Source organism: Schistocerca serialis, chromosome 3, assembly GCF_023864345.2.
Source record: "Schistocerca serialis cubense isolate TAMUIC-IGC-003099 chromosome 3, iqSchSeri2.2, whole genome shotgun sequence".
NCBI lineage: Eukaryota > Metazoa > Arthropoda > Insecta > Orthoptera > Acrididae > Schistocerca > Schistocerca serialis.
The window spans coordinates 54,751,976-54,896,154 of NC_064640.1; positions in this window are offsets into that span (position 1 = coordinate 54,751,976).

The window sequence follows — 144,179 nt, forward strand, 5'->3', positions numbered from 1 at the left end:
TATTATTGAAATGGTGGTCCATTTTCTGTAATTTGAAGTAAGTTTTGAATTTTTGGTGGGTAATGTGAGAACCGACTGACGTGATCAGATAGTCACTCGGGCATCCTGGATCGAGGAGAAGATCATTCGGCCATCGGCGGGAATTTAGAAGCAGCATTTGAGCAGAGCAGTCTTCAGCTACGCCTCGGTGAGCTGATAGTACGGTCAAGTTACGTTTTTTGGGCGGCAAGCAGCCGCATGAAAATGCTAACATTTGCTCATACAAGAGACAGTAAAGTGTAAACGAGACACCTAAAACATACTTAAATTGATTATTATTACAAAAATAATCACCGTAACTGTTAATGAACGTATCAAACTATGAGACAGGACGGTCAGTGCCTTCGTGGCAAAATGTTTGCTGTCGCCTGCGGAATCGTGATTGTACTGAGGCGTGCCACTTCTTCGTTCCAAGCCGCTCGGGATTAGTCGAGCGGTCTAAGGCACTGCAGTCATTGACTGTGCGGCTGGTTCCGGCGGAGGTTCGAGTCCTCCCTCGGGCGTGGGTGTGTCTGTGTTTGTCCTTAGGATAATTTAGGTTAACACATTGTTCGTTCCAAGCAAATCGACGGCTATGAATGGCTTTCTTCAGGACTCCAAAAATATACAAATCGCTTGGGGAGATATCGGGATGTGTAACGTCTTCGCAGCGAAATTTCAGCAGCGTAGTCGAACCAACTTCGTCAACATGTCAACCCAGCCACATTTTTGGACTACGCTGCAGCAGATTCGCTGGGAGCCCTTACAAATGCTCCATAGACATGCTATTTCCGTATTTTCAGAGCTCTGAAAACCGACATTATTGGCCGTCGATTTACTTCGGTAGAAGAGCTGCACGCCTGAGTACAATCATGATTCCATAGGCAACTGCAAACATTTTTACATGAAAGCCTTAACCGTCTTGCCTCAAAGTGGCATATATTTATAAACAGTTACCTTTGCAATAATTAACAGTTTCCTTACTACTTTTCCATGTGCCTCGTTTTAGTTTGATTGCCCCTTATATTTAGATGAACTCTGAGTCAAGTAGAACTTTGATTCTGGGAGTTAGCGGGAATTTTTAACGTTTCACGAAGTAGATGTTCGTTTTAGAAATTTAACTTTAGTTCTTTGTTGCTTTGATTCCACGTATAGGGCTGTATACATTCACGAAGAGAGGATTATTTGAGCGAAGTTCAAAAGTATGGGAATCTGTTCTTTTCGTAGGCCAGTGATGACCAATGATATCTGCGGAACCTGCTACCATTGTAATTTACTTTACTGCCGTAGAATATTTTATTGTTTTATTTATTTTTACATTGAATTATTGTAGGACCACAATTTCCACGTTACTCTTAAATGAATAACTGAATAAATTATCAGTTTTTTCAGCATAAATCTTGTGGTGTCGTCTACATTAGTTTATCAGTACATAATAATCATTTTTGTATGGTATTAATATCACATTTCATTGCAAATTGTTAATATTTAAAATTCGCGTACTTTGCCAGTTCTTAGACTTCTTTACTGTAAGAACACAGCCGGCCTGGATGGCCGAGCGGTTCTAGGCGCTACAGTCTGGAACCGCGCGACCGATACGGTCGCAGGTTCGAATCCTGCCTCGGGCATGGATGTGTGTAATGTCCTTAGGTTAGTTAGGTTTAAGTAGTTGTAAGTCTAGGGGACTGATGACCTCGGAAGTTAAGTCCTATAGTGCTCAGAGCCGTCTTAACCATTTGTAAGAACAGAGACTATAGTTATTTCTTCAGCTAAATAATGCAGTGGGCACGAAAGCACACAAGGCATGTACGGTTCAATCCTCTGACTATATCGAACCACAGTTTCGAACAGAGCCGTGCATAGCCCAACCACGTCTAGCTGCCGAATCTCATCTCAGAGATTTTGTTTAATACAAAGCATTAGTCCCGGTAAGCACGAAATGGGATTCTTATCGTCTAAGATATGAATACAATTCCTTCTGAATTCTTAAACGGGATTTAATTACCACTGGTAATATTTCGTAATACAAGTCCTCAATCTAAAGCAGTGATTCCCAACTTCTTTTGACCAGCGACCAGTTTGATATCGTTGTTGATAGCAGAGATCACGAGGTTCAACAACAATAATATATGTCAAAAAAATGGTTCAAATGGCTCTGAGCACTATGGGACTTAACTGTTGTCGTCATCAGTCCCCTAGAGCTTAGAACTACTTAAACCTAACTAATCTAAGGACATCACACACATCCATGCCCGAGACAGGATTCGAACCTGCGATCGTAGCAGTCGCGCGGTTCCGGACTACAGCACCTAGAAGCGCATGGCCACCGCGGCCGGCTTCTGGGAAATAATGACTGAATTTATGACGCAAAATTTGCAGATGACCCTCGATGTTTTATTGTATGTTTCCCCATGTCCTGTCATACTTTCTATAGTTTATCTTTAAAGATAAATATAATTGTAACATTTCTTAAATGTATGTTTCTTTGCAACCTCAAGTTAAACTTATTCAAGTGTGTGATAATAACCACAACATCTTCAGGATTGAAGCCGAGGAACCTGTGTGGCGGCGTCAGCCGCAATGTAACAAGACTAAATGTTACTTCTTTTAACCTTCAGAATATACACTATGTGATCAAAAGTATCCAGACACCTCGCTGAAAATGGCTTAAAAGTTCGTGGTTCTTTCAATCTGTAATACTGGAATTAAATATGGTGTTGTCCCACCCTCAGCCTTCATGACAGCTACCACTCTCGCAGGCATACGTTCAGTCAGCTGCTGGAAGTTTTCTTGGGGAATGGCAGTCCATTCTTCACGGAGTGTTGCACTGAGGTGTCGATGTCGGTCGGTGAGGCCTGGCACGAAGTCGGCGTTCCAAAACATCCCAAAGGTGTTCTATAAGATTCAGGTCAGGACTCGGTGCAGGCCAGTCCATTACAGGGATGTTATTGTCTTGTAACCACTCCGCCCCAGGCCGTGCATTTTGAACAGGTGCTCGATCGTACTGAAACATGCAGTAGCCATCCCTGAATTGCTCTTCAACAGTGGGAAGCAAGAAGATGCTTAAAACATCAATGGAGACCTGTGCTGTGTTAGTGCCATGCAAAACAACAAGGCGTGCAAGCCCCCTCCATGAAAAACACGGACACACCATAACACCACCGCCTCCGAATTTTACTGTTGACACTACACACGCTGGTAGATGACTTACACCGGGCATTCGCCATACCCACACCCTGCCATCGGATCACCACATTGTGTACTGTGATTCGTCCCTCCACACAACGTTTTTACACTGTTTAATCGTCTAATGTTTACGCTCCTTACGTCAAGCGAGGAGCCGTTTAGCATTTACTGGCATGATGTGTGGCTTATGAGCAGCCACTCCACTATGAAATCCAAGTTTTCTCACGTCTCGCCTGTCATAGTAATTGCAGTGGATCCTGATGCAGTTTGGAATTCCTGTATGATGGTCTGGATAGATGTGTGCCTATTACACATTACGAACCTCTTCAACTGTCGGCGGTCTCTGTCAGTCAACAAACGAGGTCGGCCTGTACGCTTTTGTTTTGTACGTGTCCCTTCACGTTTCCACTTCACTATCACATCGGCAACAGTGGACGTAGGGATGTTCTGGAGTATGGAAATCTCGCGTACAGACGTATGACACACGTGACACCCAATCACCTGACCACGTTCGAAGTCCGTGAGTTCCGCAGAGCGCCCCATTCTGCTCTCTCACGGTGTCTGATGACTACTGAGGTCGCTCATATGGAGTAGCCTACCTGGCAGTAGGTTGCAGCACAATACACCTAATATGAAAGACATATGTTTTTGAGGGTGTCCGGATACTTTTGATCACATAGTGTATCTTGCTCCGTTTCTACGGCGGCGGGTAGTGGCTTCGTAATCCGGAGTGAAATCTGATAAATCCAGAGGCAGACTCAGTGCTGCCAAAGGTTGCTGCCTCAGGACCGAGCGCCAGGTCGATGTCTCGGAGTGCTCAACCGTTGGTTCGAAAGGCTCTTCCCATTGACGCGTAACAGCATTGTCTTTTTAAAAAAAATAAATAGTATCGAAGGCGGTGCTTTTGATAACATTTACCACATTTATAGCCAGTTTCGTTGTGTTTTTAAGGCATTCAGGTCGAGTCTTGGAAACCAACCGATAGTGACGTATGATGCGAGGTTTTCTTACTGTTGATAAATTCTTTTGATATCCTGTCGCTACGAAACCCAAGCGTGGTCATTAACAAAGTTGGAGCTCCATCCGTACAGAAACAGACGACCGATTCCCACATAATTTTACATTTCTGAAAATATCCGGTTACTATTTTCATGTTCTCCACGCCTTTTGACGTCGTTTCTAGTTCCCAAGAAACCAATCATTCTTCTTTGATTATGTTGTCGTTGTCTCAGAAGCGGACAAACACGAGTGACTGAAAGCAGTTACAAATATCAGTCGATTCATCACACTTCAGAGCGAAGCATTTCGAATTTTTTACTCTTGAAACAAGTTGCCCCTTGATATCATTTAGCTGGCCGGTCGCAGGTTCGAATTCTGCCTCGGGCATGGATGTGTGTGATGTCCTTAGGTTAGTTCGGTTTAGGTAGTTCTAAGTTCTAGGGGACTGCTGACCTCAGAAGTTAAGTCCTATAGTGCTAAGAGCCATTTTTTTATATCATTTAACATTAGTTCAACTCCACCTTGTACTGTGTTGTTCGATTCAGGTATTTCTTGCAATTATTTATTTATTTATTGGCAAATAATCCTAAAGCTTTTTCTGCACCGTAGCTAAAACAAGGGCTCACTAGTATTCCTCATATTATATGAGGCTTTTTTGATTGCACTACCAATTTCGATATCTCAAGCAACACTACTTACGTTTTCTCCGATGACGTAAATCTTTTACCACTAGGCCAGGTTTTCATTTTTCTTTCAGATTCTATAATTTTTTTACAAGGAAATCTGGTGGTAAATTCTTTCGCTGGCTTCAAGGAATCCTTCGCTGGAACGTTGCGCACATAATACGCTTGCTCTATCACTTTCTATCGAAGTAAATCCGAATTTCATATACCTACTGTCGTATTTTCTTTTAGGCGTCATGTTCTGAAAATATAACAGAAATGCAATCGAATGTAAGCTTAAAAGACAATATCGTAAAAATAATGTATTTCTTCATAACGAAATAAATAAATAATATGATAATAATAAACAAATGAATATAGTTTTACTGTCTTTATGTATAGTTGCATATAGCTACGTAATGTGATACTGTGAACTTTTTGTAATACACAGAATCATAAGCACACTCTCGCTTATTTTCCTTTTTGTAATGCTAGTTTTGACTAAAAAATAATAGACTTAATAATTAGTGAATAATGACTGTTACAAAAGTCATAATTAGAGATGAATATCGAGGATTAACAGTCATTTAAACTACTTCGAACTACCAAACAACCAAACAGAATCGACGACACCGCCCAGCAAGGCAACAGAAACGGTACAGGCCGATCGACTGACTCGTTTGTGCCATGCTGTGACGTCGATCACTTTTCCTCCCCTCCCCTCCCCTATCGCCCCTTCTCCCCACCCCTTCCCCCTCCTCGCCAACCGTCGGCGCACGCCGGACAACGGGCGCTCGACGCAGCATCGGCCGCGTAACGAGGGATTAATAATGTAAAACGAATAAAAGTTTCAAATTTTAAATCTTTCGCAGACCTTATTTTGGCTCTTGTGCGCCACAGGTCAGCAGCAGACCACAGGTTGGGAACCAATTATCTAAAAGCAAAGAAGCCAGTTTTGCGTGGGGACTCTGAGCTAAAGATATCGCAGCAGTTGTGTGCGTAAGAATGCGTGCCGGAAATAAGTCGTGATGAGAGTTGGACGTGGAGCGGTATTTCAAGAAAGAAGAATACGGTCATGCAAAGGTCTGCTGAGTATGAGACTTGGACAACCAGCAGTGGACTGCAGTATATATACGCATATAAAAGTAGAGGTTTTGAGGCTGTGTTTATGTAAACTTTGCAAATGTAGGTTGTGAAGAATATTTTTGCAGAATTTGTATGTTTATAAGTATTTATAGGGGCATTAGCTGTAGGTGCTGAAGACGAGATCTCAGGCTAGAGTCCTGGTCCGGTACACAGCATTAATCTGTCATGAAGTTTCATATCAGCATACACTTCGCTTCAGAGTGAAAAATTCATTCAGCAGTAAGACTGACTGTGATTTAAAAAAAGAAAAATTTAATAAAGAACTCTAGCTTGTGTGATGCTATTGGGATGAGTTGTAGCACTTTACGGGAATGATTATAGAGGAGGATAAAGCACATCAGAGGCTGGAACACACAGAAGTAGAGATGTTTTTCCGTGATTATATATGACATCTGTGCACGAGGTCTGTTGAACAAATTCGTAATATCGCGCGAATGGTGAGTTGGAATGAAATGCGGTTGATAGCTCTGCTTCTGAGGCATCACGGGATCACCAATTTAGTACTGGAGGGCAACGTGGAGGGTAAAAATCGTAGAGGAACACCAAGAGATGAACACACTAAGCAGATTCAGAAGGATGTAGGCTGCAGTAGGTACTGGGAGATGAAGAAGCTTGCACAGGATAGAGTAGCATGGAGAGCTGCATCAAACCAGTCTCAGGACTGAAGAGCACAACAACAACAGCTCTGCACACGCTTGTGTTTAATGTGTAACTGCTGGAAGTTTCATTGTTGTATGTCTGCTAGTTACTGTTCAGTTCTTTATTGAGTAGACCGTAGTGTCATACAGTTTGAGAATTTAGAGATGACAGAGTTAGAGGAGCAACGCGTCTCCATTAAATTTTGCGTGAAACTCAAGAAAACCTCTATTTAGAGACACACCAAATGATGCACAAAGCATACGGTGATGAGTGCTTAAGTCGTACTCGGTATTACGAATGGTTCACGCGGTTTAAAGATGACAGCAGAGAAGTTAAAAATGACCCTCGTTCAGGACTCCCTTCGACGTCTACCGACGACGCTCATGTCAGGAATGTCAACGAAATTGTAGGTGGCAATCGAAGGCTGACTGTCCGAGAGATTGCAGAAGAATGTAATATCCATATATAAGTATATATACTTGAATATTTCTGGTATCTCGACTGCAAATTTTTCAGCGCTCTTTTAGCTTTAGGACTCTGTATCTCACAATGAACAAAAAATGGACTTGTACCACTATTGAAATAAGTTCTTCATATATGAAAGAATGTTATGTAAGGCTTTAATTACCATGTAAGTTTTCTGTATAATTAGGAATAGAAAGGTTAAAGGAGGACAAGAAAAAGAATGGGCGCTGGAAGGCAGTGGGATGTACACCATCTCGCTAGGACAGGTTCCATTGGATCCGCACTGACTGAGACAGTACCACAAATGGGTCAGACTCAAGAACCTGACAGTACCAGTAACCGGATGTTCACAGAGGCAGCGGGATTTTCCACTGACCTGCAGATCGATGCATAAATGTGCCCACTGGAAGCACCTTTCTGCAGATCAACAAGAACACATGCACAATTCGGGAGTGTGATGCGTAGCCTGTCCATAAGGAGCTAATTTGTATGAACGTTACTTATGCCGAGTGGTTTCAAATTTATGTACCGTCAAGAGCGATGTACACCAATTATGGATTAAAGTTAAGTATTCCAGCAACAACGTACCTTATTGGCTATATTAATTACATTTAACTGTTCCAGACCTCACGCCGGTCTGCGTGTAATTAAACGCGTGCATTTCGGCCTCCTCTAGCAACACGGTGTTGGCTCTTCTGCCAACACAGCACTACACATAGGGCAGTGGCAGCCTTCAGCATGTAGGCCGCATCATGCGAATACGACACAAGAACTTTTTCTGCTTGGTTTCCTTCAGGCCACAACACTTTAAGACAGTCATTCACAAAATGAGCTATTGTTGAATGATTTGTTCGGTCTAACATTCTGCAAGAAATCGATGATATCTTTGGGAATTCTTCTCCGTCGCGTTTGTAATCAAAAATATTGCCAATGAAAGGTCCACGTACGCCCGTTGTTCCGTGGACGGCTATCCATATACGGTGGTTACTAAAGTATCCGAGCTGTTTTCAGATCCTCTTGGTAACAAACAGCAAAACAGTTTTTCTTACTGACGACACATCAAGAATCTATTGGCATCCATTCTTTTGTAGAAACGCGCAATATATAGGCCCTTGAAGTTTGTACCGTGGAATGCTCACACCAACCATAGCGCAGCACATATCATGAAAGAATTAAGTTGTCGAGTTTGGAGACTTTTGTATCTGCGTCAAAAACGTTTGCTTCTAACACATTTAGACTGGTTTGTCCTTTGTGTGCGTGTCACTACGTGTATGTAGCTTAATTTGGCACCCCTAGAGTCCCCCATCCGCTTAATACACGTTCGACATACAACAGCCTCTAGGTCAATTTAGACGATAATTTTAACGTAACAGGAGACTTTCGTCTCTAACCAGGCCTATAATACAAGTTTAATATGTTTTATTATTCCGTTTTGAAATGATAACATTCACTGTTTGTGTGCTACAGTCTTTTTCTGAAATTACGAAAATTACTGTCAAAAAGTAATTGTTTTCAAATCTCAACAACGTTTCCAAAATACAACGAAATTCGGAACATACTGAGGAAGAAAAGGCTGTTGAACTATTCGCTTAAAACAGAACGTGCAAACGACAACAGGTAAATATTAATAGAGTTTCGTGGGTCTGTGAAAATATTTATACTGCGAACCATACAACCATCTTCATACCTTACCAAAATATTTGGCCAAGAAACCGAGAAAGTGTTGGTCCTATATAAAATCGCTTAGCGGGTCTAAGACCTCACTCCAGTTAATCGATGACCAGTCTGGTGTGGCAGTTGAAGTAAAACGAAAGCCGAAGTTCTTAATTTCACATTTAAAAAGTAATTTACGGAGGAAAATCAAAATAACATACCATCGTTTGATCATCGAACAGACGGCCATGTGAACGACGTATTAATAAGCATCCCTCACTTAGAGAAACAACATAAAGAGTTGAAAACAAACAAGTCGCCAGGTCCGAATGGAATCCCAGTTCGGTTTTATAAAGAGTACTCCTCGGCATTCGCCCCTTACTTGGCATGCATTTTGTAAGTAGGCTGTTTAGGTTTTTATGTTGGTAACGCCACGTAGTGCTCTGTAAGAAAATCGCTGACTGCGCTTTGTGCAGTCTGTGGCTGGTTGGACTCATTGTTGGAATATTCGCTAGTGTAGTGTTGGGCATTTGGCCGTGAACAGAGCGTAGCGTTGGGCAGTTAGAGGTGAGCCGCCAGCAGTGGTGGGTGTGGGGAGAGAGATGCCAGGGTTTTGAGAGGTTACTATGAGCGGACGATATGGACGTGTGTCCGTCAGAAAAAGGAAATTTGTAAAACTGGATGTCACGAACTGATATAGTGACTTTTGAACACTATTAAGCTGACACTATTGGCGCTCGCTGTATTGCAGTAGTTCGAGTAACAAAGATTTTTGTGAGGTAAGTGATTCATGAAAGGTAAAAGTTATTGTCAGTCAGGGCTATTCTTTTGTAGGGATTATTGAAAGTCATATTGCGTTGCGCTAAAATATTGTGTGTCAGTTTAGTGAAGATCAGCATAAGTAAAAAGAGAACTGTCTAAGTACGTTGAGTTTTACTGAGCTGTTTCTGTATCAAATAACTTAGGAGTTTTTCCTGCACTGTCATTCCTAATTTTCAAGGAGGAAGTTTCAATTTATCACGAATCACACGCCCAGTGTGAAGTCCGAAGCTACTGCAAAAAAGAGCAGATAACTCCTGTACCTAAGAAGGTTAAAAGGACGGGCCTGCAAAAATACAGGCCAATATCACTAATATCGGTTTGATGCAGAGCCCTCGAACTTATTCTGAGTTCGAATATAATTAAGTTCTCTTGGGACGTCCACGAATCAACATGGTTTTAGAAAGCATAGCTTGTGCGAAACTCAACTTGCCCTCTTTTCAAATGACATACTGCAACTATGGATGAAGGGAATCAGACATATTCCATATTTCTAAATTTCCGGAAAGCATTTAACACGTTTGCCCACTGCAGACTGCCAAGGAAGGTACGAGCATATGTAATAGGTTCCCAGAAATTTTTTGGAAAGTATGGTTCATCTATAAAGGAGACCATATACAGGACGTTAGAAGGACCTATTCTTGAGTACTGCTCATGTGTTCGGGATACATTCAAGGTCGGTTTAGGGAAGACATTCAGAGATGGGCTGCTAGATTTGTTATCGATAGGTTCTAACATCACTCAATTGTTACGGGGATGCTTCGGGAACTCAAATATGAATCCTTGGTTGGGAGGCACGTTCTCTTCGGGGAACACTATCGAGAAAATTTAGAGAACCGGCGTTTGAAGCTGCCTGCAGAACAATTCTAATGCCGCCAACATAAGTTTCGCTTAGCGACCACGAAGTCAAGATACGAAAAATGGGACTCATACGAAGGCATGTAGACAGCCGGTCTATTTGCGAGTGGTACAAGAAAGAAAATGGCTAGTAGTTGTATGATGTATCCGCCGCCACGCACCGTACTGTGGTTTGTGGGGCATATATCTACATGTAAATGTACAACATGGTCTTGTACCTAGGAACAAATATGATATTCAAATTTAAAACTTATGCAATCGAGTAAATCTTGTCAATGGTTTATTGAACAGTGTATGTGTACAATATTACTCTTCTGTGTGGAATTAAATTAAGAAGAAGTATTATCAAAAACCAGTTGCATGCTTAAAACATTTAGAAATAGAAGTAACACAAATTTCAATTTTCAAGACAAGGGTAATAGTTAAGAATTAAAGAATCTCAGTTCATGTGCAAATACAACGCGTTCCATGGCAGATGACCTTCTGTTCCAAGGTACATTATGGGACACGCTGACAAATTATGGCTTAAAAGTCCACATGTTACGTAATTAGTTTTTAAAATATACAAAATTTTACTCATCTGGAAATCCTGTAACTGTAGAATTAACAGTATCTTTCAAATAGCTTTAAAATATTATACAGCACAGAAAAATGTAGAGCTCTTAATATTTATGAAATCTACACAAAACACAACCTCATGTCTTGCAATAACAAAAACAGTACAAAATGTAGGAATGCGCTTTTGCCGGTCATCATTGTGCGTTTCTTAAAGCGTTTCTAAAATCGGTCACTGGATTGGAACATCGACCAGGTAATATCGCTTGTTGCTGGGTTCACTATCCTCCAGGTATAACACTCTCCCCTAACATCTGGCACACTTCCCTTGACGCAGTTCTGAATCAGTTGCAGTGGGTAGTAGTCAGGAAATCTCGGGCCCATAGTCTTTTGTTAGCCCACTGGCAATCACTACAGAACGTATTTATAGCTACTACATTAATAAACACAGTTTTGGTACCCTATCTGCTTTGTTTTTGAAAACTGAAATTCAGAGTGTCAGGAAATTGCGTAGAAGAACGTCGTTTGTAATCCAATTTAAAGTACTGTTAACCACGATTAGTTGCACTAGATAGTGACTTTTAGAGCTAATGTACTCTCTTTCTTCAGTTTTTATGATAGGTCTGATTCGGATACTTTCTTAAGGGAGCAGCCCACTGAAAGTGTGGAGAAATATGAAGAGGGGTAAAGAAAGCAATAATTTGTAATTTTTTTTGTAACATTACATTAAATATGTAAAAACCTGTAGCTATAGTAAAATATGTTTAAGTATATAAATATTTCAACGCTGGGTAACTAATTCATGAAGATTTACGCTTTTCACTTGAGAAGGAGTGAAGGAAAAGAGAGCATGTAATAACGTACTATTCCGAACTCTACATTTTATTTGCAGGGAGTGGTGACGATGCACTATACACTACGTGATCAAAAGTATCCGGACACCTGGCTGAAAATGACTTACATATTCGTGGTGCCCTCCATCGGTTATGCTGGAATTCAATATGGTGCTGGCCCACCCTTAGTCTTGATGACAGCTTCCACTCTCGCAGGCGTACGTTCAATCAGGTTCTGGAAGGCTTCTTGGGGAATGGCAGCCCATTCTTCACGGAGTGCTGCACTGAAGAGAGGTAGTCGATGTTGATCGGCGAGGCCTGGCACGAATTCGGCGTTCCAAAACATCCCAAAGGTGTTCTATAGGATTCAGGTCAGGACTCGGTGAAGGCGAGTCCATTACAGGGATGTTATTGTCGTGTAACCACTCCACCACAGGCCGTGCATAATGAACAGGTGCTCAATCGTGTTGAAAGATACAGTCGCCATCCCCGAATTGCTCTTCAACAGTGGGAAGCAAAACTATGCTTTAAACATCAGTGTAGGCCTGTGCTGTCATAGTGCCACGCGAAACAACAAAGGGTGCAAGCCCCCTCCATGAAAAACACGACCGCACGTTAACACCACCACCTCCGAATTTTAGTTTCGGCACTACACACGCTGACAGATGACGTTCACCGGGCATTCACCATACCTACACCCTGCCATCGGATTGCCACATTGTGTTGCGTGATTCGTCATTCCACACGACGTTTTCTCACTGTTCAATCGTCTAATGTGTACGCTCCTTACACCAAGCGAGGCATCGTTCGGCATTCACCGACGTGATGTGTGGGTTATGAGTAGCCACTCGAGCATGAAATCCAAGTTTTCTCACCTCCCGCCTAACTTTCGTAGTACTTGCAGTGGATCCTGATGCAGTTCGGAATTCCTGTGTGATAGTCTGGATAGATGTCTGTGTATTACACATTAAGACCCTCTTCAAGTGTCGACGGTCTCTGTCAGTCAACAAACGAGGTCGGGCCTGTGCTATATGTGTCCCTTCACGTTTCCACTTCATTATCACATCGGAAACAGTGGACCTAGGGATGTTCTGGAGTGTGTAAATCTCGCGTACAGACGTATGACACAAGTGACACCCAGTCACCTGACCACGTTCGAAGTCCGTGAGTTCCGCGGAGCGAATCAGTCTGGTCCCACACGATGTCTAATAACTACTGAGGTCGCTTATATGGAGTACCTGGCAGTAGGTAGCAGCACACTGCACCTAATATGAAAAACGTATGTTTTGGGGGGTGTCCGGATACTTTTGGTCACAAAGTGTAAGTATGTTTGTTTTTATGTTGGTGGTACTGCTCTGCCACTTCCATCACTACAAACACGTATCAACACACAAATTTTGTACAGAATTTTCTAATCATGCTCCATGTAAGTGAAATATATAACATATTTCAGGGCATTGCAGATGTTTTGTAATATATGGCAGTGAAATGCGATGGCAAAATATAATATGTATTTATGGAGTTCCACACTTACGCAAATCGTTAGTGCTGTGTTACGAGCAACTAATGATCGGGGGATCAACAACGTTAGAATTATTAATCAACTCTCCGCAGGAGCTTAAATTAACTTGTAATGTGTATTAATAAGTATGATTATGAATAAGTATGAGTATAAATAAGTTCTGACATATTGTTACGTATGAAACTGCTAGAATGTCATCAAGCAAAATTATTTATGTAGTATGATTTTCTATTCGTTTTTTTCAATACGGATTGCCATGCAAAATTTTCGGACTAATTTGATAGATAGTGTCGTTTGCGAGCGGAGAGAGTTTGTCACCAAACTGCACCAAACGCTTTATGAACCGAATAACACCATCATCTTAAAACAAGGTTCCAACAAACTTTCTACTCGTAATCTTCAGGCCAGGTCTGGGTAGAAACTGAACATGAGCTCTTCAAAAATGCTATGATATTTCAGTTTCTTGCCGAGGTGGAAACTTTGCTTGTGCTCCACGCTGCAGCGTAAAAAGCAATAAACATAAGGCGTTTGTAATCCACCTGTACGATGGCACGGCATTCACTGTAGTGCAATTTCAACCCAAACGAAGCAAGCCCATGGAGGCAGAGACGCCAGCGCCGAACGCCAGGAAGAAGTACCACTCATTCGACCGCCCTTAAACGAGGTAGATATCACCATCCCTGCTTCTTTCCCCATGAAAGCAAAGTCGCCAGCAACCCAGCAGCGTCGGACGCGGCACTGGCCGGCCCATTTCAGGCTCTACGCGCCAATGAAAGGCAGAAGGGATACGGTATCGGCAGTGACGAAGACACAAATGTCTGATCTACCGCCACGTGGGGATATGATTATGATCAGCATAGTGTGCGCCGTTGGGAGGCAGAGCCTGACAGTGGGCGCACGCAACGCTGGAGGCCGCTGCAGCCGGGGATGTAATGAGTGAACCCTCTGGTGTCCAGCCGGGACGAAGACCATCGCAATGCAGATCCGCTTGCACTTCACTATATGAAGCTCTTTGGAACGTGCCGTATTAGAACACATTTGACGATCTCGCTATGTCGTCCTGTTTTCTCTTCTCCTCTACTGTTGATGGTTTGGCGGGCCTCTCGTTCGGCAAGTGGATACTTGGGTCAAGCTACAAATTGTGATTTAGGCTTAACCCCAAGACACGACACAACGTCAGTAACAGATATAAAAATAAGTAAGGTAGTAACACCCAAGCCATTACAAGATACCTGAGCGAAAATGTGTATTGGTTGATGAAAAACCTATTACTGCATAGGGAATTATGTACAATGGCATTTGCTTAAATAAACTGTTGACTGAACGTTAGAAACCACACCAGTTATTCTATATGTTATTGACAGATAGTAAATGAGAGAAATTTAAGATCAGAAGGTATTTATTGAAGGTGCATGAGGAGGTAAAGTACAAAAAATGGGATGTAGTGGGATTATTAGCAAGCCACTGAAAATGAATGCAGGTTGTAGTAGATACGCAGATATGTAGAGATTTCCACAGGGTAGCGTAGTGAGAAGAGCTACATCAAATTGGCCTTCGTACTAAAGACTAAAATAACTGAAAGGTTACAATGAGTACAGCAAAAAAAAAAGCTACATATAGTTTAAATCGGGTCGACTGTTTAATTACACCGGAAGAGAGTAAAAAGAAATTTCAAGACTTGATTGTAGCCGGACGAAGTGGCCGAGCGGTTCTAGGCGCTTTAGTCTAGAACCGCGTGACCGCTACGGTCGCAGGTTCGAATCCTGCATCGGGCATGGATGTGTGTGATGTCCTTAGGTTAGTTAGGTTTAAGTTGTTCAAAGTTCTAGGGGACTGATGACCTCAGAAGTTAAGTCCCATAGTGCTCAGAGCCATTTTGAACTTGATTCTAAACAGGAATATTAAAGACAATGTTAGGGACATAGAAGCAATCTTATACATTACAGCACTGTTCTAAGACCAAAAGAACATCATCCTTCTTTCGGAAAAACGTAGTGGATATTTTTATCTCAGTTTTTAATTGGACGATTGTGACTACTCGTGTAGGAGAAAAGAAATTATCAATATATTTAAAGAGTCCTAAGATATTTAAGGTGATTACGCTTGGTGCCCAATCCCGTGCATGAAACTTTGTTCTTGTTACATAACACACCCTAGACTTTATATGGAAATAAAATGACATCTATGTTGGGATACGAGAAAAAAATCTAGGCTTGTTTTCTACTAGCTCTTCCTGCGTTCCGTATAGTTCGGTAACCTACAACATGGCTCACACCATGGCCTCAATATGCATTCCTCAGATGGATTAATTTGATGCCGCATAACGTTGCGTGCCAGCGCCTCGTAGCTCAGGGAAGTACCTGATGGGAGTCGTAAGTCGGCGGCCTCACTGCTCTCCGTAGTTGTACCACGTGAGAAACGCGTCATACTCGCCTTCACCTTATAATCCTAACTCTTCGTTCCTTCTGCGTAGTTGTGAGTCGTTGTCATTATCCAGAAGGAAGAGGACATTTTTCAACGTTAACAGGAACTGATCTAAAAATGACATCACTTTGTAAAGAATAAACTAATTTATATACTGTATATATCCTCTGTGTAAGCATATTCCTAGTGCTGCGACCCTTCGTTAAACAAATAAATTAAAATTTTTCAAGTGACTTGACACACAATGACGTTGGCTCAAAAGTATGTACCTAGACGAACCGATGCAAAACAGTTGCTATCTTTAAACTTAATTCCATAAAGTTTCTTTACAGAGCTTATTAACTGCAGAATAAAACGAGTGTAAACTGATAGAGTCAATACCCTATCAAACCAAAAGGTTTCGAAACTGGATTGATTAAAAATATAAAAAAGTTAAGACGGTGGTAGTAATCCTTCAGGTGTTCTATACAGTGTCTCCCCACTTAAGAACAGCGTACAGAACGTTTATAAAACCGTGTGAATCAGTCCTAAAAGTCCTTCCTTGGGATATTGCTCAACCAGTGATTCACATCGGATTGAATGTAGGTTATATTGTCAAAGCATTGAACCTTCTTGTGAATTTATGCACTTTGTCGTTATGCAGTAGTTTCGTATTGATACCATCAAGTCTCGCCAGTTTTTTCCAGATAAAAACTGTGCGTTTCGCATATCAGTCAAGTCCAGGCAGGCGTCCACTCGTCGTTGTTCGGTAGTCAAGGTGAGCAGGACATACTATGCACGCACTTCTCTCTCCTTTATAACATTCGGTGGCATGTCTTGAACACTTGATTTAGAGATGTTGATTCATTGCTATTTGTGACACAACAACGCTGATACGCTGCGGCGGCACACTGGTTGCCCACAACGGACTTGTCGAATGCACGTCTGTTGTTTACAGTTGTTAGTTCATACCACCGTATTTTCTGTGCTGACACCGCTTAAACGCCAAGAATAAAACCAGCCCCGAGGCTTTTTGGTCAGAAGGTCTATGATTAATTAAACTATACGACCCTATAGTTAATAGCATCATATCAAAATGTTTATTTAGAAAAAAGCACAAGACATTTGCGGTTAAGAGCTTTTGAAACAGCAATACAAGTACTTCACTAATATCCCACTAAAAGAACGAAGAAGTTAATTTCCTGTGTCTCCTCACTCTTTCGTCGCGGTACGGGACGAAAACATTAGAATGCACAACACAAAATGCTTCGTAAAATCATCTGATTCCTACATTGAGTCCTCTCACAAAAATTTGTAACTTTCGGCTATGTGACTGCACACAACACAGAAGCTAAGCAGACAAGAAGACCCTACCAAGCCATCACTCAACCGTCTCCCTGCACGAAGTACCCTTTCCCGCCACAGAAAAAGAAAGAAAAAGACTCTCATCAAACTCTACGGTCTTGTGTGCTCAACCGCTCCCACAGTTACATAGCTCCTCATTGGGTGTCGCTCTTACCAGCTGCTTTCCAGTCACACCGAAGTTATTGATGTTTCTTAATACAATTTTAAATTTACAATTTTCGACACGCCGAAGTTATTGTTGTTTCGTAATACGGTATTAAATTGACAATTTTCGGGCTATTTGGACAGTTTATATAAATGACGTCTCATACGTATGTTAATTTTAATCTTATACAACGTACAAATATTTAGTTATTTCTTATATAATGTTAAATCAATAGGTTTCAACATTTGTGATTTAGTCTTTTCATAACTAGTAAAGTAAACCACAAGAAATTTTGGATTTAGCTCATTACTAAGGTGCAATGAACGGTATCACTGATCATTTATTTTGACTTTTACGTAATAGATGTCAGATAACGGTAATGAGGTTCCTATTTTTGCAAGCCAGGGTGTGTTTTTATGTGTTATTTAGTGTTTCTGAATGTAATTCCTATCTCACAGCTTGTAACTTGGAATGTTTGGTTGTAGTCCCTAATCCGTGCTTATGTAGGTTTTTCTTCTCACTTTGGCCATTCCAGACCATATGAGCTCAGAAAGCTAGAAGCTAGGAAATGATTTCCGCTAAGCAGATATTGAGAGGGCCTGCAGACAGTAACAAGACTAGCGTGAGAGAGGGACCGGGTTCCAAATGCAAAAATATGAAAAATACGAAATATGTTCGTTTCGTTGAGCACATCTTTCTGAAGACTTTGATATATAAAACATACATGTTCGAGGAAATTTAAGACACGTTATTTGCTCTTAAGTGTGTCAAAGTGCAGTGCCACTCCTCTTCACAAAGCATTCTTCTATCATACGTCACTTTATTTCGTTCTGTGGAATTCAAATGCGTATATTTTGTTATGGATATTAAAATGTTCTGTGGCGCCTCTCCTGCTCCCAGTCAGTCGGTCTGACATCCTACTCCCCTTATAAAAGCTCCCAATTAATACTGGGTGGGATTATTTGTGCTCGGAAGAACAAGAACTCTTCAAAAAATATGCACTCTTTATTGCCTATTAGCTAATAAGTTTATCTTTTGTGTGACATAGAATTAAATACAGTAAAAACAAGACACAAGGAAGACAGTGCACATTTCTTCAATCGTTAGGCACCAGCATATTGTTCTCTCTGATCTTACTACAGCTATACACGCGAATGAATCTGTTACCTCATCAAAGTTTCTCAAACGTTTTGCTACATGAAAAAGGAAAATGTTGCTGCCTAAAACTGAAAAAGCTGTTAAATTCCAATAATACCCAAGACTGGTGTGGTTTATTGATTTGATTACTTCTATTTTTGTCACTGTATGCTAGATAAAACGAAATAGGCCTTTCTAATATTGTCGCAATTGTAACACACGCCAAATAAGTGAGCCTAATGTGGCACAAATGGTCATTTTTATCCACCTCGTTTACATAAATAACACAACAGAATATAATTCGTGAAGTACCAATATCAAATGCCTATTAGGTCTGCTAAAAGCAAAAATTTTTATGTTAGAGAATAGTTTCACATTTCATTCTTGAGCTCCAGTTTCTCAAGCCTGAGATCGAAAAGTAGTAGTGATATGAAATCTTTATACAAATTAGGAATCGTCATATTCGTCCATATAATTTGTGTGATGTCCTCGTTTCTTCTCCTAACAAACAATATTATCATCACTATTTCTGTAACTATTCCTGCCACTGTCGAAAGTTATCCTCCGGTTAACTTTCCTAATACTGCCAGAATCACCGGTTCAGTTACCTCGCGCTCATTCTCCGGGTAGGTGTTATTACGTGTTCGTACAACGCGTTTTCCGCTTCGAGAATAGAACGTAAGTGGCTGCTAATCAGGGTCTATACAACTGGCCCTTAATAGTGTCAGAATTTCATTTTCTTGGATACACCGAGACGATAATACGTAACCTTTCTTACCTATTATTCCTGTTAGTCGTTTATTTCCGCTCTGGTAGTCTGAATCTATGGATTTCACTAATAATTATAACAACGCTTATGATTCGCACACCTAATCAACCACATAAACAAGCAGCGATTGGCATTCACTCGGTCGGGTTTATTCGGCTCAACTCGTATAGCCCCGTCCCCTTTTGTCTGCGTGAAAGCTTTTTATTCTTAGACTCGACGGGGATTCCCCTGGCAGAGACATGTGCACAATGTACACATTCAAAAGTCAACTTATGGTTCGTTCAGATATCAACTTACAATGTGTTCAAAAATGTTCAAAAGCCAACAGGGTTGTGTTTCAAAACCATATGAACAATCGATAGACCAACGTGCGTTAGATGCTAGACGCTTTGTGAAACAAGATTTTTTCCTTCAAGAATGTGAATCTGGCACCCCCTGAAATTGCCTCCCGGGGCAGATACCCCCGAGTCCATTACCCCCCCCCCCCCACCCCCCCCTCTATCCGGGCCTGGTCAAATGCAGGGTGATTACAGGCAGCCGCAGGACAGCCACGATGGACCGCAGGTAGTTGGACTCTAAAGTATACAGCTGGCTGATGGCTAACATGGTACACATTTTAACAACAATAAATGAGGCTAAGAAGGCTGGTATAGTAAAGTCAATCCCCAGAGTGCAATACATTGTATAAAAACTGCCAACTTCAATCATACACATATTTACAATGAAACTATTCATTCCACTAGAAACGTTTATACTTACTGAGTGATAAGCAATTTTTTGATTCACAGTAAACAATATGTTTGTTAATGGCATTTCACAGCAGCTATCATCGCGACAAACAACGAATATTACGTTGTTGTTAAATACCCTATAATATTAAGTTTATATGTCCAAGGGCATCGAATCAGATCGTTCTGCACAATTACACTGATGAAATGAAGCAGTATGTAGTTATTAGGGAATCGATTTATTAATGTATGATCAGTTCTGAATACAATGCGAATGATGGTGCGCTAGAGGCACAAATAAGTCAATGTTAATAAGATACGTAATTAAAAATGATAAGATTTGTTGTCAACAGACAAGTCATGACATTACCTGTCGATTAGAATGCTACAGCGTACAGGCAAGCGCCGGCTCGCCAGTCGGGAACGAGAGACCAGAGCCATGACGTTGGTGGGGGAAGAGGTGCTCTTGGGAGCAGGACAGACGAAGAGCAGAGACAGCGATCGAGGAGAGGCTCTAGTTTACAGTCATCGGAGAGTATGGCAGACTGATGCTACTGCATTTATGTAGAGACACTTTGGATCGCTTGTCGGGTCTAAGTTACGGGTGTCTAAGAAAGCAGGCGAAGAAGCTTATGTATTGAGTACACGTTGTGGATTGGTCTGAGTGGGGCGTCTGGTATCTTTCGTCTCACACTAGTTAAATCAAGGGCTGAGGTATATTTCAATAATTAACATTATTTGCGTGTATAACTGCTTGTAGGCCCACCATTCAGTAGGAGTTTGGACCTTCCGAATAAACCATCTTTTCTTAAAAGTTAAATCTCTTGTTTTGCCTATGTTCATTACAAATGTTTCCCTGCTTCTGTATTTTCATTAACTTATAATTCGCATAACTTGTCTATCCTTAGTTATTCGACCGATGGATCACCTTTTAATAAAATAGATTGCTTATACAGCAATAGGTAGTAAAGCAGACGGTGTACGGCTCGTCCGTAGGACATTTGCGAGCCAAGCTTTATTCAAAGCCATACATTTCCTCCTCTGTCACAGTAACATCTACATCTACATCCATACTCCGCAAGCCACCTGACGGTGTGTGGCGGAGGGTACCTTGAGTACCCCTATCGGTTCTCCTTTCTATTCCAGTCTCGTATTGTTCGTGGAAAGAAGGAATGTCGGTATGCCTCTGTGTGGGCTCTAATCTCTCTGATTTTATCCTCATGGTCTCTTCGCGAGATATACGTAGGAGGGAGCAATATACTGCTTGACTCCTCGGTGAAGGTATGTTCTCGAAACTTCAACAAAAGCCCGTACCGAGCTACTGAGCGTCTCTCCTGCAGAGTCTTCCACTGGAGTTTATCTATCATCTCCGTAACGCTTTCGCGATTACTAAATAATCCTGTAACGAAGCGCGCTGCTCTCCGTTGGATATTCTCTATCTCTTCTATCAACCCTATCTGGTGCGGGTCCCACACTGCTGAGCAGTATTCAAGCAGTGGGCGAAGAACCGTACTGTAACCTACTTCCTTTGTTTTCGGATTGCATTTACTTAGGATTCTTCCAATGAATCTCAGTCTGGCATCTGCTTTACCGACGATCAACTTTATATGATCATTCCATTTTAAATCACTCCTAATGCGTACTCCCAGATAATTTATGTCATTAACTGCTTCCAGTTGCTGACCTGCTATATTGTAGCTAAATGATAAGGGATCTTTCTTTCTATGCATGCGCAGCACATTACACTTGTCTACATTGAGATTCAATTGCCATTCCCTGTACCATGCGTCAATTCGCTGCAGATCATCCTGCATTGCAGTACAATTTTCCATTGTTACAACCTCTCGATATACCACAGCATCATCCGCAAAAAGCCTCAGTGAACTTCGGATGTCATTCACAAGGTCATTTATATATGATGTGAATAGCAACGGTCCTACGTCACTCCCCAGCGGCACACCTGAAATCACTCTTATTTCGGAAGACTTCTCTCAATTGAGAATGACATGCTGCGTTCTGTTATCTAGGAACTCTTCAGTCCAATCACACAGTAGATCTGATAGTCCATAAGCTCTTACTTTGTTCATTAAACGACTGTGGGAAACTGTATCGAACGCCTTGCGGATGTCAAGAAACACGGCATCTACCTGGGAACCCGTGTCTATGCCCCTCTGAGTCTCGTGGACGAATAGCGCGAGCTGGGTTTCACACGATCGTCTTTTTCGAAACCCATGCTGATTCCTACAGAGTAGATTTCTAGTCTCCAGAAAACTCATTATATTCGAACATAATACGTGTTCCAAAATTCTACAACTGATCGACGTTAGAGATATAGGTCTATAGTTCTGCACATCTGTTCGACGTCCCTTTTTGAAAACGGAAATGACCTGTGCCGTCTTCCAATCCTTTGGAACGCTACGCTCTTCTAAAGACCTACGGTACACCGCTGCAAGAAGGGGGACAAGTTTCTTCGCGTATTCTGTGTAATATCGAACTGGTATCCCATCAGGTCCAGCGGCCTTTCCTCTTTTGCGTGATTTTAATTGTTTCTCTATCCCTCTGTCGTCTATTTCGATATCTACCATTTTGTCATCTGTGCGACAATCTAGAGAAGGAACTACAGTGAAGTCTTCCTCTGTGAAACAGCTTGGGAAAAAGACATTTAGTATTTCGACCTTTAGTCTGTCTCCCTCTGTTTCAGTACCATTTTGGTCAAAGAGTGTCTGGACATTTTGTTTTGAACCACCTACCGCTTTGACATAAGACCAAAATTTCTTAGGATTTTCTGGCAAGTCAGTACATAGAACTTTACTTTCGAATTCATTGAAAGCCACTCGCATAGCCCTCCTCACACTACATTTCGCTTCGCGTAATTTTTGTTTGTCTGCATGGCTTTGGCTATGTTTATGTTTGCTATGAAGTTCTCTTTGCCTCCGCAGCAGTTTTCTAACTCGGTTGTTGTACCACGGTGGCTCTTTTCCGTCTCTTACGATCTTGCTTGGCACATACTCATCTAACACATATTGTACGATGGTTTTGAACTTTGTCCACTGATCCTCAACACTATCTGTACTTGAGACAAAACTTTTGTATTGAGCCATCATGTACTCTGAAATCTGGTTTTTGTCACTTTTTCTAAACAGAAAAATCTTCCTACCTTTTTTTAATATTTCATTTACGGCTGAAATCATCGATGTAGTAACCGCTTTATGATCGCTGATTCCCTGTTCTGCGTTAACTGTTTCAAATAGTTCGGTTCTGTTTGTCACCAGAAGGTCTAATATGTTATCGCCACGAGTCGGTTCTCTGTTTAACTGCTCAAGGTAGTTTTCAGATAAAGGCCTTAAAAAAATTTCACTGGATTCTTTGTCCCCGCCACCCGTTATGAACGTTTGAGTCTCCCAGTCTATATCCGGCAAATTAAAATCTCCACCCAGAACTATAACATGGTGGGGAAATCTACTCGAAATATTTTCCAAAATATCCTTCAGGTGTTCAGCCACAACAGCTACTGAACCAGAGGGCCTATAGAGACATACAATTACCATGTCTGAGCCTGCTTTAACCGTGACCTTCTCTCAAATTATTTCATATTTCGGATCTCCGTCAATTTCCTTCGATACTATTGCACTTCTTATCGTTATAAACACGCCTCCCCCTTCACTGTCCAGCCAGTCTCTGCTGTATACATTCCAATCTGAGTTTAGGATTTCATTCCTGTTTACATCTGGTTTCAGCCAACTTTCTGTCCCTAGTACTATGTGGGCATTTTGACCGTTTATTAATGAGAGCAGTTCTGGGACCTTCCTATAGACGCTCCTGCAGTTTACTATTAGCAGATTAATATTGTTATTCCCTGTTGCATTTTGCCTACTCCTACCTTGCCGCGTCTCAGGATGCGTCTTGTCGGGCCTAGGGAGGGAATTCTCTAACCTAAAATACCCACATGTGCACTCCACTACCCTTGTAGCCGCTTCTTGGGTGTAGTGCACGCCTGTCGACCGCGATCGGTTCTGAGAACGATACTAAAAATAGTTAGCTCAGATTCCACCCCGCGAGCGAGGCTTTCCGCCTTCACCAACTCCGCCAACCGCCTGTACGAACTGAGGAAGACCTCTGAACCCAGACGGCAGGAGTCATGGGTGCCGACATGAGCAACAATTTGCAGTCGGGTGCACCCAGTGCTCTCTATCGCGGCCGGCAGGGCCTCCTCCACATCTCGGTTGAGACCCCCCGGAAAGCAGACAGAGTGAACACTGGCCGTCTTCCCCGACCTTTCCGCTATTTCCCTAAGGGGCTCCATCACCCGCCTAACGTTGGAGCTCCCAATCACTAATAAACCCCTGCCCCCGTGTGCCTGCTCGGACCTTGCTGAAGGAGCGGCCACATGTCGACTCACAGGCAGAGCGGGCGATGCCACACGGCCAGCCTCCACATTTACCCTCCGCCTCGTGCGCCGCGAACGCCGCTGAACCCGGCACTCCCCTTGGGGAGAGGGGGGCCCAACCACGCCCGGTACCCGCGAAGATGTCTCGACAGCAGGGACAGTGGGTGAAGCATATAACACCTGGGGTGTACCACGCGACGCACCAGACTCCGCACTGCCGCTACACTCCGAGGCAGCAGCCTGAAGACGGCTGACCGAGGCCATCAACACGTTCAGCTGTTCGCGAACAGTCGCCAGCTCCTCCTGCGTCCGTACACAGCAGTCACACATCCTATCCATCCTAAGAAATCAATTTACTGTAGAGAGTTAATCAATTTTTAACTAGACTGCTAATTCACTAAAGGCGGCTGATAGTTGACTAAACTGTGGTTACTAGACACTTCTTGTAGAAAACAAAGAAAATACCACTACCTGTCTCTGGACTGTATTGAAAACAAACACTAGCACTACTGGCACTGTGGCTGGCTAAAGGGACTCTCTCTGACTGTATTCAAAACAAACACGAAACCTATGGAACACTATTACTAGCGCTCGACAATTAAAGGTTCCTAAAAGCAAAACGACACGGAAGAAGAAGTGACAAGTAAGAAAAATACAGCTAATACTTAAATTAACGTAGCTCGCTGCACAGCAGACGTGACACAGACAGCAGTTACGACGACACTGACACTACTGGCACAGCAGAAACGTTTACAGCTTCTTATCTGTTTTACTAGAATATGCACAAACACAGAATTTTTAGTTCGTGAATTGCGTTGTTCTACGTCAATCAATTCTTCGTTGGTGAGCAGCTTTCTTGGCTCCACCGTGTGGGAGGATGCAGGTATCATGGTGTCTTATTAGTACTACCACCTTATTTACTGTTATCTACTCCTTTCTGTATCATCCTGTAGAAGATCACTTTAATAATTTAGTACTTGTCTCTAACGATCATCAAGCAGATTAAACGCGCTGTGAACTAGGACATGTTTTAACCTATGGGGAACAAATCTGAACTACAGGAACTACATTGTCCAAGCAATTCCCTGTTGTTTGTCGATGCTGGACTGCGTGAAATTGGCAGTCTGCGCACTATCCTATTGTAACGTATTTTATATCTTAGCAGTTGCGAGAAATTTATTCACAACAGTAAGAAATCCATCATAACCTTGCATTAGTCCCCTTCTTAAGACAGCGTGACTGGTGAGTCTATCAGAACTCCCATAACATTGTTTGTTGTTGTTGTGGTCTTCAGTCCTGAGACTGGTTTGATGCAGCTCTCCATGCTACTCTATCCTGTGCAAGCTTTTTCATCTCCCAGTACCTACTGCAACCTACATCCTTCTGAATCTGCTTAGTGTATTCATCTCTTGGTCTCCCTCTACGATTTTTACCCTCCACGCTGCCCTCCAATACTAAATTGGTGATCCCTTGATGCCTCAGAACATGTCCTACCAACCGATCCCTTCTTCTGGTCAAGTTGTGCCACAAACTTCTCTTCTCCCCAATCCTATTCAATACTTCCTCATTAGTTATGTGATCTACCCATCTAATCTTCAGCATTCTTCTGTAGCACCACATTTCGAAAGCTTCTATTCTCTTCTTGTCCAAACTATTTATCGTCCATGTTTCACTTCCATACATGGCTACACTCCATACGAATACTTTCAGAAATGACTTCCTGACACTTAAATCAATACTGGATGTTAACAAATTTCTCTTCTTCAGAAACGCTTTCCTTGCCATAGCCAGCCTACATTTTATATCCTCTCTACTTCGACCATCATCAGTTATTTTGCTCCCCAAATAGCAAAACTCCTTTACTACTTTAAGTGTCTCATTTCCTAATCTAATTCCCTCAGCATCACCCGACTTAATTAGACTACATTCCATTATCCTTGTTTTGCTTTTGTTGATGTTCATCTTATATCCTCCTTTCAAGACACTGTCCATTCCATTCAACTGCTCTTCCAAGTCCTTTGCTGTCTCTGACAGAATTACAATGTCATCGGCGAACCTCAAAGTTTTTATTTCTTCTCCATGAATTTTAATAACATATTACTATTATTACCCTCATAATTCCTCTCGCTCAGAGTGATTTATCCAGTGTATCGTGCTTCAAGGGCTCACTGATACCACTGGCCCAGCTACTGGCGTTATACCAGCTCCACTTGTGATATCCTACGATCCTACGTTCCTTCCTAAATTTTTCCCCAGCTTCAGGCGGTATGAACTGTACCTGTGCTGCACAAAAATCCCTTTAATTCTGTTACATCCACATACCTTTTCTCACATCTGATGGACTATTCTGCTACCTCACATTTTGGTTGGTCGGCTATTGTTGGTGGATCTATTGCTATTATAAATACACTGACGTGACAAAAAAACATGAGACACCTCATAACATCACATCGGACCTCCTTTAGCCCGGTGTAGCGCAGTAAGTCGACATGGCATGGACTCAACAAGTCGCTGCAAGTCCCCTGCAGAAATATTGAGCCATGCTGCCTCTACAGAAGGCGTTCCCGGTGAAGGATTTTGTGCACGAACTGACCTCTCCATTATGTCTCATTAATGTTCGATAGGATTCATGTCGAGCAATCTGGGTGGCCAAATCATTCGCTCAAATTGTCCAGAATGCTCTTCACACCAATCACGAACAATTGTGGCCCAGTGATGCATCGACATCCATAACAATTCCACCGTTGTTTGTAAACATGAAGTCCATGAATGGCTGCAAATGGTCTCCAAATAGCCGAATATAACCAGGACTCAGTCCGGTCCATATTAACACAGCCCACAACATTATGCAGCCACGACCAGCTTGCACAGTACCGTGTTGACAACTTGGGTCCATAGCTTCGTGGGGTCTGTACCACACTCGAACGGTACAGTCAGTTCTTACTGTTGTGACTTGGCAAGACAGCCAAGCCACTGTGAGGTAGCCGAAAGGCACGCGTTTAAACTCACGCAGGCTGGCGTGAGGTCTGGAAAATGACAAGGAATTGAGACTAGCAAAAAAGGTACGTAGCTTCTGGAATACTTAACTTTAATCCATAATTGGTGAACATCGGTCTGACGGTACATGCATCACAAGGTAAATAGCAAATGATAATGGCGTCTTGCTAGGTCGTCGCAAATGACGTAGCTGACGGCTATGCTAACTCTCGTCTCGGCAAATGAGAGCGTAATTTGTCAGTGAACCATCGCTAGCAAAGTCGGCTGTACAACTGGGGCGAGTGCTAGGAAGTCTCTCTAGACCTGCCGTGTGGCGGCGCTCGGTCTGCAATCACTGATAGTGGCGACACGCGGGTCCGACGTATACTAACGGACCGCGGCCGATTTAAAGGCTACCACCTAGCAAGTGTGGTGTCTGGCTGTGACACCACACTTACCAACTGAAATCGAGACGTTGACCACGCCACGGTTTTCCGGTCGTGTAGGGTGCAACCGATATGGCGACGGACCCAGGAGAGGCGCTGCAGGCGATATCGTGCTCTTAGCAAAGGCATTCGCGTTGTTCGTCGGCTGCCATAGTCCATTAACGCCAAACTTTCGGCGACGGCCTAACGGATAAGATCGTAGTACGTCTCACATTGATTTCTGCGGTTATTTCAAGCATTGTTGCTTGCCTGTTAGCACTGGCGACTCTACGCAAACGCCGCTGCTCTCGGTCGCTAAGTGAAGGCCGTCGGTCATTACATTGTCCGTAGGGAGAGGTAATGCCTGAAATTTGGTATTCTCTGTACACTCTTGACACTGTAGATCTCGGAACATTGAATTCCCTAACGATTTCTGAAATAGAATGCCCCATGCGTCTAGCTCCAACTACCACGCCGCGTTCAGAGTCTGTTAATTGCTGTCGCGCGACCACCATCACCTCGGAAACTTTTCCACATGAATCACCTGAGTACAAATGACAGCTCAGCCAGTGCACTGCCTTTCTATACCTCGTGTACGAGATACTACCGCCATCTGCATATGTGCATATCACTTTCTCATTACCTCAGTGTTTTGCTTCTCGAGCGATCTGAAACAGTGTAGTTGACAACGTTACAGCCGATAACTCACCTTGCGGGCGTGTGATATCTCCGCAATGACCTGTTATAAGGCAATGCCGCATGGCTTGAAGACAGTAAAACCGTCAAACAATACCACTGCGAATTCTAATGGAACCCTACTGTACCACGGTTAGAACGTATCTTAACGAACCAAGTGGCAACTGTTAACTACTTCCCTTGGTCCACAAATCCCTACATTACATGTCTTAGTACCGCTGACGTAGCCTCAGTAGCCATGACTCTCAATTCTTTTTGACACCTATCTGTCATTACTGATTGACACAGTACTCATGTTGTCCTAAAACATTCACTCCATTGCACAAAATTCCTATATATTTTTTTTAATCTATGGCTACTCTGGACTATCCTTAATAATTATACAAGTTTTCTGGGAAGTCAAGATTTCTCTGGCAGGAGAGAAACGCATTCACAATACTAGCTCTTTATCACTCCAGTCAGTTTGAACAACTATATTTGCACGCGTTGTTCTCGGTTCTGGTGAGGCGTAGCCCTATGGTAAATAAAAAGGAGCGTTTGGCGTCATTGGCCGGGAGGCCCCTTGCGCGCCGGATGGGGACGAAAAGATGGTGGAGACAACACAACACCCAGTCCCCGAGCAGGGAAAATCTCCGACCCAGCCGGTAATCGAAACCGGGCCCCTAGGACGGCAATCCGTCACACTGACCACTCAGCTATCGGGGCGGACAGCCCGATGGTGTCCCTGCATAGTTATAGCAGGTGCGGCGAATGGCCCTAAGGTGCACGAGCGCTGCTGCGATGCAGCGCGCTTACGCGGCGATGCTGATGCACTGTACGCTGAAACACTGGCTATGATCATAGCACTCGTGTCGGTTGCGGTCGTAGGCAGTCAGGCCAAAACGTCAAGTCTCGTAGCCCGGTGTTCCAATGACACGACAGACGGTGGTGTCGCACAGGGACACGAACTCAGAACCATTGGCTGAGCGCTGCGTCTGGAGGCGGCAGAACTCATCGGCGTGGAGCCAGGATGACCTTCGTTCAAGCCGCAGACCTTGTGTAAGCAGCTGGGTCCCAGACAGTAGCGTCATGGAGCTGGGAGGACCATCGTTCAAGCCCTGGAACATAAATAAACAGCAAGTAGACTCACGGCGGCAGCAAAGGTCAGGGACGCAAAGATCCTGGTCGACTAAGCAACAGTTGAGGTTTCGAGGTCCAGTGACGCTGGTGGCAGCTGCATCAGTGGCAGCCCGTTGGTTTCACGCCAGTGTCCGATACAGGGTGTGAATCACAACATAGACTACCTGTCGTACGATGACTGACTGGCGCTGGTTGCAGTGGGGAGGGGGGGGGGGGGGGTTATAAATAATCCTCTAAAGGGCTGATCATGTGGAAAAAGTAGAACTGCCGTACTCTTTCATCACGCGGAAGCTTCTCGAAGACTGCTCAATGTCTGTGGATTCAGTCATCACCTTGCGGAAGTAGGCTGGAATGCAGAAGCGACTCGTGGCGGAGGGTGCTGGTCGGCATGCGTTGTTGACTGCGGTGGTCAGCGTCCAGAGCACAATGTTACTGCTACAGCCGCCGTTTGGTTCATTACTATTAATATATCTGCAAGTAAATTTTCCTAGGCCATTACTTCCTACATGAAATCACTTTAATCAGCGTTCTTATCTCCTTACACCTGGGAGGGACTATGTGGCCCCATGTGTCAGTGTCGTTGTGTACCGTATCAACCGGCAGACACAGTAAATCTCAAGAAACTCGCCTTGTGTGTGCATAATGTTCATAAGGTCAATCTGTTGTAGTACGGAAGCAACCTTTTAGTTACAGTATCAAGGATCACTTACACTGAGGTGACAAAGGTCATGGGATACCTCGTACGATCGTGTCGGACCACCTTTTGTCCGGCGTAGTGCAGCAGCTCGACGTGGAATTGACTCAACAAGTTGAGTTGTTGGAAGTCCTCTGTAGAAATATTGAGCCATGTTGCCACTGCAGCGGTCCATAATTGCGAATGTGTTGCCTATGCAGGATTTTTTGCACGAACCGACCTCTCGATTTCTTAAATCGATGTTCAATGGGATTCACGTCCGGTGATCTGCTTGGCCAGATCAGTCGCGCGAATTGTCCAGCCCACACCATTATGGAGCCACCACCAGTTTGCACTGTGCCTTGTTGACAACTTGAGTCCATGACTTTGTGGGGTGTGTGTCACACTCAAACGCTACCATCTGTTCTTATCAACTGAAACTGGGGCTCATCCTACCATGTCACGTTTTTCCAGTAGTGCAGAGTCCAACCAATATGATGACGAGGGCAGGAGAGGTGCTGCAGGTGATTTCGTGCTGTTAGGAAAAGCATTCGAGTTGGGCGTCTGCTGACGTAGCCTAACAGATACATTTGTCGTACGTCCCACACATATTTCAGTGGTTCTTTCACGTAATGTTTCTTGTCTATTAGCACTGACAACTCTACGCATACGGCGCTGCTCTCCGTCATTATGTGGAGGCCGCCGGGCACTGCACTGTCCATGGTGAGAGGTAATGCTTGAAATTTCGTGTTCTCGGCACGCTCTTGACACTGTGGATCTCGGAATATTGAATTCCCCTTTGACTTTCGGAATGTGGTATTCCGTGCTCCTTCTACTGTTCCGTGTTCAGTCTGTTACTTCCCGTCATGCGGCCATAATCACCTCGGAAACCTTTTCACATTAGTCACCTGAGTACACTTCCCTTTTGTACTTTGTGTACGTAACATTACCGTCATCTGTATACAGGGTGGTCGGAAATTCGCGTTACAGACTTCTAGGACTTGTAGAGGGGAGTGAGTACATCATACAGGGCTATTACAAATGATTGAAGCGATTTCATAAATTCACTGTAGCTCCATTCATTGGCATATGGTCACGACACACTACAGATACGTAGAAAAACTCATAAAGTTTTGTTTGGCTGAAGCCGCACTTCAGGTTTCTGCCGCCAGAGCGCTCGAGAGCGCAGTGAGACAAAATGGCGACAGGAGCCGAGAAAGCGTATGTCGTGCTTGAAATGCACTCACATCAGTCAGTCATAACAGTGCAACGACACTTCAGGACGAAGTTCAACAAAGATCCACCAACTGCTAACTCCATTCGGCGATGGTATGCGCAGTTTAAAGTTTCTGGATGCCTCTGTAAGGGGAAATCAACGGGTCGGCCTGCAGTGAGCGAAGAAACTGTTGAACGCGTGCGGGCAAGTTTCACGCATAGTGATGTGAAAGATTCAGTGTTTAAACCTCCTCTACCAAGAAACGTGCCAGAACTGCGAGCTCGCATCAACAATGCTTTCGAACTCATTGATGGGGACATGCTGCGCCGAGTGTGAGAGGAACTTGATTATCGGCTTGATGTCTGCCGAATCACTAAAGGGGCACATATCGAACGTTTGTGAATGCCTAAAAAAACTTTTTGAGTTTTTGTATGTGTGTGCAAAGCATTGTGAAAATATCTCAAATAATAAAGTTATTGTAGAGCTGTGAAATTGCTTCAATCATTTGTAATAACCCTGTACTTCGAATAGGAACCCATGTCCGGAAACGTCATCCAACGAGACTACAGAGCATCAAAGCGCGGGTGTCTGTAAATGTACGTATACACGGGGTGATTCCGTGATGATGTTACAGCCTTTCAAGGATGATGGAAAACGATAAATGTATTACTTTGATGTAAGGATCCCTGTACCAGAAACGAACGAGTCGAAAGTTATAAACGAAAACCGTTCTGATACCTCTGACAGTTGAACACATGTACCGGTTCTTGTGTTGCGAAGAGTGTAGGGCTGGTAACTTTCAGTGGCCGTAGTGTGGACAAAAACGAGAAAAACTGTCCAATAAACGAGGGCTCTAAATTCCATACTTGAGGAGCTATGACCATTCATTCATCATTGCTAATGTGAAACACATCTCCTCTACTGAGCGAGTCTTCATAGCCGCTCTGATTACAAAAAGTGGAGCTTTCACATCGTACATACGTCTCGTCATGTACCACAAATTCCTGTATCACCTGACGAAGAATTACAGTCTCTAAGAACAGAACTTTAGATTACTGTCGTCTGCACTGTCCGCCATGTTGTAGTTAGAAAAAACGTTACACCGGCATGTGCGTGAACAAGGATGATTTCGTATTTCCGGTTTTTCAGGTTTTAGAGCGAGGGAAAAACGATTATCTGTACACCTCCGTATGAGCCCTAATTTCTCGTATCTTATCTTCGTGGTCTTTACGCGCAGTGTATGTTGGCAGCAGTAAAATCGTTCGGCAATCAGCTTCAAATTCTGGTTCTCTAAATTTTCTCAGTAGTGTTTCTCAAAAAGAACGTCGCCTTCCCTCCAGGGACTCCCATTTGTGTTCCAGGAGCATCTCCATATCACTTATGTGTTGTTCTAACCTATCGGTAACAAATATAGCAGCCCGCCTCTGAATTGCTTCAATGTGTTACTTCAATACGACGTGATACGAATCCTAAATACTCGAGCAGTACCGAAGAATAGGTCGCATCCGAGGCCTCTATGTGGCTCCTTAAAGGTGAAGCACTCTTTCCTAAAATTCTCCCAGTATACCGAAGTCGACCATTTTCTTTCCCTACCACAGTTTTTACATGCTCGTTCCATCTCATATCGCTTTGCAAAGTTACGCCCAGATATTTAAACGACTTGAATGTGGCAAGCAGGACACTATTAATGCTGTATCCTAACATAACAAGTTTTTTTCTTCTTACTAATCCGCAGTAACTTACATTTTTCCACATTTAGGGCTAGCTGCCATTCATCACACCAACTGGAAATTTTGTCTAAGTCGTCTTGTATCTTCCTACAGTCACTCAATTTCGACACCTTACCGTACACCACGGCATCATCAGCTAACAACCGCTGATTGCTGCCTTCCCTGTCCGCCAGATCATTTATGTATATAGAGAACAACAGCGGTCGTACCACACTTCCCTGGGGCACTCCTGACGACACCCTTGTCTCTGATGAACCCTGCCGCCGAGGACAACATACTGGGTTCTATTATTTAAAAAGTCTTCGAGCCACTCACATACCTGTGAACTTACTCCATACGCTCGTACCGTCGTTAACAGCCTGCAATGGGGCACCGTGTCAAATGCTTTCCGGAAATCTATAAATATGGAATGTGCCTATTGCCCTTCATCCGTATTTTTCAGTATATCATGTGAGAAAAGGGCAAGCTGAGTTTCGCACGTGCGACGCTTACTAAAATCATGCTGATTCGTGGACATAAGTTTCTTACTCTCAAGAAAGTTCATTATATTCTAACTGAGAATATGTTCAAGGATTCTGCAGAAAACTTCCTGAAAATTCCGTATTTAATACTCTTTTCAGAGAAATACATTGTCACATTTGTAGTACGTACATCTACGTCGCTAAGTAGTAACAGGGTTACTTGTAGACAATGCTTCACATGAGTTATTAGCTGTATAAAATTAGTTCGTTTTCGGTTTTTACTGAATAATTACTTGCTTAGTTCATTCGTAATTTTGATCATCATTAGTGGTATTTCTGAGCAAACGGTGTCAACTTTATTCAAATTACGAAATTTGATTTTACGAAAATATTTCCCTATATAATAACAAATTTATCTACATCTCATGGAGGTGTTTAACACAACAACAAAATGAGTAAAACGTAAATGAAATAAAGCAGAATCATTGTTTCATCAGCGTGACAATATCCGGGTCACACTACAGTTCTGAAGTGATACAGCAAAACTGTCACTGTTTTTACATCAGATTTTAATCAGTTCGTTTCACTCTCCGAGAATTTGGAACATCCAGTGTAATACACTCATGAAGGAGTATAAGCAGAACGTATTTGCTTCTGTGTTACAGTGATTCTTGGTGGGAGGCATACTGTACTTAGGCAAGAAGGAAAGTGCGTGAGTCCTGGGCCAGCAGCAGTTACACATAACGGTTCTCTACCATGCACGTAATCTGTACTTCTTAGTCACATGTATTTTTCTTGGAGTTACAGTTTTCTTAAGCAGTAGTGTACCTTCATGAAATCTTCCAGCAACGTGTACCACACTAAGTACAGAGTCTGACATTTTCAGCATAGGACCTTCAGCTTTCTCCTGGTAATAAATATGTCGTGACTTCATAATCTGATATGTGCTATGACGATTGTCATATAATTATCTCACGTCAAACTGCAGCCTTCCTTCCTTTAGAATAATAAACTGCATTGAAGTTAGACCAGTCAGTTGCTGCTATATTCGACAAATAGCCTCTGTTTGTAAGGATATATAGAAAATACATTGTCGGTTACGGAGATCCAGGAATTATGAGCTGTCACGGGACGCGGCGGTGGTCTGCTAGGTTCGAATTAGTGGACGAAGCTTCTATAAACACCCGAACACGAAGCAATACTTGTTTCATTGTGTCCCAGCTCCGTAATATACTGTAGAGTGAGTAACGAAAGACACTATAAAGTGCGACCGTTTCGGCTTGTTGACCTGGTTGCTGGAAGTACACGGCAGCTGGCCTTGCTCTTCCTTTTGCACGTCTCGCGCCTCGCCGACTAGCGGGATGAACAAGGCGCAGATATATGGGCCGCCCTAAAGTTATCTATATCGGATATTGATCTGGGGGCGATCTTCGAACACTTGCAGCTGCTGTGAGAGCATGAGGCGCAACCCAACCTCGTCGACAGCTCTCTGTGATGTCCGCAACGTTATACAGCTCCGCACTGCACGAAGGCATCGTGTTTAACTCTGAATTTTCCGGGGTGCGAATGAAGATCCCTTGTGACTGTAAGACAAAGAAATGTTTGTAGATTCCGAGGCTCTAATAAACCCATCCTCCTTACCACACCACCTTTCTCCTAAAACAACATCAAAAAGAAAATTAAATAACATGAATTAATATGGTCTTTGAATACGTAGGAAACTTACAGTCATTTTTTGACTAGGCAGCAGCGTGGACGGAACAAGACTTACAAGTGAGAAATCTAAATGTTCGCAGCAGGCAGAAGTAAATAACGCAGTTTGTACCTCATTAGGAAGAATTCTTTCTATCCATTTTGTGCTTAAACCTCATCACCGTACAGCCATTTTATTCTTTTACTCAGATCAATACAACCTTATAATGAAGTAAAAGGTACAAATTTCAATAATTTTTATGATATAAATTTAAAACGTAAAGAACACAGTTCACAATCGAACTACATGCAACCGTAACGTAATTTTTTCTTCATTGTTTCATTGTCGATCACTCCAAAACCCTAAGAAATAAATCAACAAACGTACAATATACTCTTTACACGTTCGTTGAACACGTTCACTAGGTGTAAATAAGATGGCTCCATCATGTAGCCAAAACGCAAGACAGAAGCAGCTCTGTACCAGCGAGAGGTAGGTCTCACGGAACTGTCTCTCAACACAGATTAGATTCAGTTTTCGTTCCATAGACCCAAAAATGAGATAATTCTCGTGGGTGTGGAATATGTCAGAAAGTATAATATAAAAAACATAAAACATTTGAATATAATACTCACTACCCTGATCATTTGTCAGGAGATTGTCAAAATAGGTGAATATAATACAGTAAACTAGAACAGCTAATAATTACAGAATTAATATGCTAACCAATATTTAAATAATTAATATGCTGGCAGAATGAAACATTGTTGTGCACTATTAATATATTTATCATACACAAAATACCTAATCTTGACTGTTGTGAGCAAGTGCTTTCGAAAGTGAAATCTAACAGACATTTTTACTTAAGCTGGGGTAACAATCTCTGTTAAGACATTCATCTATAGAGTAGAAGAAGTTCGCTATCAAAAAGTCTTTCAAACTTTGTTTAAACCGTGCTTTATCTGAAATCGAGTTCCTAATAGTCGCTGCCAATTTATCGAAAATGTGTGTTCCCGAAAATTGGAGCCCTTTTTGGACCAAGGTAAGTGATTTTAGGTCTTAACTTAGGTTTTTCGTATTCCTGGTATTGATACTATGTATTGAGCTATTGGTTGGAAACAGAGATGTATTACTTGCAACAAATTCATTAAGGAATAAATATACTGAGAAGCAGTGGTTAGCATACAAAGTTCCTTGAACAGGTTTCTACTAGATGTTCTTGAATTTACACCACAAATTATTCTTATTACACGCTTTTGCATGCTAAAATCTTTTGATCGTTTTGATGAGTTACCCCAGAATAGGATCCTGCATGACATAATAGAATGAAAGTAAGCAAGTTTTTTAATATTTATATCTCCTATATCTAACGTCATTCTCACTGCAAATATAGACTTGTTTAGGCGCTTAAGCAATTCTGTGGTATGCCCTTCCCAACTGAATTTGTTATGAAGTTGTAATCCCAGAAATTTAACACTGTTAACTTCTTCGATCTGCATGTCTTCATATGATATGCACATGCTGGAAGGAAATCTCTTACAGGTTCTGAACGGCATATAGTGGGTTGTTTCAAAGTTTAATGACAGTGAATTAGCTTTAAACCATTTATTAATGTCAGTGAAAATTTGATTAGCAGCTATTTCTAAATCTACACTTAACTTGCTACTTATTGCAATGTTTCTATCATCTGAAAACAAAACAAACTTAGCATCTGGCACTGTAACAGACAAGAGGTTATTAACGTACACAACAAAAAAGCACACCATATACAATTAATTCCCAGTCAGATGAAGACTGACTGCTTACGGCACAGGTATTTCGCAAGGACACCCTTTGTTTCCTGCAAGTTAGATAAGACTCAAACCATTTCGCAGCACTGCCGGTGATACCATAATATCCTAATTTACTAAAGAAAATAGTGTGGTTCATACAGTCAAAGGCTTTTGACAGGTCACAGAAAATGCCAGTAGACTCTAATTTATTATTTAATGAATTAAGTACATTCTCACATTACTTTAAGTCTAAATAGTTTTCTCTATACCAGAACCCTTAAGAAATCCAAACTGTGACTAGGACAATATATTATGTGCAGTCGTATGCTTAAGGAGACACTTGAACACAACCTTTTCAATTTTTTTTGAGAAAGCCAGCAAAAGTGAAATTGATCGATAGTTTAATGGTTTCTATTTATCCCCCATCTTGTACAGAGGCTTAACTTCAGAATATTTTCGCCAGTCTGGAAATGTTTCGCTGATAAGAGTTTGATTATAGAGATAACTTAAGATAGAACTCAACTCTCATGAGCACTCTGATTAACTTCGTTGATACGTTATCATACCCACTAGAATACTTAGATTTTATGGAGTTTATGATCGATGGTACTTCTTTGGGAGACTTGAGTGTAATTTCCATTTTCCTGAAGTTATTTTTAAAGACTGGCCTCAGATACTCCACTGCACTGTTCACAAAACCTGATAACCCCAAGTTGTCATTAACAGAAATGAAGTACTTGCTTAAGAGGTTTGCAGCATTACATGCACTTGTTACCAAAGTCTCATTTATTTTTAGAGCTATGTGTTCCTCTTCCTTTTTGGCCCCACCTGTCTCTGTCTTCACGATATCCCGTACAGTTTTTATTTTGTTTCCTGATGTAATTATCTTTTTCTCATAAAAAAACTGCTTCGATTTCCGGATTACTTGATTCACTATTTTGGAGTGTTCTTTGCAACGAATTACAATGCTAACATCAAAGCTGGCCCTAGATAGTAAATACAGTCTCCTTTTTGTCCCACATGATATCTTTATTCCTTGTGTAATCCATGGTTTATTTTTTGACTTTTGTGTGATTTGAGTTACCTTTAGGGGAAAACAATTTTCAAAAGTGGAGGTAACTTTATTAATGAATGTTTGTATTTTCCATTGGAGTCAGTAGTATTGTAAACATCTATCCAGATCATGTCTTTGAGCAATTTCCTAAATTTCTAGATTTTTGACTTATTTATTACCCTCCTGTACTCAGATTTAATAGAATTTTTATCCTGACAAATTTCAACATTTAACACAAGATGCTGCATGTCGCGATCAGATACCCCTTTTACTATTGGTTTTGTGATATTACTTCTTTCCCTAGATTTGATTACAAAGATAGTATCAACAGCAGTGTCTGAGCATTTACATATCGTAGTTGCGAAGTTCACGGTAGGAACTAAATTGAATGTCAGGGTTACTGATTGCAATAGTTGTTCACTGACAGAACTTTTCAATAAATCCACATTAAAATCACCGGCAACCACTCCATATTTTCTCTAAAGAAGTAAGAAGCTAACTCGAATCCCGTGAAATTTAACATATCTATGGCAGTGCTCACATGATGTTCAGAGGGGCAGATTATAGCAACTGGTTTGCTCAACTCTAATTCTTCAACACAAATAAACAACTCATTAAGCTTACCTCTCAGTCCTCGGACATTTTCATGCAAAAAGGATAGCTGTGTTTGTGCACTGGCGAATTATAACTGGATGAACCTAATGTTCCTGTCTATTTTTGAGTATTTCTAGTTTCAATTAGAGGCTCTCTTCATGAATTGTATGCATTAAAATTTGCTTCCTGGCAGCCAGTTTCATCAATGTGAATGTCATTTTCAGCCTGTCTCTAAACGTCTTTTGTTTCTACCCTCCCTACCCTAAAAAACTGCAGTTCTATCGCAGGTAACCACTGGTACTTTACCACTTGTGACAGTGCCCACCTTAAGTTATTTGCTATTATCCCAGACAGTTTTCCCTTCCCTTTGCTGTTGAGGTGATGGCCATGCCTAGTATAGTCCCACCTGCTGATAGAGTCAACAGGAACCACACTGATATGAGACCACATACCTGATCCAAGCAGTCGTTCCACCTCTAAATAACCTCTGCTAACAGAAGAGTTTAAATGATTCCGGAGAGACACAAGCCCAACGCCAGTTGTATCGTTGCTGAAGCTATCTTTACCAGGTCACTCCCAACTGAATAATTAGGGTTCCTATCTATGCTGTTGCATGTCCCACCCACTATTACCACGGTGTCTTCCTTTGCCAAGTCTTTGCAAAGTAAACCTACATCCTCCATCACCTGACCCAGACTTGCACTAGGTTTAAAAAAACTTGGGACCTAGTAACCTGATCCTATTTCATCCTGCCACAGCTGGCCAACACCTCTGCCATATGAACTACCTAACAACAAATTTTTTTTCTTTTTCACAACTTTCTCTGACTTCTTACTTTTCAAACACTTCTTGAAAGTTTGTTGTGTCTTGTTTACTCCTAAATCCACTTTTGGCTCATCAGTTTCCAACTGTGACAACAGATCAAACCTTTATTTCCACATTGACAACAAAACTGTCTGAGAAAGTCCTATTCTTGTTTCTTCTATAACCTGTTGTCTCCTTTCCCTTCCGCCCCTTAACCTTTCCAGATCTTGCTTCGCTTTATCTAGTTCCGCCTGAAGGGCAACAATCTTCTCCTCCTGTTCCACTGTCTCCCTGTCCCTACAGAAAATCCTACACAATCAGTGAGCCTTGTTTATTTCCCCTATTCCCACGCCGCTAAAGTCACCTTTATGAAAGATACAACAACCCTCACACCACACTCCGGAACCAATAATCCTACGGCAAGTCATACACTTCTCACTCATGGCAAACAAATTTTAGCTTTTGTCTACGTTAAAACAAGAATAACTTCCTCGACTACTTAGTTAATATATTAAATTTCTTAAAAAATTTAGGCCTGAAGTTCGGACACTAATTTAAAACTTCCGGAGAAATAAAAACTGTTTAACCTGTATTGTTTAGAAACAAAAAGTAAACAAAGAACTGAGGCTACACTACATAAACTTTTCACTTATTTCAGAGCTTTTCACTTCGACTACTTACTAGAAACTCAAATGGATAGCGTGTAAGAATACACTAACAACACAAGCCTTACTTTATTGACATAATCAAGTAACTTACAGTATACGACAACGTGAACATACCCTACTCTAAAGTTCGCGGCTGTGAAATGTTTTCTTTTTCGGCTAAATACGCAAAAAATGAGAAACCTTCAATTGATAGCTTACAATAGGTATTAATTTGCTGATTTATGATGTAATATTGCCTTAATTAATTGTTATTACTCAATTAAGCACTTATCTTTACGAGAGCTGTGAATGTACACCACTCGTCAACCAAAGATGCTACTCTCATCCGACTCTGATAAGTTTACCAAATAAACTGTTCACTTCACCTGTACTTAAATGCTGTGAGCGAAAATACTGATTGTTCCACGCAATCATTCAAAAACGTTCTGAGTCTTAAACCCACATTGAGGCTCAGAGCTAGAGACAATAAAATGTAATTGATGAAATTTTAAGTCGCTTACCTGTAGCAGTGAAATTTCGATCACTTTTAGTAGCAACTGACGTGTCGTTCATCCACATAGATGTAATCCCTGCAAGCTCATACTAGAAACATCATCATCAATATGACCGCTGTACTGCAACATTTTTTTAGAGGCACTTAGTTATGATTTATTTACATATCAATATGATGTATCCGTAAAAATTTGCATTCGTCACCAATAAATATTTTAACCTAAGGATAATTATACATGTACAGGTGACAGTTGTTATTTCCTACCCCGTTACGCCGCTCTACGTATTGTTTTTGAAATTATTTTATGCTTAAATGGGTTTTTTAATCTTTGGAATCAAGAGTCTGGCTCATTATTTGTATTCTTATTTATTAAAAAGTCTGATACTAACGTGAAGGTCAAGTGCTGTCGGTGAACCCTATATGACAGTTTAAGAAATTATTTTTTATAAATAAGTTGTACCTCCACATCCTTCATGTCTCTAGCTAATGCACTTTCCCACCTATAGAGGGGGTCTTTACACTTGTGTTTTCGTCTGCTTTTTGTATGTCATATGGTGCCATTGCCGATGATGTAGTTTTATTACGGTTGCTTTTACTCGCGTGGAAGCTGTAGAAACAACCTTTGAGTTTCCGCCCTGACAGCCGCGATTAACTTCGAGGCCGACGCATCCCACCAGCTAATGGATTTTTTGCAGGTGCAGTTATGGAAGATCATACAGCAGAAATTATTTCAGTTAGGGAATGCTGTCATGTTTATTAATATTTCAGTTCTTTAACTCTATTCTTTGTCCTACCGTAACTTTGCTGTGGTAGAGTGCTTTGACAAGTCTATTTCACATTTCAGTTATTATGAATCTCTTATGTGTGAATGAGTTGTGTTTTTTCCGTATGTTCTTGTAACAGTTCTCTTTCCGTGCTTCAATTCAGTTTCATTTCACGAATTTTGGGTTTCTTGTGCTGTTTGAAATGGTAATGACAACCACGTGCTTCTTATGTGGAATACTGAGCCTTCATCTCTATTATTTAATCATCTCTTATTCTTTTAATCCCCCCCATGAACCATGGACCTTGCCGTTGGTGGGGAGGCTTGCGTGCCTCAGCGATACAGATAGCCGTACCGTAGGTGCAACCACAACGGAGGGGTATCTGTTGAGAGGCCAGACAAACGTGTGGTTCCTGAAGAGGGGCAGCAGCCTTTTCAGTAGTTGCAAGGGCAACAGTCTGGATGATTGACTGATCTGGCCTTGTAACAATAACCAAAACGGCCTTGCTGTGCTGGTACTGCGAACGGCTGAAAGCAAGGGGAAACTACAGCCGTAATTTTTCCCGAGGGCATGCAGCTTTACTGTATGATTACATGATGATGGCGTCCTCTTGGGTAAAATATTCCGGAGGTAAAATAGTCCCCCATTCGGATCTCCGGGCGGGGACTACTCAGGAGGATGTCGTTATCAGGAGAAAGAAAACTGGCGTTCTACGGATCGGAGCGTGGAATGTCAGATCCCTTAATCGGGCAGGTAGGTTAGAAAATTTAAAAAGGGAAATGGATAGGTTGAAGTTAGATATAGTGGGAATTAGTGAAGTTCGGTGGCAGGAGGAACAAGACTTCTGGTCAGGTGACTACAGGGTTATAAACACAAAATCAAATAGGGGTAATGCAGGAGTAGGTTTAATAATGAATAGGAAAATAGGAATGCGGGTAAGCTACTACAAACAGCATAGTGAACGCATTATTGTGGCCAAGATAGATACGAAGCCCACACCTACTACAGTAGTACAAGTTTATATGCCAACTAGCTCTGCAGATGACGGAGAAATTGAAGAAATGTATGATGAAATAAAAGAAATTATTCAGATTGTGAAGGGAGACGAAAATTTAATAGTCATGGGTGACTGGAATTCGAGTGTAGGAAAAGGGAGAGAAGGAAACATAGTAGGTGAATATGGATTGGGGGACAGAAATGAAAGAGGAAGCCGCCTGGTAGAATTTTGCACAGAGCACAACATAATCATAGCTAACACTTGGTTTAAGAATCATGAAAGAAGGCTGTATACATGGAAGAACCCTGGAGATACTAAAAGGTATCAGATAGATTATATAATGGTAAGACAGAGATTTAGGAACCAGGTTTTAAATTGTAAGACATTTCCAGGGGCAGATGTGGACTCTGACCACAATCTAGTGGTTATGACCTGTAGATTAAAACTGAAGAAACTGCAAAAAGGTGGGAATTTAAGGAGATGGGACCTGGATAAACTAAAAGAACCAGAGGTTGTACAGAGATTCAGGGAGAGCATAAGGGAGCAATTGACAGGAATGGGGGAAATAAATACAGTAGAAGAAGAATGGGTAGCTTTGAGGGATGAAGTAGTGAAGGCAGCAGAGGATCAAGTAGGTAAAAAGACGAGGGCTAGTAGAAATCCTTGGGTAACAGAAGAAATATTGAATTTAATTGATGAAAGGAGAAAATATAAAAATGCAGTAAGTGAAACGGGCAAAAAGGAATACAAACGTCTCAAAAATGAGATCGACAGGAAGTGCAAAATGGCTAAGCAGGGATGGCTAGAGGACAAATGTAAGGATGTAGAGGCCTATCTCACTAGGGGTAAGATAGATACCGCCTACAGGAAAATTAGAGAGACCTTTGGAGATAAGAGAACGACTTGTATGAATATCAAGAGCTCAGATGGAAACCCAGTTCTAAGCAAAGAAGGGAAAGCAGAAAGGTGGAAGGAGTATATAGAGGGTCTATACAAGGGCAATGTACTTGAGGACAATATTATGGAAATGGAAGAGGATGTAGATGAAGATGAAATGGGAGATATGATACTGCGTGAAGAGTTTGACAGAGCACTGAAAGACCTGAGTCGAAACAAGGCCCCCGGAGTAGACAATATTCCATTGGAACTACTGACGGCCGTGGGGGTGCCAGTCCTGACAAAACTCTACCATCTGGTGAGCAAGATGTATGAAACAGGCGATATACCCTCAGACTTCAAGAAGAATATAATAATTCCAATCCCAAAGAAAGCAGGTGTTGACAGATGTGGAAATTACCGAACTATCAGCTTAATAAGTCACAGCTGCAAAATACTAACACAAATTCTTTACAGACGAATGGAAAAACTAGTAGAAGCCAACCTCGGGGAAGATCAGTTTGGATTCCGTAGAAACACTGGCACACGTGAGGCAATACTGACCTTACGACTTATCTTAGAAGAAAGATTAAGGAAAGGCAAACCTACGTTTCTAGCATTTGTAGACTTAGAGAAAGCTTTTGACAATGTTGACTGGAATACTCTTTTTCAAATTCTAAAGGTGGCAGGGGTAAAATACAGGGAGCGAAAGGCTATTTACAATTTGTACAGAAACCAGATGGCAGTTATAAGGGTCGAGGGACATGAAAGGGAAGCAGTGGTTGGGAAGGGAGTAAGACAGGGTTGTAGCCTCTCCCCGATGTTGTTCAATCTGTATATTGAGCAAGCAGTAAAGGAAACAAAAGAAAAATTCGGAGTAGGTATTAAAATTCATGGAGAAGAAATAAAAACTTTGAGGTTCGCCGATGACATTGTAATTCTGTCAGAGACAGCAAAGGACTTGGAAGAGCATTTGAATGGAATGGACAGTGTCTTGAAAGGAGGATATAAGATGAATATCAACAAAAGCAAAACAAGGATAATGGAATGTAGTCTAATTAAGTCGGGTGATGCTGAGGGAATTAGATTAGGAAATGAGGCACTTAAAGTAGTAAAGGAGTTTTGCTATTTGGGGAGCAAAATAACTGATGATGGTCGAAGTAGAGAGGATATAAAATGTAGGCTGGCAATGGCAAGGAAAGCGTTTCTGAAGAAGAGAAATTTGTTAACATCCAGTATTGATTTAAGTGTCAGGAAGTTATTTCTGAAAGTATTTGTATGGAGTGTAGCCATGTATGGAAGTGAAACATGGACAATAAATAGTTTGGACAAGAAGAGAATAGAAGCTTTCGAAATGTGGTGCTACAGAAGAATGCTGAAGATTAGATGGGTAGATCACATAACTAATGAGGAAGTATTGAATAGGATTGGGGAGAAGAGAAGTTTGTGGCACAACTTGACCAGAAGAAGGGATCGGTTGGTAGGACATGTTCTGAGGCATCAAGGGATCACCAGTTTAGTATTGGAGGGCAGCGTGGAGGGTAAAAATCGTAGAGGGAGACCAAGAGATGAATACACTAAGCAGATTCAGAAGGATGTAGGTTGCAGTAGGTACTGGGAGATGAAAAAGCTTGCACAGGATAGAGTAGCATGGAGAGCTGCATCAAACCAGTCTCAGGACTGAAGACCACAACAACAACAACAACACATTCTTTTAATAACTTCTCGTGTGACTGTAATTTTATCCTACATTGTGTATATTATCTGAATTATACCACATGCATTCAAGCCACGTGGTGAGCCGTCAGCTCAACATAATCATTTATTCAAACTCGTTCAACATGAATTGAAATCGTGTGCCAGTTTGCTTTTATTCCAAATATTTCCGTATTTTTCGTACTACCGAAGTGAAGAATTTCCATGCGAGTTTCTGACCACCGTTTGACGGGTAAAGCTGGTTACTCTCTGGCCTATATTGTGTAAGTTTGGTGTACGGAATTACGCTTACGGTTTCTTCTTGCCGTGTGTGCACTGTTGGTTCGAATGTGCGTGTCCGTGTAATTTGACGAATCCTTCTCTTGCAGTTATTCTACATTCTTCCCACATGTTGAGCTACGATTTATGAAGTGGTGCAGTATTATACATGGTGTCCCAGAAATATAGTGAAAAACTTCTAGGGGTTGCAGAGGGTGTCTTGGGAACAAAGCGAGGACAGGAACCCATATCGAGAAACATCATCCAGTGACACTAGAGAGCGTCGAAGTTATAGAAGCCGCTGCCTACCGCTAAGGCACACCTTCAGCAGGACAACGTGACGTTTTACGCTGATGGACACTAGGCGGAACATCTCGCAACGTTGTTTGTTATTCAGTGAGCGCAACTGAATGCCAAGAGCGCCCGCGGAGAAGATGGAGCTTACCGATGCGTACAAAGCCCTTCTCTCCTATGAATGCGATTCTCTGTTGCATCGGTAGACGTCGGTTTCAGACACATCTTTCCATTCACAGTTAATTTTTCTCCTGGAACCTCCTAAAATCTTCAAAGTTTTGCGGTATAGAGGAGAAAAATAAATTGCAAATGGAAACCTGTGCCTAAATCGTCATCTACCAAGGCAACAGAGCATCGCATTCATAGGAGACAAGGCGTTTCTACGCAGCAGCTGAATCCATATTTTCCACTGGCGATCGTGGCAATCAGTGCGACAACATCGTGAGACGTTTTGCCTACAGTCCGTCAGCGTACCAAGTTATGTTTCCTGCCGAAGGTATGGTACAGTGTTAGGTGCCAGCATATATAACATCGACGCTCTGTAGGGTCGTTGGATGATGTTTCCGGGGACGGGTTCCTATCCTTGGTTTGTCCCTCACGACATCCTCTTCAACCCCTCGAATTTCGTCGAAACGTTTCTGGGATATCTTGTATACTACCCCCTACGTATCATTCCAGCAGGGACCGTGAAGACAATCTGAGACTGATTACAGTGCGTAGAGAGTCATTTAGGCAATAATTCTTTCCGCATTCCTTACATGAATCGAATTAGGAGAACCCCTAATAACTGGTACACTGAGTGTAACCCCTGTCACGCACTTCAGAGTCGTTTGCAGAGTACAGATGTATATGTAGATATAGACAGGAAAACAATGATTGCACGGGGACACAAGAATGTAGACACTACAAAGGTATTCAATTAATGGAAGTAGCATCTAGCAGTAAAATGCTAAATGAACGAAAAGTAACAAATTAGACGTTTTAACAACAGTATTAATCAGATGGCATTAGAAAAAATGTGGAAAGTATTGCGATTTATCCAAAGTTAGACGTAGCGTTCCATTCAGCGAAGAGCTGCTGACGACGTCACAGCAAGAAGGTAGTATACACATCGAAAGACAGTAAAAACTACGACTGAACTGCAACATAATAACGTAACAGCTATTCGTTGTAAGATGTCATGAACTGATGTATTTATTTTGTACACGTTCTCATGAAGTACTTTTCTTTTCTGTCTTTGTGTATGGTGTACCTTGAAATTGATTTTAAGCTAACTTCCTGATGGGTCGGAGACTCGAAATTTTGTACATAGCACAGAACTTGCTGACAATATAATAGTGTGGTGGTAAGAACCACCCAGCTGCAATAGAGGATGGAGTGTGTGTGAAAACACGGTGAGAAACAAGCGTAACACAGATCACCGCATTTCTTCGAACTGGGGTTCTTGCACGGTGGCTGTCCTAAGCAGATTACGTCGAAGCCCCTACAGGGGCAGTGTGCGTAAACTTCCTGCTGCAGAACAAATCTGCGGCAATTCATTGTATTTATAGGGGCACCTATGTAACGCTTGAAACAATTTCTAGCAAACTGGGCTCACGCAGCACATGCTACCTGGAAAAAACTTACCGTGAAACTGAGACCCTTCCAGCACCCCTATGTCTGTGGGTAGGGGTGGAAATGGATGATACAAAATCGTAAATCAGGGACACTTGGAGCAATTTTACCAAATCTGGTATATACAGGACTTATTCTCGTTTTTATTATCTTGTTCTATTTTTTGTCTATATGTCTGCTCGTTACGAATTTTGCAATGATTTAAAACTAACTTCCCGACGAGCTAGAGGCTTGAAAGTTTCAGCATAGCTCAGAACTGGATAACTATGCAATATTAACTCGCTTTCTTGACTGGTGTGTGACGGAGGGAACTTCGTGTAGCACAGCCATTTCGCCTTTTTCCTGTTTCGGTCGCAAATGTTTCACTGGTAGAACGGATGCTGATAAGGCCCTAGGTGAGCTGAAATATCTGTATAATTTTTACCTTCAACGTTTCTTTACGAAATGTACATAGGAGGAAGCAATATATTGATTGATTCAGGCGGAGAGAAGCTGAAATAAACCTGAATTTACTACATATATTTCTTGTAACCGCATCTAGAGATTTGAAATCAACAGAAAAATTTCACACACACAAGCAGACAAAAAGCAGACAATAATTACTTAAACAAAAATAAATTTTTATGTAACGCATTTTTAATCGGACTAAGAAATGTAAAATAATTTGTCCAGGCCACATACAGATCCTTAACCCCATACAGATAATTCTTAAAGTATGTAATTGTTAATTTTTAATAGCTATGAAAATACTTGTAAAATATACAACGAAAAATGATTGTTACAAGCAATATATAATTGATGTGTGAATAGTTCACCTCGCAAGTATTATCTATTACAAGCACCTCACGTTTTCCATTATAAATCTTGCATGTATTTCAATTAGGGATTTTCAGAGTTATCTGCATGGAGTTAGAAATCTGTATGGGGATGGGAAAAATTATTTTAAACTACTTTAAATAATTTTCTTCACGTTACAGTGCTCATTCTCACGACATGGTTGACACACTGAACAGCACAAATAAGAGAAAAATTGCACTTAATACTTTTGAAAGTATTCCAAGTCAACTAAATATAGGAAATAAGTACAGCATGTGGTTTTAGAATATTTTCATATCACCCCCATCCTTAGAGGTAGTGGGAAAATCTTACTCCCACAGAATTTTAATATGAATAATATGTACCAAAGATATTTGACTGAAATTGTTCCAGGTGCCCCCTTTTCATTCCCACCCCTGTACAATATAGGTGGTTCTTAACCACACAGTGCATCTTTCCAGATAGTAGGTAACCAACAAACCCTAGATTCTTTAAAAAATCGATCTGCTCTGTATAAAAGAGCTTCAAAGCTCTGATTTCTGTACAAACTAGTTAATGTGTTAAATATTTATCAATAAGCATGTAAGCGAGAAAAACTTTAGGGAATATTTGAAATTATGTTTAAAGTTCGTTGTAGGTCACTAAATCCTATCATTTCCAAATACTAGATGACTATAGTGAGGGTAATTAGTGCTCGCATATCTCAGTGTTTATGACATCATGTCCCGTTAACTATGTGTCGTACAATGATATAATTTTAAGGTACATTCAGCAGTTTTACGGCATGAATAACCAAAATTTAGTCAGCGATAAACTTATTTTTCGTCATTTTGTGGGGTTTGTCGACGAGAAGAAGTTTCGTAAAAGTTTAAATTATGTTTAAAGGTTGTTGCAAGTTACTAGGTGCTCTCATTATCGAATTCTGAATGAATATAGTCTGGGTATTTTGCGTGATACGTTCGGAATCTACATCTACATTATTACTCTCCAATTCAAAATTAAGAGCCTGTAGAGGTTTCGTCAAACTACCTTCAAGCTAGTTCAAATGTTCAAATGTTGTGTGAAATCTTATGGGACTTAACTGCTAAGGTCATCAGTCCCTAAGCTTACACACTACTTAACCTAAAGTATCCTAAGGACAAACACACACACCCATGCCCGAGGGAGGACTCGAACCTCCGCCGGGACCAGCCGCCCAGTCCATGACTGCAGCGCCCAGACCGCTCGGCGAATCCCGCGCTTCTTCAAGCTAGTTACGACGAAGGAATTTCCAAGCTCGTCCATCGCTACGATAAGTGCCTTAATTTAAATGGCAACTATGTAGAAAAGTAGTATTTAAGTGTCGCTTTCATCTGTATATAACAAAAAAAATCCAATACTTTATTTATTTTTAATTCCAAAACGTAATGTACTTTGTGCATAGCCCTCGTAATAATCAGTAGGTAAGGCCTGATGATTGAAGAGAAGATGATGATGATAATACAAGGGGCGATCTAAAAGTTTCTGTTTGTGGGCGTTGCTGCAGCGCGTAAGCAACGTTGAGCGACTCCGAAGCGGATGTATAAGCACCAACATGTAGGCAAGGGATGAGTGTGGCATGTGTCTTCCCTACGTGCATGCAGTAAATGAACTATGTATACAAACAGAACCAACGCGGTGGTATTCTTTTCTTGGCTGCCGAAGGACAAACCTCGGTAGACATGCAACAGATATTGAAAAATATGCACGGAGAAGAATGTCCATTAAGAACCACCGTTGTGGAACGGGGTGCAGAGTTGCGTGCTGGTCGCGGTTCGACACAAGCCGCTGGTCGATCTGGGAGGTCAGGATCATCCATTACGGAGACACTCGAGAATCTGCCCTATAGTCCTGATCTCTCCCCCTCTCCCCATGCGATTGTCCGAGTTCGTTCCCTTAAAAAAGACAATGAAGGGTCAGCGATTCCTGTCGGCTGATGACGCGTATTAGGCAGTTATGGACTTCTTCATGCAGCAGGACACGGTGTTTTACCACACGGGTATCTTCAACCAGGTGCGTCGGTAGGATGATTGCCTCAGTGCTCACGGCGATTTTGCCCGATTGGCATACCGATTCTGGACTGCACGACCAGTGAACGGAAACTTTTTGATCGCCCATTATAACAGTAGTGATAGTGATAGATGAGGTGCAAAATGTATTTATGGGTGAATAAAAGTGATATTTTCTGATGTAGCAAGTTCTGAAAGAAGGAAATTTAGGTTGAGTGCACCAGCTAAGAGCAATGGAAAATGGGGAAGATAAGGCTGGAAAAAAAATGTAATGCGGATCGAGTTCGTACAGGGTAAATGCAGGCATTATAGTTGCTGCTTTAGATACGTCGTTAACTGTCTTTTGAAGCTGCAAAAGGTATTCAGGCTTCTGATATAATGAGAGAGGTGATTCGAGTGTCTGGTTACTGCTACTGTAATGGAACTAGAGAAAGCGGCTGCATGGTGGAATTGGTCAGAAAGGATTTTGCTATGATGGAGACAAGTATTTCTGCTATGTTATTCAAACAAAAGTGTTAAGGGTGAGGAGAGATATGAGGAATAGTGTATGTCGATAAGACAGTAAAGGAGACAGAACGCCTGCAAATCTCTGCACTTGTCTGCACACAGCCAGGATAGCCGTTTATAACATGGTGAAATATGATCAAAGAGTAGAAGGTTAGAGATGCTTCCAACACAGACGTTCGTCGCCAAGTTCAGGCGCTAAGAGTTTTCCTGAGAAAGATCTTGCAGGAAAACATATCTGCAGTCAACGATTGGAAGTATAGGCGTTTGCAGAACAGAGATTGCTGATATTTCGAGCTAATGAGCCTTATGTGACCTGAAATGACCGCCCGGGGTTTGGTCACAGACCAGTAATGAAATTCCCGATAGCTGTCTCCAAATTGATTGGTTTTTGCACTTAGATATCACAGGTAGTCTTCAATATACATGTGGTATTTACAATAGAACAAAACTGGTGACACATTATTGGCATACAATGAACCGAGTGTAGGACCTAATACCGAACCCTGGGGGTACTATCTGTCTCCATTGTGAATTTATTATGCCGGAAATGACGAATTGCTGGTTAGACGTCATGTGTGACCGAAACCAATGCAATGGGCTTGGTGGGATATTTAGGCTGCTAGGCTTGGCAGGTAAGATTTCAAAGACGACAGAGTCATAGGGTTTTTGCTAAAGTATAAGACGCACATGATAGTCACTTCTTGCCTATCCATGGCAAGCTTCAGGTCGTCTGTTACTTTTATTAAACCCAATGTTCTGCTGCAGTGTTTGCAGGAACCTGTTTGTGGTCAAGTAGTTGGTTGCCTGGTCGTGGATAGTATAGTCGAAGGCCTTTGACAGCGCCGGAAGAATGCGAGTAAAACTATAAACAGAGGTTGCTGTGGCATCGTTATTTTTAGGTAGTAGTTTAACAAGCCCCTGTTTGCAGACTACAGGGAAAACACGTGTGTTTAAAGAGTGGTTTAAGGTATCTTTTATAGTGGGCAGTAGTGGGTCAATAATAAGCTTCATTATTTCGACTGTGGTGCCATCGTGTTTAGTAATTGCTGATCTAATACATATGATGGATTTTTTGACGGTATTACCAGTAGCATGCTGAAGGCTGAACTTTTATGTGGCTACCGTCGTTTATGTACGTGCTTGCTAAGACTGAAGGATGGCCAACTGCGATTAACTTGTATGACGGCCCATGTAATCAAGGAAGTTGTGGGTCTAGCGCTTCTAGGCAGCTGAGGTGCGCTTCTCGGGTGCCAAGTTACATACTGTGTGCTAGTTCGCGCCTGCTAGGCCCGCGCGGTGACCTGTGTTCACGTACCACATGCTACAGCCATTTTCGTCCTTGACTTATATGTTTTTCCATATCATTTGAGGAAGGTACATCTAAATGACGAGTTTCCAATTAGTTGTTTTTCAGGTAACTACTACTTTCCAAAAAGTCTGTGGTTACTGAAAGCTGTACTTACCAACTTGAAACACACCGCATATGTCTTTTAGTGTCCAAAGCAGACCATAAATTACATTTTCGAATGTCCTAAACAGACTACGTGTTGAACGTTTTGTAAGTTTGAAATTATCAACGATAAAGTACAAGGAGTGATGGGTTATCTACAGTTTGTACGAAAACCATTCGACAGCGGAAAGATAGATTGTGATAAAAAAAGGTAGTCAAACACGGTTGCATCCTATTTGTCACGTTACTGAATTCGCACGTTGAGGAACCAGCAAACGAACCTAAGAAGTAATTTTGGAAAGGAACGTGGAAGAAGTAAAAGCACTGAGATTTGATGACGAAATCGTGCAGGGTGTCCCAAAACCAGACATAAATTTTTCGAAACTGAATCTCTCTATAATTGAAGAAGATATAAACCATATTTTTGTGGATAACAATGCAGACAGCAGTGAAAACTTAGCCACGCTTCCATTTATTGCCGAATTTGAAGTGCACGTGGCGTTATCGTTTTACGAACAGAAGTGAATGTTTAAGTGTTACTACAAAACAGAGACAGTGAATGAGGTTCGATGACATTGCCGAGTTGAATTTGAAACACCACCATCTCTACTATTAACAACTACAAGAATCAGAGACAAGATTGAATTCGATTTAATGGTGCATGCTGTGAAGAAGGGACGTACTGGAAGAAAGCGATGTTCAAGAGACAACGCAACTGTTGATCCATTGATTCAGGAGTACGCATAATCCCCTAAAATGTCTCTGAGACAATAATCTTGTGTTCATAGAATTTTTCGGACTCAGAGATGTGTGTGTTGCATTCCAACTCTCCCCCATCATCTGAACGAGGATTGGCCAGAGAGACGAATTGAATCTGGTGAGTGGTTCATCAACACGTATGAAGAAGATGAACATTTCGAAGCTGTAGTTCTTGAGTTGGATGAAGCGATCTTTAAACTAAACGGTACAGTTAACCGTCATTATGGTGTGTACTGGGATAACGAAAATCCATACGTACCCGAAGAAAGACATGTTCATCTACCAGCAATATCAGTCTGGTGTCGTCTGTCGTCTAGAGAATTAACTGGGCCGTACTTCTTCGAAGAAACTATCACTGGTGACTCTTATCTACAAATGTTACATATGAACATTCTAGATCTGAATGACATTTCTGACAATGAAGATTACTGCATTCAACAGAATGGGGCCCCAACTCAATTTCAAATTGATGTGATGGAATTCCTCGATCGCACACTCCCTCTAGGTGGATAGGACGAAGAGGATGTGCTGTGGAGTATACAGCTCAATAACCGGAATAATCCCTTTAGACTGTTGTCTTTTGGAAACTGCCAAGACCATAGAGTATTTTGCAAAATCACGCGCAGTGGATGGTCTAAGAGAACAAATTGAACGAAACTATGGTGCTATTTCAATAGAAACGATACAGCTGGTCTCATTACAGTATCGCTGTGTCCCAAGAGAGCGATGTCGACGATGCATTGCGGTGGAAGGTGGTCATATTGAACATATATAATTAAAGAGGTATTCAGATTTAACGTGTGTATGTACTAATTTGGGACGCCCTATACTTTTATGAGAGACAGCAAAAAACTTACTTGAGCGGAAGAAATAATATTTTGAAAAAAGGTTCTAGGTAAACTTCAAGAAAAGGAAAACAAGTGTAATGGAGTTTAATCGAAATATATGAGACGATGCTGAGGGAATTAGTTTAGGAAATGACGCACGAAAATAGTGGTTGAACTTTTGTGTTTGCGCAGCAAAATAACGGCTGATTTCAGAAGTAAAGATGATCTAAAATGCGTACTTGCAATATAAAGAAAACCTTTTCTGAAAAAGAGGATTATGTAAGTATCTGTTATAAATTTAAATGCTAGGAAGCGTTTTGTAAAATTATTTACCTGGAATGTAGCCTTTTGCGGAAGTCAAACGTTTACAATTATCAGCACGGACAAGAAGAGAACACAAGCTTGTGAAATGTGGTGCTACAGAAGAATGCTGCAGGTTAGATGGGTAGATCTAATAATTACTTGGGCAGAAATTGCTAGCACAGTTTGATTAAAGTTAATAAACAGAAAAAATATTGTTATCACCTGTTTCTCTTCTTTAACAGAAAATGCTGTACCTGAATACAGCAACGTAAAGTAAATGATTAGCGTTTCGAGACATTCCATGTTATACTTTGAGAAGTGAAAAAACTAAGGCGTGACACAGCTTTTATTTCATTTAGAACAGATTTTGAACAACAGAGTGATGTACTTTTACCAAATTCACAGGGAAATTGATCTTTAGGAGAAAAATTACTACCTCACTGTAGACACAGAATTAATACGGGTCGGTATAAATGTATGTGAAATTTACAGTCGCACGCGCACTCACTGGCTGTGATAAGGCAGTGAACGAGAACTCGTTCACTCGGAGATCTGCCATGTATTCGTCAATTTTGTCTCGCTCTTCTGGTTGTGACGAGAAATCTATGTCTGTCTGAGGTCTGCCTCGAGTGCCGATACTGGAAACAGCATACTACAGGCGACATTTGGTACTACGAAGCGTCGTGATAATTGCAGTCATGGACTCTGATTGGCAGTAACGAGTGATTGCTTTTATTTCGATCATATCGTACTGGGTGTGATAGAATATGGTCCGGGAGTGAAGCCATTTTTGGACTGTGTCAGTCCGTTAAACTGGTTTGCCTCGGATTACAAGTTCTCATGTTTTTATTGCGTGTTGGCTATCTTATATTGTGCTTTAGGAACTTATTTAGATTTTCTATTCTGAAAGAGTAGCTGATCAGTTTAGGTTTCGATAAAGAACTAGCAAAGAGTGTTTGTGAAGGGTTGGTCTCGGTTTTGTGTCAGTTATTATTGAGAATATAGATCAGCCTCCGAAGAAAGGGTCGATAACGCTAGCATTTCCCTCGCTGCTATTCGAGAGGATTGGCTGTATGCCTGCACTGGGTTTTTCCTTTCACTCATCATCATTCACCACCAACATGACAACACACTATAAACATAGCCACTATTGTTACCTAAACTCAGCAGATACATGTTATACATTATTCTGATACACAGCGTAGAAAGGGGCCAATGTGCGCTGAGGAAGGGAATTCTCCCAGATTAAGCGGCGAGCATAAGGGAGAGCATAAGGGAACAATTGACAGGAATGGGGGAAAGAAATACAGTAGAAGAAGAATGGGTAGCTCTGAGGGATGAAGTAGTGAAGGCAGCAGAGGATCAAGTAGGTAAAAAGACGAGGGCTAATAGAAACCCTTGGGTAACAGAAGAAATATTGAATTTAATTGATGAAAGGAGAAAATATAAAAATGCAGTAAATACAGCAGGCAAAAAGCGTCTCAAAAATGAGATCGACAGGAAGTGCAAAATGGCTAAGCAGGGATGGCTAGAGGACAAATGTAAGGATGTAGAGGCTTGTCTCACTAGGGGTAAGATAGATACTGCCTACAGGAAAATTAGAGAGACCATTGGAGAGAAGAGAACCACTTGTATGAATATCAAGAGCTCAGATGGCAACCCAGTTCTAAGCAAAGAAGGGAAGGCAGAAAGGTGGAAGGAGTATATAGAGGGTTTATACAAGGGCGATGTACTTGAGGACAATGTTATGGAAATGGAAGAGGATGTAGATGAAGATGAAATGGGAAATACGATACTGCGTGAAGAGTTTGACAGAGCACTGAAAGACCTGAGTCGAAACAAGGCCCCGGGAGTAGAAAACATTCCATTAGAACTACTGATGGCCTTGGGAGAGCCAGTCATGACAAAACTCTACCATCTGGTGAGCAAGATGTATGAGACAGGCGAAATACCCACAGACTTCAAGAAGAATATAATAATTCCAATCCCAAAGAAAGCAGGTGTTGACAGATGTGAAAATTACCGAACTATCAGTTTAATAAGTCACAGCTGCAAAATACTAACACAAATTCTTTACAGACGAATGGAAAAACTGGTAGAAGCGGACCTCGGGGAAGATCAGTTTGGATTCCGTAGAAATGTTGGAACACGTGAGGCAATACTAACCTTACGACTTATCTTAGAAGAAAGATTAAGAAAAGGCAAACCTACGTTTCTAGCATTTGTAGACTTAGAGAAAGCTTTTGACAACGTTAACTGGAATACTCTCTTTCAAATTCTGAAGGTGGCAGGGGTAAAATACAGGGAGCGAAAGGCTATTTACAATTTGTACAGAAACCAGATGGCAGTTATAAGAGTCGAGGGGCATGAAAGGGGAGCAGTGGTTGGGAAAGGAGTGAGACTGGGTTGTAGCCTCTCCCCGATGTTATTCAATCTGTATATTGAGTAAGCAGTAAAGGAAACAAAAGAAAAATTCGGAGTAGGTATTAAAATTCATGGAGAAGAAGTAAAAACTTTGAGGTTCGCCGATGACATTGTAATTCTGTCAGAGACAGCAAAGGACTTGGAAGAGCAGTTGAACGGAATGGACAGTGTCTTGAAAGGAGGATATAAGATGAACATTAACAAAAGCAAAACGAGGATAATGGAATGTAGTCAAATTAAATCGGGTGATGCTGAGGGGATTGGATTAGGAAATGAGACACTTAAAGTAGTAAAGGAGCTTTGCTATTTAGGGAGTAAAATAACTGATGATGGTCGAAGTAGAGAGGATATAAAATGTAGACTGGCAATGGCAAGGAAATCGTTTCTGAAGAAGAGAAATTTGTTAACATCGAGTATAGATTTAAGTGTCAGGAAGTCGTTTCTGAAAGTATTTGTATGGAGTGTAGCCATGTATGGAAGTGAAACATGGACGATAACCAGATTGGACAAGAAGAGAATAGAAGCTTTCGAAATGTGGTGCTACAGAAGAATGCTGAAGATAAAGGTGGGTAGATCACGTAACTAATGAGGAGGTATTGAATAGGATTGGGGAGAAGAGAAGTTTGTGGCACAACTTGACTAGAAGAAGGGATCGGTTGGTAGGACATGTTTTGAGGCATCAAGGGATCACAAATTTAGCATTGGAGGGCAGCGTGGAGGGTAAAAATCGTAGGGGGAGACCAAGAGATCAATACACTAAGCAGATTCAGAAGGATGTAGGTTGCATTAGGTACTGGGAGATGAAGAAGCTTGCACAGGATAGAGTAGCATGGAGAGCTGCATCAAACCAGTCTCAGGACTGAAGACCGCCCGCATCTCGTGGTCGTGCGGTAGCGTTCTCGCTTCCCACGCCCGGGTTCCCGGGTTCGATTCCCGGCGGGGTCAGGGATTTTCTCTGCCTCGTGATGGCTGGGTGTTGTGTGCTGTCCTTAGGTTAGTTAGGTATAAGTAGTTCTAAGTTCTAGGGGACTTATGACCACAGCAGTTGAGTCACATAGTTCTCAGAGCCATTTGAACCATTTTTTTGACTGAAGACCACAACAACAACAACAAGCGGCTGAAATCCATCCCGCAAACGACGCCACACGATTCTTTCTTTCTTTTTCTTTTAGAATATAATTTCCAAACGGAATATCCATCTTTCTGTGTGGCAATCAGTATATCTCCGGTCACTCGATTAGCTCTTCCTCAATATACCAGCAAGCTCAACCGCCTTTTCACCACAACAGCTGTTGCTGTCAACACGCAAACAGTATAGCGCTGGTAATTTGTTTCCTACGGTTTCCTGGTTACCATCAAGCGTGCTTATAGCGTCTGTTGAGTGGTGAACACTGGGGCTTGTCAATGGATATGGGCAACCGAAGAGTAAATTGGAGTTTCCGAGTTGTTCGCTTCATCTGGTTGCATCCAGGACTATCGTAGAACGCGAAAAGCCGACAGGAGGAGGCAGAGGGACCTAAGTAACCGACAGCACGTCAATGGATGCGATTAACTGGCGAGAAAATCAGAGTTTCCGGAGCATAACTACCTAAAGTCTGGATATATTTTATCCAGTAAAGCAGCCGTATGAATGGTGCTCATAAAGTAATAATAATCATCTTAAAAATCAAAGTTACACAATTACATTTTTGTTTGTTTCCAGGTATACAATACTGGTACGCACTGATTTAGCCTTAGCACGACGCTGCATAAGGCATATTTAAATGGCAGATCCCACTGAGGGAGTGGAGTATTGTGTGGTGCTTCGCTTTTTTCATTTGAAAACAAACAACGCTGCAGCAACCTATTCTGGTTCGGTGGGAGTGGAAGGCAATAATGCACATGACAGAGGTCAGTGACCGCTGACTTCTGCGACAGCTCATACCCATTCAAAATGCCCACCGAACCGAGGCAGCAAGAGAAATGTTGCACCTGTGTCAGACCAATCCATATGATTTCTTCAGCCGCCTAATCACCATGAACGAGTACGCAGGAAATCACTCTGACCCGAAGGCAAAGAAACTAAGCAAACAGTCGGAACATGCGAATTCATCAAGACCGAAAATGGCGAAAACCATCGTTAGATATTATGACGCAAAGTGATTTTTGGCTGCCATGGGGTGACGCTAACACATAATGCTCGCAAGGGGCAAACCAGCTGTGGAGTATATTATGGAAGTCTCCTGACTAGGTTACGGGAGGTTGTCAAAACGAAGCGTCGCGCGAAGCTGTCCAGGGGATGTTTTTCCTCCACGAAACGCTCCAGATTATTCTACACGGGACACGACGAGATACACGGACCAGTCACAGTAATGTTATCACAGCCTATGTTCGACGTCAACGTGCAAAAACCACTCACAGACGGCAGCTTGCAGCGCTAGCAGTGGAGGGAATGTAAAGCTTGTCGGGAGACACGGGAAACAGTGCAATCGTTGTAATGCCGTACAGAGCGATTTGTCTGACGTCCAGAAGAGCATCATCACTGGCTTTCGGGCCAAGGATGGAAGCATATCCGAAACGGAGAAGTTTGTAAACAGTTCGACTATCGCCGTCCTTAAAGCATACCGTGCATGGCAAAGTGGCGCGCTCCAAATCCGGCGCCGAGGTAACTATGGTACCACACGGGCCGTAGATGACAGTGTGGTGTCACCGCCAGACACCACACTTGCTTGGTGGTAGCCTTTAAATCGGCCGCAGTCCGTTAGTATACGTCGGACCCGCGTGTCGCCACTATCAGTGATTGCAGACCGAGCGCCGCCACACGGCAGGTCTAGTCTAGACAGACACTCTACCACTCGCCCCACTTGTACAGCCGACTTTGCTAGCTATGGTTCACTGACTACATACGCTCTCATTTGCAGAGACGACCGTTTAGCATAGCCTTCAGCTACGTCATTTGCTACGACCTAGTAAGGCGCCATATTCAGTTACTATAATCTGAACAGATAATATTGTGAATCATGTACTGTCAAGAGCGACGTTCATCATAAATGGATTAAAGTTAAGTAACGTCCGCTTTCTGAATTCTAATTCCTTGTCATGTTCCAGACCTCACGTCAGTATAGTCCTTCCCTCCTCACGCCAGTCTGCGTGAGCTAAGCCCGTGCATTTCGGCCTCCAATAGTAACACGGTGTTGGCTCTTCAGCCAACCCAACAGACAGGGGTTAACGACTGATGCCGAGGTGTGTAAGGGTGAAAAGACTTGCAACTGTTGAGCAACTGTCCACCCAGATGAAGCAAGGGGCTACCAACACTGTCTCCTCAACGATCGATCAACGAGGCTTGCAACAGACGCCTCGTTCATGCATCCATGATTACTACTGTTCATCGGCGACGAAGGCTGGACTTTGCACGCCAGTACCGCAACTGGATGTCCAGTGAGACCGAGGATATTTTCATATTAATCACATTCTACTCTCCATCGGACAGATGACCGTTGAGGCGTACGGTGTGCGCTATGGTCTGGGGAATGTTTGCGTGGCATTACCTAGTTGATTTCGTCATTCCGGAATGACTATGGATCAACATCAATATGCATCTATTGCTGGGGACCATGTCCATCCCTACATGCAGTATTTTTTTCCTTGGCACGATGAGTTTACCGTACTCTGGACACCATTCTGCCCGGGTTTAAAGCCAATCGAGAATATGTGGGAGCACCCCGGTCGGACTGTTTGCGCCATGGATACTCAACCGAGAAACCTAGCACAGGCGGCGACGTCACTGGAGACAAAATGAATCCTCAAGCCTGTCGGTACCTTCTACAACCTCACTGACTCTCTTCCTGCACATCTCGCAGCGGTCCGCGCTGAAAAAGGTGATTATTCTGGCTTCTGACACGTGAGCATATTGTAAAGAGGCTGTTTAGGTTCTTATATTGGTAACGCCATCGCCACGTAGCGCTCTGTATGAAAATCATTGGCTGTGCTGCGTGCAGTCTGTGGCTGGTTTGCATTGTTATTTGCTAGTGTTGTGTTTGGCAGCTGGATGTTAACAGCGCGTAGTGTTGGGCAGTTGGAGGTGAGCCGCCAGCAGCAGTGGATGTGGGGAGAGAGATGGTGGAATTTTGAGAGCGGACGATCTGGACGTGTGTCCATCAGAAAGAGTAAATTTGTAATATTGGATATCATGGACTGATATATATATATATATATATATATATATATATATATATATATATATATATATGTATGTATGTATAATGACTTTTGAACACTATTAAGCTAAATAAATTATTTGTTCTCTATCAAAATCTTTCATTTGCTAACTATGCCTATCAGTAGTTAGTGCCTTCAGTAGTTTGAATCTTTTATCTAGCTGGCAGTAGTGGCGCTCGCTGTATTGTAGTAGTTCGAGTAACGAAGATTTTTGTGAGGTAAGTGATTTGTAAAACGTATAGGTTAATGTTAGTCAGGGCCATTCTCTTGTAGGGATTATTGAAAGTCAGATTGCGTTGCGCTAAAAATATTGTGTGTCAGTTTAAAAGAATAATTTTTCTAAGGGGACATTTCATATGGATCCTGGCAGGGGCGCCATATATATATATATATTTTATCTAGCTGGCAGTAGTGGCGCTCGCTGTATTGTAGTAGTTCGAGTAACGAAGATTTTTGTGAGGTAAGTGATTTGTGAAACGTATAGGTTAATGTTAGTCAGGGCCATTCTCTTGTAGGGATTATTGAAAGTCAGATTGCGTTGCGCTAAAAATATTGTGTGTCAGTTTAAAAGTATATATATATATATATATATATATATATATATATATATATATATATATATATATATATCAGTCCATGATATCCAATGTTACAAATTTACTCTTTCTGATGGACACACGTCCAGATTGTCCGCTCTCAAAATTCCACCACCTCTCTCCCCACATCCACCACTGCTGGCGGCTCACCTCCAACTGCCCAACACTACGCGCTGTTAACATTCAGCTGCCCAACACAACAATAGAAAACAACAATGCAAACCAGCCACAGACTGCACGCAGCACAGCCAGTGATTTTCATACAGAGCGCTACGTGGCGGTGGCGTTACCAATATAGGAACCTAAACAGCCTCTTTACAATATTAATGTGGCTGGACAGTGTATGTTGCTTTCTCAGCCTATTAAATTTTGCCTCACCTCCCGAATTTCCTTGAAGCTACATCCGGTGACTTCTTCATCTACATCTATATCTACATCGATACTGAGCAAATCACATTTAAGTGCCTGGCAGAGGGTTCATCGAGCTACTTTCACAATTCTCTATTAGTCCAATCTCGTATAGCTCACGGAAAGAACGAACACCTGTATCTTTCTGTACGAGCTCTAATTTCCCTTATTTTATCGTGGTGATCGTTTCTTCCTATGTAGGTCGGTGTCAACAAAATATTTTCGCATTCGGAGGAGAAAGTTGGTAATAGGAATTTCGTGAGAAGATGCCGTCGCAACAAAAAACGCCTTTACTTTAATGATTTCCAGCCCAAATCCTGTATCATTTCTGTGACACTCTCTCCCATATTTCGCGATAATACAAAACGTGCTGCACTTTGAGCTTTTTCGATGTACTCCGTCAGTCCTATCTGGTAAGGATCCCACACCGCGCAGCATTATTCTAAAAGAGGACGGACAAGCGTAGTGTAGGCAGTCACATTAATAGATCTGTTACATTTTCTAAGTGTCTTGCCAATATAACACACTCTTTGGTTAGCCTTCCCCACAACATTTTCTATGTGTTCCTTCCAATTTTAGTTGTTCGAAATTGTAATTCCTAGGTATTTAGTTGAATTTACGGCCTTTAGATTCGACTGCATTATCGTGTAACCGAAGTTTAGCGAATTCCTTTTAGCACTCATGTGGATGACCCCACACTTTTAATTATTTAGGGTGAACTGTCAATTTTCGCGCCATTCAGATATTTTTTCTAAATCGTTTTGCAACTTGTTTTGGTCTTCTGATGACTTTATTAGTGGGTAAACGACAGCGTATCTGCAAACAACCGATTACGGATGCTAAGCTTGTCTCCCAAATCGTTTCTATAGATAAGAAACAGCTAAGGGCCTATAACACTACCTTGCGGAAGGCAAGAAATAACTTCTGTTTTACTCGATGATTTCCGTCAATTACTAAGAACTGTGACCTCTTCGACAGGAAGTCACAAATCAAGTCACATAACTGAGACGATATTCCATAAGCAGGCAAATGTTACTGTAAGCGCTTGTGTGGTACAGTCTCAAAAGCCTTTCGGAAATCCGGAAATCCAGAAATACGGAATCAATCTGAAATCCCTTGTTAATAACACTCAACACTTAATGCGAATAAAGAGCTAGTTGTGTTTCACAAGAACGATGTTTCCCAAACCCATGTTGACTGTGTATCAGTAGACCGTTTTCTTCGAGGTAATTCATAATGTTCGAACACGCTGCTGTATATCGACGTTAATGATATTGGCCTGTAATTAAATGGATTACTCCCACTACCTTTCTTGAATATTGGTGTGACCTGTGAAACTTTGCAGTCTTTGGGTGGATCTTTCGTTGGACGAATATCGCATGACAAGCGTTTACAAAATGACGATGAGATGATTTTCGAGGTGTATCGTATCCCGAACAGCCGAACTGCAGCCTTCTACAACGAAGGTTCCCGAAATGGCGCCTGTTCTTGGGGAAAATGTGTCGTATTGAAGCGCGAATAACCACTACAGACCAAAAAGTTACGAGTCTGGGTTAATAAAAATATAGAAAAGTTAAGACGGCGATTTTAATGCTTCAGGCATCCTACATACTCGTTGAATTTCATTTGATGCAAGTCCGTGGAGGTTTGCCCACCCCACGAGTCAACGATGTACAGGAATTGATTATTTTCCACTTATGGCTGAATTACTTCATCCATAAACTCTTCGTGTGTTTGTTTATGAAGTTTTCCGGACTTTGTCGATGTGATGTGAACATTCTGATATTTCTCCGTATATTCGTCTACGTCTTTTCGGACTCGGGGGCCGAACGTTCCAGTCACCTCTTGCAGGGAAACAAATACTTTTGGCAGCAGTTTTCAGGACAATGTGATTGCGTATTGCGCAGTATACGAGGGCGTCAATTTAGTTATTTGTCCCACAGCAATGTCGGTGACTTTTTCACTTTTGTGGGACAAAGTGCGCCTGCTGCTTATTTTATATTCACATCCTGTTTGATCTGTATTTGTGATATAATCAGGGTTGAATCTCGTGATTATATTGCTTGTTTGCTGCTGATATTTCGTAGCGATTTCCAGAAGCTCGTCCAAAGTTCTCTTGTCTTTCTCGCTGACATATTTTGTTACATGCCGTCCAGATATCCGATGCATCGATTTGAAGCGACGAACCCAAGATTCTGACGCTTTGAAGTCAAAATTTACACCCAGAAATTGAAAAGCAGCAGCCATTGCCCACTTTTGGAGCACCCGTGTTGTTACGAGGCCTGCTCTCTAGTCTCTCGCCTCGATAAACCGGTCGTAAACATACGAATTGATTACTTCCAGTGTGCCATTTCGCGTCCCTCCTACTGGATTTGGAATCTCCACTTTGACAACTGGGTTTTGCTTTTCAATAATCTCGTTCAATGTTTTTGTAACGTTTTCAGTGACCACGTTGGATGAAGTTCTTCCACCTCCACAGCCTTGACTTTCACTGCATAAGGGATTCTGGTCCGCTCATCTCCATCTTCTTCATTAGAATCCGAAGAAATAGGTGTTATTTCTATCTTTCGTTTTTTCCGTGCGTCACTTTCGTCGTGGCTTGCTTCGGAAGGACTCGCAAACTCTTCATTGTCGAAAAATAACACTTCTTGATCCGTGAATGTCATAGTCCCGTACATGCCCAGAAATCGTTTGACCATTTCTCTGCCGATTAACGAAGATCGTTCGCTGATGTTGGAGCTCACTGATTCCAGTATAAAGTTGTTTTTGATAAGTAACTGCCTTAGACAATGCATTGCGTCTGTTAACTCCTGCCGTTCTTCATTGTTAGGTGGAGCCCACAAAAGACCTCCTTGGTCTTCCACCAAATGTTCGATATTGTCAAAATTGCACTCACTGACAACTCGTGAACAACTTGCACTTTGCTCTATTTTAAAGGATAAACGTCTGCACACTTCAAAGCCAAGCTTTCAACTGACGAGAAACGTTTATTCGGCAGTTATAACCGTCGCTACTCATGCACACAGACAGTAGAGTCCCTTTATTCGTGGAACGGCAGGTACAAATAGGGGAACGCCAACGGTCACAGACCACAAACAGGATTAGGCGCGATGACGCGTCAACGATGACAGGTATAAAATTTTCTAGGACCCAGTCCCAACATCGAAGAAATATTTTGACAACTTCACTCAATTTGCAGGTTAATAGGAAAATTTATGTATGCCAACGTTTCAGTTACGGTTAATTTCCTGTTAAAATAAAAAACGCAAAAGATTGAAACAAAATGTGACATTCAATTTGTAATTTTGATTTATAGAGGCTTGTAATTCCTTTTCGTCAATTCCTTGCAAAAGTTTCATGAGTTACTATAAATTGAAACAAGCATCTGGAAAACACTGAAACAAAAGTAGCATAGACGGGTCTAGAATCAGTCTCGCCTGGACGGGAGTCTCGCTCGCTCGCCACTTTTTTTTTTTTTTTACAATTTTTGTTCGTTGTTGATCGTTGGGTTTGGTCGTTGCGGAGGTCACATGACATCCGTTAAAGTTCGGTTGTTGATCCTTCCGCTCAGTTATTTATTACAGAGGCCAAGCAGCTCTCTGACCGAACACGCCGTGCTACCGTGCCGGCGCCACTCGGCTACTCGCTCATAGTGAAACTTTTCTGTATATAAAGAGCTGCCCAAACTTTAACAAGCAATATTTCGAAAACGAGGCCGCATTGGCACCTACAATTTTAGGGTATGATAGGTGCCTACCCACACCATAAGCAGGCGAAGTGGGAGCTAATATCTCAGTGCACCTTCCAGAAGGTCCCCTCGTTAGACCAGCAGTCATTTAGTGGTTTCAGTATTTCCCTAGGACTTCATTACCATAGTCCACTTAACTTCGATGACGTTATTATACTCCACTCTGTTACACACATTTTGAAAATCCGAGAAACGTAGGTCTACATCGATTTCAGTTAACCCAGTCATACGAACAATGTCCCTGTGAATCACTAGCACTTAAAGCGTGGAACTTTCAGTTATAATTTGTCCTGTTATTTCTCCCAACCGATTGATTAACAATCTTGAAAAATTGTGGAATCTGGATTCAGAACTGTGACTGGCCGGTAATTATTTCATTCCTTAGACATTTTGCCGTTTAAGGATGAAAATCCTGATTCCCGCACTAAAATTTCCACAAAATGGCATCCTTCTAGCATTTCCTATTAATGAATGTATGTTTAGCTCCGATAGCATGTCAACAGATTTTGCAAAATTTTGTAGGGAGACCATCGGCTGCTAGGATCTTTTTCGTGGGTGGTGCTTTGTCTATTCTTTTTATTTCGTCTGTAGTAAAAGGATACAATAACTCGCTGTTTTTTTTGTGTTACGTTTATCGTTGCCCCGTTGGTGTACAAATCTTCAGTGTCAATTTCTGTAATACCAACAAACAAAAAACAAGATTAACGAAATTTGGTGACCGTTATGAATAACGGTAGTTAATTTAGCTGAATGAAGTGCAGGAGCGTAGGCAGTTAGGTCTGATAATACATTTACAGCACCCACTGTTAATGGCTAACTGAACAGAGAGAGCGAGATAAGTACACCGATATGGCACGTATCTTTACACGTCGAGATCTGTTACAGTCCTGCGACTGAGTTAAGGAACATTGGCATTCATTCGACCATCAGTGAATGTTATCTCATTGAATAAAGTGCTCGATCTGGATTTGAGGATTCACCACAGTTACAGGAACGACATCTGAGCATGGTTAACTGTCAACCTCGTACCCTGTATTACAGCCGTTCAAAGCCCGACACTAGAAGACTGGTGCTATTATGTCACGTCACATCATTGGTTCATAGTTAACAACCAAAATTCGAAACAGATCCATCACAAGAGAATTCTGGGATTTTACAGTTTGGAATACTCCTAGTTTTTATTATTATTATTAGGACGGTAACAGACAATGACTGACAAGAGCTCCACCAAGCATACTTTCAGTCACAAGTAAATTTCATTTTCAAGTGATATTACTTGGTTTTCAGAGTCTTTTATTTCCAAAGAAGGAATTTACCTAACAAGAAATGTGAAGAAATCAACTCGCTGTTTTTTTTGTGTTACGATTATCGTTGCCCCGTTGGTGTACAATTCTTCAGTGTCAATTTCTGGAAGACCAACAAACAAAAAACAAGATTAACGAAATTTGGTGACCGTTTCTGTAATTACTCTTTATTAAGAGTTTTTATTTCAAGGTAACTATAAATTTAATAGGTTCACCATCTTTTTAAGTTTCAAGATGAGAACCTTTTGTGGCGAAAAAATTGCTATTCGGTTAATATCGCTTCTGTTTTCATTAAGGGGGGATGTAAAGGAAAATGTAAACATTTATTTAAGAAATCATTAGAGCCATATTTATTACTGTACGAATCTAAAATATTGCGTGGGTAAAGAAAAAGAGCTATGTTGTAACGGAAAATTATAATTAAATTTCAGGATTAATATTTTGGCAGAAATTTGAGTTCTTAATTTTTTTATTTTCTTTTTCATAAAAAGCCATAACTCAAATTCTAATAATGCAATTAATGTGAAAATTTTACTGTAGTGTCCTGAGAAGGTTATAAGACCAGTGAACAACAGTTCTTAATTTATGGTACAAACTGTATCGTTAACAGAGTTTTTAATTTTGGACATACAAAATTAACTTCTTTTTCTACATACAATCCTCAAAAAATCAGAATGTAATTGCAGGGTCTCGTATTTTTTATTCCAGGGAGACAGCAACACGTTGCCAATAGTTCCTGAAAATTTCATAGCATTAGCGCATACACTTTTTGAGATAATGCATCTAATAAAGTAAAAAATGTAAAGCAGAGGAAATGAGGTGCAAAGATTTTCTTCTCATACTTCTACAAGTAGTAAGCTAACCTCAATTTTAAAATCCTCCATACTGACACTCCTCATCCTTCAGGTTTCTCTTCTCTCGTCTTCGAATCTGCCAGGCCTACATTTGCAGGTAAGACACTGATCTGTTAGCCTTTTTGACCCTGCTCTCGGCTTTTGTTGGAAACCCACCAGGATCTATACGAACTCTCTTCAGCACTTCAATTCTGCCATTATTTCCGTTATTGTAACATAAAACTGCATCATAGCCACCTATTTTGAGTACTTCAAGTTCACAGCATGTCCTTTTTGAGTATCTAATCCAAATTAAATTATTGAAGCTTTAATTTGCATTTAGTGTCTTTCCATGAAGACACTTCCTCAATAAATCAGGGTTTACAAGAAACCTGAATGTGACCTCAATTGCATTCATAACAGGTTCTGGTAACGAGTGCTATGTGAATACGTTTCATTTCTGTTCTTGAACTTACACCAGTCGTCTTTCGGACACAGATTGTCCATTGGTGTTTGTTCAGTGGATAGTTTGTGGAATAAAATTGCCCACACAGAATGCCTCATTGCCTCTAAATTATGTCCGTTTTTCCTGATAGATCTCCCATAAAATGACTGAAGAGAATCAGTATCTTTCAGAGTAAGTCTGCCTTCCCGTCCTAGTGGTTTTCCATCCTCAAGTACTTCGCCTTTCTTCTCTTTCAGCAAGTGACGAAAACTACCACCAAACGCCTTTTGGATGGGGCCAACACATTCCAACTTTTCTATTGTTGTATTGTACGAATTTTTATCTGCTACAGCTTTGAACGAAGTTGAGTATTCAGTACATCTAACACCATACTGGTCCTCAGGTCTGGAGAACATCCTCACAACTGAAGCAGCCTCCATGCCCCCCACCTGAGCCACTATAATTTTAGAAGATGTTACTGCATGCTTTACTTGCCACACTTTCTCACTGTCTTCGTTGTTGGACATTTTCGTTGTTGCACATTGGTGGCAGTATTTAGACATAGTTTATACATCTAAAACTTTACCCGAGTCAATACCAATAACAGATGCAACTCCATACAGAGATGTGCGACCCCTTTTCATCCAGGTCCCATCTACAGACACACACAGGTCAGTAACATTTGTAGAAGATTCACTGTCATGAATATGTACCACAGGATCTATTTCTTTTTAGTTTATTTTCACCAATTCCTCCATTGCTTTCTTCAGAGAAACTTTGACAGTATCGCATACAGCATCAGACATTTCTTTATTTATTTTTTCAAACTTTGCACGATCCGAAAACCACACAATAAATTACCTCCTTCCCTGCCCTGTCCAAGGCATCTCAGAGCATATGGTAATCTAAAGTTGCTTTCATGGGTACCAGAGTCAGTTATTTTGGAGAAGGAAAATGAAAATTCATAGCCACACGAATTCCAAATTAATATTAAATCACAAGCTTTTTCCACTCTTCTTTCTTCGACAAGAATCATGCGTTCCGTATTTTTACAGCTAACACATGAACATGAAAACTTAATAGCCTGGCAGAGACGCTCTAAATTAATAAGTATAAATCCATTGGAATCAACATCTTTCACGCGCCTGTACAATTCTCCTGTACCAAGTTTCGATGCTGAAGATGAGAGCTTATGTTCTTCATTTCGAACCGCTTCCTCATTTTTGTTGGTAAACCGATATCCATGAAACCTCCGTTCCCTAAACAGTTTTTCCACCACCCGTTGTGCATAAATTTTTACTTCCACGTAAAGGTTTGCGAATTCAACCTTCCACCTACTAATATGTGTTAGCAGCCGGCCGCGGTGGTCTAGCGGTTCTAGGCGCTCAGTCCGGAACCGCGCGACTGCTACGGTCGCAGGTTCGAATCCTGCCTCGGGCATGGACGTGTGTGATGTCCTTAGGTTAGTTAGGTTTAAGTAGTTCTGAGTTCTAGGGGACTGATGACCACAGATGTTAAGTCCCATAGTGCTCAGAGCCATGTGTTAGTATTGTCAAAACGTAAATAAACCACATGCAAACAAGTTTTCAGGCAAAGATATAGATGTCAGCCAGACATACAGATGTCAGCCAAAGATATCGAAAGAAAATGGCCTTCACACTGACAAAAATTTCGCTGAAGCAAGCATTTTCCCAAATGTCAGAAAAGGTGGGAGTGGCCGCCAGTGCAGAGTTAAGCAGTTTAACAATTTAAAGGCATTTCTAAAACTACTATGATAAAATCCACACACAACATAGATAAAACTGTGTAGGTCAAGAAAATAATATATTTGAAAAATCGATTTTTTGGACCAAAATCCGTTACAACATCCCCCTTAAAGAATAGCTGGACTTTATTCCATATTCAGATTGTTTTTCCACTGGGGTACCGTTAACCAGTAGGTTATTCTTCATACAGAAGTCCCTTCATTTAGTTTCGAAGCACTGCGTTAATGATTAAGGTGGCTCCGTGCGATAAGCAGGAAATAGGGGTACGGGCTCCGGTCTGATCTGAATTTAAAGTTCTTGGCTGGCTCTGAGCACTATGGGACTTAACTTCTATGGTCATCAGACCCCTAGAACTTAGAACTACTTAAACCTAACTAAGTTCTAGGGGACTGATGACCATAGAAGTTAAGTCCCATAGTACTCAGAGCCATTTTTAAACCTAACTAACCTAAGGACATCACACAACACCCAGTCATCACTAGGCAGAGAAAATCCCTGACCCCGCCGGGAATCGAACCCGGGAACCCGGGCGTGGGAAGCGAGAACGTTACCGCACGACCACGAGCTGCGGACTTAAAGTTCTTACTGCATACTTATTACACAGCAGGTTCAGAATATATGATTTCGTCTCATGCCACTGCATCTTCATTGATTTCTTGCCCATTGATCCCTTCACTTCCTCCGAACGCACTTAATTCATTTCACTATGTACATACTCTTCGTAAAAGAACGTTCCGTTCTCAGTCTCCCATCCGCGCTACAAGTCACACACTAGCTTAGACTCACACGTTTAGACATTGAGAGATTTTAAAGATGAAATATGCACCCAAGTCAACGTTTACCAATGTTATGCGTGAAACATTAAGCCCAGTACATCTCAGGTACAGGAAACAGTGACCAGCCATCAGTATTTTTACGCAGCTCTAAAGAAAAGTCTTCTGTCGGCTACCAGTACCCGAAATATTCGCAGAATGTATGTTTACTGAAATTCTCTGAAGATTGAGAGTGAAGTTTCAATTATTTACAGCATAAAATATGACGATAACCTGTCAAAGGACAACTATCAGATTTTATAGCTACGTGCACTATGTTTATTCCATTTTGGGCTTTGGGGCGTAGGTAAAGTGATTAAATATTTTCCTTTAGCGTTTGCCAGCGGGATATGGACGGGTTTTATAGTGCTGTGTAAGTAGGTTAGGGGACGTGGTGGGGTAACTGCGCTTGGTGCAGATTTTATGAGCTGAGTTACTGCAGACGGTAGTGTGGCCGCGACCTGAGCAGCCATGGGGAGCCACGTCGAAATACCGCCTGCAGTTCCTGCTGTCCCGTTGAAGAGCGGTACGTTTTCCATGAACTCACCTTCTTCTTCTTCCCCTTTGACTTCATTGTGAGCGCTAAGTACCGTACTCCTGTGCGTATTTCCACTGGACAAGCCCCACGTTAAACCAGAGAGAAATGCTCGTTCTTGCTGCTTAAAAGACCTTCCACTCTAACAATTATTTTGCAAGCAACATGCCAGATTTAAAAGTCCTTTGGAGTAGTCTCCTCTGGTGCCATCACAAAAATATCGGTAACTCAAAACATTACGTGTCGACTGTATTGAATGTTATCTTATGTGTAGAACACGTGAATTGGCATAACTAAATCATGAGTATACAGTTATGCACAAGGAATTTGGTTCCGAATTAACCATATATTTGAAAACTGCAAAATAGCTGTCTCTGTTTTACACAGCACAGATGACGCGAAGATTTGAAAACTGCAAAATAGCTGTCTCTGTTTTACACAGCACAGATGACGCGAAGATCGATTGCGACTACTCGCAAATAGAGTGATGTATGCTATTAATAACGTGAATTATGAGCTCGAAAAGAATAGTGCTTTCGTCAATGTAGTTTGCAGTTAGGACAGGGGATAAAGATGAACACTCCACTTACTATATTGTTTTGAGGCGAAAATATTAGTCTACAAAACGAGCTATGCGAAGATGATCGTTGTCGTCTTCCGATCTCATCACTTGTCGCATCACAATAAGGATGGAAAAAGTCCTAGAGTTAATCGTCGCCATAACTGGAGACGTGGGCTGCTGCATAGACGGAACACAGAGCGTGCTCTGCGTAGTCTGCTGTCTTTCCTCGTCTTCGAGTATAAAAGTATGTACATCGTGTATCCAAGGAAATACTTCCATCAACAATTCACCGTCTCTACGCTTGAGGCATTATTTAAGAAATCCAAGAAAGGGGTGTAATTCATGGGTAAGCAAACAAAATCTCAAACTGACTGCTAAAAGAACGCAAGGAAAGTTATCGCCGTGGACCTCCCCGGGTGCCGCGCGTGCAAAACGGGGAGTAGGATCGCACAAGGAGTGATGGTAAAGAGGGAGCGGCGGCCAGTGGAAGTGTCGATATCATGCGTCTCGTAACTCCATGGTTTCGTGCTCACATCCTCCCCAACACTCACGCTCACAATGATACCTAAACATAGAAAAAAGAACGGCTGTTTCCGCTTATGGCTCAGGTAAGACACTAATTATTATCTTTAGATTAATTCTGTAGTTGTAACAACAGTTGCTGTAGAATATATTAAATGCAAAATGTAGTTCTAACTTCATAATGAGCAGAATTTTCCTTGGTTAAAACTAACAACAGCTCTTGAAGAAAGGCAAAAGCTCCAAAAGCTCGGAGCCTGAGCCACACCTCCTGCCGGACTGCTTAGAAGTTGTGTGGTAATACACTGTCCAGTCACATTAATGTGGCCACCTTCCAAAAGCCTAAATATGATCCCAAAGGATAGATGCCTCGTGTTGATACATTATGCGTTCTAGAATGACGAGATCACCCAGAGAGTGCCACGAAAACACTCCATAAAGCATAACGCTCCCTCCTCCCGTCTGGACCCTTTCACCAACTGTTGCAGGGTTACCGCCAATGGCCATCTGTTTAAAACAGAATGAGAACGGTTAAAAGGAATGCACACAGACATCTCAGTCGGTTATTTGAAACCTCCCTTCTTCGCCTATTCATCAAATCGTCAAAGAATAGGGTGCAACTGACGAGTTGTTGTTGCAAGCTCCAAGAGGAACGATATGCAGAGAAGTCGTCAACAAACAAAGAATACTGGACTAGACATTTAACTACCAACGTCATACTATTAATAGCTATGGCAAAGACAGTTACACCTAAAACACTACCTTGAGGGACACCATTCTCCTGCAGAAATCTATCAGAGAGGACGTCACCGACTCGATATCTGAAATAGCCTGATGAGAGGAAGGACCGTGTACAAATGTTAAGACATCCTCGGAAACCCCATTCATGGAGATACCTGAGGATAAGTGTCTAAAAAAATGGTTCAAATGGCTCTGAGCACTATGGGACTTAACATATGTGGTCATCAGTCCCCTAGAACGTAGAACTACTTAAACCTAACTAACCTAAGGACATCACACACATCCACGACCGAGGCAGAATTCGAACCTGCGACCGTAGCAGTAGCGCGATAAGTGTCTCCAAGTAGTATAGTAGGCCTCCTCGATGTCGTTAAGGATATCCAGGAGTCGATTCCAGAGCAGAAAAGCTGTACACTGAAAGTGACTATGGAGCTGCATGGATCCTAAGTTGCAGACAAAGCAACGGTTGACCATTCGCTCCGAGGTCTTTTACCTCTCGCTGCGAGTAGGGGAAGTTACCTGATGCCAAAACGAGGTTAAGTAGGTCGAGGAGGATTTCTTTGCTCCATTCTATGAGGTGCGGTAACATAACGTAATGGACCCTGTAGTGACCAGCTGACGCGTCAAAAAGTACACATACCGCAGAATCCAGCTCCAATATGCAGAAGAGACAGCAGTATTCTGTATCAGTTGTGGAACTGAAGTCCCAACTGCCTCTCTCAGTTGCCACTCTGTAACATCGGTAAGCTGAATCCTGATTGGCTGTGGCGGTAGCTACAGCAAAATATGCCGCCTTAGGCTGTATAATGTCTCGAGGGTTAGTCTGGAGACTACCGTTCCCCATTACGACAGCCAACAGGCACCTCCTCCTTCTGCCAGAAATCATCCTGGTTGTCTCCGATATGATTGAACTTTTAATGGACCCATTTAAGGTGGTCAGGAACTGTTGACACGATCTCTTCTTACTCTCTAATAGTTCGGTGAAGATTTGCCCTCCCTGTCCGAAAGGCTGCGAAGTTCTCTGCAGTTTTCCGCCACATGAAACAACACACAACCGCCCGCATGGTCCTTATTACATAGCGGCATTTGATGCTCTATCAAGGGATGGGCTGCCTCCTCTTTTGTCCTGCGCTGCGCAGGACTCAAGCAATCTTAGACGCTATCACGGTGTTCAAACACAGGAAGTTGACTGTAAAGTGTCCAGTCAGCCCCACTGAGCGCCCATCGCGGTGGCTTTCTTTCGGGCACCACTCTGTCTGGCAGGGGACTCCGAACTCGGAAGTGATCACCTGTGTGCAAGTCATCTACCACTTCCCGTTGAGCGGTATATGAGAGGGCTGGAGAGCGTACCGAGAGATCGACAGCAGTGAACGAGACTGTTCCAGTGCTGAAGTGCGTGGTCGACCCCATGTTCAACAAACTCGCACATGAGGACATGAGAAGGCTCTCAAATGCTCTACCCCTGGGACAGGTGTGGGGCCTTAAAGCACAGGATGTTCGTTCAACTCACCACAGAGTGTAATAGAGTGAGAAGCTGAGTAAAGAGGTCAGGAGAGCCTCTTCGTCTAACACCTCATTTGGGGACAGGGAGAGTGAACATATTGTCAGCTATCGACGCACATGTACTGATACAGCAACTGCTTATAGGCTGGTTGTGAGGAAAAGACGTGAAGGATGACAGGTTTTGTGTACGAAAATAGCCACTATCCTTCAGTTCTCTCCTCTAACGTTGTCTTTGTCGTGGAAAATGTAGCCATTAGCTATCTTTAAGATAGATACAGATTGGTTCACCCTGAGCCAACATACGTAGTTCTTCCAAATGTCTCCTGAAACCATTCAAGTTTCACGGAAGTATAGAAACCGTCTTAACGATGAGGTTTTCCTCTCGTGGTGGGGAGATCGCAGCGGAGTGAAGTTATTTGTGGAACTCGCCAGTTCACTCAGGCAAACACTAACATCAATACCAACGACGGTATCCTCATCGCCCGATCCATCAGACAGAACCAAGATCGCACGATCTGATGGCTTCGGACGTGGTCGTTTTAGTGTTTTGGTTTTTGTCCCCATCTTAAGTTTTAGCTTTGCTTTTTTAACAGAAACACTTTCCTTTGTCTCATCTGCTGTGTGCCGCGAGCGTCTGTTATCCTTTCCATCTTTAGTTACGGTAACCACCAGAATTTCAGTGGCAGGAAGGAGTGGTTGTGACATCAGTAGTGCAGGCCTACTGCTGCATGTTGGTGGGCCATACTCAGCTGTCAAGGTTTGGAAACCACCACTAGTATTATGTACAGGCTACTGCAATTCTGGCGCTGAAGATTCCACAAAAATGAGTGGCCGTGTTACCTTAAACGACTTTTTCGCATAAGAGTAGTAGTACGTTGGGTGACTGATCTCTTGTATTTTCATCTCTTCTGCGAAGACAGAGAACTTCTTGCTCGAAACTGGATGGGATTGGTAGCAACTGAACGAAATAGGTTGGGCGGTACATTGAATACCTGGTTCTGGGCACTGGAGACACACCGTCCACGCATTGCCTGATCGTTACAGCCTATAAGGTGTGACATAAGCGTTTGACACTTAAAGCAGCGCATTAGATTAGATACACAGGGCCTAACTTTAAGTCATAGAAACCTTTCTGTGACATTTTCTGACAATTTTACTAGACTGAATGAAGTACGTGCAGAAGTTACGGTTACAGAGGGTTGGTGGTGCTCTCCAGTACCCAGCTGAAGCAACCTGGGTTCGCCAAGCCCATGTAAATTAAACAAATACTGAGCTCCTAGAGACGCTCGCCATTTACCATGACTCGGGGAGGCACGTGTGACCAATCGAATGCCACGGACGCGGCGAACGTCATTCCCCTCTTCCTATTTCATGTTCCTTCCTTTTTATTAAATTTTAGTTGGATATTTTTCAATTTTCCAAGTAATGTGCGATGCTTAGGACTCAATTTCACAAGTGATCTGCGGCGGACAATTGCCCTCTACTTTCCCAACTATGAGCTGGGTTGTTGGATCACCGTTTACGAGCACTCGATCTTCTGCAACAGACACAAAACGTAAATACATATTTGGCGTCACGTATCTCCCACGTGGCACAGACACTTCCTATTCCACCATCCATGACCCGCCGCATGCTAGCGACATTGGGTTAGTTTGTTTGCCGCTGCTTGCTGCTCAAGATAAGGTACGAGACCCTTACCCTCCCGGGGTGTAGGGGCGATATAGGTCTGTATCACGTACCTGATAGAGCGTTAGCCCTTTTCATTAGCTCTCACATGACGTTGTGACGCCATAGGCCTATGTTTCCTAACAGCCTATTGCTGGAGGCCCTTGCACCACACTCTCTCTGAGCACCTATCCAGCTTTCGGAAGTCCCTCGGCCCTTCTTTTACTTCCGCCACTTTTTCCTTGTACTGAGCTACGTCCGTACTGTGACACTACCGTCGCAGTTGGCATCCACGAAGGCAATCTATGGTTTCCTTCACCGGCACAGGTTCCGAATGTGGTTGAGGGAAAGCTTCCCCACGTCGACTGGCATGCCGTTTGGCGATCGACGTGCGCTCCTTATCTTGCCAGTGACGGCCAGTCTGCAGGGTACCTTATTGTCAATGGGAAGCAGGTATGCCGGTCACGCCTTCACAGGATTTACCTCGCAGACACCACGTTGTGTGTCAGCTGTGATGTCTGGACACAGACGAGCACCACCTGATGTGCAGATCGGAGAGAGGTCTCGTTCTTAGTGCGACAGATGTTGTCCCTAATTACCCATACTACTCCTCATCAGATACCTACTCAACTGCTCCTCTTTCCGGATGCGGGATACTTCCCGCAAGCGAAGACGAACTCTGTGAAGTGGATTTGTGAACACGCAGCGCACTACTTGTTTGCTGATGGTGATAAAAGTATCCTTAACTTTTGGCGGTTGCTTAATGAACACCATTGTGCAGTTGTACGCAATCCAAAATACAGACAATTTTTCTCCAGTTTCCTTTGCTGTGTCTTCCTTAACCCACCTGTTATGAAGATTTGACCCCCTCCTCTTCCACACTTAGAACCGATATATTCAGTGTTCATCGGAATGTTCTTCTCGGAAAAACTATACGGTGATAGTCTCAATTAGTCTGACGTCTTGCTGCGCCCTCCTCCTCGCGTGACGCCCGTGTCATGATATCGATAGTTTTAATGACAAAAATAAATTAATCAATTAATAAAAACAACGAAAAGGAAAATAAATAAATAAACGATGTTCATTGTACCTCTACTCCACTTTCCCTAGGCTTTCCTTTGTTGCTGGAGGGTGGCATTGGATATACAGGCCAGGCCTCAGTTACCGACCCCTGCCCACTTTGCCCCACCCCTCCCTTTGGGCGACAGGAAGGTTCCTTTCAAAAACAAGTGGGAGAGCCATGTTCAAACCTCCCTCTCCCCAACGTTGTTTTTTTTTCGCCTTTCGCTTTATTTGTCGCATAAGCTGTAACAAATGAACGCAACAGTTTCATAATCACACTGTTTCTCTGTGCTTTGTCAAAACATATGCTTTTAACGTTTTTGAAGTTGCGTTCCATGTTGGAAGTTTCGGCTCTTGAATTCCTTTGTTGTTACATAGCTCAGACCAGTTTATCTGTTGTTTTCATTTCTGTGAGACGTCTATTTGGTACCTCACCTGCTTTCACTATTCATCACGTTTTCTTGCGACGGTAACGTATTCTTACCATATGACTCATATAGTATAATAAATGTGTAGTATGATAACTGTCAAGACTACAGAAAGAGGACAAACATTTCAAGGACCAGACAGCCAGCTCATAATGCTGTGGAAAAAAAATGGAATTAAATGAAAGTAATTGGCATGAGAGAGTTTCGAACATGGCTTTTTTGTCGAGGGCCACTAGTCTACCGGCTTTTTATACATATACATATAAAGGTATATATTAGGGGCAGAGTGGGCTGTGAGTCGGCCACGGTGCCCCAGACTTCTAACATTATAACGGAGAGGCAGTGTGAAGGAAATAGTGTACATTTATTTAATTCTTTTTTGTTATTTTTTTATTCAAATTAAATGTCCCAGGAAAAAAATAATCACGTATGAAAAAGAAATATAGGACCGAAGTGACATCCTCGTCACTTCACTGGGAGTAATATCCTAGCCCGCGAAACTACGTAAACCTGGGACTCCCCACCGCTTCGGGAGGTCATGAAACATGCTGCCTAGAAAGTGCGTTTTGAATTTAGAGTGACGTCGGATGATTTCGTGTTGTTCTAGTAGATAATGCCAATAGTACATGCCCGATATCACGCTCCGCGAGAGCACGTAGTGCGCTGCGTGTCCTCCAATCCAGCGTATTGACAACTTTTTCTGTGAGCAGAGAAGACAGCGTCCGGGAAAAATAAAGCGTCCCTCGTGATCGTGGAGTCGTCGGTGCGTCGGAGAAGTGCCATGATGCGGTGCGTCAGCCGCCGAACATCCTTTGCTTCACCCCATGCAGAGAATGTTCGTCGGCGTCCTGCATGCCACTTTACTCACCTATTCAAGAAAAATTCACAAAAATTTACGAAACAAAACAAACCTCTCCCCACTTTCTCATACAAAACTTAGGAAGCGAACCACCAGAAGCTTCAAACAAACGTTCAAAATTAACCCTTACACTCCTCTTTAGGGACTAATAACACATACATAAAACACGAAACACAAGCTTACACACAGAGGACACGCACACAAACCCAGTCCCTCAACTTCACGTAAGCCCCTAGCGTGTTCTGAACACAGACGGGCACAGCCCTGTGGTACTTCATACACAACCAAAACAACCGCGGCCTCGCCACGTGCCACATATAAGGCAGAGTGGGAAATCTACCACTTGAAAGTCGTACAACCGTTGGCGGTTGATTAATGTATACCAAGACGATCTCGCAGCCGTGGCGAGGAGAGGCGTATGGAAAGCTCACCAGATCTACCACCAATCCCTTGTTGGGTATTTATGTTCGACAACATTATTGCCATGATGACGCTGAAAGGGTACTGTATCCACCTTTCATTAGTCTGGTAGCCCATTTTCACTAGCATTTCTCTTTCTTTTCCTTGTTTATCTTTTCTCATAACTCTCATAGTGGTGTGATTGAATGAATGTGGTTGTGTGTCACACTGCTAGATGGTGGCGTAGTCCGCTGCAGAAAGTCTGCGATAGTCATACAGATTCAGCAGCAATTGTACAGAATAGCCACCTCTCGTAGTGGTCAAGTAGGCAAAGAGGTTTGCGCTACTTGTGAGAAATCCACCTGCGTTAGGTTGGTCGCGGAAATGGCATCTTTGGGTTTTCCGGGCCGCGCGGAGCGTGGAGGAGGCTGGAGATGAGAAAGGGAGGCAGTCTGCCGCCGGTACGGGAAGCGTCCACAGCTGTGCTCCAGTCGAAGAAGGGTGAGTTAGACTGACCGCGTGGCGCGTTGTTACTTGGCGAGAGGAAAGCTGTTTGCTTTTGGTCTCGCTTTTCAACTCTGAAAGATTGGTTTGCCTTGTCGCAGCATGGAATGCAAAACTTTGGCAGATTTTTCTTTTAGTAAATTTCTGTAGCAGACTTGGATCCGCCGGAAGAGCGCCACACAAAGGTGTCGGTAAGAAGTCAGCACTCGCTTCTGTATGAATGTCTGTTTGCCTTCAGCTGTGCCTGTATAAGCTTTCATTTTTCTGAATATTAATAGCTTTGCCTTCTCGTAAATTTTCCTTTCTTTATGAATCTTTCGTCCGTGGGAAGCCGACCACGTGGTTGAACATCAAAGTTTTGTTGGGCTACCGTCATCACTAACTGTCCGGTCTCATGTTTGTTTTAAAGAATGTTAACTGTTCATGATTGTGTGATGTGATATTGTTGCAACTTGGCCACGATACCTAGAAATTGCTTCTCCACAAACCACGTGGGCACGTGGGTGTACTGCGAAACGTGTACCGTTTCACGAGTTATTGCGATCAGTTATCAGGCAACAGCAGTTGTATGAATGATTCAAACCAATGATTTTAGGAGTAGATTATAACGGTGTATGTATCGATGCTTTTCTTTACTGTTTCAGGTATTAATGTTATCAGAAATTGTGTACATGCCTCACATCCACATCTTAGGAATAAATGATTTTATACACAATCTTCTCTTACATTCCGAGGCTACGTTTTTGCACCTAAGCCACTCACCTCGTAGCTTTCCTGTTAGCACATCCAACGCGTTTCCTTACGCACAGGTCCAGTGATTAGTTTTCCCTTTTATTTTAAAACAAATGCTTTAGATTAAGTCTTATTTTCAGGTGTGTAGCTGGGAGCTGATCTTCTGCACAGTGTTCATGCATGTACTATTTTACTTTAAATGGTTGATTCTCGTGGACAGTGCACGGGAAATACTATTAATTACATCGCATCTCCTATGAGCGATATCACGACGTACGAATTTTTATGAGTTTTTGGTCTGTGATAAAATTACTTTATTTTCCGACTCGGCCAAACCTTTGATTAGTTGTATGGTTAGAGTCGGTGGCGACCCTAATCTTCTCACGTTAGTTCCACAATCAATAAGCATTTCCATTCCCACTCTTAGCGTAATAACTCGCAGATACGGGTTAGTTACAACGCCTCAAGTATCGATATATGTCACGGGTACCGTGGATCCTTGTAGAAGGTCTCAGTAACTAAACATAACTAAAATCAACAAAGAATCGGGAGACGTGAGATAAAGAAGGCGATATTGTGCCTACCACCACCGACGGTTCAAAGGACGGGGGAAGAAGCACGTCCAGGATCGCCGACGTGATGGCGTGTTGCTGCTGGTTCCATGTCCGTAGCGTCGCTCGCAGGTATGGAGCTACAGCCTTGTCCCACACATTCGTGAGATTAAGTCCTCCAGATTGGTGTGGAGAATTAAAGTCTCGTATTTGACTTTAAAAAAATCCCTTGGTTGACATAGTATCCAAAGGCCGCCATTAACCTATCATAAATACCAAGTGGCACTGGCAGTACCTGTGCCAGGTGTGGCAGTGGTCAAGCGAGAAGAACATTAGTGTATCCCACCCTTTGGAACAGGTCGTGGTTTCGGAGTGAATTGTTGCGTATATGCAGTCGGGCGTGCTGGAGCAGAAGGGCAACCACCTTACATACTTCGTTCTTCGACTGGACGAGTATCATCACATCGTCAGCATATGCACAACACGTGAAGGAACTAGCACGGAGTTGGACGCCTGTAAGAGTCCATGTAAGAGTCTGCATCAGTGGTTCGAGCGCTATTGCAAACAGCACCGTCGACAAGGGACATCCTTGCTTAACTGAGCTGCAAACAGATATCGTTCCTACTTCCCTGCCATTAACTGAAAATGATTCAAATGGCTCTAAGCACTATGGAACTTAACATCTGAAGTCATCAGTCTCGTAGAACATAGAACTACTTAAGGGGCTCCGGAACGCCCTATACTTGCAATGTTAAAATAACGCTTATAAATTACATCTTTCCTCACAAAGTATTTGAGGTAGGAAGTTCAACTTTTTACAGATTATTTATAGGAATATGGGCTACAACTTAACACAGGGATTTTACAAAATTTTAGTTCAGTTATTAAAGATGATTTTTTTTTCAATTGTAATGAAAATTCACAACATTTTTTTGCAATTTTTTATTTATATATTCAAAAATATACAGCTTTTTGGAAAAAGGCTCTGTTAAATTATGCAGAAGGTACTGTGTAACATTTACTGAAAGTTTGAAACAAATATGTTTGGAAGATCCTTAGAAAACGTGTAATTAGTTTGAGAAAATAAAAGTTTTGGGAATCGAGCGACAAAGATTGGATTAACTTTTTAGTGCAATCCAGGTCCATAGGATGGATTATCTTCATCCTTTGCAAACTCCTCCTCCAGCTTCCTCTTGTTCCTCCTCGTGTTTACTCTTGCTTGTATTTCTAGACTCTTTACAGCCCTGTCTGCAGCCCGAAGGCGTTCCTTGTCTAAAGCAAGCATCGCTCGTTGTTGTGTTCGTAGATTTTGCTACCATTGTCTTCAGTTGCAGTTACTGCAACACTGTTCCAAAAGGTGGTCATGTATGAACACTTATCACATTTCAGTTGTATTTCACTAGCAAGTCCTACGTGCTTTATTATGGAGAGTTCCAGACCAACTTCACTACAATGAATACATCTTACACAGTTTGAAAAAATTCCTTTGAGAACCGACATATCAAATATTTCATTCACATCCGATTCGCCCATAAAACATTCATAGTTTTCACTCATTGAACCAAGCTTCTTCTGTGAAGTATTTTCTTTCCCACTTTGACTGCTATGGGCAGGTGTACTGGAGAGGTTAGGTTCACTCACTTGGTTATCGTCTTTATTGTTTACAGTAATAACACATACCTTTGGCTTTCCAACATTTCTCCATTTCTTAAAAGCCTTCAGAGGATTTCTAATAACTTTACTTTTACTCATTATTATACTTCAACAAAACAGAGACTCAAGAAACAGAATTAATTACGAATATTTTCGAGATAACGACAGAGTAAATAAACATGAAACAATCGACAATCACACCAGCGATATATATTGAACCATCACAGGTTAGCCACAACACATACTTTATCTCACATCACTAAAATGTACCTGATGAACACGGACGTTAATAATAACACCATTTGACAGCAGTTTAACAGCGCCACAGTGGGTCACGCCCATGTAGAACACATTTCAAAAAAAATTTAAAAATAGTTGTAGTCTTCGGAATTGAATAAATTATATATCTATTAAAAGGCAATAGTTTGCAGATTCAGAAAACGCAAAAAAGTAAAAATTGAACTTTTCATGATTTTGAGCCTTTCCGGAGCCCCTTAAACCTACATAACCTAAGGACAGCACACACATCCATGCCCGAGGCAGGATTCGAACCTGCAACCGTTTTGGTCTCGCGGTACCGGACTGAAGCGCCTAGAATCGCTCGCCACAACGAATCAAACGACACATGGAAAAGAAAGAAAGTGATGGGGTGACTGCGGGTGATGAAATCATTGTTACAATTTGGAAAGAGCCAGAACAAGAATGAAAATGAATGTAGTGTTGCGTGCGGCAGCTTAAAGTCGTATGGCTCAGAGTTATCAATCTGGGAGGAATGCATGACTCCCGTGCCAGTAACCAGATCAGGACGAGCCTTAGATGAGAAACAGTTTTCCTCGTTGAGGAAATTCTTAATGTTCCATGTGGGCGGGAATCTGCAGGTAAAAATGTGGGTCAGTAATTGTCTGCCGAACCACTGGCCCAACCACAGGCAAACTGTATTCGTGATCAGTGGTGAAGCATTTTCTAAGGCCAGAATGAGTGTCCAAAGACGCAGGTCCATCGACGATTTTGAATCAGAAAAAATGAATACGTAGTGGTCAGTGGCTGAGCAAAATAGGGTGTCCTTAGCAAAGTATCGCACGTGGCGGCGATGCTTTCCATGTCGTACACGGTGTATTTTTGTGAGTTTCAGAAGGCGGAACTGTCATCAACGAACCTTGAGGTTCCTTTCTCTCCCGTCGTTCCGGAGAAATTAAGGAAATATGCGACCATGACTTGTGGTCTCCTATTGTGAGGACAAATAGGAGTTACAGGTACATCCTCCTAGCCGTTTAGTTAGTTTCGAAATATGCAATTAAAAAGGACAACTGGAAGCTCTGTTTCGGAGGCTTTGATTAGAGACTTCATAGGTGTCGTAGGTAACAAGGAATATGTCCTCTCGGATAACGGGAGAAAGTTTTTTTCGTGGCCTAGGAAGACTATGCTATGGAGGAGGAAATTAAAGGTATATATACAGCCCGATGTCACGCACAAGCAAATTCTGCAGACAGAGTGATGTACGGATTAGGCAAACTGTGCCACATCTACTGCAACAAAATGCATAACAAGTGGAACGAGTATGTAAAAGGTTTTGACACTGTACCACACAAGCGGGTTATAATGAAATTGCGTGCTTATGGAATATCGTCTCAGTTATGTGACTGGATATGTGAGTTCCTGTCGAAGAGGTTACAGTCCGTAGTAATTAAAGGAAAGTCACCAAGTAAAACAGAAGTTACCAAATATGCAGCAACCAGTCTCAAAATCATGTTTTATTTATTCACTTTTGCAAATAGATTTCAACTGATTAACAGCCATCATCGGTGCTACAAATACAAGAATAAAAATAATTAATAACAGTGACCAAATGAATAAACGTACATAAAGCAACGTAAACCAATTAAATGTATATAGACGCATTAAACCATTTAAAATGAACATACAAATTTACCTTTCAACCAATATGTGCCCTGAGTAGTGATAGTGTCTTAAGCAAAGGTCAAACATAAAGTGATGCATCGAGAATTGACTATGACAACGAGAAACCATAAGGGGGCGCTGCAAAGCAAACCCGCTCTCTATGCGAAAAGATACAGTTGAAATAAAAATGAGAAGAAGAAGAAAGAGGTACGACATACAAAGTGAGGTAAAATATATTGATATAATACTAAAATATTTACATGAAATGGATAAATTGACAAAGATTTTGTCAACCACATAGTACAGTTATAAACGCCAAAAAGCGATTGTACAAATTAGTACATTAGTAGATAGTAGATAGTAGATTTTGGCGTATATAACTGTACTATGTGGTTGACAAAATCTTTGTCAATTTATCCATTTCATGTAAATATTTTAGTATTATATCATTATACACCCCTGGAAATGGAAAAAAGAACACATTGACACCGGTGTGTCAGACCCACCATACTTGCTCCGGACACTGCGAGAGGGCTGTACAAGCAATGATCACACGCACGGCACAGCGGACACACCAGGAACCGCGGTGTTGGCCGTCGAATGGCGCTAGCTGCGCAGCATTTGTGCACCGCCGCCGTCAGTGTCAGCCAGTTTGCCGTGGCATACGGAGCTCCATCGCAGTCTTTAACACTGGTAGCATGCCGCGACAGCGTGGACGTGAACCGTATGTGCAGTTGACGGACTTTGAGCGAGGGCGTATAGTGGGCATGCGGGAGGCCGGGTGGACGTACCGCCGAATTGCTCAACACGTGGGGCGTGAGGTCTCCACAGTACATCGATGTTGTCGCCAGTGGTCGGCGGAAGGTGCACGTGCCCGTCGACCTGGGACCGGACCGCAGCGACGCACGGATGCACGCCAAGACCGTAGGATCCTACGCAGTGCCGTAGGGGACCGCACCGCCACTTCCCAGCAAATTAGGGACACTGTTGCTCCTGGGGTATCGGCGAGGACCATTCGCAACAGTCTCCATGAAGCTGGGCTACGGTCCCGCACACCGTTAGGCCATCTTCCGCTCACGCCCCAACATCGTGCAGCCTGCCTCCAGTGGTGTCGCGACAGGCGTGAATGGAGGGACGAATGGAGACGTGTCGTCTTCAGCGATGAGAGTCGCGTCTGCCTTGGTGCCAATGATGGTCGTATGCGTGTTTGGCGCCGTGCAGGTGAGCGCCACAATGAGGACTGCATACGACCGAGGCACACAGGGCCAACACCCGGCATCATGGTGTGGGGAGCGATCTCCTACACTGGCCGTACACCACTGGTGATCGTCGAGGGGACACTGAATAGTGCACGGTACATCCAAACCGTCATCGAACCCATCGTTCTACCATTCCTAGACCGGCAAGGGAACTTGCTGTTCCAACAGGACAATGCACGTCCGCATGTATCCCGTGCCACCCAACGTGCTCTAGAAGGTGTAAGTCAACTACCCTGGCCAGCAAGATCTCCGGATCTGTCTCCCATTGAGCATGTTTGGGACTGGATGAAGCGTCGTCTCACGCGGTCTGCACGTCCAGCACGAACGCTGGTCCAACTGAGGCGCCAGGTGGAAATGGCATGGCAAGCCGTTCCACAGGACTACATCCAGCATCTCTACGATCGTCTCCATGGGAGAATAGCAGCCTGCATTGCTGCGAAAGGTGGATATACACTGTACTAGTGCCGACATTGTGCATGCTCTGTTGCCTGTGTCTATGTGCCTGTGGTTCTGTCAGTGTGATCATGTGATGTATCTGACCCCAGGAATATGTCAATAAAGTTTCCCCTTCCTGGGACAATGAATTCACGGTGTTCTTATTTCAATTTCCAGGAGTGTATTTTACCTCACTTTGTATGTCGTACCTCTTTCTTCTTCTTCTCATTTTTATTTTAGCTGTATCTTTTCGCATAGAAGTCGGGTTTGCTTTGCAGCGCCCCCATATGGTTTCTCGCTGTCATAGTCAATTCTCGATGTATCACTTTATGTTTGACCTCTGCTTGATTCAAATGGCTCTGAGCACTATGGGACTTAACATCTTAGGTCATCAGTCCCCTAGAACTTAGAACTACTTAAACCTAACTAACCTAAGGACATCACACACATCCATGCCCGAGGCAGGATTCGAACCTGCGACCGTAGCAGTCCCGCGGTTCCGGACTGCAGCGCCTAGAACCGCAAGACCACCGCGGCCGGCTGACCTCTGCTTAAGACAGTATTACTACTCAGGGCACATATTGGTTGAAAGGTAAATTTGTATGTTCATTTTAAATGGTTTAATGCGTCTATATACATTTAATTGGTTTACGTTGCTTTATGTACATTTATTCATTTGGTCACTGTTATTAATTATTTTTATTCTTGTATTTGTAGCACCGATGATGGCAGTTAATCAGTTGAAATCGATTTGCAAAAGTGAATAAATAAAACATGATTTTGCGACTGGTTGCTGCGTATTTGATAATTAATAAAGTAATCAGAAGCTCAAAACAAACTACAAAACGATTTAGAAAAGTATCTGAATGGTGCGAAAATTGGAAGTCGACCCTAAATAACGAAAACTGTGAGGTCATCCACATGAGTGCTAAAAGGAATCCTTTAAACGTACGGTTAAAACAGTCAAATCTAAATGCCGTAATTTCAGATAAATACCTAGGAATTACAATTACGAACAGCTTAAATTGAATAGAAGACATTGAAAATGTTGTGGGGAAGGCTAACCCAAGGCTCCCTACATAGGGAAAAACGATCACCACGATAAAATAAGGGAAATCAGAGCTCATACGGAAAGATATAGGTGTTCGTTATTTCCGCGAGCTATCCGATATTGGATTAATAGAGAATTGTGAAGGTGGTTCGATGAACCCTCTGCCAGGTGATTAAATGAGATTTGCAGAGTATCGATGTAGATGTAGATGTAATCATGAATCAGCTCCCTCATGGGTAAACAAAAAGGGAACCAACCAAAGCGTTTCCGAAGCGAGATCCAGAGGATCGTCTTGGGGGCGTGATTTCTTTTCCGCCACAGCATCCAACACGGCATAGACGACGGCTCGAAGAGACTATTGCAAACATCAGGAAAGCGGTGATACAACGGCAGCAGAGAAAATAGACAAATGCCAAGCAGGATTTCTTCTTAACAGTGCAGGAGATACTAGTGAGAAATCATAGACGCACTGTACCTTAGGCTTTACCGCACAAAGTGTGTGTTTTTCACAAATGCGGAAGAAGAAATTAGTGGAACGCACTACTTCTCCAATCCGAAGCCCCTTTTGACAATAAAAGTAGTTTAATATTAATTCTAATGTAAACAGCTTCAAGATATATAGTAAAATACTCCTTACCAGCAAGTTATAGGTAACATTAATGAAAGATTAACTTACATTGTTATTTTAGGTCAGTGTTGCCAATATCCAGTTTCTTCCGTCTTCCGGGGGGGTTTCTTACTTGTAAGTATGTTTGTTTCATTTTAGTGGGAGTCTGTTTATATTTTGTATCTATCTTTGCTGGTCTGTGTGTATGTATACATACGTTATTTTAGTCCTTTTTTATACCCTTATTGTGGAAGACTTATTTTCTACTGTGTGTTAGTACTTTTTCTCGACTTTTCTAGATGAAAATTTGGAGTGACGAACCACGAGGATGATCGGAAAGTTTGGAGACTTCTATTGATGAAAGTTCCCGAATATTTATTTCTGATATAGCAAAAATCACAGTGAAAGATAACATTATTTCATATAACGGTCCATTCGCATTTTAAAATTTTGTCTATTTCGTTTCAATATGCTGCCTCATCTTTGCGTATGTGACTTTCAGCTCCTAAAGTGTTTTGATATCATTGCTGAAAAGTCATGGGATTATTTTGTTGTGGTATACATAGATTCTCTGCCACGTTTTAAAAAGAGTTTTGAGAGACATTTGGCCTTGTGCAGTTGTTGTCAAAAGAATGTTTTGGAATTTATATCGATTGTTGCCCGTGTGATTATGGCCCTTCAGAGTTTTTAGCTGGCGAAGAGCACATTTTGTTGGAGATTTCTTTTTTCAGCCGTCGGTTAGGAGCTATTAAGCATTGAGCAAGTCCTGACCAGATTTCCTTTATAATGCGATTTGCGCTTACAGCATCTCTCGCCATTATTCAAATGAATTCTTGTGCAAAGCCAAGGTTTAAAATTGTTGCCCTCCCCAGCACCAAACTGCGGATATATTCTGCATCGCCGGCCGCTGTGGCCAAGCGGTTCTAGGCGCTTCAGTCCGGAACCGCGCTGCTGCTACGGTCGCAGGTTCGAATCCTGCCTCGGGCATGGCTGTCTGTGATGTCCTTAGGTTAGTTAGGTTTAAGTAGTTGTAAGTCTAGGGGACTGATGACCTCAGATGTTCATTGTGCTTAGAGCCATTTGAACCATTATTCTGCCTCACGTTTGTCAAGCACAAGGACTGATGTAAATTAAAAATGAGGGACACCAAGTATTTAGGATTTTGTGGGAAACATCACTTCGTCAGCCATTTAATAACTAAATTTCTTATTCAGTTTATCAGGAGAATTTCATTAATTCACCTTTTTTTCCTTTTTTCCGCGGCTGTGGTCAAATTTAGAATTTGCATGATTTCTAAAACTAATCTAGTTCAGTTAGGACAATATGGGCAAGCGATGATTGACTTTGCTTATTAGAGTCTCTGACGTGTTTCAGAGGTTCATATGATGCAGCCGCAGGCAGGCAGAGTGAGGTCGCTCCGCAGCTGTCACGGAGCTCAGTGACCAGCAGCAAAGGGCGGGAGACCGCTACCTGGGGTTAATCTCCGGTGGGGAAGAGCACTGGGCGTAAGCCTCACACTTACAAGCTTAGTAAGCCTGATAGCCACCAGAACCAGACCTAAATGTCTGACTGCCTTCCCCAGCCCCCGCCCGAGTGACAAAGGGATTCACCCCGCGACATTTGTCAGTGGGCCCAAGCTTTTGGAGTCGGACTGTGATAATTCTGCGAAAACACTCATACGCATTACTCAATTAGTTAATTTTGCACACCCACCTGACACAGACAACACTGCTCTTGCTCACACTTGAATCTACATGAGCTTGGTTGTAAGTTACTTTCATTTGATGAGCCAATGATGCTTCAGTTCAATGTACCAGCTAGTAGATTTCCTTTTTCAGTTGTCTACAACATATGTTTGTCAAACGAGACTGACAGATTTCGTTTAAACTACGCATTCTAACGTTGTTACGGAAGATAGTTTGACATGTCCAAACTGAACAAAAACATAGAAAAGTGCACCCAATTTGCTAATGAAACTCTTTTCTAATGTAACACTACGTTTCAGATTTTGCTCATGGAAGCATAATCTGTGCCTGTGGCACTATTGTTTTAGTTTTTATTGTGATTCACCGACTGAGCTCCACATGTTCTATTCGTTTCCTTACAGCAAGACTGCTAGGAGTTAAGTTTATTTCGTGTTAATTTTCGATATGGAATCTGAGATGACTTCTTGTCTTGTCAGGCAGGCCGGAGTGGCCGTGCGGCTCAAGGCGCTACAGTCTGGAGCCGAGCGACCGCTACGGTCACAGGTTCGAATCCTGCCGCGGACATGGATGTGTGTGATGTCCTGAGGTTAGTTAGGTTTAAGTAGTTCTAAGTTCTAGGCGACTCAGAAGTTAAGTCGCATAGTGCTCAGAGCCATTGTTTTCTTGTCTTGTCATACCACTAAGCAGTGATGATCGACGATCAGTTTCGAGAAAGCTTCACTATTTGGGGTGTTGAGAGAGGGTTGTGATGTAACTGTTTAATCACATGTTGCTAAGTATCGATAAATAAGTTAACTGCTGTTATATTTTCCTGAATTTTCTGGATTGTGGAACAGGGCCTCTGAAGTCTGGAACTTGAGCTTGCAAAATTCCCCATTGCTCGAATGTGGTGAGAGAGGCCAGCTACGGGCTTTAGGCATTACCAATATTTGGGAGGTTTCCCCGAATTGTCTTAATGATGTTCTAGGAACATGAGAAGGCCGCTTCAGGTAGCAACGATCCCAGGTCGGGGTACCACAAAGCTCCCTTTCAGAGCAGGAGGTGCCCGGCAGAGGGTGGGGTGTGGTTGGGGGGGGGGGGGGGGGGAGGGTTAGCTACAAATGTCCACCGACTTTCCGAGAAGCATATGCAGATAATGTGCCACAGCCATTTTTACCTCACACAGCGTGGAAAACAAACTGCATTTCGTGCCCAGACGAATTTTCAGCCAATCAAATTGAAAGCCAGTCCATTGCCAACTTCTAGTCAGTTTACGGAAATACAACAAGCGCTTCTTTTAAAAACTCTGCGGGTTCCACCTACATTTTGGAAGGTGTGGAGAATTTTTCGGTTGCTGCGATGGCAAAACTCGCGAATCCTCGCTTCCAACCGGGAGTGTCTAGGAACGGTGTGCTGGCATCGTGAGTCAACCTTTTTCAGTATTCCTGCGTTTGTAAGCTGCTGAGGCTTAGGAAAAACATTTGCTTCCTGACCAGCGGGTTTCCATACAGCGTTCAGGTGATTTCTGCATTTACACAGGACTTACAGATTTGTTTTGAAATTTCTCACACTATTGATTAATGTAAAGTTTTTTCGTAATTCTACTCCCATTACTTTTTTATGCTTGATAAATAGAATTGCAACTGTAGTTTCTCTTAGCCTGAGAAGAATTTTGAAGATAAATTAATTACTGTTTAATTTTAATGGCTTCATTATTTTCATTTTAGTCCTACAACTGTCGGATGAGGTGACCGTATATTCTTAATAAATATCCTCAGTCGGTTCAGTGTAACTAATTTATGGTTTCGCTGTGACGGCGTTCTGGTGTAAGATGGGTGCTCTTACTAGGCACATGTTTGACTAACCAAGAAAACTAATTGTTTCACTCTACTTTTTTCTTTTAGGTATTTAAACTTCACCTGCATTTGCACTGAGCAGCATGAGTGATTATAATTATCAATGTCATTCTGTTATGTTGGAGACTTACAACGGGTAGAATTGCTTGTCGGGTCAACCGTGCGTTGTGTTGACAAGTGTGGCAGGCAGCTTGCACTTACTGCTGCAGAACCCCGCTCTACTCACACACACACACACACACACACACACACACACACACACACACGACCAACATCAACACCACCATAACCAATGCGCAAAAAAACAACAGCAGTAATACAGCACGTACTTAATACGATTGAATGCTTTCTTTTCATGCCACAATATAATTTTATCACTGTAAGACTAATTGTACGTTATGCCATTAGTAGAATGTACCATAATTTTCTTAAACCGAATAAATAAACAGAAATAAGTCTCAAAGGCTTTGTTACCCAGTGCAGTATTCCTGTCGTTATTACCATAGAATGTAGTATTGTAAGTAGGCTGTTTAGGTTCTTATATTCGTAACGCCACCGCCACGTAGCGCTCTGTATGAAAATCACTGGCTGTGCTGTGTGCAGTCTGTGGCTGAGTGGCATTGTTGGAATTTGCTATTGTAGCTATGTAAGTAGGCTGTTTAGGTTCTTATATTGGTAACGCCACGGTCACGTAGCGCTCTGTATGAAAATCACTGGCTGTGCTGTGTGCAGTCTGTGGCTGGTTTGCATTGTTATTGGTTAATGTAGTGTTGGGCAGTTGGCTCTTAACAGCGCATAGCGTTGCGCAGTTGGAGGTGAGCCGCCAGCAGTGGTGGATGTGGGGAGAGAGATGGCGGAGTTTTGAGAGCGGATGATCTGGACGTGTGTCCATCAGAGACAGTAAATTTGTAAGACTGGATGTCATGAACTGATATATATTATGACTTTTGAACACTGTTAAGGTAAATACATTGTTAGTTCTTTATCAAAATCTTTCATTTGCTAACTATGCCTATCAGTAGTTAGTGCCTTCAGTAGTATGAATCTTTTATTTAGCTGGCAGTAGTGGCGCTCGCTGTATTGCAGTAGTTCGAGAAACGAAGATTTTTGTGAGGCAAGTGATTGATGAGAGGTATAGATTATTGTTAGTCAGGGCCATTCTTTTGTAGGCATTTTTGAAAGTCAGATTGCGTTGCGCTAAAAATATTGTTTGTCAGTTTAAGCACAGTCATTTATAATTTTTCTAAGGGGACGTTACATATATCGACCCTTGGCCGAGGATGCCTCACTGGAATCTTCTGATTTTTTCTTGTAGTTTGTGTAATTAGTGTAGCTTTTGTTTATTGCTAGCGAGCAATTGTAGAGAGAATCTCCTGCGCTTGCGATTAACTAGATATTATTTTCAGTGCTATGTTAATGTGTTTTCTTATTTTTGCTCCTCAAATTGTGCTTTTCTGTGTTATCGTGTGAAATATTGTGACAATTATGGCGTGTGAGAAACGTAATACTAGGCTCCAAAGTAAACTGAGAAATGACAGTGAAGATGAAAGCAGTGTGTTAGCGCCACCGTGTAATGAATTAACTAATGTTCAACATAGTAATTTGGTAATTGTGCATAGGCAAATGGAGCGGGCGGCAAACAACGGTGTAGACAGTGAAACAATTAGTGAACAGGGAAGCATTATCGATCGATCGGTCGGCAACAGCTCGCCTCAGGAATCCGAAATGACAGGACACAATCTTGCAAATACTGCAGATTCAGGTTTTGGGTCCTCACCATTTTCTCAAATAATTCAAGTCACATTTTCTGCTTGTCAAAATGTGAATGTTGCCTGTGCAAATTCTCTGCCGAAAAGCACTGAGGAACATGTTTCGGACACCAGGGCATTGTTATTACAATTAATACAACAAATGGGACAAAAGCTTCAAAAGTTAGACACAATGGTACAAAGTCTTCAAAAGTTAGACACGATGGAACAGAAACAGAGACAAACACAGCAAAAGCTTCAAAAGTTAGACACAATGGAACAAAATCTTCGAAAGTTAGACACAATGGAACAAAATCTTCAAAAGTTAATAGAACAAACGCTTGAACAAACATGTGAAGATTTAACTGCAGAGTTACTTAAAATCGAATATAAATGTCGAAAAGTCGGTAATGACGTAAAAACACAAATTTTTGAGCATTTTCAACCTATTTTTTCGCGTCATGAAAATGCGTTACAGAATCACGAAGCAGCCACAAAAGAACTACAAACTATTGTTCATGAAAATCACGACACCTTGCAAGCTAAAATTGACTCAGTTGCATCTACCGATTCGGTTACACAACTTGCAAAAACTCAGGAAAACTTAAAGGACACAGTAGATACGATTTCAACACAAATGGACACTCTGAAACTTGGTTCAGAAAAACACACTGAGGAAATCAGTTGACTATCGGAGAAAGTAGCCGAACTTCCGGATCAGTTCACTAACTTATTTACAAAGGTAGATGATGATCTGAATGACACAAGACCCTTAGCCTTCACTGACACAGAAGTGTATGAACAAATTAGAAAATTCAAACAAAATCAAAATCAAATCAATACACAGTATAAAAGAGAAGTCCGGGAAGTACAAGATCAGTTGACACAGGTAATATAAGAATTACATATTTCAGAGAACACTCGCGCTCCAACACGGGAAGAGGGACTTAGAAATACGGAACAGCCACAAAATAATAACACAGAGGACTTCGGAAATTATGAAAGAAATTGGCAAGGTACACCGAATTTTAAGATGAAACCGCCGAAAAGAAGTAACAATGACCGATGTGCGAATCGCCGACATGATGATTTTGACTATAAGCTGTTCATTACTACACTTAAATTCAAAACATTTAAGAATTGTGGCAACGATATTCATCCACAAGCATGGCTCCATCAATTCTCTCATTGTTTTCCTCCCAACTGGTCACTGGAGCACAGGTTAGAATTTATATGTGGCTACTTAGATTAGAGAATGAACCAGCTGTAAGAATGCGATCGGTCATTCACGATTGTCACAGTGAAGGAGAATTTTATCATGCCTTCCTCTCAGCATATTGGTCTCAAGCTACTCAAGACCGAGTAAAACATAGCATCATAATGATGAAACATTTCGAACAATCTGAATTTTCCAGTCTTGTGAAATATTTCGAAGACATGTTACATAAGAATCAGTATCTTTCAAACCCATACAGCCCCTCAGAACTCATCCGCATTTGCTTAATCAAATTGCCTGAACATTTACGACATATTATTTAGGCAGGGCGTTGCAAAGACGACATTGAAGCTTTTCAGGGACTGTTACAAGAATTGGAAATTGTCACTGACAATCGCGGAACGCGAAAACAAGAGCACAACAATTACAGGTCATATCCGTCACAGTTCCGCGATGAAAGAAATAATAATTGGACACGACAAGGCTATTCTTACAACGTAAATCGTGACCAAAACAGACACCACCCATATGACAACCACTGGCAGAGTAATAGTTACAGAGGAAGATCGCATTTCCCTAGTAATGAATATGACAGAGACAATCATAGAAACAAAAAATATGGCAACCAGAACTAATATTATCACGGGAGACAGAATAACTTCAGACACAACGGTCCACCGTGCAATGATAATTCAGGGAGAAATTCTCCGCCTCTTAACCGACAAGAAAGAAACTACAGGAACTACCGACATGATGACAGACGATATAATCATAACGACAGACCTGAATTTCAGCAGAACTGGCGGGATTCAAACAGGGCTGGGCCCTCTCGGCAAGGTGAATTTGTAGAAGTTAGGTCTCCTAATCCCAATAACGACGCACGCCAACAAAGAGATAGCAGACAATGACTCGCACCGGAGGCAGCCACGTGCGCCGGCTGGCTCAGCGAAAAATAACATAGACGCTAACCTTGAGAAAAATTTTAGCATTCCTTACCGACGTATACAACATGATGATTACTTTGATGTTGAAACTCTGCATACTAGGAAGAGCAAAGAATTGCACCACATTTCACAGGTAAAACCGTTTATTGAGAGATAATCTGTTTTTTTTAACATAGTCTTTGTTATAAAATTTTTCACTTCACGTTACTAGTACTCTTCGTCACACTCAGAAACTGTTAACATGCAACTATGTTTTAAAATTAACTATCCAGTCTAGAACCTAGGGAACATATTTAGACAAGTAATTACAAATGCATTGTTATAGTGAACAGAGGACACAGTGCTATTGTGTGTGTACGATTATGTAACGACTATAAGGCTTACATACCTAGAACATATACCAGTACTGGTAATGAGATATTACTGCAACATTTTGGTTTACTTGAAAATACATTATGGATTTAAAGTGCTTTCTGAGAGATATCAGATGACACAGTGGTTAGTTTATTTGACAGCTACATGATTATGTCACGACACTACTAATGAGTGACACAATTTATATTATTGCTTTTGCGGTGTATCAATTTTATATCTGCACAGTTTTTCTGTATTATTCTGGAAAGTAAAACATGTTTTAGTAGTAACTTTTGTGGTATAGCTACAATGAGACAGCCTTTTCTGTAGCACAACAATACGTTACAGTACAGTACTTACTTCATCACGGCAATAAGCGTAACAACTACGATATCTATACGCATTGCAATTCACTTTGTTTATTACGAGGTAAGTACATTGACTTCTACAGAACTTTGCTTACGGGCGACGATAATTACGACACTTGGCACATTTTTTACTCTTAAGTAATGACAGAGATTGTCTTACAACAAGACACACAGCTTAGCGCTACAGTACACGTATTTGAGTGATTGATTTTGTACTTAAAAGATTTATGTTTAAAGATTTTTCAATTACAATGATACAAAGGTTTTCCATGATACATTTCATTCCATTGCTGTAATTTGTAACACCTGAGGGTATAATTACATTAAACCTCAGGGGGTACACGCTCACTTTGTGTACCATGTGTTTGGCAAGCACAAGGAGCCCTAGCTATTATGGTATTTGCTTATACAACTTTACACATTGGTACCATATTTCTGTAACACAGAATTATACAGCTATCTGATCATTTAACTGAGAAAGACAAACATTTTATTTACTACATCAGTGACAGATGTTTACGCAATTATACAGTTGGATAACTTCACACTTGTGAAATTGTATTTCGTCTGTACTTTGTGAACTGTTCATATTTTTTTCGGAACCATTGTGATGCTATGAGAGCTTTGAATGTCGTATTTGGTAAGGGAGCATGATTTTTAAAGTACGTTGGAGGTAGATGACACTATTGAAATGAGCAGAGAATTTTTTTTAGGTTTTGACATTATAGCAGAAAGCTACGACGTTTTTGAGATTTGACTGAGGTTTTATGATGTTATTTTTATGACGACGATGTGTATTATACTGTTGAGGTATGTTTATGATCAATAAGCTGATGCTATATGAGGAATTTGATTATGCTATGTATTTATTATGATGAAATATTGAAGAAGTATCGCCGAATATGTATATGTGTAATAAGGTAAGGACTAATGAGTATTGGTTAGGGACTCTGATTTGTGAAAAAGGATGTTGGAAATCAAGAATCGTACTTTAAGAGTTATGAAACGTGTGTACATGCGTGAATGTATATCAACACTGCTATTCATGAGATTTCGTTTCTACACATTTCTACCGTAATTTTTCGACCTTGTGAATTTTTATTGGTATCAAACTGTCACTGTAGCGGAGACCGCTGTCGTAAATGTTTCGTTATGGAAGGGAAGTGACCTTGACGTAATAAGTAATGGGCGCCCAGCTGAGCGATAGTCGCCCGAAAAAAGAAAGCCATTAGGTGGGAAAAAAAGAGGCCATTAGCCTCGCTATTGACATTCCTTTCCAGAAAGCATCGCAAATACGACATGCTCATTACTTGGAAAGATACTTACATCTGTACACCTGATTATGACAAGTGTTTTTCTACGAGAGTTGAGAGAATTTCTACTAACTTATGAAATGCCACATGACTATTGAATGATATTTTTATGGTTTGCTTTACAGAGTTGCTTATTTCATTTGATATCTGTTTTCCATCTGTGTTGCAGCATTGGTTTTATAAAATAAAATTAAATGCATTTGCTAATGTGAACACTTTCTGTATCTATTAAATAATAATTTTATGATCCACATTCTTCGAAAAAGGAGCACTTGGAAAGGAAAGAACAATAGGAAAGGACTAATAACAGTAACTGCATACATAATTTTCTTTTCAAGTACTTGGTAATTTCTTTTGTAGAATAAGTTGTGGTGCACTATTTAATTACATAGACATTAAGATGTGAATAGACATTTCCCTTATCTGCATTGTTGTCTTTAGTGTACTATTTTTTTCTGCTTGAGCTTTGTCATGTTTAGTTATTGCATTTGCTGCTGCTGTTTGCCAGGCATAGTGCTACTGAATTTCATTTTGTATTACTCTGTTAAACCAGTTTTACTACTGATTTATTTTTCTTGTTTGCTGCACAGTGCCTTATATTAGTTTTAATATTTCAATTGCTTTGCTAATTTAGATATAATGCTGCTTGCTTTGCCAAATTGCATTTTTTGTCATTGCTGTTTGTGTTAATTTGTTGTGTGTTGCTGCATTGCCTCGTCCCTTAGTATATATATCTGAGCTCAGTAGATTTAAGTTAGCTTAAGAGGGGGTACACTATATAAGAAACTAACAATGAAGAATAGGGAAAGAATGCGTTGATAAGTTATATAAAAAAATTTGGGCAAAAACTGGGTATTGTACAATGAGAAAAATTTATTTAGAAGGAGAATATGAACAAAACAGTAGGGTTTAGGGACAACAGGTATAGATAGGACTTTTTGGGAATAATGATGAATGAAGGGAGATCTACAAGAAGTAAAGAAAGTTTTGTTTGCAAAATACTGCAGTAAAACAAACCCTGTCCTGTCCTTTTGTGTTATTCCACTGTGTGTCTGTGTACCTTGTGTATTTGTGTTATTCCTGTCTTTATATGTTTATCTGATAAGAGATGTATTGTAGAATTTTTCTAATAATATGTTATTTTCTTTGTAAAGATGTTTAGACATTATTAATTCTGTTTTGTTTTAATGCTTATGTGTGAAATTAATGTTTCGAAAACTATTCTCATTATTTTATATATTTACTTATGTCATAATTCCTGTAACACTGATGTATATGTCTATTTCTATTCTTTTGTAAAGCCTGTATTACTACAAATGTTATCTGTATTATTATGTTTTAATGATGTTTTCTGTATCTTTGTAATTGTATTCTCATGTTATAAAATTGTAATGGACACCAGTTCATCAAATTAAGTAACTTGTAAGCATACATTTCACTGCACATGTTTCTGTTGGTCATAGTAAATGCACAATATGTGAGAAGTTGGGACTGTTAGTGCTTGCACGGGTGTTAATAATTCAGCAAGGGACTGCTTAACAGCATTGCTGGTTCCAAGGACATTTCAAAAAGAATTTTTGTGAGTGCACAAGAGGTGGTTCATGGACTTGCTATATTGTCCGCAAGACTCTTCGATGGTGATTGTGCACCTGCACAGTCGCAACAGATGGCTGCTGGCCGTCTCTACAAGGACTGAGGTGGGTCTGCACCTTTGATGGCACACCATTATGTCTACAAGGACTGCAGTGGGTCTGCACCTCTGGTGGCCCACCAGCACCGTAATCTCTACCAGGACTACAGTGGGTCTGCTCTGTAATAACCTACCTACCAATATTCTTCAACACTTCGACTGACTCTGCGGTGGGTTTGCTCTGTTGTGGCCTATTACTTGTCTGCATGTCAAGAGTCAGCACTGTATTTCCGTTGGAAGGACAACACTACTTCTTCAAGACTGCATGGAAATCCACTTCTTCCGTGTGCATTTTCTTTTACTACTCAGACTTTGAGATAAAAAAATACACTGCAATTTTACTGTGATGAATAATCAGGACTGCCTTTATGGACTGTGAGAAAATTTTTGCTTTTGACCATCATTGTATCAATAAGTGTATGCATTTGATATCTTTGTTATTGTAATTGTGAAAAAAATTTTAACAAATATGTATTGGCCAGTGATCAAAACAATTTGTAAAATTTTTTGTGGGGAGCATGGGGGCTATGTAAGTAGGCTGTTTAGGTTCTTATATTGGTAACGCCACCGCCACGTAGCGCTCTGTATGAAAATCACTGGCTGTGCTGTGTGCAGTCTGTGGCTGGTTTGCATTGTTGTTGGCTATTGTAGTGTTGGGCAGTTGGCTGTTAACAGCACGTAGCATTGCGCAGTTGGAGGTGAGCCGCCAGCAGTGGTGGATGTGGGGAGAGAGATGGCGGAGTTTTGAGAGCGGATGATCTGGAAGTGTGTCCATCAGAGACAGTAAATTTGGGACGTTTCAATATATATTTTATAATTTCACCAAGTCATTAATGCTTCTATTTCTTGGTATTGAGGCTTTAGTAACCACAGAAGCGAAGATAGATTTATTAACAACTGAATTGCAAGTTCCCAAACTCACTCATTTTTCGTAAAAGAATAAAAAGTCTTATATCCTCATTCCAAAGCATTTCCAACCTCTTTCGTGTTATCAGACTAACTAGAAGCGTATCCAGATTGAAATCGAAGACGCACATTAATGTAATGTAGTTAATATTTATTCGAAAAGGGTTGACTTCAACTACTCTGAAACAGTATATTGTAATTAGTGACGTTTGAAGGAATTAGGTTTGGATTTACGTAATTTTTCCGTTTTTAAATACTTAACAAAAAATACTAATGATTAAAGGTTTGCAAGGAGGTGCATTTCAGCAGTTTTGATTAGTTTTACATCATGTAATATGTCACTGTAACAGGCAGATGGCTATTGGAACTATCACATTTAGGTTGGTTTTGGAGCACTGTAGCATGGGGAGTTAGTGAATTTTATTTATGTACCTGATATAATAACCGATTTTAGAATGAGAGTAAGCAAGTTTATAAACCTTGAGATTCCAACATGTATTTGAGAGCGTAAACATCAGTGAGATGGCTATAAAATATCAATGTTATATGTTTTGGAGTTAGTGAATTGCGGAATATGGCAACGTAATCGTTCTGTTTTAGTTGTTGCCTTCAATTTGCTTGTCTATCTAGTAAACGCCTTGCCTGCAGTGAGCGTTTGCTAAGCTGAAGAACATTATCCTGTCCACTGCAAAACTGACTCCATTAATTTCGTGAGGTTATAACAATAAGGAATAATGATTGTACCTTTATCGACGAGTGCAGTTTCAGTTACCTGTAGAAAGATACAGCGGTCTGCATGTAGTACATGAAGATACACCTCGTTGCACACAGATGCATGAATATCAATTCACTTCTGCCATCACTTTGCAAACTGGGTCAGACTCAAATGTAAAATGAAGGGTCTGCGGTTCAGCAGTCATGTAGTGCGCGTATTGCTGCGCTTCTTCTACAATTAAGTGGTGAGCAGTATACAGCTGACACATATGAAACATAGCGCTCAGATATCACTCATTTTTAACTGCGGCAAGGATCATGGTCCAGTTCCCGTGGCTACATTATAAACATTCGAATCGTCACGGATCATAGCCCTCGGCATCTTTGTCTCACTGTTCGTGATGCTATATCTGCTGTACTGAATTATTGATGTGATGAATGAACGACAAGGACAATCATTTTAACAACTGGCTGTATGTTTCTGAGGCCTGAACTTTTTTATGTTTGTTCTTCGTGTAAGACCCTGCTGGCGTTCGTAATTCACAACTGGAAGTTGCCTCTGAAAAGCTTTTCTATTAGTCAGAATTGAACGAGCCCTCTTCTAGAGAAAACAGCAAGCCATCAATGTATTTTAGAAAACTAACGTATATGTTTCGTCATTTTCAAACTTACCGCGTTTTTAATGACTGGCCTAGTGACAGGTGAATGACTCAACTAGCCAGTTTCATGGTTCATTACGCTCCCTCTCATATGTTTGGTATATGACCGGTCGATTGGTGCTCCTATTTTATTTGTGCTACTGCTCCTATAATGATATTTAGATATCTGTATGAGTTGAACGATTCCAAGTGTGACATTCTGATATTGTAGTCATAGGATACTACGGTTCCTATTTTGGTGAAGTACATAATTTTACATTTTGCAAAATTCAAAGGAAATTTCCATTCCTTGCACTAAACTGAAATCTTATCAAAAGAGGACTGAATATTTGTGCAGATTATTTTATGCAGTACTACATTATAGATGACTGCCTCATCTGCTAAAAGTCTGAGGTCGCTAGTAATATTGTCTGCGAGATCGTTCATGCACAACATGAACAGTGAATTTCCCAGCACAATCCCTGGGACACATCACCGATGTTACTTCTAACTCTGGTGATGAGACTCCATCCAAGATAACATTCTGCGTCCTCTCTATCAAAGAATTCTCAATCCAGTCACAAATTTTGCTTGATATCTCACACGATCGTACTTTAGATACTAGTGTATATGTGGTGGGTAGTCAAATTATCTTCGGAAGTCAAGAAATACTGTATCTACTTGACTTTCTTGATCCATGGCCTTCGGGATTTTCTGTGAGAAAAGTGCTAGCTGGGTTTTAGGAAACTGATGTTTTCCGGTTCCATGCTGATTTGCATGTGGCACGGAGAATATTCAGTACGAGATACTTCATTACATTTAAGCTCGGAATAGATCCTAAGACTTTACAACAAATCGATGGCAAGGATACTGGACGGTAGTTTTGTGGACCACATGTACTACCCTTCTCGTAGACGGTAAAGACCTGTGTTTCCTTCCAAACACAGGACACAGTTTTTGTTAGAAGGATTTACCGTATATTAGTATTAAAAGAGGGGCTAAATCAGGTGAAAATTCTGTATATATGCTCATTCAAGCTCCATCGGGCCCTGGAACTTTGTTATATTGAAACAACTTCAACTGTTTCTCAACGCCACTGATATTAATATCCGTATCAGTAACCGTGGTATTGGTGCGACAACTGAAATGGGACAATCCTCCTGGAGTTTCCTTTGTAATGAAACATTTGAAAATGGGCTTCATAATTTCTCTTTTTACATTGCTACAATCAGTTTTACTTCCTGTCTCGTACATAAATGTCAGGAAACTAGTTTTTACTGCCACTAGCTTCCTTTACATACGACCAGAATTTATTTGGGTTGTGTGAGAGATCTTTTGATAATATTCTGCTGCGGTAGTCGCTGAAGGTTTCACGCATTATCCTCTTGACACCCAAACGCTTTTCATTCAGTATCACTTTATCTATGGCTCAATACATTATTTTACACGTATTATGGAGCAGTCTCTTACGTGCAAGCCTGCAAAGACAGACATTGTTGACGATCCACAGTTGTACGATACTCTTCGAAATTAATTCTCTGACTGCGAATTCCTTCACATCAGCTGTATCAAGTATCGATCTTCTACGCAAGAGCTATATACAGGGTGTTACAAAAAGGTACGGCCAAACTTTCAGGAAACATTCCTCACACACAAATTAAGAAAAGATATTATGTGGACATGTGTCTGTAAACGCTCAATTTCCGTGTGAGAGCTCATTTTAGTTTCTTCCACCTACGCTCAATGGAGCACGTTATCATGATTTCATACGGGATACTCTACCTGTGCTGCTAGAACATGTGCCTTTAGAAGTACGACACAGCATGTGGTTCATGCACGATGGAGCTCCTGCACATTTCAGTCGAAGTGTTCGTACGCTTCTCAACAACAGATTCGGTGACCGATGGATTGGTAGAAGCGGACCAATTCCATGGCCTCCACGCTCTCCTGACCTTAACCCTCTTGACTTTCTTTTATGGGGGCATTTGAAAGCTCTTGTCTACTCAACCCCGGTACCAAATGTAGAGACTCTTCGTGCTCGTATTGTGGACAGCTGTGATACAATACGCCATTCTCCAGGGCTGCATGAGCGCATCAGGGATTCCATGCGACGGAGGGTGGATTCATGTATCCTCGCTAACGGAGGACATTTTGAACATTTCCTGTAACAAAGTGTTTGAAGTCACGCTGGTACGTTCTGTTGCTGTGTGTTTCCATCCCATGATTAATGTGATTTAAGAGAAGTAATAAAATGAGCTCTAACTTGGAAAGTACGCGTTTCCGGACACATGTCCACATAACATATTTTCTTCCTTTGTGTGTGAGGAATGTTTCCTGAAAGTTTGGCCGTACCTTTTTGTAACACCCTGTATGTATATACGTGCTGGACTGGGACGCTAACCACCGGCCGAAGTGGCCGTGCGGTTAAAGGCGCTGCAGTCTGGAACCGGAAGACCGCTACGGTCGCAGGTTCGAATCCTGCCTCGGGCATGGATATTTGTGGTGTCCTTAGGTTAGTTAGGTTTAACTAGTTCTACGTTCTAGGGGACTAATGACCTCAGCAGTTGAGTCCCATAGTGCTCAGAGCCATTTGAACCATTTATTTGGGACTCTAACCCGGATTTCCCTGCCGGCCTTTGGCACTCCCAGACGGTTGGTACCTGGGGCGTCAGTTTCCCCTTGACCACTGCTCAAGCTGCAATGCCCGTGAACAAGTTCGATACCATCCTACAACCCTCAACAGTAGATATGATCAATTGCAAAATCCTAAGCACGAATTCATAATTTACAAGATCGAAAGCCTTCTTAAAATCCAAATGCAGAATGGACGAAACTAACGGCAGCAACCGAAACCACTTCACGCTATTCGGCCACAGAGGTAAGAACAGAGCGACCAGTAAGACAACTCTGATACTCATCGACGACAGTCCCCAGCAAGGCAGACATCCTGCGATTTATCGCCCTTGCCATAATCTTATAATCAAAATTCAGTACCGTGAGAGGACGGAAATTATCAACTGTATTGCTACCGGAATTTTAAGGTATCAACACAATTTTCTCCATCTCGAATGCAGCCGGCGCAACTGTCCCCCCTTACTAATAGGACACAGAACATAATTGAAATCACCATCCAACAATAAACCCCGAGGATTCTTATGAAAGGATAAACAATCTCCTGTTTATAAACACGAACGTTCCACTGTGTGACCAGAATCAGAAGGTAAGACAACAAACGTGATACCAAAAGGTCTATAGCCTAACCCTCTGCCAGACTCAAGTACTCTATCTCAGCAATGGGAATGCATTCCTGAAGAATAAGGCACTCGCGTAGAAAATTCGGGCGTCAAATTAAAAACAGTTCGAAATCCATGGCGAAGGAACTGGTAAATACTAGGGGGATTCGATAATAAATGAAACACTTTTTTTTCTGAAAACAGGTTGGTTTTATTCCAGATTCCGGTACACCATATTATTTCCCAATCTTTTGGTTACAAAGCCCTATTTTTGAACATGATCCCCTTTCAATGCGATGGCCATACACTACCTTACTGGGAAGGCCTGCATGGCCGTATGGTGCCACTCTATTGGTCGACAAGGGAGCCAACGTCTTGTTGCATCATTAAACTTCCTTTCGTACACCTACTGCTTCCCACGGAGTGCATCCTTCTTTGGACCAAACAGATGGAAGTCGGAAGTTGCCAGATCCTGGCTGTAGGGTGGGTGAGGAAGAACAGTCCAATGAAGTTTTGTGGGCTCGCGCTGAGTGTGCAGACTTGTGTGAGGCCTAGCGTTGCATTTTTGTGGCAGGGATTAGGCTGAAGTCGTTTCTTCAATTTCCTGACGGTAGCACATTTTAGAGTTGCTCGTTGCACCATGAGGGAGAACATTAAACAGAATAACCCATTCAGAGTCCCAGAAGACCGTCGTCACGACTTTATCGGCTGAGAGTGCGGCTTTGAGCTTTTTCTCTGGTGGGGAGGTGGTGTGGCGCCACTACATGGATTGCCGTTTTGTTTCCGGTTCGAAGTGATGAACCCTTGTTTCATCGACTGTGATGCTGTTCAACAAAAAATTGTCACGATCAGCCTAGTAATGCGCAAGCAGTTCCTCACAGATGGTCTTTCGTTGCTCGTTATGGTTTTCTGTTAAGCGGCGAGGAACCCAGCGGGCGCATACCTCTGAGTACACCAACCAGTGTGCTCCCAACAGAGACGTCCAGTTGTGCGGGAGTTACAGCTGTGTGCGGACGGTCGGACAGGTTTACGCAACCTTGTTGGTATGATGAAAGACGCTTCGCCCAACGCCTTACGTGCTTTTGTTCACAGCCACGTCTCTGTAGACATTCTGCAAGTGCCTATGAAGATCTGCATGGTCTATGTCATGGGGTAAAGTCAGCGCAGGCGTACCAGTCGGGAACGACAGAGAAGAGAAGACTATGGAAGAAGTCAGCAAATCGCACGCTGACCTACCTCCTCCAGGACGACAACGCAACAGCAGTGGCCCCTACGTGAAGACGACATAAGCGCGGCACCCACCTGGTGGCAGCCCATTTCTATAGCAGCTTCAACATTAGCCATTTCGCTAGCCGACGCATCGTCGCCTCTTCATTAGTAATCTCTATGTAGTGCAGTTAGAGGACAGCAGTGACTGCAGTTCAGTTGAAAGACTTTCTTTAGTAGTGGTCGCTAGGACCAGAAGTGTTACTTGGGATTATTTTGTATGTCGCCCTTTGCTTGCGACACATCTGTGTGATTACACCTGTGGGGGATCATGTATAAAGGACTACACGAATTCTCAGAACAAACTTATCGCGAGATTTGTAGGGTATGGCGAGGAAATGTAAATTCAGATGTGCTTGCGGTGCTTTATATTCAGATGTTATGTTGCGTGATGCGATCGTGTACAGTGTAACTGATGTCCAAATTAGAGTGCAGATTTTGAAACAATATGAAGCCCACATCATTGCTCACAACGTATCATGTACTGTGAAACTACCTTACTTTTTGTCAACGGCAGGATAATTGCACAGACCACGGGAGCTGATTCAGATTTGAACATTTTGCTAAAATACATTCGCACATCTTGTCCTCGTTCATTGAACAGCATAACGAAAGCAGTAGTGCGCCGACACTTTACACGTCAGCATAGCATCGCTATACAGCAACTCGTGATTCTTGTTCAAAATGACAGTGGACAGCCGGCCGGGGTGGCCGACCGGTTCTAGGCGCCACAGTCTGGAACCACGCGACCGCTACGGTCGCAGGTTCGAATCCTGCCTCGGGCATGGATGTATGTGATGTCCTTAGGTTAATTACGTTTAAGTAGTACTACGTTCTAGGGTACTGATGACCTCAGAAGTTAAGCCCATAGTGCTCAGAGCAATTTGACCAATTTTTTTGACTGTGGACAGTCACGTGTGTTGATCCCCAAAGCTTTGCAAAAAGAAGTGTTTCAGTTACTTCACCAAGAACACTGGGGCATTATTCGTACGAAACAGTTAGCACGTCGACACTGTACGTGGCGGGGTACCGATGCCCAAATAGAACAGATGACGTCACAGTGTCACGCATGTGCGGAAAATGAGTCCGCTCCGCCACAAAAATTCTCTGCTTGGCGTAAGTCGCAATCACCATGGCAACGTGTGCACATAGACTTTGCGGGTCCTTCTTGGAACACTCGTTGGTTGACTGTGGTACACTCGCATAGCAAGTTTCCGTTTGCTGTGCCACTGAACTCGACCACGTCGCGTAGCACAGTTCAGGCGTTGTCCTCTATTTTTTGCCTCGAAGGTTTGCCTGAACGCATAGTATCGGACAATGGCCCTCAGTTCACGTCAAATGAATTTGAAACCTTCTGTGAACGCAATGGCATACAACATCTAACCAGTGCACCGTTCCATCCCCAATCAAACGGCGAACCGAAACGTTTTGAAAAGCCTTGAAGTAGCAGATGGCCAAACTCCGCACCACACACATCAGAGATCAAGCATTGCCACTGTTTCTCGCCTTCTATCGTTCGCATCCACGAGATGCACCATCGCCGGCGGAAGTGCTTCACGGCCGTCGCTGTCGGACTCTGCTCCACCATGGGGTAGTTAAATAAGAAAAACGAAAAAGATTTGTGATAATATTTTTATTTACACATGTCCTTAAACACAGTTTGAATACAAGGCAGACCATGGTTCAGTCTCTGCAACAAAACGGATAGCACCATCCGTAGGCTAAACAAGTTTGTAACGGTGGAGTGTTGCAGATAAATGGATCGAACTCCAGATCCCTTCATGAGTGTCACGCCGTCATAAAATTATGTTATAGATTGTGTCAGGCGATCACAGTAAATGTCTGAAGAGGAAGAACGCTCGGAGGTCATCTGTTGATTAATGCAGGGTTCTGCATGACACAGTTCATCCTATTCCCACACCGTAAACCACACTTTAACACCTCTCGATGCATTTTCAATCTCTAACACAACACGCCAGTCACTATCCACAGAAGCTTCTATATCAGTATTTAAGTGCTTTGAACTCGCTAGCTGTTAAATTATAAGTTAAACTGAAAAGCAGTACAGCACTGGGAAGAATCGGTAGTTTCTCATCCACCACATCAACACTCTGTCCTTGCAGTAACATCGGAATGTTCTCGGATGGCGTGTACGTTGGAGACCATTGTGACCTACATTGCGTGGTGTAGAGTTCCCAGCACAGTTCTTCTGAGAGTTAGCGACTGGCTGTGTCTCTTCAGAAATGCACAGGATGGACAATAGCAGCTCATTGTCCTGCTTCAACATACTAGTCAGGTGCACTATGGGATTCCACAGTGCTCCTGCTGCTGCTGGCCGCAACATGGCTGAGTTCACTGCAGGTTCCGATGAGCAGGTGGTGGTTGATGCTGGTCCAGACACATTGAAGGTTAGCGCAGATTCAAATACGCTGGATGCCCACGAAAAACGAAGAAGATACAGTAAGCGTCCATAAACAAAGATGTGGATTCGAACAAAGAAATGGAACTTGACAAAGAGAAGTAAGACTCACTACTTGCTGTAATAGTAGCAAAGACATGTATTAAGTTCTTACATTTATCAGCTGCGACATAGTTACGAATATGGACAGTGATCCAATACTGTATTTTTTTTTTTTTTTAATTCCTGTCTTTGATCACAATATAAATTCCTTTGACGATGACGGGTTTCAGTCACTAATGAACATCTTCAGATCTGTTCTACACCATGTCCTAATGTGATAAAGCTGTAAAGGCATCGTGAAAACATATAACTACACTCAGCGTAGTATCGTCACATGGATCTAAAATATGGCCACAAAGTCCACTGAAACCGGTCATCGTCAAAGGAATTTATATTGCGATCAAATACTGGAATAAAAAGCTTTTGACTTACATTTATGCTTCTTCCACGATGCAGGGCAGATGAGTATCTTGGCTGGTGTTGACACTTCATGGTTCTTCCACTGACTGACTGTGACTGAGAGCACATCCGTCTTATATCCCCCAGCGTCACAATCACGTGACTGGATGTAGTGTTCCCACGTTGCTACTGGCTCCTGCCAATTTCCAGGTTGGGGGCAGGGGGTGAATGCTGTATTCCTATTGGTTCCCAAAAGGAGGTGGTGGGAGAGAAAAAAACCATTTCGAGCCCCCTGTGGCGAAGTTTTACGAAATAGTTCAGTCGAAGGCCCCACATCAAGGTGAACACCTCTGGTTCATTCTCTCTGGGGTAGTGGAATAGGACGAAAATGTTTCCTGCACTGTGAACCAACCCTGTGTGTTTGTGTGTGTGTGTGTGTGTGTGTGTGTCCCCCAATCAGCACAAGCAGAAATACGTGAGGTGGCCTTCACAGAAGGCAGGTCCCAGCAGGTCTGCCTTGCCTTTGGTGCGAAGACGCGATTGGAAGTTTTTTCGCTGGATATGGGCTGTGCAGGTAGAGGAGGGTACTTGTGTAATCACGCACTGGTGCGTACAAACGTCGAATATATTGTGAAGAAGCAAGCTAGGATGTTTTTACTTTCCCTTATAACACTCGCTTGCTGTGACAAACCAATGTTACCCTCTGGGAGGATTTTGAGTTTTGACCGTGCGTGTGTCTAATCGATTAAGGTATCAGACAGTAATTTTAAATATATTGCTATTTAACAAAAAACTAAACAAGCTTAAACTTTGAGGTTTCATTAAAGTAGAAAAGTTCACATACGAATGAAAAATTGGACGGTCGCCAGCCCAATTAGGCACATTAATTTGAAATATTAAGTTCAAGAAAATTGAATAGTATTTGTTGTAGTGACTTACATTAAGACTCCCTTTGAATAGCACAATGGATACGCACGAATACAGGACGATCTACGTTGTGGGTAACAGTAGTTACCATTAATGCGCAAACCAATAATCATAGAAAGTAAAATTGTACCCAACGCATAATAATAACAGTTACAATCACGATCATTACGTGACTCAGTATTGAGAAGTTTAATGCAGGAATCACGGAACTAAAGTTGGACATGGAAAGGTTTCTGAATTAACTGAAATATAAAAATGGTTCAAATGGCTCTGAGCACTATGGGACTTAACATCTGAGGTCATCAGTCCCTTAGAACTTAGAACTACTTAAACCTAACTAACCTTAGGACATGACGCACATCCATGCCCGAGGCAGGATTCGAACCTGCGACCGTAGCGATCGCTCGGTTCCAGACTATAGCGCCTAGAACCGCTCGGCCACTACGGCCGGCAACTGACATATAAATACCAAAAATATAATTAAATACAATTACACTATTTATACTCCCATTTATAGAAATGTATCACATTTCTTTTGTAGCAATAATATTCCAATAATTATTCTAATATGAGAAGAATATGGTGGGGACCCATAAACTGATAATGTATCACTGGTCAAACTCTATGATTATTTCAGTAGGAAATTCAGTTCACTAAATTAGATTTCTAGCCTCACTTGTAATAGTTTATGTTTTTAATTATCAAAGCAAATTATTCAACACTGAACTCGATTAACTTAAAAAAAACCGTTCATGATAGTAATCAAGGCTAAATTATGTTTGAAATAAGTTTAACTTATGTGCCTTTTTCATCACCTGTGAAGCAGGTATTTTAGACAGTAACATTTACACAGTCTGGCGCCGAATTTTTGCACATTTAATACACAGAAATAAATCACTAGTTTGTTTGAAACAGGATACTCGGTTTTCTGAACACTTAGGAGGAGATCCTGCATAGGTTCATGATTAGGATAAAAGTTAGGGTTCTAAACACAGGTTTATAGCGCTTGGGTTATTATTGAAAACACTCAGACAGCTTAACTGGTCCATGCTGTAATACATATCTGTATGCTTGAAGTTGGTGGAGCAGTGGTGGCAAACGACGTGGCGGCTAACTGTACTCACGGCTCTTGAAGTTTGTATGCTCTTTACAATTTCTTCTTGTAAACGGATTTTTAGCGTGTTGGAGCCATTCCTTATTGCCGACAGTACCACACAACAGCCAAATTCACATCCCAGCCAAAATTCCTTGCAAAACAGCTTCTAAATGCCTCCCTTGGCACTCTCGATGGATACCGTGAAACGGCTATCCACTGATAGCGTACCGTTCTCACCAAGGAACCGTCCAGTTAGACCACCAAAACCACCTTTTACATCGCGCCGAGCTTCTTCCGTTGCGGAGGGACTTTCCTATACCTTTTACGTTACACAATACAAGTGTCCTAAGCATGAACACGCTTCCAGTAACATCGTATTTCTTTTAAATGCACACATATTATACAGTGTCATTATTTTAAATACCATTTATCTTTTTCTGTATATACATTACAGAACTCTAAATTTGCTGTCACGAATCAATGACCTTAACTAACAAAGAACACACACTTCATAATTACGATTAAACAGTTACATAATGTAAGCCTACTACTAATCGATATAGGTATTACACCCTCTTGTTTTTCCCTCAGACTCCTTAAAATTCGTTTTTGCAATTTTAACTGATTATCATTATCATTAACATACGTGAATATAATCGGTATTTCCATAAAAGAGAAAGGTTGGCCCTCAGTTTTAAAGAATATAACACCAGATTTAATTTTGTGCTTATTTTTATGTATGTAATTGATTTTCAAATTTATTTTGACTATTCCTACTTAGTACCTTTCATTACAGGGCGAAATCAGTAATGGTTTCATAACTGCTACAATATAACAAATGTTTTTCCTGCAAATTGCAATATTCATCAGAGTCAATGAATTTGATGCCATATTTCCTGCCAAATATGCAAATGATCAACCAAAGTGCCTCAACATTTCTGGGGAAAAGATGGGTTGTGAGATCAATGCTGTAAGGAATTTGACCTAACTAGACCAGTATAGGATGTGAGGTGATGTTGCAGGAGTGGAGCTACCGAAATTGACTCATTTCCCGCCAGGGAGGAGCCCTGTCCCCAACACGCTGATTAAATAAAGAATATGCAGCAATATATTATTCACACTGACTTGAATTTTGAGTCATGAGATCCTTAATCTACAGCACAGAGTCTTTTTCCTGCCAAATTCCGTATGGTGGGAGGAGAGGAAGGGGATGAGTTGGTGGGTTCCTTAGAAGGACAGATTATTCCCAAGGGGTCAGAAACCACAATAGGTTAAGGGACACTTTGGTCGGGGAGGGGTGGATTTTATATGAAAAACCACTTAGCAGAACAATAGGTTAAGGGGACACAGTCGCGAGGGAACTCCCATAAGGAATCAATGCTAAAACGAGCAAACGTCAGGTACACTTTCTGAACTAACTAATGGAGATGAAGACCTGAAACTTTTACAGTGTACAGCTGAAACATCGTTCTCAAATCTGATAAAAAATGGTTAATGTATTTTATATATTTCATGAGTAATCATTTTTTTTGTTCTATAAGACAAAAAATTAAAACTTTTCTGAACACCTTGGAGCTTGTAAATCTGTTCTTTTTATCACTACTGGTCTATTTCTTTATCTAATTAATCATCGTTGTATTAACAAGAGATACTGTAAGTCTGATGTCTGTAGCAGTCATAGTTTTTGAGAAAAGTATGCCAGAAGGTCAAAAAATGTAGTTTTGAGAAAAATGGTATTAAAGTTTTACATGCAAGAAAGTAATGTACAATATCATACAGACACACTTTTAAAACATTCCAGGGCTATACTGTGGCTCAGCTTCTTGATCTTTATCTTCTTTTCTTTGATCTTCTGGCTATCCTCGCGTACTTGGTAGCATTTCCTGCAGAAATATCAGCATAACAGATATGGTCCATGTCAATCTTTTTCAGTCCTCTTTCAGTATTGATACCATCCATTGTTCCCAAGAGTCTTAATACATCAGTCTTCTTTGACACACCAGCATTGAAGCACATCACTGCATCATGAACACCAAATTTTTGTGTTTCTTTTATAACGATAACTGTTTTTGGTAGCCTTGTCCAAATGACAGAATTCAAACTTTCATTTGGGTTTTGAGTTTTTCCATGGAGACACTTTTTCAAGAGCTCTTGTTGGCTAAGGTCTCGGAAAATGCGTTTCACAGCTAGCAGGATTTTTCTGGATTGGATTGGATTGTTTGGGGGAAGAGACCAAACAGCGAGGTCATCGGTCTCATTGGATTAAGGAAGGCCGGGGAAGGAAGTCGGTCGTGCCCTTTCAAAGGAACCATCCCGGCATTTGCCTGGAGCGATTTAGGGAAATCACGGAAAACCTAAATCAGGATGGCCAGACGCGGGATTGAACCGTCGTCCTCCCGAATGCGAGTCCAGTGTCCTAAAGGATTTTTCTGGAATTGAATGTTTGTGCTTATAACTGGAAGATATAGCTGGGTTGTTGAATTTGCACCAGCTGTCAGGTCCCCGTGGGTAAAGGTTATGTTGTGGTTCTTCATCTGTTGAAATTTTGTGAAAGAATATACCCCAGATGGCTCTCCTCATTGCTTCTACATTGTTGCAGTTATTTCTAATGGCCATACCATAATAAGTCTGGATCCTGTCTATTTCAGCCGTTGTCAGGCTCCCTTTACCACCTAACTTTTTTTCCTTACATATCTTTAGAAGTCGTGATCCCATTCCTTTCTGTACATGTCCTATACATTCCAGTTTATTAATTTTGACTCTAGGCCCATAAGGTTTATCTTCTACCACTTTCTGATAAGCCTTACAGTCCCCGTCCCCAAGATAGTCTGTATAGAGGATACCTCTTGACTGCACAGACCTTTTGAAAATGTTAGCAACACCAGCCAATTCCATGCCTCCACTAGAACCATCATAGTCCTTTTTTGCACACATGTTGTGTAGTGGGATTTTTTCTACAGATGTCACAGAACTTAGTAATAATTTCAATATCCAGAACCTTCCCAGTATCAAAAGAAGTTGCTGACACAATGCCATTTGGGGATGTATGCACACGTTTCTGCCAACTGCCATCAAAACCAGCAGAAATTTGCCTTGGGTCAGATTTCGTATCATTCAACTGAACTTTGGCTGCTTTCAACATTGTAGATTCACTTACCTCAGCTACAACTGCACCAATAGTCTTGTTGTAAACATAAAACTTTCTTGGAGGTGGAGGAATGTTCATCACTGCACAAAGAACAGCACCTGCACTTCGCCCTTTTCCAATAGATCTAAGTGCATACACTAATCTTACATTGTTTTCATACAATCTGCTTCTTGTTACATCGGATGACATTGTATTGGCAGTACAGCTACATTCCAAACATCTCAAAACTAAATTACAAACAATTCCCTTGGTTTTCACCACATCTTCGTGCAAAGTAACGTTTCCACCACAGTTTTTAGAATTTGTGTGTTCTTCGATAAGTTCACGTAATAACCTCATGGAGATCAGAATGTTTGTGTGAGTAACAACAGAAACACTGTTCACACCACATATTGCATTGTCACGCATTTGAGAGGCACTTGGAAAACCGGCAGCACCTAGAAGCTTCTTGCTTGAAGCACTGACACTCGCACTGACTTCACTTTCAGTATTATTTTCTGCCCTCTGTTCAAAACTAGCAGTTTCGCGGTTTATTTTTACATATTTATTTCCACGAAACTTCGGCTTATATCCAAACTTTCTTATTCTACCCATTGTGTTATAACGTTTCACAAAATCATTACATTTGTATCACCAAAACGTAAACAACTAGGATGAATAAACTGACAAACGATAGTCGACGATGCAGACAGGCTGGCAAACATCAGAATAACAATTCTCTCTTGCAACCCAAATAAAGAGTATTTATATCCGTGGAACATATATGATTGTTGTACTATAGTCAATGCTGACTCTGCGCAAGGCACAGCAAAAATGGACGTGGCGCTAGTTACCATGCTTCACGAACAAATTAATAACTCCGAATCTAATAATCAGATTTGTATGAAACAAATGGCATATTGTAGCCAAATAATTGGAGCATAGATTAAGACTAAAAAAAATTCGATTTTTTTGAGCCTGTTCGCGACTATGTCCCCTTAAGGTCATAAATCAGTCATCTGCCACAAATGCAGTAATTTGCATATGAATTTTATATCAAAAGTGGCGTAGAACGAACATTAGTCTACTACTTGCTAGGTCAGCAACTGTTAAATTATGGCACTGTTCCAAGGAACACCATAAAACAAAAACTCTTCACAGTCAAATGGTTTGAAGCTGGCCACTTTCGTTGCTCGGAAAACAGGTCTTCACCTGTCCACTGTACATAATAAGGATACAATAACCACAAATCAGCCAATTAAATTGAATTTTTTTTTATTTGCATTTCCGTCGATCGTATGCCGCTGTAGCATTGGAGCCTGTGTCCACAAGATCAGCAATCACAGTGAAGGCCTCTCACGTCACCATATTGCGCCAAAACTTCCTTAAGATAAATATCTTCTACCTCCAGAGGAGGATTGTATGTTCGAACATTGGTATATTCAATGTCCGCATTCGCGAGAAACACCATACTGATCGAACCATCTGCACGCTGGAAAGGAACCTGATTCCCATGTGCTAACAGGAAGTTGTCTACTTGAAGCAGACCCACGAATTTCACAAGCAACACATAACTCTCAGTTTCAAAATAGGCGGTATGCATTTGTTCCGAGGTAACATGATGAGTACCAACCGACCAGTCACGAATTCCTAATAATACGGGCTGCAAGTTACACGTCGACTTAGCAGCTCAAAAACTCACACTACCTTTACGTGGAACACTTCGAAGCCGTGAAAAAAAAAAAAAAAGAGTAAGCCGCTGTCAGGCACACAACCAACGAAGGACGAAAGGAGGAAACAACGGCGTCACACACGCAAAGGCACAAACACAACTGAAGTTACAAACTTCCAGACACTTGCGGCGTTGCTGTGGAGCTGATTTTTCTGTTTAGAAAAAGTGACAAAAAGCAGATTTCAGAGTACCTGTTGGCTCAACACAAAAGTTTTGTCTCAAGAATAGATAGTGTTGAGGATCAGTGGACAAAGTTCAAAACCGTCGTACATAATGCGTTAGATGAGTATGTGCCAAGCAAGATCGTAAGAGATGGAAAAGAGCCACCGTGGTACAACAGCCGACTTAGAAAACTGCTGCGGAAGCAAAGGGAACTTCACAGCAAACATAAATATAGCCAAAGCCTTGCAGACAAACAAAAATTACGCGAAGCGAAATGTAGTGTGAGGAGGGCTATGCGAGAGGCGTTCAATGAATTCGAAAGTAAAGTTCTATGTACTGACTTGGCAGAAAATCCTAAGAAATTTTGGTCTTATGTCAAAGCGGTAGGTGGGTCAAAACAAAATGTCCAGACACTCTGTGACCAAAATGGTACTGAAACAGAGGATGACGGACTAAAGGCCGAAATACTAACTGTCTTTTTCCAAAGTTGTTTCACAGAGGAAGATTGCACTGTAGTTCCTTCTCTAGATTGTCGCACAGATGACAAAATGGTAGATATCGAAATAGACGACAGAGGGATAGAGAAACAATTAAAATCGCTCAAAAGAGGAAAGGCCTCTGGACCTGATGGGATACCAGTTCAATTTTACACAGAGTACGCGAAGGAACTTGCCCCCCTTCTTGCAGCGGTGCACCGTAGGTCTCTAGAAGAGCGTAGCGTTCCAAAGGATTGGAAAAGGGCACAGGTCATCCCCGTTTTCAAGAAGGGACGTCGAACAGATGTGGAGAACTATAGACCTATATCTCTAACGTCGATCAGTTGTAGAATTTTGGAACACGTATTGTGTTCGAGTATAATGACTTTTCTGGAAACAAGAAATCTACTCTGTGGGAATCAGCATGGGTTTCGAAAAAGACGGTCATGTGAAACCCAGCTCGCGCTATTCGTCCACGAGACTCAGAGGGCCATAGACACGGGTTCACAGGTAGATGCCGTGTTTCTTGACTTCCGCAAGGCGTTCGATACAGTTCCCCACAGTCGTTTAATGAACAAAGTAAGAGCATATGGACTATCAGATCAATTGTGTGATTGGATTGAGGAGTTCCTAGATAACAGGACGCAGCATGTCATTCTCAATGGAGAGAAGTCTTCCGAAGTAAGAGTGATTTCAGGTGTGCCGCAGGGGAGTGTCATAGGACCGTTGCTATTCACAATATACATAAATGACCTTGTGGATGACATCGGAAGTTCACTGAGGCTTTTTGCGGATGATGCTGTGGTGTATCGAGAGGTTGTAACAATGGAAAATTGTACTGAAATGCAGGAGGATCTGCAGCGAATTGACGCATGGTGCAGGGAATGGCAATTGAATCTCAATGTAGACAAGTGTAATGTGCTGCGAATACACAGAAAGATAGATCCTTTATCAATTAGCTACAAAATAGCAGGTCAGCAACTGGAAGCAGTTAATACCATAAATTATCTGGGAGTACGCATTAGGAGTGATTTAAAATGGAATGATCATATAATGTTGATCGTCGGTAAAGCAGATGCCAGACTGAGATTCATTGGAAGAATCCTAAGGAAATGCAATCCGAAAACAAAGGAAGTAGGTTACAGTACGCTTGTTCGCCCACTACTTGAATACTGCTCAGCAGTGTGGGATCCGTACCAGATAGGGTTGATAGAAGATATAGAGAAGATCCAACGGAGAGCAGCGCGCTTCGTTACAGGATCATTTAGTAATCGCGAAAGCGTTACGGAGATGATAGATAAACTCCAGTGGAAGACTCTGCAGGAGAGACGCTCAGTAGCTCGGTACGGGCTTTTGTCAAAGTTTCGAGAACATACCTTCACCGAAGAGTCAAGCAGTATATTGCTCCCTCCTACGTATATCTCGCGAAGAGACCATGAGGATAAAATCAGAGAGATTAGAGCCCACACAGAGGCATACCGACAATCCTTCTTTCCACGAACAATACGAGACTGGAATAGAAGGGAGAACCGATAGAGGTACTCAAGGTACCCTCCGCCACACACCGTCAGGTGGCTTGCGGAGTATGGATGTAGATGTAGATGAATTGTCCGGTAAACGGGATGTGGCTAGTACTGAAATAAAAGTTTTAACTTGGCAATGTAAATTTTCAGGTGTATTTTCACGATAAAGATCACAGTTAATACTGCCAAGTCCGTACCAAGTGGCTACACAATGTAAAGTTCCCATGTACACCACAATCACACACGTAGCCAGTTTATGGTATTTACACCCGTTACCGAAGTTAATAGAGTTCAATGGATCGTTTAGTTATGAAAATGCTCGCTCAAATGTTGTGCGCTCTGCTCTACACGTAATACCTGTTCCAGTCTTAGACCGCACAACACGCCACGCGGTTTTAACTAACAGTTGATATTCCGTCTGAAATTTCACACGACTTCCACTATACCGTTCACTTAAATTTTTCCGCGATTTTACAGTACTTTCGTCGGAGCTGCTTTCAATGAGACGTTGCTGGTGCGAACCATCAGCCCCGACTGACTTCATAGATTGGTTCGAGCCTGTATTTTTCTGATTGGCTGATATCACAAACAGCAAATCAGGTTGCAGTATTATCCCACACTAACCTGCGCTTTACATGAATGACCAATCATAGTAAAACATTTCTTTCTATGGCAATTGCTAAATAAATAAATTTAGAAAAGTATCAAATATAAAATTACTCCTTCTGAAATTACCGACTAATTTGTGTTCTACTCACGATTTATTAGTACCATAAACTGACTGCACATTTAATTATAGCAAATCCCCTGTATAGTTTAACAGGTACTTCGCGAATAAACAAAACAATTTTCATTTACTTCTGTTCTTCTTCACTCATACAACACTCACACTGCTAATTACTACACATATAAAACAATTATAACTATGCAAATACATTAAATATTAATCAGACATAACTTTACAACATTGTTTTGACTACGACTGCTAGCACTGTCCGTCAACTGCTGACCTCTGCCGCCTACTAGTACAACTGCGTGCAGCTCTGTAACTCAGGTCCATGTCAGCTGGTGACACCTCATGCCTATAACGATATCGTCCTACCAAGTGACAGGAGCGATGCGAAGGCGCTACGCCTCATGACGTATGGAAGTTGGAGTCGGTCTGGGGAGCGTCCACTGATAGCTGAAGTTGTTCTCGGCGAGTGCACTTCACGCTAGACAGCGCGGCCGCTCCAGGCTTGTTCACATCGGCAGGCAGTGCTTGCGGAGGGAAGGTGAGTGCCGTCCTAGTGAGGTCTTCGAACTGCATTGCAACATACTGTGAGTAACAATGTCGACATTCATTAGAGCCAACACTGCTCAGTTCCCTTTTGACCGCAACGCTTTGCGCCCGATTGCATCTGATATGAGTGACTATTCGAATACGTGAAATTGCCTGAAGATGTAATACACACATTCCAGTTGAACTTTATACAGTACTCGCTATTTCTCAGATTAGTAACATTAGGAAAATAGGGCAGCGTGCGTATATTCAAGCACATTGACGACAGTTTGAGCAATATTCAAATTGTGCCCTCTACTTATGGTGTTCGACAGCTCACGATATTTAATATGCCACATGAATGCTTGAATGAATTGACTGCTCGTGCCCTTACCCAGTACAGTGTGGTACTACCAGTGACAAATGAGAAATGGTCCGCTGTCTACCGAAATAAAGTTAATTGTAGAGTGGGACCTCACAAAACAAATTGCCTCGTACGTCATGTTTGACAAGTGTCGGGCGCAGGTCACATATATTAGCGAACCTCTAACTTATTCCACCTGTCATTCTACAGAACACTTAAGGATGAACTGCAGCTTCCTCGTGAGGGTGCTGTGGCACTCTTGTTCCCTTGCTAACAAGGGGAGGCCGCCAATTGTGAAATTCAGATTCGATTCATACTGTGCATAATAAAAGCTCATGGCCAGAGGTGTAATGTGGCAAAGCACCAAGATGCACTTCTCAGCCGTTGTCGAGAAAATCGACAGTTAAAAAAAACCGTTGCGGTGAAATACTCTCGACGAATAATGATTTTCCACAGCGTGGTGGCGCTGCGGTAAGCGCAAGGGTTCGTAATCAGAAGATCGCCGGATCGAATCTTACGCCATGCAGTTTTTTTTTATCATTAGTTTTTTGTAATTCAAATATATATATATAAATTATTAATGAATTGCTTATGCATGTTGGTGAAGGCGGATCGCTCTCCAATTGTACCGCCTCCATTTTTCCGTTTCTTTTATCAGGGTGTACCAAAGCTCTCCCGTCCGCACTGATTTTCGACAATGTTATAAGTTGCGCTAGGGACCGCATCTACCTTCTTTCGAAGTTAGCAGGCAACTACGCTGTTATGCGGCGGCTCGTGTCGGCCCATTCAACATCTGTCATTCAAGTGTAACGAGCGAGTAACGGAGTTTATATTTCATACCTGCCACGGCAAATTTGTGTTCGTGGGATCTCTATTCTAATTCGAACGTTTGACTTACGCTATACGTATTCGTTTCGGAATATCGTTTCTACGTCTTCCGTTAACTATACGTGGTTAACATTATGAAGAAAATTAATAACGTTTGTGAAATACAACTTTGTTTGCGGAAAACATAATGATGTTCGAAGTCGCCAGTTTTTCCACGACAAACGACTTTCAACAACTTATTATATGCATAATTGTTGCAACTGATTGCCGGGAATTATATATATATATATATATATATATATATATATATATATATATATATAATTTGAATTATAAAAAACAAATACTAAAAAAAAAGTTGCATAGCGCGAGATTCGATCCGGCGACTTTCGCATTACGAACCCGAGCGCTTACCGCTGCGCCACGACGCTGTAGAGAACTATTATATACTCTTAGAGAGTATTTCACCGCCACGTTTCTTTTAACTGTCGATTTTCTCGACAACGGCTGAGAAGTGCATCTTGGTGCTTTGCCACATTACACTTCTGGCCATGAGCTTTTATTATGCACAGTATGAATCGAATCTGAATTTCACAATTGGCGGCCTCCCCTTGTGAGTGAGGTAGTCGCGGGGAGGGTACTATACCCCGCTAGACGGAACAAGTAGACGAAATTGAAGCTCCTGTTCCTACACACATCGTTACTAGTAAGACGCAGGAACAGATGGAGGAAACTCCGGCTCCGTCATCTCTACCTGAGCAGTTACAAGCTGCACACCAGGAAGCACCTATTGAAGTGGAAAGTAATCCGAGTCAGATTCCGGAAAACATGGAGGCCTCTTTACTCCCTGGTTCCCATCGGCAAAGGTTTCTGCAAAGAAGCAGGGGTAACAGTGGAAAACAACAGAATCCGGAGACGTTGCCGAATACGGGAAAGCGGGTGTGAAACGGAAAGACTCTCAGTGTGCGTTCCACATGACGAGATCGTCGTTTGGTAAGCCCGCATACAGGAACAAACCTAACATCTGAAGGCTTTTCTGAACCAGGCAAAAGAGCAGACCGTGGTGCCCGCTAAGAGAAAAAACGGACAGAGCAGCGAGCAGTTGCCGCAGCGCCCACGTATACGTTCTGCTACGACAGTCTCGGGCTCCGTCCCTGGCAATGGCGAAGCGGAAGGGGTCACCTCGACCGACACAATGAGATGAGATGGGGCCCCTCCACGCCCGCACCAACGTGGTCGCCAGACCGAAAGTTCTACTGTCACCTCCGTCAACATGTTAGTTATCTAGTAAGTGGATCACAGGATGCTGGGCTGTGATGTTATCCGTGCGTCTGGGTAAGACTACGCATTAACACTGTCCATCAGGTGATAGATAGTGGACGAAACGCGAATGAGGGTAGCAATTTGAAGAGCAGAGGGAAAAAAAGTGCCAAGGCTCGTGCCGTGGGAAAAAGCCTCTGCGACAGTGTAATGAGTAGCAAGAGCAGTAGTGGCTTACTAGCTGCGATAGTTCATGCAAGGTTGGATTTGTTAGTATGGGTATCATGCATCATTACCGTGGCAAGCGATGGCGATGTGTCCCAGTTGCTTCAGCCGCTGCATTCCTGGAACAATCAAGATCGTTATACAGTAGTGGGAGATCGGCCATAGATCGTGTCACTGTGTGTGGGGGGGGGGGGGGGGGGTGTGGAGCTTGTCTGTATGCAGTGTACGGTACGGCTTCCCTGTGTGGTGCCAGTTATTCGGCAGTGTGTTCCAGCTGGATATCCAGTAATGGTGTCTGATTAACAGGGGCTCACCTGTACCGTTGTGTTTGCATGTGCTTGGCCATAGATGTTAGGTCCTTACAAGTATGTCTTTTGGTCATTTATGATTCCATCTATGGTTGTGGTCGTAGTTCCCCAGATTCAGAATAAACGGGTTCTGCGAGTGTCTGGAGTTTCTGTTAGTCTTGTGGTGAGCTTGTGGATTACCTCCGTGAGAGTCTCAAGTCGGTATTCCCGGTGAAGGTCCGCGATGCGTGTGTATCGTGGAGCATTGCTTATTATTTTGCGTACTTTGTTTTGTATGGGCTGCAGCCGGGGGCGGTGGTAAAGAGGGCAGCGCGTCACACCCGCCGGCCACGGGCCGTGAAGGCAGCTGGAGGCGGAAAACGTGCAGTAGCCTTCCCCTGCCCAGTCGTCGTCTATCGGGGAAGAAATGTTTCACACAAATTACTGCTATTTAAGTAGTGAAACGATTTCAGAATTTTTACAGTGTAATGTCTGTTAGTTTTATCAACCAGTGTCTCGTAGGTGTTTTCTGCAAAGCATTAATTCTAAAGCAGTTTTTACTTTTACGCCAATTTTGCTTTTTACTCCAAGTTTACTTCTAGAATGAAATGACAGCACAGTACCTTTCAACAGCTCCTTTATTGCCGTTTATTGAGTGCACAATTTTAAATGTCTGCTAATACCCGTGACAGCCAGTACAAAGTGTTTTCCATTTTAACACTCAATATGAATGCGATTTCACCTCTGCACAAAGTAGTATCTTTTATTGATTTTTTAAAGTACGGCGATTTTACAGCACTTGTACTTCAAGAAGCTTTGATGGTGTAACTATGACGTCATCTACAACATTATCCTCGGCACTAAATATGGCACCGCAATTCTTTATAAAGACGTACTTGCATCAAGAATCATTCAACTTTCACCGAACGGCAGCGCCATAGCTTCTGTTACCAGGGGCGCACAATTTCTCAATATTTATATGCCGTCTGAGACAGATAACACACGAGCCAGATCCTCTTTATTTAATCGGTGTGCTTGGCTTAATTGGTCTCGACCCACCCAATAGTGATCGGTAACTGTTTGAATTGTTTGACTTGTGCTACGGCCTCGGCCGACCAGCATCCTACGCTTACTAAATGTCCTGAACTCGCGGAGCTCTTGGCTACTAAGGAACTTTTGAACTCATTGCGTCATTTCATCGAATTTCGACGTATGTCACTCACATCTGTATGGGCGGTGCCATTAGAATCGAAAGGATCTTCGTCTCAAAGTGTCTGAAGGACGATCTACAAAGTATAACAGTGCATCCTCTGGCTTTCAGGGACCACTGTAGCTTTGCATGTGAAATGAAACTGAAGGGTGGTAGTTTCGTGACTGCTTCGCGTTTCTAGAAATTCAGTACAAGCCATACTGCTGCAGTCGGTCTCCGCGTGAAAGTACATTGCGTGGCAGAACTGTGTACAAAAAGTGGGCAGTTACAGTTCCACCCTCGAGTGGTGGACCGACTTTGCAAAGGCAAGGCATCCTTCTGCAAACAGCGCACATCTGCCTTTAATCAACAGTCTCTCCAAGATGCACTCGACGCCGCTGTAGCTCACAGTGCAGACCTTCCCTGCGCCGTTGTGAAACTAAAAGCAAGGTCATTCCCATCCATCGAGAAGAGGGGAAAGGGATGCTGGTCCGCAGCCGCCTCCGGTGTGACTTCGGCAACGAAGTACCAGCAACCTACCATTTTGAGCGTGAAACGCTAATGGCGAGCAGGAAACATGTGTACAACTACAGTAACGGAGAAGGCCGCTATGTCACGGACTGCTTTGCCAACATCTTTCGCCCTACCAACGATGACAACGCTGCCTTACGCCCCTTGTCGGAAGGAGTACCCTGCGTTATCTCTGATCGCTTTGCATTATGCGAGGAAGTGACGCAGCGTGAGGTATGCGTGGTGTTAAGAGGATCCCCGAAAGGAAAGTTCCCAGGCCCGGGTAGTCTTCCGAGAGACTTTTATCGGGTCTTCTCAGATATCAATGAGACACATTTACCGACGTGGTTCAAAATGGTTCAAATGGCTCTGAGCTCTATGGGACTCAACTGCTGTGGTCATCAGTCCCCTAGAACTTAGAACTACTTAAACCTAACTAACCTAAGGACATCACATACACCCATGCCCGAGGCAGGATTCGAACCTGCGACCGTAGCAACAGCGCGGCTCCGGACTGGAGCGCCTAGAACCGCACGGCCACCGCGGCCGGCACTACCGACGTGGTGAACGACATCATTGACGGTACAGCGGTCCCAAGGAAATTTCTAGAAGACCGAATTGTCGAATTGTGCTGATACCAAATTCACAGGCTAAGTGTCGTGCTGCATACCTGCGCCGCATAACAGCCTCTGAACACCAATTATAAAATTACAGGTAGATGCATTATGGTGAAAATGGAGCTCGTCATGAACAAAGTTATCTGTCCATACCAGTCAGGCGTCGTAACAACTTCCACGCTGCGTTTGCCTACAGGGATGCGGTCTCTTACGCTGCACTGAGTAGGCCTTCCGCAGAAATTCTGTCAACTGACTTCACCAACACCTTCGACCACATCAGGCACAGTTAACTACCGTGTGTCACAGCTAAACTAGGCTTTTGTCAACAGTTCATCCACATCGTTAAGAAATTCCTCACAGGAGAAAGATCTGTGGTGATCGTTAATGGCCAGAGAACGAATTCAAATGCCATACAACAGCCACTCCGGCACGGATGCCCGTTGTCTACGTTTTTCTTTGTGATTGCGATTGACCTTCTGCTGCGAGCCATAAACCGCACTGTGGGCGGCGTGTAGACACAGCACATGATCCACAACTGCGCAGCCTATACCGATGACGCGGGCATCTTCATAGAACAAGCCAATGACATTGATTTCATCCATCGGTTACTCAGCCCTTACGAAAGCGTCTCAAATTAGCCAGCATGAAACTGACGACAGACATCGTTGGTGCTTGTTGCACGAGCATATGATACTGGAGCTTGAAGTCAGTGCATGCCCGCAACAAACGCAGGCGCAAACTTGGCGACGAATCCTTGTTACTATAAAGGGTCTTCGTAGAAAAAACGCAACTATGGGGATTAACCTGCATCGAAAAGTGACACTAATCAGTAAGTTCACCATGTCAAAGACCTGTTACGTTGCTCTAGTTGTAAGTGTACCAAAACTCCTTAGCAGCTCAGTCCCGTATGATGTACATTGAAGAGCCAAAGAAACTGCTACACCTGCCTAATATCGTCCCCCCCCCCCCCCCCCCCCCCACTAGCACGCAGAAGTGCCACGACACGACGTGGTATGGACTCGACTAACGTATGAAGTAGTGCTGGAGGGAATTGACACCACGAATTCTGCAGGGCTGTCCATAAGTCCGCAAGACTACGTGGTGGTGGAGATCTCTTCTGAACAGCAAGTTGCAAGTAGTCCCAGATGTGTTCAGTAATGTCCATGTATCGGGAGTTTGGGGGCCAGCGGAAGTGTTAAAGTGTTTCTGGTGCCACTCTGTAGCAATTCTGAACGTATGGGGTGTCGCATTGTCCTGCTGGAAATGCTCAAGTCCGTCGGAATGCACAATGGATGCGGGTCATCAGACAGGATCACGTGTCACCTGTCACTCGTATCTAGACGTACCGGGGGTCCCATATCACTCCAACTGCACACGCCCCACACCATTAAAGAGCCTCCACTAGCTTGAACAGTTCCCTGCTGACACCCAGGGTCTATGGGTTCATGAGGTTGTCTCCATACCAACACACGTCCATCCACTCGATACAATCTGAAATGAGACTCGTCCGACCAGGCAACACGTTTCCAGTCATCAACAGTCCAATGTCGGTGTAGACGGGCCGGAGGTTCGAGTCATCCCTCGGGCATGGGTGTGTGTGTTGTTAGTATAAGTAGTGCGTAAGTCTAGGGACCGATGACCTCAGCAGTTTGTCCCTTGGTAATTCGCATATATTTAAACATTTTAGGAGTAAAGCTTTGTATCGTGCAGTCATCAAGAGAGTAACAGTGGCCTTCGGCTCCGAAATCCCGTATCGATGCTGTTTCGTTGAATGGTTCTCACGCTGACACTTCTTGATGGTCCAGCATTGAAATCTGCAGCAATTCGCCGAAGGGTTGCACTTCTCTCACGTTGAACGATTGTTTTCAGTCGTTCTTGCAGGATCTTTTTGCAGCCTTAGCAATGTCGGAGATTTGATGTTTTAACGGGTTCCTGATATTTACGGTACACTCGTGAAATGGTCGTACGGGAAAATCCTCACTTCATCACTACCTCGGAGATGCTGTGTCCCATCGTTCGTACGCCAACTATAACACCACGTTCAAACACACTTAAATCTTGATAATCTGTCATAGTAGCAGCAAGTGACCGATCTAATAACTGCGCCAGACACTTGTTGTCTTATATAGGCGTTGCTGACCGCAGCGCCGTATTCTGCCTGTTTACATATCTTTATATTTGAATACACATGCCAATTCAGTGTATATTGGCTGCTATGGGGAAACGAGCTTTTCAAAATCACTGCTGCAACCAGTGTGCTGCACATGTCACTTGGGAGCCTCGTACTGATCGACTCCAAACGCAAGAGCGCGTCGCTGCTGGCCCACTTCATATCCACCTTGTCTAGCTTGTCACAAATCTTTCGATGGCTCTGGTTCAAGCCTTCCACTCAACTCAGAACCTGGAGGCGATGATCTGATCTGGGGACATTGTAGCAGATTGTGAGCTCCCTTGATAATCCGTGAGCATTGCTGGTCTCCTCAGCCTTCTGCTCCAGTCGTTGTAATTATACAAGTATGACGTCAGAGCCCAGGTGATGGGTCTCGTTTATTCCGACGTACACCACAATCCACAGTTCGTGGCACCTTGCTCCCTCAATGGTTCCTGGAACAACCCCTTATTTCTTTACTACTATCTCTATTTAGGATATAGTATCCATATATGCCCTGAATATAACAGCAAAATTACACTGTTGTCGAAAATTAAAGTAACAAACGGAAATTTGCAAGGTTGTATTTATTTTGCCACAAAACAGTATAAACAGGGGACAGTAAAGCAGAAACAATGTAAAGAATACAGAACGTAATCAACTGCAACATGCATAACGGTAGACAAAAATGTTCTTCGTTTTTTAAAAACTTAACGGATTTGCACACACATTTTGACAACTGGTTAATGAACTCAGTAAGGGGTGTGACCACCTCTGGCACCAATACAGATCTGACAAAGATAGGACATGCTGTAAATGATATCATCAATCTCATGTTGAGGCAATAACACCCATTCTTCCTCCAGAGCTGCTCACAAGTCTTGGAGAGTGGTTGGTGAATCCTGAGGTGATGCAAACCGTCTCCCTAGTGCATCCCAGACATGCTCTATAGGATTCAAATCGGGAAAGCGAGCAGGTCACGCCATGCGTACTATATCTTCTGTTTCGAAAAAAACATCAACCTCCTCCCTTGCTCTATGATGTCGAGCATTATCGTCCATCAATACGAAGTCTGGGCCCACAGCACCTAGCAAAACCGCTCATGAGATCCCAAGGTCTCCACACGGTACCTGACAGCAGTTAAATATTGCTGATTCACGTATACAATTTCATGAAGAGGTGTTCGAGTGGTCAACATAATCCCTGCCCACGCCAATAGGGATCCACCTCGACATCCGTCTTTTTTCACAATGTTTGGATCCCGAAATCGTGTTCCATGTGCCCTCTAGATGCGAATCCGTCGAGAATCACTGTCCAGACCAAATCGGGACTCATCCGTCAAAAGAACGTTGGCCTACTGTTCGACCGTCCTGGTGGCGTGTTGACGGCTCCACTATAGACGTTCCCTTCTGTGAAGACACGACAGAGCTAAACAGACAGCAGAACTCCAACAATAAAGGCCACTCTGCTAAAACCTTCTGCACACCCTTTGCCTCGATACAACACGCCCAGGTGATGCTGCGAGGTCATATGCCAGTTGCAGTGCAGTACTAAGGCGGTATCGTCCTGCCCTTACAACCAAATAACGGTCCACTCTTTCTGATGTCACACGTGGTCGGCCCTGTTCTGGTCTCTGGGATACAGGTTAGGTATCTATAAACTGACGCTTCATCTGAGAAACAACAGAACGATTCACGTTAAGCCATCTTCTGCTTCCATTCTTCTCTGTGCAATACTGCAGCGTCAGTGACTGTGAACACAGCGATTGTGGATGTGGGACTACCCTGCAAACGCTATCCCGTTTGATAGGTGCCTGACGTCATTGCTGGCGTCGTTGTCCGTTGATTGGAATGCCATCTTACTTGCAGAACACGACCTTAACGACATCTGTTCACAGTTTGTATGATTATATGGTGAATTAGACACATGACGGGGAAATAGTAGCTTGTTGCTTTAATTTTGAGCACCAGTATATATCATTGTAACATACAACGTCGTAAACACAGATATGTGTGGAGGAAAAGGTTTTCTTAAAACGAAACGTAAATTATCCAGACTGTACTCATTCAGTGTTTGATAATGAAACCACTTAGCGACTTCCAAGAATATTTTTACATAATTTCAAACCTTTTCTAAACTTATTTTCAGTTGAAGCTTTAACATCAAATGTTTACCACATTAACTAATTTGTAAAGTAATCAGAAGTTTGGTACAGAGGAGTTCAATTCTTTAATGAATCAGGAGTTTACTGGTGACATACTATCTCGAAAGAAGAACGGTGGGGTTAAGAACCACTTACTTCCCAGAGGAGTGAGAATGAAAAAGGGGTTACATTGAAACATAAATCAGGAACACGTAAAACAATTTCATTAAAATTTGGTAGGTACATCACACATTATTTGAATAAAAGTACTGAGAGTGTAAAATTGCTCACTACCACTAGGGGTCGGGGTGTGGAAAGGAAGGAGTGACGTAAAATATTGTAAAAGGACATGTTGGTATTTATTACCTGGATAGAGAGAGGAAGGGGTGGAAGTGATGGACCGAGACAGGGGTATTGATGGAAGGACGGGGAAGAAGGGATTGGATAGACAGAGTTCGGAGGAGGAGATGAACTAATAGAAGGCTGAAATAAATTATATCCGGCCAGCACTGCGTTTCTGCACTAGTATGCAAATAAACGTGAGAAGTACATGAATTTTTTTACTTACCTGAATTTGCGATATTTTATACGCTAGTTTTCCAAAGATGAACACTGCAACGTCTTTCTTGTCCAAGCTAGTTACCCGAATTTTCAAAAGCAATTTTTTGCGTTGGCTACTGTTCGACTTGATTTTAGTGTACTCGCAAAAACTGTAAACAGTAAATTATTGTGTTGATCAAACTCATCTGTTTCTGTTTATCTGCACGATCTGTAACATATATATATATATATATATATATATATATATATATATATATATATATATCATGAAACTTAATATTTATTAGGGCTATTGTGATGATATGGTGAAGATAACTTACGTTTTGTATAAATCTATAACCCAATGTTGTATTCGACATCGGAAGGGATAGCGTGAAAGTTTTAGGATGAATTCTAACTTCCTCCAGATTATCCTTACACACGAGGCAGGAAAGCCGTTCAGTGACACTCTTTGGTGAGCCTTACCACGATCACGCAGAGCTCTCTGAGTGTGATGATGGGGACTGCTGACCTATCTTGAGATTTGGCTTGACTCATTGTCGACGATGTGACTATGGATTTATGGGATTCAGATCGTGTGAACGCGGAGAGCTATAGTTTCTGGATAGCTTCCTGTGGCTATCAGTATCCGTTCCTGCCGCCGGCTCAGTTATCTCTGAGTAGCGGTGATTTATCATCGACGCTCTGTTCTGCAAACAAAAACCGAAAACTCTTGGAAGCGGAATGGAAATTATTCAAAAGCTGTGAACCTGAACATTCAGAACCCATTTCTTCTCAATCGCTTTATTCTTTCCTATATAAATTCTCTGAAATTCACTTGTGATGGCTCACCTATGATGGCCAGTTATTGTAAATATGCCACTGTATTTTTGGAATAATTTATTGTTGTTCTTTTTCTTAATTTGTTAAATGATATGACTTCTACTAGTTACTGCAAGCGGTATACAAAGCGCTCCAATTTCTGCATTTAGTCCAACCTTTTAAAGTTATGCATAATGTTTAACTGATTAGACGAAATAATAAATGAAGAACTTCATCCAACGCTATTTGTTACCACCACTAATTTGCCGGATAGCCCCTTCCAACCTTGTACAAGCAAACTTCGCAGCCATCTGTACCCAATGCTTCCGTAGTCTACTTTCAATGTACCTTAGTATTCCAGCGCTCGACCACAAAGGCGACACAAGTACTGTGGATAAGGCTTCAGTATTAACGCCTCATTTGTTTTGATTTTGTGCTTCTGACACATCATTATCTCGATGTAGGGCCCGGACACAAGAATTTATTGGAAGGAATGTTTTAGAATGCTGATACGAGGCGAACTCCTATTTTGAAACATAGTATCTGTTTGACAATAGAGCAGGCCACAAATCTTTAGGGTCAAAGGCGTACAGGCGGTGCAATATCCTGAGTGCTTTGATATCAGAATCAAAGACTCGTAAACGAATTTTTGAGCTTGTGTAGCCGCAAACAGCTTCTACATTATAGCAACAACTTAAGATTACAGCAACAGTTGGAAGAGAGAACCTCCAGTCTGAATACATACTTTCCAGCACATTCCATTCACAAAACTGAGCTCTGGGAGTAATTGTTGCTTCATCCGAACTCTCTACACTGCACACGTCTGCAGCACCCTTAATCCAATTGACGTCCATAGCACCTGCAGATAAAGCTCCGTTTTGCGTGTTTACATGTTTATTGCCGTCAATGTGCTGCTTTAATTTGGATTACAATCACCCTTAACATCTGCTGCCGTTGATGACTCATGGTTGTGGAGGCTTGCATTGTCGACTGCTCGCTATTTACACTGTCACAAAAATGTATAAAATGTTTTAGGTTGCTTGTATTTCCCCATTATCTTCCATCATGCTGGCTGTTCCATTTTCACTGAGTGTTGACATCACCATGTCATTACACTGTGCATGACTATTATTCATAGAAATATAGTTAATAAAAAACACTGTTTAATCACTTTTCCTAATGCAATGTCAATAAACGTCGTCCTACTTTCTACATGTGGCGGAGCTATCCAAATGCTGGCACCTCTACCATTCAGTGATTTTGCACATCGGCCCTATTCGAAGATTGCATGTTGCAGGGTCGAGGCATGTGTGGCTGCGTTGTAACACCCCCTTCTCCTTCCAAACACGTGGACAACGTTCAGATTGTGCCGTAGCAAGTACTTTTATCTGTCACTTTAATTTTGAGAACTCATCGACTGATTAACAACATAAGCACTGTGATCAAGCAAGACTTGCTATTTTTATCAGTACTTTTTCGTCTCTGAATTCCATATCAAATGCCACTAAACAACTGCGATTAATCTCAAGGAGGGCGCTACAGAGAGCGAGTCCAATATGACAACAAAAGCGTTACATACTCGGCTAAAGTTCACACAGTAGAACTCGAGTGGAGTTGACGCTACCGCACAGCAACAGTAGTTGCCACACCCGTATATTCCTGCAGTCTTGAGAGTTCAGTTCAGTTCAATTTCAATTTATTGGAACGAATTTTTGACTTGTTATCTGAAAACTCTAAATAGATCATACATATTCAATAATCATGGAGACATACGATGATTTATATTTTTTACATAGTAATAAGTTATGTTAATAACAGCTATTGGCAATATTAAAATTAAAATAAAATTGAAAATTGAAAATAAGAATGAATTTAAAAAACATATCAATAAAAGGAATTAACTCAAGTTCTAAGTGAATAACTTCCACTTCATACTACTAGATATGTTACTGGAGCCTCGGGATAACATGAGGTTTGGAGACTAACGACAACTATACTTCTAAACTTATTGTTGCAACACTATTCTACACTGCCCACACTGGTATGTGTGTGCCTAGGCAATCCTCGAATCTGCGCATACCTGTGTGGGTGGCCATGGCATTGCTCTGACAGATACAAGATTCCTACAGTGTCACAGAATTGTGAACACGCCGGACTTTCTTAATCCCAGATTAGAGGAAAGAACGGCGCTAGTACTAGCTGGCTAATAAAACAAAGTCTTGATATGAAATAATTTTACTATACACTGCCTGATAAAAGTGTGAAGCACGGGGAAGAAATGGTCGGACGTCAACGTAGCTTCGACAGGTATGTAACTGATTAGACTTGCAGTTATCTGTATCAGGTAGAACGGCCACGAGAGTGCATTCGTGCGTTTCGTGTTGTTACCATGCATGGTAGGGAATACAAGAGGCGTCAACAGTGTCAGATATTGAGTGATTGCTGTGAAGGACACGCAAATGCCGCATACTCATATGAGACAGAGTTATCAACAGGTGACAGAGTTCGAAAGGGGCCATTTGGCTGGCTGGTCGAATCGTGAAATGTTAAGATTCGGGTTTAACAGTGGTCAGATGTTGGAATGGATGATAACGTATGGGCAGGCATATACGTCGTCAGCCTTGCCGTTGACCATGTCTGACAACAACAATAGAGGTTCGCCATATTGTGCACCAAGCACATCATCACCCCTTCACATCTGCGTCTGCCATTCGAGAACAAGTGATAGACGCTCTGTGTGAGCCAGCACCATTAGATTAGGAGCAGGCGGAAAAGGGAATACCATCCCATACATAGGTTTCCGTTAACATGACAATGCAATCGGCTGCTTTTGGAGTGGGACCAAAACGGGAAGCATGGTCTGCTGATGAACGGCGTCGTAGTGTGTTCGGCGATGAACTGCGGTTCTGCACTACACCGGATGACCATCGTCAGCGAATATGGCGGCTTCCTGAAAAGAGGTTCCATTCTTCAAATGTTTTGGAGAAGCGCAGCGGTGTTACTCCTGGCGTCACGCCGTGAGGAGCTATTGGGTATGACTTCAGGTCACGGTGATTAGTGATTTTAGTGACTGAACAGCGGTAAGTCATGGACATCCTGTCTTCTTATTTGTTAATTCTCATGTGATAGTACCATGGTGCTACTGTTGTACAGGGCATGCCTCTATCAACTGGCGACGTGATGTCGAATTACTCCCATGACCAATAAGATCCCCAAACATGTGTCTGAAAGAACATGTGTAGTTTCAGCTCTGAAATAAACTCCTTATTGCCAGTATCCAGCGACAGTTACAACAGTTGTGAGCTAGTTTGCCACAGGAGAGGATACTGTGGTATCGTACACTATCGATACCATGCTGCGCCAGTGTATGTCTAGAAGTTGTCTGTAATCCATGTGACTACACGGCTAACCTGTGGTCGACTTCTGGATACACTGTCTTCACCTCACACAGCCAAATCCGCCAAGGAGCCAACAAAAGGAGGCCGCACCGATGTCTTGTCGATCTGCTAGTTCAGTTCTGCCTGTGTAGGCGAAGCGTTGACGTTCTGCCTCTGTTGTTATTGCTGATATTTAAGAAGCCTATCGCAAGGACTCACAAAGGATTGTGCTCTGGACTTTATACTATTCAAGTTCAGTAAAAGAAGTTTATTGAACATCATGTATTCACCTCATTTCGTTGCTCTTTGTATCAGAATCCACCCAGACCTTAGCATCGACCATCGGGATGATCAAACATCTGGCGGTGAGGGAAAACTACATTCAGCTGCTACTGGGTTCTACTTCTCGCCATTCGATCAACTGGTGGCTATATTTATTTTGTGCCTTCCTTGTAGATCTTGGCTCCTTCGCCATGCTTGACTGCTACTTTGCTTCAGCGCTTTCGAGTGTGTTTCAGAACATTGGCCCTACAACTGACTGTGTTTTCTTGTACCTTTCAGAGGTTGATCTTCCTAGTTATATCAATCCTTACTTTCTCTAGTAAGTTTCTAGTAAGTAACTAAAGTTTTTATTTCATGGAGAAGAAATAAAAACTTTGAGGTTCGCCGATGACATTGTAATTCTGTCAGAGACAGCAAAGGACTTGGAAGAGCAGTTGAATGGAATGGACAGTGTCTTGAAAGGAGGATATAAGATGAACATCAACAAAAGCAAAACAAGGATAATGGAATGTAGTCTAATTAAGTCTGGTGATGCTGAGGGAATTAGATTAGGAAATGAGGCACTTAAAGCAGTAAAGGAGTTTTGCTATTTGAGGAGCAAAATAACTGATGATGGTCGAAGTAGAGAGGATATAAAATGTAGGCTGGCAATGGCAAGGAAAGCGTTTCTGAAGAAGAGAAATTTGTTAACATCCAGTATTGATTTAAGTGTCAGGAAGTCGTTTCTGAAAGTATTCGTATGGAGTGTAGCAATGTATGGAAGTGAAACATGGACGATAAATTGTTTGGACAAGAAGAGAATAGAAGCTTTCGAAATGTGGTGCTACGGAAGAATGCTGAAGATTAGATGGGTAGATCACATAACTAATGAGGAAGTATTGAATAGGATTGGGGAGTAGAGAAGTTTGTGGCACAACTTGACCAGAAGAAGGGATCGGTTGGTAGGACATGTTCTGAGGCATCAAGGAATCACAATTTAGTATTGGAGGGCAGCGTGGAGGGTAAAAATCGTAGAGGGAGACCAAGAGATGAATACACTAAGCAGATTCAGAAGGATGTAGGTTGCAGTAGGTACTGGGAGATGAAAAAGCTTGCACAGGATAGAGTTGCATGGAGAGCTGCATCAAACCAGTCTCAGGACTGAAGACCACAACAACTTTCTCTAGTGGTTGCGCTATATTTACTGTTGTTTTTGTATGTTTCATAATGGCCAGTCCTCCGCAAGAGCTGCCAGTATCTCAGGTTGTTAAGTTTCAGGCGCAGCAAATGCAGCAACTCGTGGAAATAGTGAGGAGACTGCTCTCTGAGCAAGCGAGCACAGCGGCGTCGCCCCCAACACCCGCAGTAGCGTCGGCAAGCTGCGTCAGTTTCCGTCCACCATTCCGTGCACTTGACTCTAAACACGAAGGATGGTTTGAGTAGCGTGCACAGCTCGACCTACACTCCCCGGCCCATCACATTGAAGGTAGGGGCAGACAACCTTATATTCATGCAACAAACAGAGTGCTTGTTTATCGGTTAACCGTTCAAACTTTTTCCCATCGCCAGCCCTGAAAAGGTTCCTTATGAAGAACTGATTGCTACGCTAGATAATTACTATAACGAACAGATTAATGTGACAGCTGCAAGATATAAATTATTTTTCTTGCGGAGGCAACCCAATCAGACACGTAAGCAGTGCGTGGCTAACATAGAAAGTCTTACAGGCATTGCAAATTCAAGTGTGTTGTGGACGTTACTATAGTGATGCCATGATTAGGGACGCTGTTACTCAAAGAGGGGCAGATGCTCTCATACGCGAACAGATTGTTAAGTATTCTTACCCACGTTTGAAATAGGTTTGGGAGTTACTGGGCCGGCTGCGGTGGCTTAACTTCTGAGGTCATCAGTCCCCTAGAACTTAGAATTAGTTAAACCCAACTAACCTAAGGACATCACTCACATCCATGCCCGAGGCAGGATTCGAACCTGCGACCGTAGCGGTCGCGAGGTTCCAGACTGTAGCGCCTAGAACCGCTCGGCCACCCCGCCCGGCCGGTATTTGGAACAGCTGACTGCTAAGTACCAAACTGTTCAAACTATTTGGATGATATTGTCGTAGCAGATCGTACACCTGAAAGATCACATTGAAAATTTGCGTGCTTTGTTTTGTGTGTTATCTGATGCAGGAGTAAAATGTAGACTGGACAAGTGTGATTTTTTAAAACCTGAGTTGCAGTATCTTGGTCATGTCATAAACAGTCAAGGTGTACATCCTGTTCAGTCGCATTTGTTAACCATACGAGATTTGCCAGTTCCTCGCAATGTCACAGAATTGGACTCAGTTTTAGGGAAAATTAATTGTTATATTCTGTTCATACCAAATGCTGCACAAATCGCAGCTCCACTGCATCGCTTGCGTTGCAAGAATGTCCCCGTTGTTTGGACACATGAGCGCCAAGTAGCTTTTCAAAAACTTAAGGATGCATTGCTCATTGATCGAGGTTTGGTTCACTTTGATCCTGACAAACCAGTTGTATTGCAGATTGACGCTTCCTCTTACGGAACAGTTGCAGTGGTTTCGCAAAGAATTGGTGATAACAACAGACCTATTGATTTCGCATCAAAAGTGTTGTCCAAAGCCCAGTGTAACTATTCACAAATTGAGAAAGAGGCATTGGTAATTGTGTATGGTGTCACAAAATTCCACCACTATTTGTGTGGATCACAGGCCATTGCAGTCCTTGTTTCATCCGACGAAGCCGGTTCCTATACGGACTGCCCGAAAATTGCAAAGATCGGCTTTGTTGTTGTCTCAATAACAGTACGAGATTGTGTATCGTTCGACAGCTAAACGTGGTAATGCGGACGCACCTTCACGTCTTGCAATTGACCTTGATACAGACTTCGACGCTTCTGCTGCATCACGTTGTCAGCAGATGCTCAGGATTCTGAATTGCTTCAATCTTTTCCGCTGAAATATAGGAAAATTGTACAGGCCATAGAAGCTGATTCGGATTTGAACACTTTGCTAAAATACATTCGCACATCTTGGCCTCGTTCTTTGCTTACCATAAAGAACTCTGTAGTTCGCCAATACTTTGCGTGCCGGCATAGCCTCGCTACACAGAAAGGTGTGGTTCTTGTTCAGAATGACAGTGGGCAGTCACGTGTGTTGATCCCTAAAGCTTTGCGAAAAGAAGTGTTGCAGCTACTTCACCACGCACACTTGGGGGATTGTTAGTCCGAAACTGTTAGCACGTCGACACTACCTCGATGGGTATGGACACCCAAGTAGAACAGATGACGTCATAGTGTCACGCATGTGCTGAAAATCAGTCTGCTCCGGCACAAAAGTCCTCTGGTCTGCCTAAGTCGCAATCACCATGGCAACGTGTGCACATATACTTTGCGGGACCTTTTTGGAACATTCGCTGGTTGACTGTGGTTCAGACGTATAGCAAGTTTCCTTTTGCTGTGCCACTGAACTCGACAACGTCGTGTAGCACAGTTCAGGTGTCGTCCTTAATTTTTTGCCTCAACGGACCCTCAGTTCACGCCCAATGATTTAACATGTTGTGAACGCAGTAGCATACAGTATCTAATTAGTACACCGTTCCATCCACAGTCAAAAGGCGAAGCGGAACGTATTGTCAGAACTTTCAAGCAACAGATGGTCAAACTTCTCACCGTACACACCAGGGATCGAGCTTTGCAACTGTTTCTCGCCTCCTATCGTTCGCATCCACGAGATGGCCCATCGCTGGCGGAATTGTTTCACGGGCGCCGCCATCCGACACTGCTCCACGTGATCCACCCTCCTGACCATCTGCGCCGAATGAAGGCCACAATTAGCGCTATGCGCCCCATGATATTGTGTTTCTCAGGGTTTTTCGCGGCAGCAGACGGTGGGCGCGAGGCGACATTCTTCATCGACTTGGTGCATGCATGTATCTCATTTCAGGCCCAGACGGATTGCAGCGCCGACATCACAATCAACGTCGCAACTGTCATGTGCACGGTGATCCTTCTGTGTCTCTCCCCCCAGATTTACGGATCCCGAGGACATCGCAGCCACAACAGCGCGGGACGACCCCATGTAAACAGAGCCTTCGCCTTCTCCACCTTCCCTCGTCCTCCCGAAGGCGCTGGACCCGCCCACGCAGCAGCAACTGAGGCCTTCGACATCTTGTTACTGGCCTCGGGAGCTGGACACGTACCCTTCTGGTCGTTTTCCGGGAGACATTTCTCGCCAGAGCGAAGGCCGGATGGCGAGGTACGACCGGAAGCCTGTTGTCCCCTGCAGCCATGGCTACCAGTCCAGTCCAGCGCAGCGTCCACACTCCTGCCCGCCCCTCCGTTGTCGCGCTCCCTATACGACGGCGGTCCGTCGCTTTGGGGGGGGGGAGGGGGGGGGCAGAGAGCACTGTGAGACGACGTCAGCCAACAGTACGCTACGCTGACAGACCTCTCTCTCGGACGACACCGAGACAGGAACAGCATCTAGTAGTAGTAGTAGTAGTAGCAGCTTTATTCATCAGTAGATCTCTTTCTACAAGGATATAGGACATGTCAAAATATTTACAAGTTTAGACCAATTTAAATTAGGCTAATTGGTATACACGTATATTTACAGACTTATAGTTAGAGACAATCATTAGATGTACTCCTGGTACACAATAGTTTTTTAATAAATAAAAACTGAGTCAGCATTCCTCCATAGTGAGTGAGATGTTGATCTCAGAAAGAGGAAGAGGTGTTAGTATTGTGCTACACATACCTTGGGGGAAAGTATTTCTAGAAAGGATAAAAGAAGGGAAAAAACATAAAGTGAAGGTGTTGTGTTGTTATTATTTATTTGTATAAAAAGCCCACACTCTTTTTTATCTAAGTAATCCTTCAATGTATAAAATGTATTGCATAACAAGTACTTTATAGCTACCTTTTTAAATAAGTGTAGTTTTGCAATTTCTTTAATCTCTTTTGGTAATTTATTGTACAGTTTTATTCCTCGGTAGAAAATGCTGCTATGAGTTTTATGTTTATTTTTTCTTCGTAAATGTCAGTTGAGTCTATCTCTTGTTGCATGGTCATGGATAGAACTGTTTGTGCAGTAATTACCAATGTTATTTTTTATGTGTACAACTGACCGGTAAATGTATTCACATGGAGCAGTTAAAATCCCTATTGTTTTGAACAGATCTTTACAATGAGTTCGACTAGTATTTTTGGTTATTATTCTTACGGCTCTTTTCAGGAGTTTGAAAATTGTGTTCATATTTTGTGCGTTTGTTCCCCAAAAAAGAATGCCATAGCTAAGAACTGAGTGTACATATGAATAATATGTAACTAAAAGACACTGCATGTTACACACTGATGATAGGATTCTAAGGGCATAACATGCAGATGAGATTTTGTTTGCAAGTACCTTTGTCTCTTCACATCACTTCAACTGAAAATCAAAATTCATTCCTAGAAATTTTTCATTTGTTACGCAATCTATAGAGGTGCCATCAACATTTAATTTAACATTGTCAATCTTCCTCTTCAAACTGAAATTCATGGCATTAGTTTTCTTTACGTTCAAAGTCACTTTATTGCTTATTGACCAATCATAAACTTCCTTGAGGCCGGTCAGGGTGTCCGAGCGGTTCTAGGCGCTACAGTCAGGAACCGCGCGACCGCTACGGTCGCAGGTTCGAATCCTGCCTCGGGCATGGATGTGTGTGATGTCCTTAGGTTAGTTAGGTTTAAGTAGTTCTAAGTTCTAGGGGACTGATGACCACAGTAGTTAAGTCCCATTGTGCTCAGAACCATTTGAACCATTTGAACTTCCTTGAGAGTTCCATTTGCTTTCTCGGCAAGGAGTTCTCTTGTTTCCTAAGTGACTATTATATTGCTGTCATCAGCGAAGAGATTTTTTCACCATAAGTAACACTAGTGGGAAAGTCATTGATGTATATCAGGAATAGTATTGGTCCTAATATGCTACCTTGCGGAACCCGTATATTAATGTATTTTGGTTCTGGTAAGTGTTTTACTAAATATTTGGATCTATTTGAAGTTTGTGTTGTCTCTACTCTTTGTATCCTATCTGCTAGGTATGATCGAAACCAGTCTTTAGTAACCCCTCTAATTCCTAATGTTTCTAATTTATTTAATAGAATCTTATGGTCGACGGTATCAAACGCCTTAGAAAGATTCAAAAATATGCCTGTGACACGCTCATCTTTATCTAGAGCATCAAGTACAACTTTGGGAATTCTACTATGGCAGACTCAATAATTTTGCCACTTTGGAGACCAAACTGTAATTCGCTTAAGAGACTGTATTTATTCAGGTAATTCATTAATCTGTCTTTCATAATTGCTTCTATTATTTTTGAGAATGCTGACGGCAGGGAAATGGGTCGGTAATTTTCTATGTCTTCTGCATTACCCTTCTTAAACAAAGATGCAACTCTTGCCTATTTTAACTGCTGTGTAAATGTCCCTAATGTGAAGTACTTATTTATTATATTCGTTAAAGGGCCTTATATAATCCCTATGCATTGTTTCAGTACACACATTGGTACTTCATCTAAGCCTACTGACTTTTTAATTTTTAGTTTTTGAACAGTTTAATTGACTTCATTCTCTGTGCTTGAAAGTAACATCATTGTATTTAGTGCAACATTAATTACAGGTGTTATATTTGTTTTGGTGAATTTTTGCTGTAACTTCTCTGCAGTATCTAGGACAAGAGAATATAAGCGCCGTTCCACCTCGCCACGGCCCGGGTTGAAGATGAGCTGTCCTACGAACGCTACAGTAGCGACTTATAAACTGTATTGTTTTGCTTATTTTTGGAATTGTATATACTGAAGGACATTGATTATTTGCATGTCGCCATTTGCTTGCGACACATGTTTGTGAATATGCAAAATTAAGTATTGACATTTATCTTACTGTAATAAAAATCTATTAATGCTATTAGCTTGAATTTTTGTCTAGCGATCTGAGAAAGCAGGCTCCCTAGGCGTCCTATATTATACGAGTGGGCAGTACACAACGTTGTGCACATGTGAAAGTATTTTTTGTATGGACTCTTTTAATCTGTTTGGTTTGCACATTAAAGACAGTTGTCTCTCTGTGAACTACTCCGTACCTACAGACAGGGCAGCAGAAATTTGTGATGAACTTAGAGCCATTTTCCAAGATGGTCTAAGCAAAGCTAGTAATTCTGGGGTTCACATTACCGTGAAAGGCATTTGAAACCACGGCTTTGGTGAGCACGGTCCGTTCTTCACGCTGTCAAAGGTCAGGTGGCACAGGAATTCTTATCTCGGCAGGACAATTGTGCGATTTCCTTTAGCAGCCATTCAGTGCGCAAAACCTTTCGTGATTATAAAGAAACCTTCATGTGGGTTACGCTGATGGACAGATTTTAAGACAATAGAAAATCCACAGACTGTGATTGACACTTTTACTCTACCATGGTCTGAGGAGCGTGTGGAAAGGGTTGATGCAGGTCACTTCTTTTCCAGTACTGATCTTCGCGATGCTTACTTGCGGCTACCGTTGGATAAATGGACCCAACGCGTTATTCTGATCAACAGTGACATGGGATTCTTTAAGTTTTTGCGGTTTCCGTTTGGCATTATGTCCGCACCCACAATTTTTGAACACTGCTTAACACAGTTGACGGCAACAGTTTCTTGCTCAAACTTTTTTTTACGACACAGTAGTTTCGGATCGTACTGCCGATGAATTTCTTTCCATTCTCAGGAAATTGTTTCAAGTGCTCTAGATTGCTGGGTTAAAGTATAATAAAGCCAAGTATTCATTCTTCCAGACTGAGACGGAATATTTGGGACACATTACAAAGTCAGAGTTTCCATCTTTTAGTCACACTTAACTGTCATATGGGACCTCCCAGCTCTTAGGAACGTCAGTGAACTCGAAGCTATGTCGGATAAGCTAACTTATTGCATCAGTTAATTCGAAACACTGCGTAGATTGAAGATCTATTACACCGTCTTCGACAGAAGAATGTTCCACTGGAGTGGGATAGGGGGAGTCAAGTCGCTTTTCAGAAACTGAAAGAAGCTCTATTGAGTAATGGATGTTTGGTACAGTTTGATACTGCCAAGTCAGTCATGTTGGCAGTTGACATAGTTTCTTAAGAGGCTGGCGCCGTTTTCTTGCACAGAGTTAGATCATTGAATAAGCCAGTTGCTTTCGCGTCTAAACTCCTCAACAAAGCGCAATGCAACTATTTGCAGACTGAGAAGGAAGATCTTGCTCTTAAATATGGGGTCACTAAATTCCACCAATACTTGTATGGCAGAAATTCTACTTGATGATGAACCACGAGCTTCTCACCTTATTGTTCAGTCTTTCAAAGCCAGTCCCTCCATACATGGCGCAAAAGTTGGAGCAATGCTATCTACTTCTATCCAATTATCAGTATGAAATTTTGTGCAGAACAACAGCTAAGCAATTGAATGTGGAGCTCTTTCTTGCCTACTAGACGGCACTAATTCAGTGTCTGACACCTTAGAAGGTTCTTGCTATGACTTTGATATCCAGTGAAATGAAACACTTGATGATTTTTCCATAGACCACCAACAGATTACTCAGGCAACAGCTGCTATCCTCAATCGAAAGATTCTGTTGCACTAACTCCATGCTGGTTGGCCATATTCAATTAAGCAGGTTAAATATCTAGTCGCATGTCATATTTTGCGCTTCAGTAGAGATTATCTGTCCAGCAGGACGTCATCCTCCTACATACAGACTATGTTCAATCCCAAATGACAGTGCCACGTTTGCTTTAGATGGAAAGTCTTCGCCTTCTCCGTCAAGGCCATTGAGGCACTGTACACAATAAATAGCTCACCCGACGCCATTGCACATGGGTCACTATGGATGCTCAGATAGAACAATTGATTTCACAAAATTTGTCGCGTGCGGAACACCAGGCTGCTCCACTAAAAAATTTTTTTGATTGGCCCGGGTGCAGTGTCTCATGGCAGTGCTTGCATATTGACTTTGTGGGTCCCTTCTGGAATCGAATTTCCGTTTGTGTTGCCCACGAAATTCACCACAATGCCTAGCACCATCAAGAGTCAAACAATGGTCTTTTATATCAAATTTACCTGTAGTGCTGACTTCAGAAACTGGACCCCAGTCGCATCAGCAGACTTTCAGCAGTTTTGTGATTTCAGTGGCATCACCTACGTAGTGGTGAAGCAGAATGCTTCGTCAGGACTTTCAAGCAACAGATGAACGAGTTAGGTGTTTTCCATACATGTTCGGAGGCTTTAGGTCTCTTCCCACCATCCCCAGCCACCCAACAGCAAATCACCAACAGACGCTGAAATAGGTCACTGCTTCAGCTGAAGCGTACACCACAGCAGTCGGCCCATTGTCCACTGCGTTCTAAGTTTAACGTGCATGCTTTTTCAGTGATTTTGGCAGAAACAGGTGCTGGGAACAAGATGTTACCACCAAAGTCGTGAGCCACTCGTTATATGTTGTACAGCATCCCATTGGGCTGCAAAAGTGCCATCGAAATCTGCTTCGTTTTTGCGTGCTATATAACCCTGCAGTGGGTTTTTATTCATATATTCGGTGCCCAGGAGAATCATACAACCTCAGCGGTCTTCGCCTTCCTCGAGTCCCACGCCACACGCGCCGGACATGGGGCGCATGGACGTCAGCACAGCACCGTCGCCTTCACAGCAGTGCCCGCTGCCCCAGTCGACCTCTGGTAGGCCACCGGGGGTCCTCCAGTCGCCGTTGCACCTCTGCCATTAGGGAAAGGTTCTCCTTTCCTGGACGTGGGTGACCAAACTATGGCCTTTTGTTTCGCAGACGTTTTCTGGTGTTCCAAGATGAATATTTTCGGACAGGGGCTTGTCATTGGCTGAAGTTCTGGCTCCTGCCTCCTGCATGGCACCTACAGCCAGACCTCCAGATCTCCCACCCAACACCTCTCATCGTCGTTCCCGACGCCAGTACAAGATGACGGCGAGGAGTTTCGGGGGGAAGGGGCTGGGGGAGAAACCCTGATATCGATACCACACCGTGCCAGTCCACGTGTAAAAGTTGGCAGTAAGCCAAGGGACTACACCGCCAATTTGCCGCCGGCTCCGAGACGCACCCTCTTCAGCCCACGCAGCCAGCACCGCCACGGAGCCGACAAAAGGACGTCACACTGATGTCTAGTCAGTTTGTTAATTCAGTTCTGGCTGTGTAGTCGAAGCATAGGCCTCTGTTGTGATTGGATATCAATCTGGCCTATCTCAAGGACTCACATCGGATTGTGCTCTAGACTTGCCCACTAAGTCCGCATCCACCATCAGGACAAGCAAACAGATACAGTGGCTTCATGCCTCTCTTCCCAAACGAATCAGTACATGCATCCTGGACAAACGGGGTTTAATGTCATACTGATATGTGGGCTCATACTGCCAAATTCTTTGTAAACTGGACTCGATTTTGTAGTCACTGGTATAACATCACATACCCTCTCAACCCACTGAATTGCATTTTGTTCCTCCTCTTCATCTGCGTGCTTCACTTTTTTTGTCTGGCAGGATATGTAGACAATCGGTCAAGCTCTGCATGGTAAACCTCTTGCTCGTAATTTACTGTGCAACTCAGGATGCCGTGTACATAAATCTAACACTTGTACCTCACTATCCTGACGATCCCCAATAAGTTTTTGTACTTAACCATTATAAAAAATGTATCAAGCAAATTTTGTTTACTTACCAGAGTGGCATTAACCAGCACAAATGCCTTTCTTGTAACTTTGCTCGTTACGAAAATATTAAAAACAGTACTTTTATTTAAATAGTATACCCAAAATAAATTAATTGAAATTGTCTTCGGGTGTAAAAGCCCTCGTTATTATTGTAATTAATCAGCAAAGGTTATTTAAGGCATGAAATATATATTTAAATTAACTGGAAAGAGTATAAAAATAATACGTGGTTATAAGCATACATTTTAATAAACAACTTTATTGGTGTGACCATTTTTTGAGGACAGTACAGAAATATTTGTTTGATAAAGTAAGCGGTTTTTTCTTGCTCCGATAAAGTCAGAACAAACCATTTAATTTATAAAACAAATGTTTTTAATAAACATGTAATA